The sequence below is a fragment of the Coenobita brevimanus genome, chromosome 11, assembly GCF_032717465.1.
Source record: "Coenobita brevimanus isolate Jiangsu-jjx chromosome 11, ASM3271746v2, whole genome shotgun sequence".
Taxonomy (NCBI): domain Eukaryota; kingdom Metazoa; phylum Arthropoda; class Malacostraca; order Decapoda; family Coenobitidae; genus Coenobita; species Coenobita brevimanus.
In genome coordinates, this window is record NC_136964.1 from 6,286,290 (window position 1) to 6,411,289 (window position 125,000).

The 125,000-nt window shown below is 42.7% G+C and overlaps 2 pseudogenes; one reads left to right on the forward strand and one right to left on the reverse strand.

Moving 5' to 3' along the window:
• Window positions 1-729: 729 nt before the first annotated feature.
• LOC145410793 (putative neural-cadherin 2) lies at window positions 730-93,693 on the reverse strand (annotated as a pseudogene).
• Window positions 37,872-39,050, forward strand: LOC145411362 (uncharacterized; annotated as a pseudogene).
• Window positions 93,694-125,000: the final 31,307 nt, after the last annotated feature.

Below are 125,000 nucleotides of genomic sequence, written 5' to 3' on the forward strand. Positions count from 1 at the left end.
ACACCTTCGCTTTACAAATGATTCAATAGCCGAGTTGGTTTCAGCCTTATTTGATTCATCCAGCTATGTCCAAATCGAATCAAATCTACTCTATCTTTGTTTTGTGCCCCTGACCTCTGACCTATTCTTAAAATCCTTGGCTGACCCTCAACCCTCACCTTCAAGTTTCGTTTAAACCAAGTTAAAACTGTTAGGACCGCCTTTCTCCAGTGACCTTTAATCTTGGCTTACAACCGTCAAAATCAAATCATCATCCACCTTATCTGTCATACCCTTATATTTAACATTGTTCAGATCGATCAAGATAAAGTTATACCCGTTCGCACACACACACACACACACACACACACACACACACACACACACACACACACACACACACACACCGCTCGCTGGTGCAGCAGTAACGCTTCCTCGCTTGCCAACTGGTGGACGGGAGTTCGTGCCTCGCTCAGGTTGGGTGAAAAAGTTTCACTGACGAAGTGGGTGGTTACTGTCCCCCTTGAGCAAGGGGACGGGTGTATGCGTGTGTGAAGGTCACAGCCTTGCCCATAGATCGGACTATGTGAGCTCTCAGTTTCCCTTCCGGGAGGATAAAAGCTGACATATCACTGGAATCATCAAGCATCCTGACTGACCAGGTGAAATTACACACACACACACACACACACACACACACACACACACACACACACACACACACACGCACAGACTGCAGGTGTATCAAGCTTATAGTCTTAGTTTGCTAAAGGAGTTAGATAATATAGCCTGGTCATTGATTTTGGTACTGGACTGACAAAGCGCAGAAGACCAGGAGTCAGCACTGGACCCATCTCCTTCGTACGCATAGGCTCTGAGGTCGTCCTTGGCTGGCAGCGGTTTGGGCCACGAAGCTCTGCCCTCGACCCCAGCCACATCAGGAGCCTCACTGTTGCCCTCCACCTCACTATCGTTTTTACTTGTCTGCATTTTTCCTGGGAGGCGAAAGATATTAAGCCTGCTGCATATGTTGTTGTTCTGAACAGAATTTTGTCTCTATGAAGAGACATATATCGAATGCTCCATACATTTTACATTTTAATATAAGGCTGGCCTGAGATGAATTCGTACGAGATGTGTACCTTGATACTGTCTGCTGGTGGTTGGAGAGAGTCTGAGTTGTTTGATCAGAGTGTAGTGGGGTTCATCTCCTTGTAGGATGGTGTTGCCCTCCTGGCCTGTCGCCTCTTGCGTCACCTTGTGGTCACCTCTCTGTCCCAACGTGAACCACTGGTGTCGGAGTTTCAATTGAAATAAATACGCCAGCAACCATCGGCAGGAGCACGGGCAAACAATGTAATGTATTACGTTGCCTGCTGCAGCAAAATAGAAATGTTACGCCATATTTCAAGATCATCATAGTTAGTAATACTTCCGTAAGGTAATTTCTATCATCATCATCCAGTCCTGTGGTGCTCCATGAGGAGCGTAGGGAGTTCGGGACCAGGGGCAGGCTGGTCCTGGCATTTAAGATGAGAGTGACCAGCCTCACTTACTTAATAAAACTGGTTCTAACATTAGTGAAACATACCAATGATAAGTATAGATAGTGTGACTGCGGCAATAACTAAAGCAACTGTGAGTGGGTGTGGTACGGTTGCAATGTGTGTACCACCGGACAGTGGTCCCCTGTGTGGGTGGGGCCGCACACACACTGGTAGCCGGGCTGCAGGTTGTGGTGACCCACCGTGCAGACACGGCTGCCACTGGCACTCGTCCACGTCACGGCAATCGTGGCCCGCCAACTGACGCCCAGGACCGCAGCTGCACCAGGGTCACGTCAACAATAGGTCATTTGTGTGGGAACATGAAGTGAAAACATATCGTATTATCTGATTTCATTTAGCAATAAAAGAAAAAAAATCTAGGACACATTTCTCTGTGGTGAAAAGCCAAGACTGCTTGTCAGACAGGGCCAGCTATATCAAGATACATAGCATGGTGCATAATGTTGAAGTGAACTTGTACAACACCTGCAGGTTGCAACGCCCCAGGTGGAGATGCATGTGAGAGGTGGGAAGGCAGGGTGGTGCTCTGCACAGGCGTCAGGGGCGGAGCAACCGGACTCCAGGCCCCACCTGCTGTCATTGGTGGTAGGGAGCAGCGGTACAGCGTGCCCACACACCCGCACGTCATCCACACACACTGATACATCTGCAAAAAGATCAAAGAAAAATGGAACATGCTTAAGAAATAAATATAGCCCTAGCACATAATTAATTTTTCTTAATAAGAATGGATGGCATTATTAATTCATGCAAACATGTTTCTAGAGCACGGAGAGAAAACACCAGTTATACACATTCTTAGGTTAAATTGTGAATCTCTATGAAACATACTGAAAAAACCATTGTTTATTGAACTTTATTGCACATCAGTAAAAAAATCAGTTATTATTGTCCTCAATGTCCAGTTCTTGTAATCTAACAGTTAACAGGTTGGTATTAACAGCTGTTTGCACTAATACATCCTGATGTTGCAAAAGTGAACTATTGTATTCTGGATATCGCCAAATTATTTTATTCAGAATAGAAGTTACCTCTTGCTCTAGAAGGGCTAAAAATCAAACATAACTAGCTGTTACGGCTTTGAATAAGAGAGAAGAAAGAGGAAGGTTATCCATGGAGGACAATGTTGAAAGCTGAACAGGTAAATTACAAAGGTCTGGAGTATCACTATTTTGAGTGTGAAACTGCATTGAGACGTCATGCATATTTGTGGCACTTATAATGTATTCTAATTCTGTGGTGTTTAATGCTGTTGTACCGACGTGGTTGGCAAATGAGCACTTGGATCTATTTTAACGAAAATACCTGCAAACAGTGCAGAAATGGTCGTTACACGCTTTGATTTATTTGACAACAAACATTCAAGCTAACAACACTTACTCTCATCCGGGTCATCCAATGGCTCAGCAAGATTCTGTCTCAAATATCCCGGGACCTCGCCACCCAGCATCACTGTGTCACTGTCGTCAAAAAGTGGAGGCACTGAAGGTAAGTGAACCAGTGTTCTTGTAGATCCTCTTCTGAGGCAGCCAGAGACACAAGGGACTCGTTGTGACGCAAACCATCGCCATCATCCACGGGCGATCACTAAGCTGTACCGGTGGTATTCAGCTGTCACCATGTGCCATTCTCCATCATCCAGTGGCTGGCTCTCCGCACAGGCAGAATTACCTGCCCATATCCTCCCAACACTCGAACACACGCTATATCCCTGCCTGTAGCTGAGGGGGACCATGGGGTGAACCTTGAACCTCTACAGTGCAAACAGTTCTGTAGCAACACTGTTACATTATGAACAACTTCATTGCAAATGCTGCATCTTTCTGACAAATTATTGCTCTTGTCAAAATGGAAAGAATGACTCACGTGCAGTAAGAAGACGGCATCCTGATGGCGGGTAAGCAAGCTAAGAAGAATGATACTGCTACTATCCCTGATCCTGAACCTCAGTTGTGCTGTCAGGATATGCGATCCAGGAGTTAAACTTGGGACCAGCCTGAAGTAAGATGTGCAGAGACGAGGGTAGCCGGGAGTGTGGATGTTGTGCATCCTGGCCCCGTCCACCCTGGGTCACACACACACTGTGGCTGATGGAGGCCGCCCGCGACTGGCCTCGATGCCCACAACCACCCTTGCACATCTCTTCCTGGGGCTGGCAACCACTTATGCCACCCTTGCTGTAGGCTGGTTCGCCCAGGTCCACAAGCTGCAAGAAAACTACGGAACAGTAAAGGCTGCTGTGTCTCAGAAAAAAAAACTTCAATACTCACACCTTTAATCTATAAATTCTTACCTGACCGTTGAGTGCGAAGGTGTGGAGATGCATCCAACCAGTGGTCGTGGTGTGGGAAAGCATATTTCCACCCATGGTCAGCAGAGCTCGGAGGATCAGGGCCAGGCCACCCACCTGCAGAGGCCAGGGTGTCCAGCAGCCTCAGGTCACGCCAAGACGTCCGTGCTGCACAGTGTGAATCATCCAGTGACGAGTTTTGAAGACCACGGCCACACAGGTCAACCACCACCGCCATGCCCTGTGAGCACGAACTGTACAATTAGGCTACTCTGTTACAACTCCAGGATAGTATTCTCTCTTGGTATTTCCTTCCATCAGATGATGAAACTGTACTTCTCGCTTCCTCTACAAACCGTAAAATTCTCTCACTCCTTCAGTACTAAATCTTTCGAATCCCTCACTTTCTGCTGCTGCTTTTTTTATTTAGGGCCTTAAAGTTAGTTCTTCTGTGCTCCATTCAAAATTCGATAATTGGTATTAAATGCTGGTACATAATTTATATTCATCAGTGATTCAATAACGGGACGCCTTCATATGGTGGCACAGAAATAATCAGGGCACAACTGCAAGCTATTTAATCAATCGGCCCCCAACTACTTCCCTATCCCCTGAAAGGACGATGATGGACTGAAGGAAAAGGGCAATTTACCGGCGCTGCATTCCATAGGATCTAACATTTCATATAAGCCATCACTATCACCACTACTACCAAAAACACCACCACTACTACTACTACTACTACTACTACTACTACTACTACTATGACCACTACTACTACTACTATTATTACTGTTGTCGATATTAAAAGAGCATAGCATTAGTTTGAGAAAATGATGAGTGAGAGCAGTGGAAAGTGGAACTGTTCAGAAATGCATGTGGGTGGCGTTGGTTGGATAGGATAAGGAACACAGAGAACCATGAAATATGTGGAGGAGAGGAAGTCTATCGATCGAAAAGTTTCTGTTTGGATGGCACAGTTATATATGCGAAAATTAATACAAACAGCGTGGTAAAATCATTATGTATGTGTCACTAAGCGTGGAGGCATAAGAGAGGGTTGGAAGATCGAAAAGATGACTGGGTGTGGTAAATGACTGGCAAACGCTGTATGGCATTTAAGGATGAAAAAGACCATTAACAAAGGACAGAAATGTACACAATTTACTAATTACAGGAGATGCATACGACAAGGATTTTGACTGATGGAATGGCTCTTTACCAACTGTGAAGCACACATAAAAATGTGGATAGTTTTTGCGTGTAGAATTGGAGCTGAGGATCTGGAAGGCCGGAATGATGAGTGAAAAGCTGTGTGGTCCGCCTCATCTAACACTGTACTGATAGTTCTCGTGATTTTATATGTTTCGTTTCGTTTTTAAAGGCTTCTCCAACATGCTTGGATGTGTCGGCCTTGGTCACCTGGACTATGGCGGCTCTCCACGCTGCACGATCCATTGCAGCCTCCCTGTCTCAGTCCCTTAACCCTTAAGGCAATCACACTTAATGACCCTGTCCCATGTCTTTCTCGGTCTGCACTCCCTCAGTAACCCAACCCCCAATATTAACACTTCTCACCTTCCTCACCCAATTATCATCCCCCATCCTCTCCACAGGCGTCCAAACCAGCCTCAATCTACCTCTCTCCTCATCACAACCACCAATACACTCCAGTCCTTCCATCCTACCTCTCAACTCTTCCATTGTAAACCCAGCCCCTTCCAGGCCCTTGGACGCAGGGACGCACTGCACATCCACCTAATCATTGGTCATTTCTGTACGTCTGAGCCAGCGAATGTCTTCCTCCTTCACTGCCCAGGTCTACACTGCCATACAGCATCACACTCCTAACACATGCTGCATACAAAGACCCCGCTTAGCTACGGTAGGGAGAGCCCTCTCAATGTCAGGAGAGGCAAGAGCTCCCTGAACTTCTTCCAAATCCACTCCTCACCCTAGCCACAGAGCTAGCTACTGGCTCCCAGCCCCACCTCCAGCACACAACATGTATCTCCCAAATAACAAAACTCTTTTTCCACACACTCCAAGATTCACCAGCAAGTTCAATCCTTTCACGTCTGACGATCTCCACCTGCTCACCTCGGCACGCCGTACACATAAAATCAGCATTATCTCGTAGTCCACCTCTGACACCACTACACATCTCTTATGCACCAATTTATCACACACACACCGCACAAGTGTGATGGAATTACTTCCCACGTCCTTGTGGCAAACTGCACATGGCCACTCTCCCTCGTCTTTGACCCAGTACCGCCACCAACCCTAGATATCATCACTTTTGTTTTATCTGCATTTACCCTTAAACCCTTTTGCCCCATACCATCTCTCCACTTCCTAAACCTTTCCTCCGCCTCCCTTTCATTCTCTGCAATTCAACACCAAATCATCAGCATACAACAACTCCCACGGGAGTCCGTTTCTCAAAGTCACGTGAAAGGGCTTCAAGTACCATATGCTAAACAACATGGGACTCAAGACCCTGACCCCTGATGCACACCAACATTCACGGAAAACTCATCATTCAAATCTCCATTCACTCTCACCTGGGTGTGAGCACCCACATACATGGCCATAACACACCCTAACCAGCCACTCCTCCAAGCCAAGCTTTCTCATTGCCCCACTTCACCACTCAACTAGGGACTCTGTCAAAGGCCTTTTCCAAATCAACAAAAACAAAATGAAGATCCCTTCTCCTACCAATATATTTTTCCTGAAGCTGTCGAACAATGAATATGGCATCAGTGGTCCCCCCTACCTGGCACCATAAACCCAAACTGCATCTCATCAATATTCACTCTTTCTCTAATCATACCTCCTAAAACTCTCTCCATTACCTTCATTATCTGATCTAAAAACTTTATACCTCTATAATTTCCTCTTTCCAGGTCATCACCCCTTCCCTTTAACACAACATTTACAATTTCTACTCTTCAGCCAATCATCTGGGACAACACACTCATAAACTAATCCTATTTATCAGGTCAGTGACTAAACTCACCCCCACATATCGCTCTGAGGCCTTTCCAACATTTCGGCAGTCAACCCTTAGAAACACTCTGCTGCCTTCCCCACCCTCATCCTGCCTATTGCCTCACTCATGCAGTAGCAGTATCAATCAAGGCCAAGGGCCAGACACTGGAATCTGCTGGCTCCAAACCCTTCCCTGTCCCAGTCAAACTCCTCATTCCAACAACCGGTTATAATGCTCTCCTCACATGCATCTTTAATATCCTCACTGTTCACCACTACCTCTTTCTTCATAATTCTTCACACACTGCTCACCTATGATATCCCCGATTATCCCTCTTCACCTGACCTGCCACCCTAAATATATTTTTCCTTTCCCCATGATTTAGGTTATCAAGTAATTGTCTCTGTGAAGCTCAGACTTTGCCCTGTATACCTCTCTCCTAGCTCTACGCTTGGCAGCCAAATATTCCTCTTTGCTACCACCCTTCTTCCATCTCCCCGGAAAAGCTCTTCTTTTCTCTCTTAATTGCAGCTTCTACACCCTCATCCCACCACCAAGTTACTTTATGTCTTGGTGGTCCTCTTGTCCAGCCGCATGTTACATCAGATCAACTCTCAAGAAATTGTTCTTGAGGGCTCTGTACTGTTCATTATAACGCCCCTCTGTCTACAGCTCCCTGTTCAGCCACCTACTCTCTCCTCTAACTCGGTATAGAAGGCATCTCTTACTACTTGGTTTTTCAGCTTCCATATTTTCCTCCTAGGTACATAAGTCCTCTTTTTCATCACTTGTTCTTTAAGCACAATATCACAAATCAATAGTTTGTGCTGCTGCACACTCCGCACTTCCTATAACTTTAACATCCCTCACTAACCTCCTATCGGCCCTCCTAACCAGAAAATAATCTATCTGACTGCTATTTCCCCCAGACTCATACGTAATTAACCTACTGTTTCTTTTCCTAAAATATGTGTTGCACACAATCATGTCCGTTGCCTCCCCAAACTCGAGTATCCTCTCCCCTTCTGCATTCCTTAGACCATATGCACATCCCCCATGCACTCCTTCATAACCTTGTGCTGCTTCACCTACCTGACCATTTAAGTCCCCTCCCAAAATCACTATCTCATCATCCCGTATACCACCCACTACATGTATTAAATCATCCAAAATCTATCTTTCTCTGATTCATCCAATCCTGCCTGTGGAGCATATGCCGATATAATCACAGCTATCTTTCTTCCCAACAGAATTTTCACTACCAATATCCTATTGCTTACTCTCAAAACATTCATAACATATTCCACCCATTTCTCCATAACCATCACACCAACACCTCCATATCCGTCTGTCCCCCCTGCCAAAACAACTTATAGCAACAGTCCTTCCCAACAATCTTTCTGGCTGATCCACCCTGTACCCTAGACTTCCTGCAAACACGCCACATCCACCCAACTCCTACTGATTGCCTCAACGACTTCCCCTGCTCTTCCCTCAAACTTCCCACATTCCATGAACCCACCCTCATCCCCATGGGTGATTTACTGTCCCTCAGGCTTGCTTTGAAACCTTTTTGTTTTGTCATCTTCAGTATTAATAAATGGGGACAGACACAGCACAGGTCCCACTCACTGCACAATCCCAGGTCCAGGCAATGGATCGCCCACCAGCTTACCAGTGGCTGTGGTAGTGACCTCAGGGCACCCTGCCAGGACAGCTGCAGGGACACCCTCCAGCGCGTCTTGGCACTGCAACTATCCCGCCATTATACACCCACTGATAGGGCAGCCTCCTGGGGCGCTACTCCCAGGTTCGGGCCCCTCTCTATTGGGCGGAAGCGGCAGCCTGGGAACCGCAGTGCCCTGTACCCTCTAGCACAGGCCCGAGCCCCATTTCGCCCTGGACCCCATGATCTATGCCGGCGGAACCCCCGCCACGCCTCCCCCCAGAAGTCCGCCACTAGGTAGCGGGGGCAAAGTTTTCTGGCCGCATGCCCTTGCTGGCGCCAACCCCTGTAACGTAGTGGGATACGTTGTGTGAAATGTAAAGTGCATGTGGTGTAGTGCATAGATAAGTAGAGGAAATGTTTGGGAGAGTATGCTGGTCTACTCTCCATGTTACTGTAACACTGAAAAGGTCAGCAAGGATGGTTAGCTAGTGAAACAGGAGCTCCAGCTCTCCCTATCACCAGCATTCCCATTCCCCTCGGGAGTACTACCCTGTTCGGCCCGTGCTACGGCCTCCTCCTGGTTCTCTTTCTTATTTCCGAAGCCCTAAGAACTCCATTTTTTTAGAGTAATACAGAAATGATCTCACTCTGCTATGTAACCAGGAAGTTGATTCAGTAGATTTTCAGTGGATATTGAAACGTTATGAATGTCACATCGCCTACATATAAAGGTCATTAAAAAATATCTAGAGCTCAAAATGCAGGATGGCCCCGCGTCCCAACACTGACCTTCACCCGCCACAACCTTTTATCAACTGCACCAAAATCGAATAACTTTTTCACATCGCCATACACATTGTATACCGAGTTTGATCTAGATCGGACCAAGCATGTAGAGGTGTATGGTATGTAGGAGGACAACTGGGCCTTGAAAGCAGGCTGTGAAGCCTATGCCCAGAGTCGGACACGTAAAAAAAAAAAAAAAAAAAAAAAAGCATCCATGATAATGGCATTTCTCGAACTTTGTTCTTGACCCCTGATCGTCAACCTTGACTGATCAGGATCAAAAGTGAACATCTTTCCAGATCCACACACACAACTTTGATCCAAATCGGATCATATTCATGAAACAGAATACATACATACAGTACATACATACATACACATAGCTTACATACATGAGACAGGCTCAATGACAGCACTTTTTGTATTCGGAGTCGCTAAAAATTTACATAAATTAAACAAAATGCCACTACTTTATTTCATGTAATAGTGCAACACGTTCTGAAGTCCTTTTCTGGTTGACACGAGCTACAAATGTAATAAATACGACACACACACACGCGTGCACGTGCACATCTTAGTTATTTTCAAGGAGGTTCTAGATTTCAATGAACTCTTTTCCAGATTTTTTCCATTAGTTTTGTCACGTGGTTCTGAAGATATATCACGGCACACAGACGAGAAAACAAATCCGTACCATTGCCTAAGAGCTTTGAAGGTACGAATAAACACGTACCAAAACAACACAGACTCCACACGTGTGTCGCACGGAATGTAGTATAGCATTAAAAATACAAATCAGTTTCAAAATGTCAGGGGAACTAGTGAATGAAAATAAAGATCTTTGTATTTTTAAAAGGCTATTACGATACTTTAACACACACACACACACACACACACACACACACACACACACACACACACACACACACACACACACACACACACACACACACACACACACACACACCTTTGCAATATTCTGGACCCTCGTGAGTGTGGGTAGCTGTGTGGAGAATTGACACACAAAAATTTATAAGAAGCTCTGAGAATAAGGACCCTGACTATATTGCATAAAATGACCATGTAAATGAAGTCGCTGAGATACGTTCCAGTAAGTATCGAGATTATGGTCACCACCAGATACAGCTTCCTACAAACATTAATTTTCTTCCTTCTAAATACGTTAGATATTTTTACATCGGCTCCCGTGAAGCAAGAGCGGGTGTTTTGTGTGTGTGTGTGTGTGTGTGTGTGTGTGTGTGTGTGTGTGTGTGTGTGTGTGTGTGTGTGTGTGTGTGTTAATCCGATTTTAATCAAACTACGTAGTCGGGTTGAGGGTATACCAAGGACTAAACACTCTTCTTTAAAACAAAAGATCAAAGGTCAAGGTCACAGAGTAAGGTCAACTTAAAATTTATGTAATAGAGGCCAAGCTTTGTGGAATGGTTGAGGATAAGACAAGAATAAAGGATTCCTGGGGTCACACTTACAAAGAAAGGTCAAAGATTAAGGTCGCAGGACATGAAGTACAAAAATAGTTTTCGTGGGAGGGCTAAGGATCTGACAGCAATGAGGCGATTCACTTTTGGCAACAATCAAAGGTCAAGGTCAGAGGGCAAGGTCAAAGACAGACCAGTATGTCTTTGTGTGAACAAAATAACAGAGTTCTGATATGATATGGAACAAATTTGGTGGATGGGTTAAGGGTCACCAAAGAGGCTGACACACTGGTTTTGAGAACAATAGACAAAGAGTCAGTGTCACATTGCAAGGTCAACGTATAATGTTCATCCGACTTACTGAACTTTGTGGGAGGGTTAAAGTTCAAATAAGACTGATGAGATTCAATTTTGCGACAAACAGTCAAACATCAAGATCACTGGGAAAGGTCAAAGGCCAAGGCCACTGGGCAAAGAAAATTCAGTTTTAATTTGATCTGAACCAAACTTGTTGAAAAGACTAAGGACTGGGCAAGAATGTAGTCATTCGACCGAGTTATCAGTTGAGGGCCAAGATCACAAGGCAATGTCAAATTTTCGGCCTATAGACCAGTTGGTGGGAAAAGATGTTGAACTCTTGGAATGCTTCTTGTTTTATTGTTGTGTATCGCGATTTGTTCGTCTTCGTCTTGTCATCCTACATATTTTTCCGTTTTTCCACTTGCATACATTTTCTCTCGTGTGCTGCAGTCACTGTCAATCATAAAACCCAGCTACCATTTATTAACTAGCCTAACCAAACTAGCCTGAAATAACCTAACCTGCCGGTTAGGTCTTCCCGTTAAACTGTGCTTACACCAGACGGGAATCGGAAAACACTTCCGTTAGAAAGCACGAGGGAGACCACATGGAAAAAGAAAGGCACTGGAAAATACCATGAAAGCAATAAAAGGCAATAGTTGTCGTGTATGGAAAACAGAAAAACACAAAGTAACCAGCAGGACAAAAGAAGTCACTTGAATGCTCTATAGTAGTGATTATAAATTCCATTGTTATTTACCTGTGTTGCTAATTTAAGGTACACTGTGACCTACCTGAGTGCTGAGCCTAATGTGTAGTGTGTGCCACTCGCAGTCACTGACCACAGTGGGAACTTCCAACACAACAGGCTTCGCTCCGCCTTCCACCATGACCTGTGGGCGGCCGCGCCTCAGCTGAAGGGCCAACATGGGCGTGGGTGGGTGATAGGATTGGCGTGGCAGGGGCGCCAGGGGCCCCGAGTAGAGCACCAGGGCGTGGGGGCGGCTGGTGAGGACACGGAGGGAGATGGTCAGGGGAAGGCAGGGTGGCAGTGGTCGCACCCAGGCCCAGTCCTTCCCAGAGAACGTGCGGCTCAGGATCTTGCACTGGGGCCCCCACGACCCACCTGGACACACACACCTGACAATCACATGTTTCTGTACATCGGGCATGCAAACCCTTACATACGTGCTACATAACAGGTACAACATATTACTATGCAACAGATTTGTTTCCCTTCTAGGAATCAAGTCATGAGTTTCTTAAGGGACAGTGCACATTGCATTTAACCATCTTCACTGCAACAGTGATATACGCTTAATTCTTACTACAGTTTGAAGCTTTTGTTACGTCTAGGGGAGAACTTCCGCAGCGAAGGGACCGGAAATAATGTTGACTAAACCTCTTTGCGACGTAACCGTTTGCAACGTTCTGTATTTCAATTTTTTCTTGCTTTTACCAGGTGATTTTATCGTATGGACACGGTAAAAATATTAATAGAAATAATTTATGTGTGATGGAGCAATATGTCCTTCGTCTAAGCTGTGCTGATGTAACTAATCTTGTCTACGATTCGTTTATTAATTCTTGTACTATGTGGTCATGCAAAATACGGCCTGCGTTTCATAAATGGCCTTGTTCGTCACTAGATCCACCAGTGATAAAAAGGCAGCCATTCACTGTCAGATATAAAAAATATTCATACACTGGCCTGGGCCGTCACTGAATGATAAAAAGAAAAAAAAAAAGCCATTTCCCTATCAGAGAAGCAAAATTATAAATACACCAGCCTCTGTGATCTGCATGACAGTCCAGAGACGATACAGGAAAGAAGAAAGTAAATGCATATTTCCACAGCAAGATGCTTCCCACGTATTAAGGGTATTTTTTGTTTTACCATAGAGTACAATCTTAATGTTTCGTTATGTTCTACCACGTGCAATTTCCATCGATATTGTCTTCTTTATTCCGAGTATATGCGACGATACACCAACGTTAAATTCAATCTGGCAACGCACTTTACATTTTATTCTTGCTTTCTAAAGAAGATAATATTTATCTAGATAAGACTTTTGAAACTAGAGAGGTTAAATATACCCATAATTAACCCCATCACTTTTTATTTTTATGTGAGGAAGAAGGAACAAAAGGTAACGAGCCCGCAAAACTCTTCCTTCCAAGAGAAAAACAAAATACAAGAGAGAGTCAAATTTAAGATCCATTCATTTCGAGATGCCTGGACACACTGCATTTGAAAGACTGGAGATCATAGGAAGCAGGAAATACAGACAAAGGGAGACGGTTCCAGAGTTGACCTGTTGCATAAATGAAGGATTGGGAGTAACGGTTAACTCTTGCATTAGAGAGTTGGACAGAAAAGGGGTGAGAGTTTGCTGCTAGATGGGTGTTATGCGCCCGTTGTAGAGGTGGAGGAATGCATGTAGATAGTTTAGAGGAATAGTAACCATTGAAGCAGCAATAGAAAAGAGATAAAGATGCAACAGTGTGGTGAAGAGACAGAGGTTGAAGGGAGTCAGTAAGAGGGGAGTTAATGAGATGAAAAGCCTTTGACTCCACCCTATTGAGAAGAGCTCATATGTGGGGAGCCTTCCCACACATGAGAGTTGTACTCCACACAGGGGGCGGATAAAACCCCTGAATAAAGTCAACAATTGTGCAGGGGTAAAGAAGGAATGGAGTCGGCTTAGCACACCCAATCTCTTGGAAGCAGATTGTACAAGAGATGTAATATGATCTTTCCAAGATAAGTCCCGAGTAAATGAAACCCCAAGCATGTTCAATGATGATGCAGGAATAAGCTGAATATTATTAAACATTAGTGGGTATACCTGTTGAATATTTTGTTGGGCTGATAGGTGTAAAAACTGAGCCTTTGGTCCATTAAAAACAACCAGAATATTTTTACCCCAGTCAGAGATACGAGCCAAGTCAGACATTAGGTGTGTTATAGCCTCATCCCTTATGTGCTGAAGTAACTGTTGAGATGGAGGTTGTGGGAATCAAATTGAAAGGTGAAGGGTGGAGTCATCAACGTATGAGTGGATAGGGTTAGATGTACAGCTTAGAAGGTCATTGATGAATAAAAGGAAGATAGTTGGTGATAGAACAGAGCCCTGAGGAACACCTCTGATGGCCATCTACAACAGCGGCTATAGAACGACCAGAAAGGAAGCTAGCGATGAAGGTACAGACAAAAGGATAGAAACCGTAAGAGGGCAGTTTGGAAATTAAAGATTTATGCTAGACTCGATCGAAAGACTTTGAGATGTCAAGTGCAATGGCAAAGCTTTCGCCAAAGTCCCGAAAGGAGGATGACCAGGAATCTGAAAGGTAGGTGAGAAGATCGCCTGTGGAGCATCCCAGACGGAACCCATACTGACGATCAGGAAGAAGGTTGTGATAGGAAAGATGCTTTAAAAAATTTTCTATTAAGAATAGACTCGAAAACTTTTGAGATACAGGATGTTAAAGCAATTGGACGATAGTTAGAGGGTTGGGAATGGTCACCCTTCTTTGGGACTGGCTGAATGAGAGCAAACTTCCAGCAAGAAGGAAAGGTACAAGTTGACAGACAGAGGCAAAAGAGTGCCTAGGCAGGGTGTAAGCACAGAAGCACAGTTCTTGAGAACAACAGGAGGGACTCCATCAGGCCCATATGCCTTATTAGTATTGAGGCCTGTGACAGCAGAAAATACACCAGCTGAAGCAATTTTAATGTCAGCCATGAAGAAGTCAGAGGGGGGAAGTGATGGAGGAACAGCACCGGAATCGTCTAAGGTGGAATTGGAGGAGAAAGTCTGTGCAAAGAGATCTGCTTTGTCAGTAGAAGAAATAGCTACAGAGCCATCAGGGTAGAAAAGAGGAGGGAAGGTTGATGAGGTAAAGTTGTTAGAAAGGTTTTTGGCAAGGTGCCAGATGGAGCGGGAAGAATTCGAGTTAGAGAGTTGAGAGCATTTTGTTTGGATGAAACTGATTTTAGCAGAGCAAAGAACAGACTTAGCACAACTGCGGGCAGAAACGTATAAAAGATGTAATTCAGGGGTGGGTTGGCTCCGGTACCTTTTATAGGCCCTCTCCTTGTTGTGGACAGCATTAGAACAAGCGTGATTAAACCAAGGCTTTCGTGCATAGTCAAAGGATATGAGAAAGGAATGTATGCTTCCATGCCCGAGAGAACAACCTACATAATGCGCAAAGCGCACCTGGATGGCTCCTGGCCATGGAAGCAATAATCATTCCAGGGAAAATCAAAGAAGTACTGCCTGAGGGCCTCCCAATCTGCAGCTCCAAAGTGCCACAGACGACGTTTCTCTGGAGGGTTCAGGCCATACCGGAGCGATAGGATAGGTTAAAGGTGATAGTGGTTGTGATCGGAGGAGCCCAACGGAGAGAAAAGATTAACAGTGCAAGCAGAAGGATTAGTTATAAGGAAGAGGTCAAGTATGTTGGAACTCTCCAATGCAGTCAGGGATACTGGTAGGGTTCTGTACAAGCTGCTCTAGGTCATTAAGGATAGGAAAGGTGTAGGCTTGTTCACCAGGTGGATCAGTGAAAGGAGAGGAAAGCCAAAGGTGGTGGTGAACATTGAAATCTCCTAGAATGGAGATTTCAGAGAAAGGAGAAATGGATAGAATGTGTTCCATTGTAGAAGTAAGATAGTCAAAGAATTTTTTATAGTTAGTAAAATTAAGAGATCAAGTAAGCAACACAGATATTTTCACTCAGAGAATGACAGGAAAGCCGAAGCCAGAGTGTAGAGAATTCAGAAGAATCGAGTTCAGGAACACGAAAGCAATATAAGTTGTTGCGTATATATACGCAACATGCACTTTTGGCTTTGAAATGAGTATAGAGAAAGCAGGAGGATACAGAGAAAAGTCTGCTGCCAGTTGCCTCAGACAGCTGAGTCTCAGTTAGCAAAAGAAGGTGAAGTTTAGAGAAGGAGAGGTGGTGCTCAACAGAGCAAAAGTTAGAGGAAAGGCCACGAATGTTGCAGAAATGAAGAAGAAGAGAGTCAGACAGTGGTTCCAGGCATCTTGAGTCGTCACCGGGAGACGGGCAGAAGGTTGGGGCATTTATGGTCCCCCCCCCCCCTGGGGACTCCGAGGCTACGTTATTCGGCGCCATTTTTCAAAATTTTGAAAAGGAAGTGTGGTGTGTACTGTGCATGTAGTTTGGTGTTGATAGAGAAACTTGTAATGGAGTGCATGCTGGCCTACTCTCTCTACTACAGACCTTTGGCAGGCTGCATGAAATTGTCTGTTCATGACTTGATAAAAGTAAAAGAGGCATCATTGTACTGAAGTGGTTAAACATATGAATCTCAACTATGTGTGACTCAGGAAATTCAACAAATGTCTGGATGTGGCCTGCCAATGAGCCAGTGCACTAAGTGGTCCTGACATCTGGTGGGAGTCTGTGAACTTCTCCCAGATGAAGCTGTTACGGGTGTGAGGGTTGCAGCTACCAATATTTGATGTTATTCTACCCAAAGCCAGCTAAAACTGAGTGTTGTTACATTGAACATCAGGGTTACACCAAAAAAACTAAGGGTTCTACAATATTCATGGCCTTAGAAAGAAGATAGGTTGGGAAAAAAAATAGCATTCAAGTGTACAGTATGTTCTACTCCTATCTATCAGGTGATTTCTAGGGGTGTATTAAAGAGGGTATACGTGGAAATATTGCCTTCATGCATGTATAGAGACGGTAAATAGTTCGAATAAGGGTAATAGGATTTCCGTTTCTTAAAAAACAATGATGAAAGATATGGATAAACTCGCCATGCGACATTTCCATTCGGTACTCTGCTCTGCCACACGTACGAATATAAAACAAACACGAGACTGGCGAGGTGCGTCGGTGATGGGATGACTTGGTTGAACTGAACTGTTTATTGTCATAAAGGTACACAGTGCTAATACAACAAAAGGTGGTGGGTCGTGCCACACACCTTCAGCCAATACAGTTAGTAATTGGACAATCGTGGGTGTGACCACCTATGTGTGTGTGTGTGTGTGTGTGTGTGTGTGTGTGTGTGTGTAGCCACATACTCTGTTAAAAAAAAAAAAAAAATTGGTTACACTCCATGTTATGAAATACGGAGGCATTGGTATGACGTATTACATATAGGAGTACAGGGTAGTACTAGAACAGTAAAGGAATACTGTGAAACAAATCAGTACCAACCGTGGCCGAAGGTGATGATATAGCATCGCCTTACAAGCAGGTCGGTGAGTGATGGCCACAACACCCTCCACCACCATCACATCTACACTCTCCCTACACTAAACTCTCTCTTCGTTTCAGATCTTCCCTTCCTTTTGTCGTGCTTATATTTATACTGTACATATTCTCCACTGATACACAGTAGAGTTTTGCTTACACTGGCTTGAAGCAGTACATTTTTTAGCAACTATGACTAGGAAACATAAGGCACACACACCCTGTAAGAATACACCTCTCTCCGTTTGAGATCATCACAACTGTTTAGTTGACTATACAGTCTATACATGACACTTTTTTTTTATTATTATTAGTATTTCTCCCTTACACTGCCTTGGAAGCGCAGTTGTTAGCGGCTATTGCTAGGTAGCGGAGTGCTTGTTGAATGTTCCTGGTCTGTGGAGGATAGAACAGAGGATAGCAAGAATGTAGTGCTTGTTAGTATTGTGGTCCATATTCCGGATATTCACAGAGAATTGGGAGTAACCGTTTTTAGTTGATTAACTATGTGATTTGTTCAATGTTGAGAGTTGTGGGTTTCTATACTTAGCATTTAGCGGTGTGACATTGACAATAAGAACAGTTAGCAAAATTACAAACTTTGTTTGCATCGTGGCTGATTGAAATCAAATTCAACTTTCACTGCAGACCAGCACCCATTCATGAAATAAGTGAAAGGATGCCAGGTTTCCATCAAACATGGACGCCAAACGTCGTAGGCTGTGGGACACGCCACGTAGAAGAGGTGGTGAGAGAGCAACAAGGAAAGCATGTCGTACATTGCTCCGGCAGCGAATTTTAAAACATGGCAAAATTTGTGCATGAAAGCATTTCCTCATATATTTACCATGTTATAGTCCTACACCAATTATATGGGATGTTTATTGAATAGTAAAGTGTATGCAGAAGTTGATTCCATGGAGATGATGGTTCCTGTTTAACGATTTTTTTTTCTTTTCTAATGCCACTTACACACCAATAGCATGATTGTCAAAGGCATTTGAAAAATTTTGTGATTTGAGGAAACTACATGAAAGTGCATAGAAAATTTTTTATCTTTGAAACCCGGAAAACGTTTTTCTGGGAGAAGTTCACAGACTCCCACCAGATGGCAGGACCACTCAGTGCTCTGGCCCATTATAATATTTGTTCACCCTGATTATGCTCTTCATTTTATTTTTCCTTTTTTTTTTTTTTTTTTAATTCTCGAGTATTGCCATAAATTTAACAGTTCACTTCGTGAGGCTCAGCAGTCCTCCCACGCACCACACACCAACACATATCACCACTTAAGTGTTAATGTCCACCGTCCATACTGAATCCGGGCTATCTCATTCAAAACTGGTGCTGTACACTATGTTATGCTTACGTACTGAAGCAGAGATGTGGTGATTCAACTGTTCGGCACTGTGATGAATGTATCTTAGCAACTTCATCAGCACATGCAGGAAGAGTGTACAAATTATGTGACAATTTCGCCTTTTGAAATTGACTCAATCTATAAACAAGGTAGCATAAATCAACAAATATCACAATATCAATCAGTTTGCCCAGTTACTATTGGGATGCAATCAATTTGTTTACCAGTACACAGAAATCATCGACTAGCTGTAACTCTAGTAAAGGGGCTTCTTACGCAAAGGCACATCGTCGTTCTAGCTGATTAATATGAAAAACAGTCTGCAAGACAACCTAAAATCACTATCAAGCTCAAACTTATCCTATTACTCGTCTGATTCTTTACTTGTAAGATTCAGATCTACCTGTCCCCGTGGATGCAGCGACCACCGTTGAGGCAGGGTGTGTTTGCGCAGGTGTGGTGGTGGCGGACTAAGCAGCTGTGGGCCCGGGTGAGGCGTGGAGTCACCAGGGCAGTGGAGTTAGTGTCCACCACCTGCACACACACACATACATATACACACATGCTTAACGACTGACAATACCTGTTCTAATATATACGTTCACGTCTAAAACACTTAGTTCATATAACTTTCATTATACAAATGTATCCCAGGCATTGATGAATGTTAAGCAAAAGAGTAAGATCAATAACAACGCAGAGAGAGAGAGAGAGAGAGATGTGAGCAGGGAGCAGGGCAGTGAAATGACGGGGGAGAGGGCGACATGGAGGCGATTTGTTTATGACCACCCCTTACGGGATTATGGCGTCTGGCAATAGATAGTTATATTGACTGAACAACGCAAAGAAAATAGTGCATAATTATTAAGATCTAACTGATAACACCAATGTATTCAAAAGTTCAACATGAATGAAAACTTTTACTGTACCTGGAGTGAGAGAGAGGTTGAGGCCCGAGAGGCAGCAGAGGAAGGGTCGAGAGGGCCTTCTGGGTGTCGTGGGTGCTGGTTGTCACTTGTGTCCACGGCTGTAGTTGTTTCCAGCACCACGGTCAGGTTGGTTGAGGCCTGCAGCTGTGGTAAATGCGATGTCATTATATTAATTGGATGCATCACGTCCCGCTGAAAGTAGGTGTGCTACACTCATCTCATTTTCGAGAAACATTGAAGAACCAGGCACGAATATAATTCATATCAAATAACTGTATGAAACACACACACACACACACACACACACACACACACACACACACACACACACACACACACACACACACACACAAAAGCTTATCTCAAATCTTTTATACAACTACGTAAATAAACATTCATACACGCACATAACTCTCAACTCCCAAACACACACACACACACACACACACACACACACCTGCTTGGCATGGAGCAACAAGAGGCCCTGTAACTTAATGGGGTCCATGTAACGAGCACTGGTTTCCCTGACGCAGAGCCACACGACCACTGCTGGTGCGGCGTCCTGGGAGTGATGGGCTGGCCGACCCTCCACACTGACGATCTCAACTACTTCTTCCACACCCGCCACCTGCTGCACCCCCTCCAGCACCCGGCTCAGCCCTCCTCCACCATGCTGAGAGTACACGAGAAGGCGGTTAAAGCCCTTGTTGTAAGCTGCACTGAGTCTTCGTGGCACTGCTTACTGAGAGATTTATTTTGCATATTACACCTTATAATCCTCCTCATTGCTACTGTATTTCCATTGGTTTTATATCGATACACTTTGCTACAGTAACATACATAAGGATATTGGGGGAACAATCTGTCGGGCTTCCCTGTATTAAAAACAAAAATATCGAGAATACGAGCAAATCGGTCACAATATGAAGTTACGATGCCTATAGTGCCAGTAAGAGTACGACTGTTAAAGTGTATCACCTGGGCAAGGCTCGTTATTCCCTGCATTACTGTGGTTTCCAACAGTACAGGTGACTTGGGATTAACTTCTATCGAACATATGATCCTCGTTCTCCAATACCGTATAATGTTTTGCTCTTCCTCAACCCTCCACCGTGATGACAGGACAAGAGAGAAGGCCTGGGGTTCATGCTTTGACTGTGAGATCCAGTATCCTCTTTACTGCATACGAGAAAAAGAGAACTGAGGATGAATGGCTATCGACGGTACATGATGACAGGACGAGAGAGAAGTCTTGGGGTTCATGCTTTGACTGTGAGATCCAGTACCCTCTTAACTACGTACGACAAAGAAGAAAATTGAGGAAGAATGGCTATCGACGGTACGAAGATAAGTAACGTTTTCAATATGGTCGTCTCTTGTTTTTCTTCTTCAGCCATCCTTCATCACGGGTTCATGCTGAGATCCACTACCCTCTTTACTACATACAAGAATGGAGAAAACTGAAGATGAATGGCTAAGGACGGTACGAAGATAATTAACGTCTTCAATGTGGTCGTCTCTTATTTTTCCAGCCATCCTTCATCATGTGACAACAGAAGAGAGTAAAAGGTTTAAGATCAATGCCTACCAACGTTAAATGAAGACTATACCTAACTCTCCAGATCGAAAAATATCCTGTCTATCTAACTACTGCCAGATCCCTTAATTCCTTTACGGGTGGCCACAAACAAATCGCCTCCTTGTCGCCCTAACCCCCGTCATTTCGCTGCCCCCCTAGCTCACCCCCTCTCCCACATACCTCTCCACTCCATCCCTCCATCTCATCCTCGGTCCCCCCCCCTTCCCTCAACCCCCGTCCACCTCACATACACTCTCCTCGTTAGTCTCTCGCTCTCCGTCCTCTCCACATGGCCAAACCATCTCAGTGTATTTCTCCTAAACGAAAGAAAATCGTGAGGACACAGCAGTAAAAACAATAATGACACTGAATCTCAAAGGGTTAAAGAAAAAAAAAATACTTAGGATAAAATCGTAGAGTGCCGAGTACAAACCAGCTTTTTTCTGTGTGTGTGTGTGTGTGTGTGTGTGTGTGTGTGTTTACACTATCTCTAGACGATTTTATTCAACTCAGGAGACAGACTTCGAACTGGCTGGTTTTTGGTACTTCCTTCACTAAGCGCTGTCTTTCCCTTGCTGGATAAAATTGGATGGAGGTGGCATGAATAATTAAAAATGCATCACCTTACGGAGGAGGTTTAAATCGTGGGTAACATCACTTGCTATCTGTAAAAGGAAAAGGATGAGGGGGGGAGGGAGACAGGAGGTGGGGGAGAGAAGGGTGAAGAAGAGGGAAGGGAGGGGAAGGAGAAAAAACAGAGGAAAAGGAGACGTAAGGGGGAGGGAAGGTGTGAAGGAGGGTGAATTAGGGGGAAGCTGGGAGAAGAAAAGAGAGAGGGGGAGGGACGGAGTGTGAAAGGGGGGGAAGGAGAGGGCAGGAACGGGGACGCGAGAGAAAGGACAAGGGGATGGGAGAGGAAAGGTGGGTGAAGGAGGTTGAAGGAAAAGGAATGAAAGGACGAAGGAAGGTAGGATGAAAAAGGAGGGAGTGGGGAGGGGCTGAGACAGAAGGGGAAGGAGGAGGGAAGGATGTACAGTACACACAGAGGAGAGAGGGAGCAGGGAGGGACGAGGAGAATATGAGGAGACAGAGAAGAAACAGACTATGTTAATACTACAACAAATCCCAAAGAGCTTTAAGGTAAGTCAAAATTATGAAAAGTAATAACATGATGCGCCTCAGTGGCCTGGTTGAAATGACAAAGATCTCGGGCGTCAAACCAGTTTGTGCTGATTTACTTCCGGATCGAATCGTAGAGACAGTCGAAGTTTTATATTGTTCGCCTACTTAACTACCGCCAGGGACATAGAGTGGTGTTCGACGGCCTGAATGATCTGGACTACAGTATACCAGCGTCAGATCCTCTGTAGGCATTATACAGGCATTAGTATATATCTCATAAACACAATGTACAGGATGTAGTGTCTGTTGGAGACGTACACGGTTTCTCACTACGAATGTCAGTTCACATAATGTATATCCACAACCTTGTTGTCCCAGATCATCAAGAATTCTTAACCATATGATGTATAGGCCCTCTCCCACTTCGGCGTAAATAGGCACTATGAAGCCACGATGAAAATCGTGGCTGAAGTCGGTGATGTGTCGACGATTCTGACCAAGAATCGTGGTGTCGGCGTAATACCTGCGACACCAGTACGACAAAACGCCGAAACCTCGGCAGAGTATACGATATAACTGGCGACTAGTAGCCGACATATCGCTGATATGTCGGCGTAATGCACAAGCATTATTCTAAATTCAAATTTTAACGGTTTTTTTAATGGCGACTCAATGGCGATAAAGGTACAACGGCGGCGTGCTGTGGACGATGTATCGTCGATGTGTCGGCGAATGCATCGCACACTCCTAGCAGACAAAACGCCGAGGCCATCGCAGGTGCCTCGCCGTCATCAGCGTATTTAAGGCGATTAATCGACGGTTCATCCGCGAAATATCGGCGATATATCACCGACATTCATAAGATGAAATATTACTGTCGCACAACCCGGTACATATCGTACGGTTTACGTAGGCTATGTCGTATTAACCTCACCGATGCATCGCCGATACATTGCCGACGCTTCGCCGTATGACCGTATGACATCTCAACGTTTTTTTTCACCGCCGATGCCTCGCCGATGTCGGCGATCATACGTGGTTTATACGCAGGGTAATCGCCGATGTCGCCGAGGCGTCGCCTTGTTGTTTACAACTAATCTGCGAAATTTTACAAAATCGTGGAGGGCCACGACGTTTTCATGCAGCATGAAAACGTCGTGGTCCCCCACGACAAATTTCCACCTCGTGCGACGTATCGGCGCCATGCCACGAATGGACAAGATTTTGATGACGAATACCCACGATTAGGGATTTTTGACACATCGTGACTTTATCTTCCACACTTTCGCCGAAGTGGGAGAGGGCCTTATCTCAAACTTCCTCGTAGTCCGGACGACCAAGAATTTCATGACGTATTCAAACACGTGGAGTAACCAGCCCTATGCGGTTAGTCACGTGAAAGGAAATCTGGCAGACACACACATCCTCTCCAAGCTGTATATGATGTCGGAGAGCTTCCCTTCAGATCAGAAGGGCTTGGAGAGTAGGCCAGATAACACGATGATCAGAGAAAGGGGAGAGAAGGGCTAGAGAGAAGGTCCGAACACTAGGGTCACTCTCCGCCACATTGTAACTCACTATTATAACTGTGTGCAATAAACTTCATGACACAAGAGTGCTGTAACGCACCTCGTTGACACTACGTCTAACTACTTTATTCTGGCTGAGCTAAGCTATCCATAATCGATTTCCCTATCTCCTTATAAGTACCTAAGACCACGCTATCGAGATTGGTGGCAAGCGGTAATACAGAACCAACTACGATAAACTACGCCACTCGAGACTGGTGGCGAGCGAGGTAAACGAACCAGTCAAACCATGCCTTAAGAGTTCATACAACTACGCTATCGAGACTCCCAGGCACACGACCAATCGGGGATCCCAAACGGATAATGAATACCGTACTAATTTTTTAACATTTTTCTTCATTATTATCATCATACAGACCTCCATTTAACCCTTGGGTGAGGTAAAAAAAAAAAAAAAAAAAAACATAATGAGACACTAAAGTCTGTCCAAGTGATGGGCCACACTGACAATCACCCACCATTCAAACTCCAGGAATCCTGGCTCCACCTGATGGGCACAAATTTATTCCACAAGTAACTTCACATTTATGCATCCGACAGTCAGTCCAACAAGTTTTCAGTAATTACAAATTAGTTTTACAACGGAGGGAGGAAGGACGGGGGAAGGAAGGGGGTAGTAAGGACATAAGAAATAATGTGGCTGGTGAGGAATAAGGAGTATGAAAGTTTGTTAACAAGAGGGATACTGAGATTGCCTTGGCGTTATAATGATAGTGAAAGACTGGATGAGATTGGGTGGTGGTGAAGGTGTACGTGAGTGAGTCTGAAGGATGTATAGGGGGTGGTGGACCAAAACGAAGGTGATGTGGTTAATGAATGTGTGAGAAAGTGAGGCATGGAAGCTGACAGGGCAAAGTACACTGACAGGAGATCGAATTTACTGGATGAAATAAGTAGTGAAAACCATACGACAAGAGCCTGGCATCTTACTATTAATCCGGTGATGGTAGGTGAGGTATGTTTATGTGTAGTATGAGAAGTACTTGAAAGTGTGGTAGGAAAAACTGGAGCAGGAGTAGCAGCAGGAAGAGGCGAGTTCTTAACGAAAGGAACATATCAGCAGTAATAATAGTGGTAGTAGTGGTAGTAGTAGTAGTAGTATAACAATACCTACTGCTACTACTAACTACTACTACTACTACTACTACGAATAATAATAATAATAATAATAATAATAATAATAAAAATGATGATGATAATAATAATAATAATAATAATAATAATAATAAAATAAAATAATAATAATAATAATAATAATAATAGTAATAACACGGATGAGAGAATGCTGGCAAGCTAATAACAGCTCAAAATTTGGGTAAATACTGTACCAACCCCCCCCCCCCCCCGAAAAAAAAAAAATGGAAACGTGACAGGAAAAAACATCATAGCAAAAATAAACCTCATGAAGCAGCACAGCACAGGTCAAGGGTTAGAAGCAGCTGCCAACCCTGCTTCACATGGCAAAAGGTGGCAGTTTCAGTATTGATAATTGCAACAAGCATCAGATATTGGGTGATATTCTCGTTCGTTTAGGCGCCTCCGTGTTACCTCTGCCTAAGCGACATATTTTACCATTTACACCTTTATATTCGAGTGTATGTTACAGATGCAAAGTATACTGATATTAGAAAGTATAGGTAATATATAAGAGAAGGTTAATGTGTAATATTTATAATAATAAAGGCGAGTGTTGGTATGTTTGTTACCTATAAACTCGGCTCCCTTAGGGTCTACCCTCATATATGATACTGTACATAATCTGAATCAGCATGATCCAGGGAGTGTTTTGGTACATAATTTATTAGGATTAATTGTATGTTGAAAAGTTACATTTGGTATATTAACCGAAGGCCCAATCAGCCCTCCGCAGGAGTTAGCCGAAAAAATCCGCCCGGAGGGGGAAATTTTTCGGCTAGTGCTAAATAAATTGCTTAGGCAAAGGAGATAATTATGAACGACTCCCATGCCAACGAAATGCTTACAACAGTCTTCTCAACACTGTCTGTGGCGCCGTCTTGGAGTCAAATCATACATAAAGCGACTGGCGAAAGGGAGTTATGGTGTGAATCTGGCAAGAGGAAGTGCATAACCTCACTGGGACGATGCTGCGGGGACTGTGCAATGCTCTCTCTATACAGCCAGCCCTGCTTCTCCCCTGAACGCATCATTTACGTATCAGTTAAGACATCAGAGGACGCGGGAAGGGTATGGCAGTGCTCAGGTGTTTTTAAGCAGGGGTAGCGGGCGTTCTCTGACATTACGAACTTGTACCCTATGGCGCTGCGTCACAGGGTCTCTGGGGGCTTAACACAAGAAGAACAGATAAAAAAGTGAGAAAAATATCAAGAAAAATCCAGCACATCGATCACGGGCAGTTCAGTTAATCGGTGTTCACATCAGGCAGGAGGAGTCCAATAGGATAAGCTACATGGGTAAAAGTAGAAGAGATAGGAATGAAAATAGTAGAAGTAGGGACAAGACGTAGGGGTAGTACTAGCAGTATGAGGAGCAGAAGTAGAGTGTGAGGAATATGAGTACCAGGCCTTATAAAAAAGAAATCCAGGAAAAGGAAGGGGGCAGTATGAGGAGGATAAATAACAAAATAAGTATGGGATAATGTACAGTATGAGGCGTAGTAATAGCAGTACAGGAAAAATACAGTCTGAGGAGGAGTAGTAATACGAAAGAGCACAGTATGAGAAGGTGTAGCAGCACCAATCAAAATAAATATCAGAGGTAAACAGGAAGTACAGACAACATGAAGGAGGTAAACAGGAAGTATAGACAACATGAGGAGGTAAACAAGCTCTAACACCTTTTCCCAAGCGATTTATTTTTCTTTTGCACCTTACTGTCCTACTCTGTTATACAAGTCCTTCAAACATTATTGTACTCTACATATATAACATACAAACTAGTTATATCCAAAAAATAAATCGCTAAGGAAGAGGTGCTAGGGAGCCTCCTTACCCGACGAGGATGTGGGCCTTTGAGAGGAGGCGGACGAAGAATAAGAGGAGTTCGAGCCATGAAATATCAGCAAAATCTGTCGCTAAAGAGGAAGTGGTTAAGTCCAGTAGAATATGATCTCTGCCCCCCTCACCTCGTCCCTTCTCCCACACGACCCCCACAGCTCCCTCTCTCTCCCTCTCGCCTTCTCTGTTTTGTCTCTCTTACTCCCATCCCTTCATGCCTCACGTGGGTATGACCTCCAGTAACAAGAGGATGCGGGCGGTGGTGATAATGACCTTCTTCAAGACACTGACGAAGGTGAAGGAGAGGGTGAGCCAGAGGGGGCCTTCTCTGTTTTGTCTCTTTCCTCCCTTACTCCCATCCCTTCATATGACCTCCAGTAACAAGAGGATGAGGGCTGTGACGATGATGACCTTCTTGAAGACACTGACGAAGGCGAAGGAGAGGGTGAGGCAGAGGGGGCGGGGATCTTAGCCAACCATCCTCTAGTACCCCTTCACATGCTCTTGAAAAAGGCAAAGCGGGTGAAGGAGAGTAAGACTATGGTGAGCACCGTCCACATCGCGTAGCACCACACCATGAACTACACAAGCGAGATCATGGTGAATTTTTTGGGGTGCTAAACACTAAAATGAAGTGACACGGGCTAATGAGGCCAAAATTTATGTTTCTCAATGACAAGGGTAGTTTTGGGGATGGTAAGTATAATGAAATAAGGACAGGAATGACGCCGGATTAAACAGAATACTTTAAGATACTTAAAAATTGCAGTGAGACATAAGAAGACCATAAGTGAGAAATCCACTGCAGGTTTTAGTAACATTTTCAACTTAACTGGATAAAGCTGAAGACAAGAAACAGAGAAGAGAGGTAATAAAAAAAAAAAAAAACAATCACTAAACCTAAGAACGTGGATCACAACTTCCTATACCATCCTTTATGCAGGTGGGTAAATTTCTGAGATATCAGTAAAATAATTAAGTACTGGGAAGGGAAGAGCTAGGAAGGCGTACATTGAAAACAGGAATACACACGTAGATTATATAAAAAAACAGGAACACGGCTAAAATGTGAAGTATGATTAGTAATGACAGAGTAGAAGTTGTAAGCGTACCAGTAGAAGAAGCGGAGGCATTAAAAGTAGAATGGTAGAAGAAGCAGTTACAGTAGAAGAGAATTAAGAGGAATAGTAGATGTAGTAACAGTAGCAGAAATAGCGAAGGAGTATGAGTAGCAGTAGCACTAGTAGAAGGTAGGCGTGAAAGTAGTAACAGTAGAAGTATATTGAGCGCATTATGAGGTGGGCGAAGTATAAAGAGCAGAACCAAATCAAAAATAAAATCAATGAAACAAACGTGGAACAGAAAACTCATCATCATCACATAATTCGGTGTTCTTTGTGAGACTGGCGGAAGAGTGGTGATGATAGGGGAGGTTAGAGCTTCACACTGACTGATAATCCTACCCCTCAAGGAAAAAAAAAAATTGTGCCTGATTAAACAAGGTCCATAATTATAATAGGCTTTTTATAGGTGACCAGCAGAAACTTCGTCTCATTTTTCTACCTGTCGCTCCTCGTTCACGGAAATCATGTAGTGGACGGCAAGAAAAATGTGTGTGTGTGTGTGTGTGTGTGTGTGTGTGTGTGTGTGTGTGAGAGAGAGAGAGAGAGAGAGAGAGAGAGAGAGAGAGAAATATCCAACAAGTGGAAGTGCTTAATCTCACTGCCAAGACACTGCAAAGGTGTATCGATAGCACTGTTCCTACACATTGTAGACGGAAAGCCCTTCATCGACAGGAAAAACACATCATACACTGCCAGAGTGGAGGTTACTATCTATGTTTCTGGACACGGGACAGAGAATGTTCTTTGACAAATGGATCAATACAATGGCACTAGATCACCACAGACTTTCTAGGGGCTGCACTCCAGAATGAACAATGCAAGAAAACAAAAAGAAAAAAGAACCCAACACACCAACCAAGAGCAGTTCCCTTCACTGGTGTTCACAGCTTCAGGTGGGATCAGTCAGGAGACACGAGATTCTACTCTAAAGAAGGTGAGTTATTTATGCTCGTGGGCCATAGTTTTTCTCACCCTCTACCCAGCCCCTGGTTGATGGAAAGCTGCAACCAGGACTTTACACTGAACGAAAATCTACCGTACAGTAATAAGGTTGTTGTTATTATTTGTTGTTGAACTTTGATTTATCAGGCCAAGCACACCCGTCGACCACAAGCAAACAACTGCTTCCATGGCGTCGTGGACTGGAAGAGGTATGAACTCTAATTTTCCTTTGTCAATTTTGCACTCATCCGCCTCAGAGGATCCAGATAATGAGCCCGTACGTATAACTGACTGTCCGTGGCGGAGGGTGTTAATGTCAACTAGCACGGATAACTTGAGGATGTAAGAATCAGGCTAAGGGAATAAAGATGCTAGGCTGTGTTTATGTATTTAGTTTTAAGTGAAATAAAGAGAAAGAATAAAAGAAACAGATATCCGAGCGACGCTGGGCTCGTGGAGGGCGACGTCATGGACAGACAGCTCTGAAGAGGGCGGATTGTAGGAACCAACATATAACACGAGGGAATAGCTATTGGGAGGAGGAAGAGGAGGAGGAGGAAAGTAGTAGTAGAAAAAGTGTAATTAGCAACAGCAACAATAGCAGCACAAAAAGGCGGGAACAGCATCAGCAGGAGGAGGAAGATGATATTATACAGATAAAAGCTTTCATCAAGAGTGGAAGTTGTACGAGTATATGCAGGAAGAGAAAGAGGAGAAAGGGGGAGTCCATTTTTTGCTGTGTGTACGACTGCCTTCCTCGCTATATGCTCCCTTATCGCCCCCTCCCTGCATACCTCTACTCCAGGCCCAGGAAATTCTGACACCTGAGCACTATAACTATCTCTCATACTTGCTCATCTCTGTTTTCTGTGTTCTGGATCCTGCCATCTTGTGTACTGCTGGTCAATAATACACTTACACTACTAGGATTTCCAACTAATGAACCAAGACTGCACCTGATTGTTTTCAATAAATTTATAAGATATATGTAGGTTTTAACGCTGTTCTATTCTTCTTCTTCTTCTTAATATTATTATTATTATTATTATTATTATTACTAATATTACTACTACTACTACTACTACTACTATATTATTATTGTTGTTGTTGCTATTATTATTTATTTTAAAGTATGCGTCACGTATATATGTCTTTTATTTGAAAACAAAACTATGTTGCATGTAAGCGACACTAATAAACATCGCGTGTAAATGCTTCCATATAATATAATTATATTCATCTACTCCAGCCTTGCCCTACCAACACATTTCAGCTAAATATTCAAAACATTAAGGCAATGTGATGCTATAGTGAGGGCAGCCAACATGCAGTGTCAGCGGTTATGACTGCGCTAACTACATGTGCTTAACTTACCACACACTGGAGCGCTTTGAAGGAGAATGTGTTAGGATGTTTTAATATGTGAAAATGTGTTGGGAAGTTCTAATATGCGAGTTAACTGCTGCTATGTGTAAGTGTTGGTTCTTGGTTAATATGAGAGGTGAATACCCGTTACAGTGAATCAGTTCTGGCTGATGTGACTGTTAAGTGTTACTATATATGTATGTTAAATTAATGAACTGTACGTGCCACTGTCGCTTCTCAGTGACCAATGTAAAGGGGGAACTACAGTAGTCCACCAGTCTAACCGGCTCGAGAATGAAACTACAGTATTTTTCTTTTCCATGCGCAAAATGGATACGCTAACCAATGAAAAACCGATAAAAAACTATAACAAGGGGAGGGGGCAGGTGGCTTAACTCCCTCTTCCCCCATCCCCCCCACCACAGTACGAGGGAGGGCCAGTGTGTATGGTATTTGGCTTTTTCATTTCGTTCATGCACCCCAAAAGAGATTTAAACAGAGCAAGACGCAATGGTGTTGGTAGAATTTGGGAACTAAACAGTGACTTCTACTTAAGTTAAACTGATCTGTTCCATGCCAAAGTGGAAAATACGTTTACGAAAATAAGGATGATGGTGATACAACTTTCTAGGAGTCTAATACGGTATATAAAATGCGACTATGATGCCATGCGCTGTATTCCTGGGAGTGACGAAGTGGAATTTCTTAACCCCCACTATACGAAGGTATTTTACAGATCAAACTTTATATATATATGGGCGCTTTTATTTAACTGAAAGTACCCTTTTATTCAGCTTAGAGCAGCGTGTACACACACCAAAAAAAAGTATCGTTACACCTACTGCACACTACAAACTGACACTACGAATGAAACGTTTGATAACTGCCTTCCTCCAACCCTACCGAGACAGCTGGATTGTACTTTTTTGGGTGTGTACACACACTCAAAAAAGTACCGTTACAGGGAGGTCCGATGAGTTTTGTACTGAACAATCCAGCTGTCTCGGTAGGGTTGGAGGAAGGCAGTTATCAAACGTTTCATTCGTGGTGTCAGTTTGTATCGTGCAGTAGGTGTAACCATACTTTTTTTGGTGTGTGTACATTATATAAGGCCCTCATTAATTCTTCAGTGCTTTGGAACTTTCAAATTATACTGGCCAGCAGTAAGATACGATGTTAGGGTTATCACAGTGAAGCAGATTTCGGGTCCCCTTGCAGCTTTGTCTTACTGTTCTGTTTGACACTGCACAACATAATATTATTATCTCCGACAAAGATAGTGTTTTCATCCCTGTTTGTTAGTTTGCCTGTTAGCAGGATTACTCAAAAACTAAAAGAAATTTGGAGTAAATTTGGTGGGTAGATAGCCATGTCCCAGGGAACAATCGATTAACTTTTGGGACCGATCCGGATCGTATTACAGATTCTGGATCCCGAAAACATTTTTTGTGAAACCCTAATCAGTGATGAGAAACCTAACCCATTATGAAGAGTGGTTTGGAAATTACGTTGCCCTTGTCGGAGAAATGTGCTCCACTGAGTGCCCCTTCTCATATTACTTTTCTTATTTCGACCTTCAAAATGACTTTTCGAGCCGCCAAACTAACTACGACGGGCAAGTAAACACCATAAGACGCGCACAAAAAACATCAAACGCCAAAACAACCACTACATTATAGGCAAGGGTTTTATTCGGTTTCAATCGTACTTTTACGGTACGGAGCCAGTTTGATTCGAACGGCCTTCTAGCCTGTTTATTCGGTGATTCATTCGCTTCATATGAGCTGCGACTACAAACAAGTACACGTATTTACGTAAGTAATGAACTCTGGGATATGTTAGCGCCTTTGATCGCATTTACTGTTTATTTAATTTAATGACGTCTTCCTGTTTTAGCAAGTTCACATTTTTTTCTTATTCACCAAATGGACCAGAGAGAATATGAGAGACAATACTGATTTTTGACTGAGTATGGTAGGCAGTAGCAAGAAAGTGAAGTGAGGCAACAAGCTTAGTAAATATCCACATAATCATCGCTCCTGGGCAGGACACATTCAGCCACAAGTTCTTGAGTCAAAGTTCAAGCTGAAACTCTCACACTTACAAATCCTATTACAAACTTGAGATTTTTTTTCTTCAACAGCTTCCAGCAACAACTGGGAATAAACTAGCTGGATTTGGCACCTGGTTTAACTTCCAGTCCAGAGAAACAAACTATATCAAGGCTAACCCCAATATGGGGGTTCCTTTAAGAGGATGTTTGGCGTCATTTTCATGTATGTATGTCAAGCTACTCAGCTCTAGGGCGTCCTTTTCAGTAGCTCTACATTCTTATCATGTGACGGTTTCATTACCTCCGCCAACGAAGTTAAAGGAGGTTATGTATTCAACCGTGTTTGTCTTTTGCTTGTTTGTCTGTCCATAAGATTTCAAAAAGTTATTGATGTATTTCATGGAAATTTTGTGGATATGTGGGTCATGTGCCCGGGAAGAGTTTACCAAACTTTGGTGACGATCTGAGTGCAAGTTCCGTTTCAGGACTTTTGTTTGCCTGCAAGATATCTAAAAAGAATTATGGATGAATTTTAGTGAAATACTGTGGGTCATGGACCAAGGAGGATGTTTATAAAATTTTTGTGGTGATCTGTTCTCCAGTATAGGCGTTGACGGAGGTATGCGCTCTCTGAGTGTGCTTAACTTGTTAAGACTTGAATAGACTTTTCGATCCGGAGGGGTTGGATATTATGTTAATAAGCCTCTTCGATACCGGAATAATTTCCGAAGTTGAATAGAATCACCTGGTAGAGCCAGAATAAACTAAAAATGACGTCACCCGGAAATGAGTGATAAGTGACACCACTCCGAATGCCAACAGTCTTACCCCCCGTCATGATTAAGTCAACTCCTGTATTCTCGTCTATCTTGCACCTGACAACTGTACTGTACTGGGGTAAGATCTAGGAGCTTGAGTGTGTTAATATTATCACCATTATTCCTCTCTAGGCCAGGACAACTCTAAGTATTCTATTCTGTCAGACACAAGACGAAGTTATTCAGCCATGATTCAGCGGGCATGATTTGAAGGCAGAAAGAAGGTATAAGGCAACGCGTAACAAAGCAGAGTATGACGTAAATAAGAGGATACTGATAAAAATACCTTAGAAATAAAGAAGTAAGGAAGAGGGTAATTGTGTTCGTTAAGAAAGACATATTAAAAGCAAAACATATTCAGTCAGGAAAAAATGAACCCTAACCCAACCCAACCTAACCCAACCTTACCTAATCACACCAAACCAAACCTAACCTAACCCAACCCAACCCAACCTAACCCAACCCAACCCAACCTAACCTAGCCTAACCCAACACAACCTAACCTAGCCTAACTTAACCCAACCTAACCTAACCTAACCTAACCCAACCCAACCTAACCTAACCTAACCCAACCCAACCTAACCTAATCACACCAAACCTAACCTAACCTAGCCTAAACTAAAACTAACCTAGCCAAATCTAACTCACCCTACCCTAACATTCTATCATAGCTAACAGTGACCCACACGAAGAAGAAAGGAATGGGGTTAAGTGAAAAAGAATGTAGTGTACTTACCCTGTCTCGCCAAACTTCCAAATCCGATTAAAAAAAAAAAAAAAAAAAAAAAAAGTCATGTACTGCAACGATTAAAGTTTGTCAATAATTCCTGCCGGCACTGTATGCGAATGAGGTGGAGAGGGGGGAGAGGGAGGGGGAGGCCGAGGATGAGATGGAGGGATGGGGAGGTATATGAGAGAGGAGGGTGCGAGCTGGGAGCAGGACAGTGAAGTGACATTGGACAGGGAGACATGGAGGCGATTTGTTTGTGGCCACCCCTTACGAGATTGAGGCTTATGGCAATAGATAGACAAACAGATAGATTGTTTACTGTTCTCCATATTTGTCATTCCACCTCGAACATCACAGAGTAGCCTTCCCTCTGATATTCTTCTGCTGTATGTTTCTGTGCTTTATAATGCTAGCTTGAAAATATATTTCATACACTCTCCATCGACAAAGCCAGAGGGAAGTGTCAGCTAACTTTTGATATTGACAGTACAGTGGTTAAGTATTACAATGGATTCTACAGTGAACATGTAATGATCATATACTTATGTACCGCCCCTAAAACTAATTTTCAAAAATGCAAAAGGGTGGCACTGCTCAGCTAGGGAGTAACATTTTATTTTCTAACGTGAACAAGACTACTGGTGGCAAAATTTCTCCTGTACTGCAACATCTGCAGAAGTGTATTGGTAATGGTGCTGAGTCCAACTTGGGTAGAAAGGGGTGGTGTTACCTGAGGGGTCCATCCCCGGGTGAGGGCCTCGGGTGTGGTGGGGGTGAGGGTGAGGGGGGCAGCGTGAGCCAGGGCGTCAGGAGGTAGCACCCGCACCACCACCGTCACGTTGGCACCCACGTCCTTTTGGCCCCACAGCTGATCACTCACCGCCAGACGCAGCTCGTACCTGCACGTACACAAAGTTGGCCTTACCGACAGCATACATCCATTAACAGCTACCCTGCACTGTATCACATATCAAGAACTTACCGGTGAGATGGTATGGCAGTTATATGGACTTTTCTTCATTACCTGCCTGGAATGTAGTACGGCACTCCATTCTGATATTTTTAGGGAGTTTAATCAGACAGCAGGAGCCTTAGCTAGTTTATGGGCTGAGTATCTAGAACAGTGTATGAGATATAAATCCAAGAACAGAAATTTACACTTATTTGTGCATCCTTCAAATGGTGGAATACAGACTGATGTCTTGCGTCTCATTAATGCTTTGTAAATGCTCTCGTTATAACTTTAACACAGGCAACTTATGTGCGTTTTATAACAGCTCTCACAGTTGAAACTAATAAACAATGAGTGTGAGAACTGACTCACCTTCCCTCCCTGACCTGGCTGGACGCCAGGAGGTCGCCAGTGTGGGTGTTGAGGGAGAAGAGCGGGTGTGGGGAGCCAACCCAGCTGAACGTTTTGTCGTTCAAGTCCCAGTCGTCTGGGTCCTCCACGAATACTCGTCCCAGCGGGGCTTCCATTGCACCACCCTGCCAAGAAAAATCAGACTTTGAACCCCATTATGAAGAACTGGGCAGCTACAAGAAGTGCAGAGTTATTGAAGCCGATAATGTAAGTACACAATAACATCAAACGATAAACCCTAACGTTTGAATTCAAAGTAAATGACAGTCTTTGGCTACATCACTTACTTTTCAAGGACCTTCTAGGAACGTCTGTCTACGGACTTACCATTTACTCTTGATCGTCTGCTGGGCAAATATACTTTGCTGGCAAATATTCAGACCCAGTCGATTCACTCTAAGGACATATACTGTTTCAAGCAAAAGCAACAACAAAAACAACACTTTAATTTTCATATTCATTTGTTCTCAACAGACACCCCTTTCTCATTCGTAGCTAGCCAGTTATGAGGGAGGATTATTTCTGGTTATCACTCTTCCCTCCGACTCGAAGTTCGGTCTTGCAATGGACCTCAAGAAGACTGTTGTAGATACGAATAACACATGGGAATGGAATATGAATAGTGTTGGAAAGAAAAAAATGTATGAAGATGGTACAGATGCATTATTATATCGGGGGAGGCGGTGGCTCAATCGGTAGAAAGGTGGCTTGCAGTCCTACCGAACCCAAGTTCAAATCCCCGCTGGGGCAGGGAACAGTTTAAGGATTTGAATTTCATGAAATAAGATTTTTACAGCGAGGTTGGATGGTGAGGAATTGGAAAATGTGAGTACGTTTAAGTACTTGGGTAGTGTGATGAGAAAGGATGGAGGTTTGGAGGGTGAAGTGCTTGAAAGGGTACAGCAGGGAAGAAAGGTTGCTGGTTCTTTGAAAGCAGTGATAAGAAACAGGGAAGTGAGCATGGAAGTGAAAAAGTTACTACATGACAGTATTGTGATACCAACTCTAACGTATGGAAGTGAAACTTGGACGTTGCTGGAAGGACACAAGTCAAGAGTGAGAGCAGTGGAATTGAGTTATTTAAAAGGAGCCTGTGGAGTCACATGGAGAGACAGGCTGACAAATGAGGATATAAAGGAGCATTGTGGTGTGGATGTGATAGGAAGCATTAGGAGGAATACACTGAGGTGGATTGGCCATGTGGAGAGGATGGAGGGTGAAAGACTGACGAAGAGAGTGTATGTGAGTGAGGTGCAGGGGGGAAGAGGGAGGGGGAGGCCGAGGATGAGATGGAGGGATGGGGTGGAGAGGTATATGAGAGAGGGGGGTGTGAGTTGGTAGCGGCGCAGTGAAATGGCGGGGGACAGGGCGACGTGGAGGCGATTTGTTTGTGGCCACCCCGAACGGGATTGAGGCGTCTGGCAATAGATAGATAGATAGAAGATTTTACTGATCTACCAGAAGACCCGCCAACATGTCGTAAAAATACTCCCGCTAATACCAATACACCAGTCCTGTATGAGACAGCCCTAGCATGTATTCAATATGGACGGTCCATGTTAGCGCCGAAGTGGTGACATGCAGAGAGGCGTATGGTATGTAGGAGGACTACTGGGCCTTGAGCGCAGGCTGTGAAGCCTTTGCCCAGAGTCAGACACACACACACACACACACACACACACACACACACACACACACACACACACACCAAGTGAGTGACAGTGGTGGCGAGTGGACGTGTTTACGCGACCTCCCGCCCCTGGTGTTACTTGGCGCTTCGTAGCAGCCTGGGTTCAGCCTGTTGACCCAGTCCCCTCCCCTGCACTTAAGGTTCATGACTGAGTTAAATGTGCAGTGGCAGAATGTGCGCTCTTCCAATCTACCGGTACCGACCCAGTGAACTTTACAAATTGAAGCGGGGATGCGGCTATCCACCAAGTTCAGTGATTCAGTGCTTGAAAGACCTGGAACTTTTTCGCAATCGTGGTGGACGAGGTGGTAGACGGATTGTGCGCACAGTGCCTGTGATTACGAGAGGAAAAAAGAAAACAAAAAATGTACTAAGACCTCGCAACCTTTGTGAAGTGCCACGTGTATGGTAAAACCTTCCTACCCTCCTCCTATCCAACGTAACCTCACTGACCAACAAGATGGAGGAAGTGATCGAAGCAGTGCGCACTACAGGCTGTGACTTGATGGTAATCACAGAGGCATGGCAAATTACCCCTGAAGTATGTAACATTCAAAACTTTGTGTTATTTCACCATCTCAGGGTTAATTGCAGGAGTGGAGGGGTAGCGTTGTTTTGTTATGCGACCTGAATCCTTCACACCTCAGTGTTGAGATTCCCGAGGGAGTTGAGGCTTTGTGGGTTAGGCTAAACCCCCGTCTCCACCCCCGTCACACTGCATCTGTCATCGTGTGTGTGGTGTATCACCCTCCACGCGCCCCCACCGCCCACCTCCTCACCAATCACATCATTGAGACTGCCGACGCCCTATGAGTGAGATTTCCTGCTCCAAAGCTGGTTGTATGTGGGGACTTCAATCGCCTGGACATCAGTGAAATTTTACACCAGCTAAATCTTACTCAGGTTGTGAATTTCCCCACCCATGAGCAAACAACCCTCAACCTTATCATCACTGATATGGCCCAGCAATACTCCCCTCCCCGACCTCTTCTCCCTCTTGGCCGGAGCACCCATATCACCATTCTGTAGACGCCGGCACCTAACACCTCCATGCCAAGGCAAAGGGTCACCCGATACCACCGCCCTCTGCCGGACTCTGCCATGAGGGGTGGATAATTTAACACCAGTGGAGGGAAGTTTTGGACGCTGAGGAAGTAGATACCAAGTGGAAGAACTACGCCACAACCACGACTGAAGGTTTTCACCACTTCTTCCCTGTCAAAGATTTCTCTGTGGACACATCAGATGCCCCATGGATGACAACACGCCTCAAGCAACTCATCAAACAACGCAACAGGACTTATTACACCGACTGCGTCCTGTTCAGGTCCCTGAGGAACAGGGTCATCAGGGAGATCAGGGCAGCCAAGTCATCCTACTACCCAAACAAACTACATTACCTCAAACAGCAAGACAGCAGTTAATGGTTCAGTAGAGTCAAAGCTCTTTGTGGCTTACAAAAGCAAACTTCTCTTCTTCCCTGTACCTCTGACTTATCACCTGACCTAGCAGCTCGAGAGATTAACACTCACTTTGCCTCTATCTGTCAGAGTCTGCCCCCTCTCGACCCTTCTCTCCTACCTTCCTACCTCCCTTCCCCCTCACCATCCCCCTCTGTCCAGGTGGCCAACGTAGCTACAAAATTGAAGAAACTGAGGCATAACAGATCTACTACACCTTCTGACCTGCCAATCAAAATTTACAAAGAATTTGCCCCAGAACTTGCTCTCCCACTGTCCTCCATAATTAATGCCTCATTATCTCAAAACTCCTGCCCCAGTGACTGGAAAATTTCCTACATAACACCCATCCCCAAAATCCATGGCCCACAGTCACTGAGTAACCTCAGACCAATTGCCATTACCCCTATCCCGAGCCTTATTTGCGAGGATTTTGTTTTCGACTTGGCATATGATAAAATTAAAAACTCAATAGATATACAACAATTTGGTAACATGAAGTCCTCCTCCACTACTCATTGCCTTGTCAGTTTTCTTGACTTCCTACTCAGCCACCTGGACAAACGCAACACCTCTCTGGCTGTCGCTTTTGTTGACTTTAGAAAGGCATTTGACCTTGTTGACCACACTGTTGTCATCAACAAAGCCATACGACTGGGACTCCTTCCACAGCTGACAGCGTGGCTGGCTGACTTTCTCACTGGGCGACAGCAGGCCGTCAGGTATCAGGGGTCGATCTCCTCCCTCCTCCCCCTGACCTATGGGGTTCCCCAGGGTACCAAGATGGGTCCACTGTGCTTCCTCATCCTCATCAACGATGCCCTCACAGACACCCCGCATCGGTGGAAGTATGTTGACGACAGTACCGTTGGCATTCCCATCAACACCAGGCAGCCGGACTACTCGCCACTCCAGTCCACCCTGGACAGACTCAAGAAGTGGACTGAGGAGAACAAAGTGACAATCAACCACACCAAGACCGTGGTGATGCACTTCTGTACCTCCTCACAGGCCGTGGCTCGTCCCCAGCTGTCAGTGGGCGCCCATCCCCTCCATTTGGTCCAGTCCACCAGGCTGCTCGGTGTAACAGTGGATGACCGTCTGAGCTGGAAGCAACACGTCATCAACATTGTGAGGACAGCCTCATATAAACTGTACATGCTGCATAGACTCAAGTCACTGGGAACGACAGCGAAGGAGCTAGGTGAAATTTATACCGCCTTCATACTCCCTACCCTCATGTACACCTCCCCAGCGTGGTCCTCCTCGCTCACCCTCACACAACAACAGCAGCTGGAGAGGACACAGAAGAGGGCGTGCAAGATCATCCTGGGCCTGCCTATGACGGCTACGACAACGCCCTGACTACCCTGAGTCTGCCAAGGCTTTCCAAGAGGCATCGGGAGGCACTGGGGAAGTTTGGGAGGGGGCTATTATGTCACCCTCGTCACCGACACTTCCTCCCACCTGACACTCCCCCACCACGCTGCGCTACAAGGCACATTAACAAGCTTGTGCCGATCAGAGCGCCGAGGACTGACCGGTACAAGAACAGCGCCATTCCATCCATCGTGCACATGATTAACTCAGTCTAGTCCAAGATTTAGCATAAACTATGTTAAGTGAACCCCATGAACATTGTCAGTGTATCACTGCTAACCCAATAAACCAATTATTATTATTATTATTATTATTATATATACTGTATACATATATATATATATATATATATATATATATATATATATATATATATATGAGTGCTTGTCCAGATACTTGGAGTTATTATATAGGAATACTTGTGCAGATACTTGAAGTGTTATATAGGAGTGTTTGTGGTGCAACATGAGGGGTGGACAAGTGACAGTATTGTAGATAAACCGGAGTAGAGACAGGCATTATAGGTGGTTCAAAGGAATATACTGAGATTACCACGACGAATCTAGTTGGTTTTTAAACTGAAGCGAAGTGTGAGGCCAGCTGGCTCACTCCGCCGGTACTTTGGTAAACACTCCAGTAAAAAAAAAAAAAAAATGGTAGAGACAAAAGGAGCATTGGAAAGGAGGGAAGACAGAGGAGGAGGAGGGAATGTGGAAGAAGAGGGAGTATGGAGAACTAGGGAATGGAAGGAACAAGAAGCTAATGAAAATGTTTGGCATAAAAATTTTCACCCCAACATAATATATACAACTAAATGGAGAAACTTTTGATGAAAGCATTGGTAAGTCACTGCCAGAACTGCCATGCGATGAAGACTGAGATTTATAGGAAAAAATGTTCATGAACAAGAACGCACACACACACACACACACACACACACACACACACACACACACACACACACACACACACACACACACACACACACACACACACAGTTCCCCATAAGATACACTAACACTGAGGATCAACTCACCATGGGCTTCCAGAGGTAAACTGTCTTGGTCCCAGGCTTCATGGGGTTGTCATTGACATCGTCGATGACGACGGTGACGATATGCGTGGCAGAGACACCACCAGCATCAGTTACCAGCACCGCCACCGGCAGTTGTGGAAATTCTTCACGATCCACTGGGGTCACCGTCCGCAACACCGCCCCGCCACGCCCGCTGTCCAGATCTGCCACAAACATGCAAGCACTCAAACACTACCGCCATCAGGTGGACAAAGGTGGGTGAGGTGCGCGAGAGGAGGGGAGGAACACGGGCGAGAAGAAACGTTAACTGGCCATGGCTAATCAAGCAACAACATGTGACCGTGTTGAGAGTGGCTGAAGACGCTCATTTGCGTCAGAATGTGACGTGATGCCATCCTGTGTAATACTTAATGTAAATCTTAACAAATCTCCGTCAGGACACGTCTCATTTTTTGCGCTAACTATTCAAGACACTTTAAATTTTTAACTCACAACCAACAGATCCATCCATGCGTAAGTAATTCCACCCTTTGTTCCCTGAAATTATATACAGGTAACAATCAGTAAAAGCAGAGATAAAAAATATATTATCCCTTTTCTAAGAAGCCAAGCACAATAGCCAATAGTAACGTAACAATAATGAACTGTTTCTGAATTTCGAAACTGTTAGTGGGAGCTAGAAGTAAAATGTGTGGTTATGATAGTTTTCAGTTTGTATTTTTTCATGGGAGAGCAATAACCATCTACTATAAAATTTAAACATTCTATTCCATGGCGATCTTGGTCTGAACTCACGACTTTGTGATCCCCATTTTACTGTTTTATAAGCGCCGAGGTGTCATGGTGGGTCGAAGTCTTGGGTCTAACACGCCAAAGCTCAAATCCAACAAGTGTGTGGAAATTTTCAGATGCGAGAACGTCTCTTGGAACCGCTGTGTCCGTCTGCCTCTCACTAACGATTTCCGGAAGCAAGGTGCCTAACTGCGTAGACTTTAGCGACTCTTGCAAAGCCACACCATTATCACACCACCCCACTATAAAATACACCATACCACCTTCACACACCACACCACACAATCAGCTTACCACACCACCACGCCAAGGGCATTACCTGAAGGGCTTGAACTTACTCGCCTTGTGCTTTAGTACTTTTTCTTCTGTCTAAACGCTGCTAAGGACACAGACTGGACTGCTACTGCCTAGCTTTGGGTCTTTCTACCCCCCCAAGCCCTCGGGGGTCCCCAGAAGAATAACAAAAGGCTGTCTCATGCGGCTTTTACCCTTAAATTTCTTACATTCGGTTTCTGGTCGGATGATGATGATGATGATGATGACTATGATGATGACTGATGACTCCTTTAAACACAGTAGGCAATAGTTTGATTATACAAATATATTATCGGTCTCCTAGGCTTAGAGAGAGAGAGAGAGAGAGAGAGAGAGAGAGAGAGAGAGAGAGAGAGAGATACAGTATATATATAGATAGATAGATAGATAGATAGATACAGATATATATATATATATATATATATATATATACATATATATATATATATATATATATATATATATATATATATAGATAGATAGATATATATAGATATATATATATATATATATATATAGATAGATATATATAGATATATATAGACACACATATATATATATATATATATATATATATATATATATATATATATATATATATATATATATTAGTGGTAGGTGGTGGCGACCATCATCCACTCACTTGATGTAGTGCTGCCTACTTCTTCCTTAGCCTTTATCATTCACTTTCTGTGCCTGCCCTCCTCTCTTCCTATTTCTCCCATCAATCCTGTCACTTCTTATTGTTTTTCTATCCTATACAGGTGGCTTTACATTGAGTGACAAGCCAAATGGTTTCCTGCAAGCCAAGGAACCATTTACAACGCTGGGTGGTAACCATATAACCAAACCATACGTGCTCCCAATGTGTCAACAAGGGGGTTGGTGGAGGGTTAGTGCCCCTCCCCGTAAAACAAATAACTCAAAGTCAAATGGCCACCCCTTACGGGATTATGGCGTCTGGCAATAGAGAAAAAGAGAGAGAGAGAGAGAGAGAGAGAGAGAGAGAGAGAGAGAGAGAGAGAGAGTGAAGAAACTTACGTGGGTCAAAATCGAGGGCCACATGATGGCAGACGTGCCGTGGGTTGGTTGGCGCTAAAGAGAGTGTGAATGGCGGGCCATGGCCCAGTGCCCACACGTCCTCGTCAGTGGCCGTGAGGACCCCCAGGCGGGTTGGGGCTGCGTCCTCGGTGACGTGGAAGAGGGTGGGTGGCAAGAGGTGGGGCGGGGTGTCGTTGACGTCGGTGAGGGTGATGGTGAGGGTGGCGGTGGCGGTGAGGGGTGGGTGGCCACGGTCCACACCCAGGATCCTGGCCACACCCACAGCGCCATCGGGGGCCTCGCGGTCCAGGGCACTGCGCAGGCTGACTCCACCTGTAGTGTCCACAGTGAAGGCGCCCCATCCACCCTCTACATGATACTCTACCTCCTGATGCCCGTCCTGCACGATAAAGGCAGCAGGAACTCTGTTACAGATATCAAGTAATGGAGCGTGACTGTGCCAAATACATACTTGTGTTATTTTCGGTAGCTGGAGGAATTAATTACACAAGTTACATAATAAACTGCCCCAAATTCTAGCTACAAGTTATGAAATATTTTGTTGCTTAATATTTAACAGGATAAGCATCTTTAACATATGCTCTGAAATCGCCATTGATGTTTGACTAAATCTGGCTCTGTTTCTCAGTATCCAATATATTTCATTCTTCCTTTGAGAGGGATGATCAAATTTGTAGCCTAATAACGTCTGATCGCTGTTGGTCGTGCGCTCTCTTCAATCAATCAGTTTCAATGACTACGTGCTGCTTCTGAAGGTTTCTTGTAATTAAGGTTCGCCACGGTACAATTTGTTTTTTACACTGAGTGGAAGCTAAACAACCAGCCAAAAAAATTCGGTTCCCAACACTTGCTGGAACAGTTGCAGAGGGGGGGGGGGGGGGAATCAGATGTGTAATAAGACTGGCAACAATGAGGGACTCAGCTTGGACTTTGTGTACTTGTGGTTGGGTTACCTGCCTAAGAGTAATGATTATCTGGCTAGTAACCAAGCCTGTAGCCACACTTCACTCTCATGGTAGTACCTTCCAGGGTCGATGGCAGCTGTATAAGACCCACCCATAACTCAATGGAAAAAGCACATAGCATGACGAACGGTAAGATATACGACAAGTTAACCGTTCCTTTTTCCATATGATTGAGTAGGTTATTTCGGGGTATGTCGGTACTAGCTCTCCTACTTTTGTGCTCTCACTTTACTTGCTTCTAAATCTTACCGTACCCCAACCTTGGATAGAAAAAAAAAAAATGTCAGGAGGAAGATGAAATGTGTTATCACAGTCAGTGCAGTTTACATTGTCTGGGTCCCGTGCGGGGAGGTTGGCCAGCATCGTGCCTGGAGCAGCATCCTCACTGATGGTGATGTGGACATTCCGGCGCTGGAACTGAGGCGGGTTGTCGTTGATGTCCCGCAGCCACACCACCACCCACGCCGAGTCCACGTGTCGGGCGTCCTCCCATCCGCCGCGACCCTGTGACAACGTTAATTCCTTCACTACCATGACATATTTTGCATCAAAATCAGTCCACCGCCAGACGATTTTATCCAACCTACCAAGGATCTCTGGCAGCGAAAGGGTTAATGAAAGCTATATCGAACCCCACGAATTGGAAAAATCTCTCAAAAGCTGAAATAAATCCTTTGAAGATAGCAGGAATAATATATGTATGACAATCTGTGGCTGTCAAAGCTAAGGGAGCTGCGGTGTATGTGGCAAAAACTCCCTCTACATAACCACAAAGCGTTACCCACAAGACAAGCTGCATTTGACACACAGACAAAGTAAATGTAGCTGCCGATCTGATTAATAGGCAAGCACTGTGATATTACTATTAATTATTACACTCTCATATGACAGTTTCTTCGAGCCTACAGGATCTTCGGGTGGAAAGCGATCATTAACAACACTTAATACCATAGAAATACCTTAATGACATCCTACTAAACATTTTTCCTGGTCAGTGGTATACTTACTTTTTATCTTTTCACTACAAGAAGCTCTTTAGATTCTTTATGAAACTCTTCCATGCAAGGCTGGGATTTATTTTGCTTCTACTGAGTGTATGAGCATAGCAGACAATTTTTACCCTTCACTACCAAAGGTTCTTCCCGAGTTGGATAAAAGCGTGCAATATAATCCATACAAAAATACAATGCACGTCATCATAATCAGGAGCTTAAGTGGTGATAGGTATGTTATTATGCCTGTCTGTCTGTCTGTCTAACCACTGAAACGCCGTCATCTAACTTGACAATTATGAAAGCTATGGGAAAGTTTATAAGGATGCAGTAATTATGTTGTAACGGAAGGTCCTGAAACAAGGGTGCATTCGTGTCTTCAATAAATCAAAGCGTACAGGGTGCTTGATACTGACCAAAATAAATGACTAACAGAACTTCTCACGAGGTCAACTCAACCATCCTGCATGAAATACTGAGAGTAGAGGAGGTACAGTATGTAGTGTACTCTAATGTCTTTCTTATGTACGTTACTTATTATCTGGCCAAGGTCCGTCACTTCATCTTGTAGTGCAGAGAAAGAGAGAAGACATGAGGAATAATATGAAGGTAATCTTCCATCAAAAGTTCACGCCAGAGAATAAAAATACCTCTCTTAGAACCAACCTTTATAGCAAACGATTATACTTTCCTTTGACGAGGGACCCCGATCAGTCTTTCTAGTTGTTAAGGTCATACCCTAAACAGATGACAGTCCTGGCAAACACTCACCCTGTCAGTGACCTGCACCATGAAGCGAAAGCCCCGGCGGTGAGCTTCGTCCTCGTAGTCCAGTGTTTGGCAGGCGTAGATGTGACCCACGGCTCCCACTGACCTCACGCCGAAGTGTTGCCAACCCCACCCACTGGCATGAACAACCTGAGACAAGTAGACGTGCGAAGTGCTGCAAGTGTCCGTAGCAAATGCTGGTCAGCTCTCTTCAAATAAATTATCAAATGAAAATACATTACATAGTTAATTTCAACCAGAATTAATCCCTTCAGTCGTGTGACATTCTAAAACCATTTCATTCGGCATAAGAGACTTTGTGAACTGGAGGAGCGATTTACAGCCTTCATTAACCACTTAATTAAGACAGATCATTTCTCAGCTGAATGAGAAGTTCTAGTTTTAGCTGAACGAGACTAAACTAGGACGTCACCACAATGAAGGGGTTACTAAAACTGACTAATGGATTAAAAAAAAAAAAAAAAGCACCCTGTAGTAGAAATAATTGGATGTGTCTGGGTCAAGGACGGAGATGCTGAGGATTGTGAAGTTATCAGGGGGACCATCACCCCACGTCTCGTCCACCTCCACCTCCCACAGCTTCTGCTCCAGCTGGGGTGCGTTGTCATTGACGTCAATCAGACGCACCACCACCACACCCGTCCCTGAGGCCGTAGAAGGGGGGGACTGTGTATTAAGAGACAATTGGTGAGAGAGGACTAGCAGCATAATAAATAATAACCTTTGCTTTTCAACTTTCCAATCTTAGAATGTGTCCGTACTTAATTACTACTGTATTAGAACGCAAAACATGGTCATCTGATATTTATTGTACGTGTTTTTGTACTGGCAAACATTTGCTAAATATCTTTAAGGGATCAGTGAATTCTGAACTATTACTGGGCGAAAATATGAGTGAACTTTTTCCTCACCCTGCAGACCGCCGCCATCCGTGGCCACCACCTGGATGTGGTACTGGGTCGTGGTTTCCCGGTCCAGACAGCAGACAGCCGTACGCACCAGGCCTGTCTCCGGGTGTATGGAGAAGATGGCCTCGCCTGTGCCTTCATGTACGGCGTTCTGCTCGATGCCGTAAGTAACTTTCGCGTTGGATCCTTCAGAGTCGTCATCTGCATCCCAGGCAGCCACCACGACCACCGACAGATCTGGGTGGGCAGTGGTAGATGCAATGGTAAGCAGCTAAATACAAGACCACAGGTTTCATTGCCTGTTTGCTACTTTTGACATATTTCTTCAGCTTAGGGAAGACTTTTCAAACAGGAGGTGTTAGACAAAAGCTAGTTTTTATCAACCATATCAGAACAAGTGATCTTCTCCATGCTGAAAGTAGCAGTAGGAATACAATACGAAAGTAAGTAATCTCAGTTGTTGCTTAACCCCAGTCTGCCTGGACGAGCAGACCCATAAACCGCAGGTAAGCTACTGTCCTTATGGGGTTGTCCTATTGGTTTCTTACACCGTTGATGCTGTCTGAGTCTTAATGTGGCATGTGCTGTACAGTGTGTGTGTGTGTGTGTGTGTGTGATTATTCTTAATGATGTCCTGATCTAAGCTCTGATAAGTGTACTCTATGGACGAATGTCAGGAGGGAAGGCTATTAATACAGTGTTCAGAGGTGCTGTATTGGCCTACTCGTGAAATGTGTAGATAGATGTTTCGTCATTGCTGTTGTTGAATTTCTGGAGATATGATGTTGCTGACGACGATCTGGTAATATTTGTATGGCGATTATTTTATGTGCTGTGAGACAATCGCGTGCCGACAGGGGTGATGATGATGATGATGATGATGATGATGATGATGATGATGATGATGATGATGATGATGATGATGACAAAAAACAACAGAGATGATGGAAGGAATTCAAACAACGAAAATCAAATGAGTATGCTTTAAGAAACGATGTACTACAGTGGAAGAAGGAAACTTATCACTTGAGCACGGCGGGGTAAAACTTTTGACGTCCTAGGTTATCCCCCGTAATACCCGATTCACAGGTGTCTCGCGGCCTCACCTGGCACGTCTTAGCGGGCGTCTGAGCTGTGTGGGAGCCCGGCCACCTGATGCTCAAGTGAACTGCAAACCATTTCAGTACGTCTTTTTTTTTTTTTTTTTCCTGTATACCAGTGTGATCCGAGAATTCTGTGTGTGTGTGTGTGTGTGTGTGTGTGTGTGTGTGTGTGTGTGTGTGTGTGTGTGTGTCTGTGTGTGTGTGTGTGTGTGTGTGTCTGTGTGTGTGTGTGAAGAATAACGCAGTGCTGTACATAACAAAATTCAAGTGTTTTATATTTCAAGCACAGGAAAGAAGCTTTAAGCACTCATGGTACAGCAGTAAACAAAATATACATAGACAGCATTTTAAATTGAAGAAAGTTTAATTATTCTCTTGTACGTATAAGAGAAGGGTACTTGTGTTATAAGAAAAAAAAAATGTGCAAGAAGACAGTTCGGAAAATTGTATGAGTATATTATTGTTATGCAGAGAAGGCCATGGAAAAAAATACGAGAAGGGTAATCAGGCAACTAAAAACCAAGGAGTAGCTGAAAGGTATGGGCAGAATACAAGGAAGGAGAGAGGACAGTACGCTTGTGTGGGTAGGAAGCTGACTAACACCTCTTCCTTACCGTTTTATTTCTGATTCTGCCCCGTTACTATATACACAACCTGTGTTTTAGCCATAAAATCTACGTCGACATTAAAGATATAAGAAGGAAAAAATAGGATGTTAATGGGCAGCCTGGAAAATAAATTGTTAAGGAAAAGGTGCTAGGGAGCTTCCTTACCCGACAAATACTGGTCTGGGAATACGTGAATTAAGAAAAACTGTGACGATAGGAAGAATGTTTGGGAACGTAAATGAACGGATTATGTTGAACGTAGTTACTATACTCTTTTTACTCTAACTTGACCTAAAATTGCCATCTCTCCGTCTTCAGAGCCGACATGTAACAACAGGTTAACGCTGGAGTATGATGCTAGTCACGAAGTAGTGCTATGGAAGAGGATGCACAGCTCTTGCACTGTCTTTTTCTGCCACAGATCCACGTGAAATAAGCTACAGAAGGGCGAAAATCTGGGCCAAGTTAAAGTAAAAAGAGTATAGTGAGGGAGGCAAATGGGATGAAGCAGAAAGAGCCGTGGACGAGAAAGGTAAACTGAACAACATAAAAATGAGAAAATAATTCGGATAAACTGAGGAAAAATGCTAAGAAAAGGAGTGTGTCAAGAGATTTGGAAATAGATCAATGTACATGAACAATTTGTGAGAAAAATTGAACCAGTTTCCTTTTACTGAACATGGGAACCTAGCTGGGAAAGATGTACAAAGTAGTGAAATGTATGTATGTAGAATGAAGAGGAATATATAAAGTGGAAAGAAGAGGAATATAGGAGTAGAATGAAGAGGAATATATATAAAGTAGAATGAAGAGGAATATAGGAGTAGAATGAAGAGGAATATATAAAATAGCATGAAGAGGAAAATATACAGTAGAATGAAGAGGAATATATACGTTGGATGAAGAGGAATACCTGAGTAGAATGAAGAGGAATATATATAAAGTAGAATGAAAGGAATATATAAAGTAGAATGAAGAGGAATATATAAAGTAGAATGAAGAGGAATATATAAAGTAGAATGAAGAGGAATATATAAAGTGGAATGAAGAGGAATATATAAAGTGGAATGAAGAGGAATATATAAAGTGGAATGAAGAGGAATATATAAAGTAGAATGAAGAGGAATATATAAAGTAGAATGAAGAGGAATATATAAAGTGGAATGAAGAGGAATATATAAAGTGGAATGAAGAGGTATATATAAAGTGGAATGAAGAGGTATATATAAAGTGGAATGAAGAGGAATATATAAAGTGGAATGAAGAAGAATATATAAGGGAAGAAAACAGAAGAATGCAAACACCTAGATGGGATACAGGGAGCAGAAGGAAATGTTGTTATGAAATACTGATGCCTGGGAATGTGAGCAAAGTGGTGTTAAACTTACTCTCGCTGGGTGGTGCAAATAATAATAATAATAATAATAATAATAATAATAATAATATAAATAAAAGGTATGTGGTGTTGGGAATGTTACAACAGAAGACGTAACAGATTTTGCGAAATGTTTCAAGAACGAGATGTCACAAAATGGTAATAGTCTAGTCCGGTTTTCAGGTATTTGGACAACTCCAGGCATTTTGGAGTCAAAGTTGGCAGATAAGCTTTTCTAGGGTGTTTTTTTTTTTTTTTTGTGCAGAATCCATTTTTGCTGTTTGCCAAGCTGCATCGCTCAAGCTGACACCGTCAGACGGGTAAATCCAAGATGGCCGCCTTAAACTCAAAAGCATCATTTTTACAAGTGGTACCTCGTCCGTATATCATTATGACGACCGTAAAACCTTATTAAAACCCACTATAAAGGCATTGTACGTTAATTATTTTATTGATATTACTTTTCTCTTAATTAAGTAATAAACATAAACATAAATCCAGGATGGCTGACAACACATTTATATTACAACAAGTTGCAGATTGCAAATTGATGAACAGGCATAGTGGCAGTGTGTTTTACACAGTGTCATTGTTGGGCTTCGACATTGCTACAATCGTCATCGGAAGTTCTACATTTGCATGCTGCTGTACAACGCAAGTGGGACTTTTTACATTTGCAACGTGCACTCATACATCGGTTGGCGCAGTTGCAGGTGATCAGTTCCACACATGAGTCTGGGACTGGGGGTAGGGACATCAGCGTTGGCACCAGTGATGCACCTTCCATCCTCCATCCCATCGTCTCTGGTTGAGGTAGTTCTGGATACTGTTCATTTGCCTGTCGCCACACAGCTGTTTGATAGTGAGCTCTTTGGATGTGAAACGAAAGGGCATCACCAGTTGGAGGAAGAGTCTCTGGAGCACTGGACTTCACGAACAGGATTTCACGAGCCTTGTTGACTGTTGTGACGTTGGGGACATTGTACAACTTACAGATGAATAATTCAGCGTTCTTCGCTGTAGTGTTATCGAGTTCACCTTGACCTAGACCTTCAAGAAGGCGAGAATGTTCTTGAAACACTTTCCAGCAAGTTTTCTTTCCATGCCTGAAGAGGTATGAAGTTGTGTCACTTCCAGTGATGGCGTGAAACGCTGTAATAGATTCCATCTTATCGTTATCAAAAGCAAGCCGTTCCACAATGGTGTGTATAGGAATATACTTCCTGTTTGCAGCTGTTCCTGCCTTCAACCAAACTTTGTCACTGGGCATTTTGTGGAAATGTGCAAGTAGTAATACCAGGACATCTGTGTCACGTGCAGTTATCACAATGCTAGAGGCTTGAATTTCTGTACAATGCCGAATCATTCTTGTATCTGCCTCTTCGTGCCGAGCTTTGAGTTTGTCTGTGTCCACTTCTGGATCCGATGATTCCACCTGTTCTTCATCGACGAATCCGCCAGATACCACAACAGTTTTGTTTGCTGAAACCTTCAGCATCAGTTGTTGTGAGAGGAAATTGGCCAAGTCTGCCTTGTTTTCAGGGTGTGCCATGAAAGTATCCCACTTTGCTGGGAGTGGAACATTCCTGCCTTCAATCAAACGTCGGATCGCCACTGATGCTTGACCACGTCGTGTCCTTGTTCCCTCTTTGATGGATTTCTCGTAGTATCTGTCAAACACTACATCAGTTCGTTTGAACAGTGTCCCACCTTGAAGAACAGCTCCAATGAACACGTCAGCTAGGTCTCCAGTTGTGGCTGCTTTGGGTGGTTTCCCAATGGAACAATCCATTGGTTGACCATCAATTATGAGTGTTGCTGTTTCCCCAAGGTCTGCAGCGCCTATGCTGGGGAGACATTGTATTCCTGAAGTGAGTACTTGAGCCAAGTCTGCTTTTGATCCAGATCGAAGTCTACCGTTTGTCTCAGCTAGAGCCTGGGGGACTGTTAAAAGTTCATGCATCATTACTTCTGACAGGTTTACACGTCGGCCACTTTCGTAGGCAGTGATCAGGCGCTGGATAATTAATTAATATATTTTATATTTGAAGCAATTCTTCAAAATATGCATTTTCTAGAAAAATGGCGGCCATCTTGGATTTTGTCCGCTAGGAGCAAAACAGCACGAGATACAGCTTGGCAAACAGCAAAAATGGATTCAGCACAAAAAAACACCCTAGGAAAGCCTATTTGACAACTATGACTCTAAAATGCCTGAGGATTTTTATATAGCCACATTTTCCAGATATTCCACTAGTCTATAATCTTAAAGTGGAACTGATATAATATGACGGAAAGAGTTCATTAAATTGCTTGTAGTAGTTATGGCCTGAGTTCATAAAAAAAAAAAAAAATCTAGGAGCCGTGTCGTCCGAGTGGAACAAAAGAATTATATTGGTCTTGTGTAAATGTAAACATGATGTAAATGTAAACACAGCAGGCACGTACTGTACAGACTTGTCGCGCGCGCGAGCACGCTCACACACACACACACACACACACACACACACACACACACACACACACACACACACACACACCCTGTACTCCACAGATGTAAGTGAAACAGAGAATTATGTAATTATTGCAAGCTTGTTGATCATGTGCAAGAATTAATAATAATACTAATAATGATAATAATAATAATAATAATAATAATAATAATAACGACGACGTGGACGACAACAGCGATGATTATGATATGACGATGATGACAGACTGGAATTTCAGATAAACTGCCCAAGCTACCATTCACCATCGACCACTTGGAGCTTCTCTGCTGTGTCTTCATGAAAACTGCTGAGGCCAGAGAGTCATGGCTCAGGTTGGTCCATTGCTTTACCTCAAACAAATAGAACATGTGCTGACGCTGGACTTGATAGGGGAATCTCAGGAACGGGAGTGAGAGCCTGGGCGAGAAAGGGGAACCCGAGGAAGAAAGAGGTTGGTGAAAATAAATTATGGGTGTGAGTGAGCAAGAACGCGAAGCGAAGAAAACGGGAAAACAGAAAACAGAGTGGGGGAGTACGGAGGGACGAAAGGGAATAAAGGAAACCCAATAAAAATAAAATAAGATGGATGGTAAGTTAGTGTTTAAAAAAATGATAAGAGAAAGAAAATATGGAAAAGAGGATAAATTGCAGACAGGAAGTGAGATGAAAGAAGCAAGAGAGAAAAGGAAGAAGTGTGATGAAACGGCGCTTGAAAATGTGAAAAGGTGAAAGCATGACAAAAAGTGGAGAGAGAGAGAGAGAGAGAGAGAGAGAGAGAGAGAGAGGAAATGTAAGATTGGGAATAAATCTGGAAAGACAGCAAGGAAAACGGAGAGAGAAAACGTGAGATAAGTGACAGAACAATGGACATGAAGAAGAGGATGGATGGTGATGACAAAGAGTAATGAAGAAAGAGGAAAAATGGCGAGAGATGGTGGAAGATTTAGGGGAAAATTTACAGGACAAGAAGGGATGGGAAGAGAGAGATAAGGACACAGGGAAGAAATATGGAGGGGGAAAATGAGAAACCACGGAAACAGAAAAATGTACTGCAGAGAAAGAGGGTAGGTAGAGATGGAAAAGAATCAGAAGAGAAGTAAAGAATTAAGACAAAAAACAGAGAGAGAAAGAGAAATGAGTAATTACAGAGGAAAAAATGGAGTGCGTGTGAGGGAAAATTAAGACTGAAAAGAATGAGAGGAGAAGATAGAAATGAAGATGAAGAGCGAAGGAGAGGCAATAAAGGTGAAGAGATGGTGATAAGCGATGATAAAGGAGACGGGACTGCAGAGGAAGTCAAGGATGAAAAGGAAGAAGAGGAAGACGAATGATAACGACGGAGGAGAGGGTGAGGAAGAAGAAACACAGACCTGGCAGAAAGGGGTTTGAAGAGAGAAGAAATGTTTGTATATAAGGTCGTGAAAACAGTTTTATTAATGAGTCTGAGGTTAAAATAAGGTCAGTGAGAGGGTTGGAAGGATAATATATATATTTTTTCAAATATATGGGATTTTAGGAAGTGCCAGCACCGAAAAACGTCTATCTATCTATCTACTGCCAGACGTCTTAATCCCGTATGGGGTGGCCACAAACTGTTTGCCTCCATGTCGCCTTTTCCCCAGCCATTTCACTGCCCTGCTTCCAGCTCACACCCCACTCTCAAATATACCTCTCCACCCCATCCCTCCAACTCATCCTCGGCCTCCCCCTATCTCTCCCCCCCCTCCACCTCACTCACATACACTCTCCTCGTCAGTCTCTCACTCTCCATCCTCCCCACGTGGCAAAACGTAAACGAAACAACAGGAACGAAAAATCGAAGGATAAAAATGTAAAATCACTCAGACAGGTGCATCACATACATAAAAATTGCAAGCAGTGGTAATTGCTGTCAAACCCACATCCCTCTTTAGATGAGACTGCTTACTGAGATGAACGGTGACCTTATTATATTCCTAGCCATCAATTAATAAAATCCTCTTCCCTGAATCACAAAATATACTTTAAATAATATACCGTCACAACATGGGTACACGAAGGATCCACTTGGTACAAAGAAGCGAAGGAGAAATACAAAATGATGAGGTGAAGAAATGTGAAATAGGTTTTCAAGAAAAAAAAAATGCAAGAGGAACAGAAAGGAAGGAAAACTGATGACAACTGAAAATGAAACCATGAACGGCATAAAATAAGAGAATAATCAAGGAGAAAGAGGGAAACGACACGAACAATACAGAGAGAATATCAAGAGAAAGCGACACGTGATGAGGGCAGCAGAGACACACCAAAGAGAAATGAGAAAGTAGTAAGGCTGAGATTTATCCTCTGTTGGCATCTTAATTCTATTCTATTCCAACTTACGCCAGACGATTTTATGCAGATAAGAGAGAGAGAGAGAGAGAGAGAGAGAGAGAGAATAAGAACATAAGAGAGACATAAGACACAGGAACCAGAGAGTGTTGAGAGAGGAAAGACTGACGTACGGTATACGGGAAATAACGAATAGTAACAAACACCAGCAAGCAGTAAAACAAAGACAAACGTAGAGAAAAACTATGGAATCAAGACCCGCAAAAAGGAATGTGATTAGAGATGCATTCAAAGGAAGTACAAAATATAAGCACATAATATATATATATATATATATATATATATATATATATATATATATATATATATATATATATATATATAAAACATAACTTATGATATGAGGGAAGGCACAGCAGAAATTAGGACAAAATCAATGCATTTCAAAAGGGAGAAGATAGAGGATGTATGGAAGAGATATTCAAAATAGGAGAAAAGAAACAAAGAAATAAAGCAAATTAAGATGAAAGGTATCATATAATTTGAAGAAATGCACACGAGCAATGATGAAATTTTAGTGATAAAGAAAGATACGAGATGCATGAAAGAGAGATGAAAGTTCACAAGCTCATTAGTTCAACAAACGCGCAGTTCTCATTGCGTATAAGCGGCAGTAAACATAATTCAGAATCAGAGAAAAATATGCTAAGTTATTTTGCCAACGTGTGGAGGGCTATTAACATTTAGTCCAACACCTGTTGGAGCTTCATTTATATTAATGCCAGGCCATTTTAGACGTGTCAGTAAATTTCAAAAATGAATATTTTCACTGGCTAGCAGAGATTTTTATAACAATGCTCCTTAGTATTGCGATTTATATCAAAGGATGTGTATTGGACGTACATGAAGCTACATGTGAAAAGTAGTGTCATGTGTGTATTTCATTAATTTTAAAAACTTTAATACAGTTAATTCAACCGAGTGATAGGTGCTCGACATATAACGAAGTATTACCAACAGATCTGATCATAGCATAACTAAGACATTTACTACAGACATCCCACACAACTCACCGATGGGTCCGTTCTCCTGCACCAGACCAAACATAGTTGTGCTGGGGAAGACGGGTGGGTTGTCGTTGACGTCCTTCACTCTGATGGTGACCTCCGTCTCTGCTACGTGTACCAGCGACCCACCGAGGCCATGCAGGCCCCGCCCCGCCCCAGCCAGACGTTCATCCTCGGGCTCGGTCGCGTTACCGCCACACATGTCACGCTGTTCATCCTCCGCCCACTCCCTAAAGTCCTTCACTCCCTTCCCATCCTGGTTCGCTGCCACCCACCTCATAAATTTCTTCGTTTTCTCCTCATCCTGGGCATCCTCCACCCACTCCCTGAAGCTCCTCTCTCCCTCCCCTGACCTCCTGCCCCTCCCGCCCCTCGGGTTAGACTCAGCTCCATACTCCAGCTGGGCTGCTTCTGTGTCCACACTTGCTATGGCCTGGCCATGGAGGACTCTATTTGGGCTCTTGCTTGTCAGCTTATTGTGCTGACGTTCACTTTCAGTATAAGTTTCATTTTTAGTTAATGACACGTGCTTCCTTTTAGTCCAGCCATATCTCTTCCTAATGCCATACACACCATTTGATTTCCTTCCACTGTTTGCACTGAACACAATCTCACGCACTGTTCTTCTCTGTCGTCCAGCATTATGGTTTATCGTGGTGGCGTTTGTGGCCTTGGCCTTGTTAGCCAGGTAGCGTTGCATGGCCTGGCGGCTCCACAGCGCCTGCCCGTCCCTCACTTGCACACGCACCTTCCACACCGCCTTACCTTGCGGCGGGTCACGATCCAGCGCCTGCAGGGAAAAGCATAACCTCGGATATTTTGTGACTCGTAAACTGAAAAAGGGCTAACGATGATATTAGTTTATTAATCTTGTCCTTAAACTGGGAAACAGATGGAAGGGCATCGAAGAGGATGAAGACAACGGAACTAAAGAAATGAGACAAATATTTCAAAATGTAAACAAATCAAAACATCCCTATTTCAATGTTCAAATTATTCAGAGTTGTAAGTGGTGGCTGCAACCGTCATCCACTCACCTGACGTAGTGCTGCCTACTTCTTCATTCACCTTTATCATCCGGTGTCTACCCTTCTCGTTTCCTACTTCTCTCTTTTCTTCCTATCACTTTTCATTACTCTTCGTTCCCCTTCAGGTGGCGCTACACTGATGACAAGTCTAATGGTTTCCTGGGTTATAGGAAACCATTTACAATGCTGGATGGTAATCATATAACCAGATCACAGATTAAAACGGAACCTACTATGGTGTCCCTCTTAACTGGGTGAAGGCGCAAATGCGGCATCCACCCAGGAACCAAACCTCCACACTATTCCTCGTGCCTGTTGCAGCAAGCCACTGTCCACGTTAGGGGCGGTTGCTTGCCTGTGGGTGATGGGTGTGCTCGGCTAGACTGGGGGTTGATCAACAAAAGCAACTTACCCTGAGCTGGATGAGTTCGCCTGTGAGTGAGTTGATGGTAAAGAATGCGTCGCCAGGGGCATACCCGTCCACACCGTCACCTCGCACCGTGTACAGCAGCCCGTGGTGGTCCATGAAGTCCCGGTCCTCCGCCACCACCTGAAGGCAGACAGGCGAGACACTACCTGTTAGATATTAATCACTAACGTCTTGTTACCTTAACTTGGTCCAGATTTTTGGCCTTTTGTATTTTATTGCACTTAGCTGAAAGGCAGAATACTGGCTGAAAGACAATACTATGGCTCTACCTTCTTTCCACAGCACTTTTTCGTAACTAGCGTTACATCTTGTACAAATCCCCTGCTACAATTTAGTATATATTCAAGATGGAGAGCTGGCAATTTTAGGCCCAGTTAGACTACGAGGGGTATGGTTACGTTTTTATAATTAGGACCGAATTTTCATTTTCCACTGCTGTCTCTTGTATTTTCTGGTAGATGCATATTTACTTGTGAGTATTCCTATCAGTAATGCTAACCATTTTGCTCATGTACTTCATTAGTATTTAAGGTGAGAATTTGCAACTTGTAAATAATTCATGTTAATTTTCACATGTAGTAGTGGTGTTAGGACTCCATATTATAATTACAATTCATAATAGATAGATAGATAAATAGATAGATAGACAGCTCCATGCAAGCCTGGGAAAGGGAAATGATCTTGCAAGTTAACTGAGGAAATGTTGACCATTACACAGGAAGTAGCAAAGTCAGGGGATGATGTAGGTAGTGTGTCAGCGAGATGGCAGGCAAACAAAGCCTAGTGACATACACACATACTCACACACAGGTTTGTGGAACACTCCAACCACAGTGTAACACACGTGACACGACCCCTGTTTCACCAGAATTTAGGAAGCAGAGCTCAGAAGGAGACAGGCCATAGAATCGGCAAGTAGTAGGAAGAAGGGCTTAGCGACATGGAAGAGAGGGAGAGAGAGAGAGAGAGCGAGACAGGGAAGTAGCTCGCGGGACTCTACTTATACTTCACTCGTGTGTGAGACTTTGTTAATATTTCCAAGACAAATAAAAATAGTCCCATACTATTCTTTACCTCTCCTGTCATTGGATGACAAAAGGGAACCAAGATTATCTACTTACAAAGCAACTCACGTATAACAACCACTCGTCCACATGTCTAATATATAAAAAACATCACCTCAAAGAAGTTACAAAGGTTATTGTGACATTTGGTAGCAGAGATATGGCGGCAGCGAACGTAAGAACCTCGTCTACGAATCAACAGTGAATTCCTACAAAATATCAAGATTGAAAAAAAAAAAAAAAAAACTCACAACCAACAACTCACAACCAGCTCCTTACAGTATTCTCCTCAACCAGCCCCCTCCGTCTCCCCGATCATCATGCTGATGTAGAGGTGAAGAGGTCACAGGACGCCTTGCAAGTAGTTTAACTAAATACTGATACAAACAATCTTGGAATTTCTACGACGAACCAACGATCTACAACCATCTACAATTAACTACAAGTAACAACTTATAATCTTCTACACGCACCTACAAGTAGCGGCAGTCTTCATCCCACAACGAGTAAATCACAAGAAAAAAGGACCGAGAATACATCAAGAAAGAAAAAACAAAACAAACAAACGAAGAGTGAGATACGACTCACAACTCACAACCACCAGACCTCACCCTCCTCTCTCTGCTACCTCCACCCAACCTCCACCGCTGACGCAGGAGTGAAGAGGTCAAGACGACGAAGCAAATACCAAGTCCATATTCACAACTCATCTTACTCATCTTCACTCAAGTTACTCATCGTTACTCATTTACTCACCACAGCTACCAGTGTGGGAAGTCGACGTCACCATACGTATCAACGTGTGTCTGACACCCCACAACACGTCAATCACCCCGTGAAGGACAACGCTATCACCACGTGCAACACCACTCACACCATTCCCACCACGGTAAAAAATTAGTGAGTTACATAGTTACTTCATTCATACGATACACAGTGATAGACAACACATTTTGCACAAACATATAAAACCTACTGTATAGTTACAACTTAAATACATATACCTACTTCAATTATCTTCATAGTTCAATCATTAAATACTTGCACCAACAATAAATATTCTACACTGTATATATTCATTCATTTATTATAGCATTTATTTACTACCAACGAGTGTTACCATTTATACCTACATAAAATACGTGTTTCATACATACAGCTATACATTATTACATCTACAAAGTAATAAAGAAAATATACCATCACAGTTACTCAGTGAGCGATTAAAAGAACTGTATTAAACATTTATTAATTAAAGCTACCTAGTGGAAACAGACAAATTAAGTTACAAGGAAAACCAGAAAAAATAAAAAATGGCCAACACAAATGACGTTAGCAAGAGTGAACATCTTCAACACAACCGTGAACACAATGATTTCCACACAGTGCTGACACATATATTGCCCACGATAGGTACAAGTGAAGAACAAGTCAGTGTATATAGTTAATACTGTATACAGTGTATATATATTTTTTATATAAAATAAAATATGGGACTATATAATATCATTTTAGTAATATCTGTGCAGTATAAACTAAACCTTAAAAAAGGATCCCAAGGGAATTAACCAGCAATTATGCAACCATGAACAACACAGAAAAAGCGTAGACAAACGAAGAAAAACAAACTATAGAAAATCAATACATACAAAGAAAAAAAAAAGAAAAAGAAAGAAAAAGAAACAGAGTAAGATCACATAACAAACAAATGAAAATAAGTGTGTTACTACAAATGTCAAAATACCACATAAACTACAAACAAAAAAACAAATTGTTGTCTCCACAAGCTAGTGGCATGGCACATCATATCATCGACCGCAACATGACCGGATTCAATGTCAGGACTGCAATTATTACAATTACTGTATGTAACTACAAACGACATGTAACAATTATGTAACGACAAACGATTGCATTATGTTACACTTGCTACAATTATGTAACTACAAACAATATGTAACAATTATGTAACAGTTGCATTAACAAGATGTAACTTTTATGTAACTTTAACTCCAATTATGTAACTACAAACAATATGTAACAATTATGTAACAGTTGCATTAACATGATGTAGCTTTTATGTAACTTTAACTACAATTATGTAACTACAAACAATATGTAACAATTATGTAACAGTTGCATTAACAAGATGTAAATTTTATGTAACTTTAACCACAATTATGTAACTACAAACAATATGTAACAATTATGTAACAGTTGCATTAACAAGATGTAACTTTTATGTAACTTAAACTACAATTATAAGGCCAACACAGTTATGTAACAGTTGCATTAACGAATTGTAACTACAATTATAAGGCCAACACAATTATGCATTACCACAATATTTTGTAACATTTCATAAAATGTTACAATTATGTATTACCACAATATTACTACAATATTATGTAAAGTCATACAATTATACCACAATTCTGTATTACCAGAATCATCTTACAAGTTAGGTGAAATATTAGACATTACTAAAGGGATAACTTAATATGTAATGTAATAACCTAGCAGTATTACCATTGCACAATTATATGCGTATGTCTGTTATACATACACATCTTACAAAATGTCATACAACAACCATTGAATTTATTCAGATATGTATACAACTTGTTTAAAATGTAATATTACTGGATCATTGCAATATACTATGAATATTATATGTATACAATATTATAATCAACATTATGTACTAATAGATTAGCATATGTCAATGATAATTGCTGTCGGAGGACCTCCTGCGGCATGGCCGAGCATATGTTAGGACTCCATATTATAATTACAATTCATAATAGATAGATAAATAGATAGATAGACAGCTCCATGCAAGCCTGGGAAAGGGAAATGATCTTGCAAGTTAACTGAGGAAATGTTGACCATTACACAGGAAGTAACAAAGTCAGGGGATGATGTAGGTAGTGTGTCAGCGAGATAGCAGGCGAACAAAGCCTAGTGACATACACACATACTCACACACAGGTTTGTGGAACACTCCAACCACAGTGTAACACACGTGACACGACCCCTGTTTCACCAGAATTTAGGAAGCAGAGCTCAGAAGGAGACAGGCCATAGAATCGGCAAGTAGTAGGAAGAAGGGCTTAGCAACATGGAAGAGAGAGAGAGAGAGAGAGCGAGACAGGGAGGTAGCTCGCGGGACTCTACTTATACTTCACTCGTGTGTGAGACTTTGTTAATATTTCCAAGACAAATAAAAATAGTCCCATACTATTCTTTACCTCTCCTGTCATTGGATGACAAAAGGGAACCAAGATTATATACTTACAAAGCAACTCACGTATAACAACTGCTCGTCCACAAGTCTAATGTATATATAACTAAACAACAAAACTTCTCTACAAGTTACTACAAAGTCTTTTATGGCAGTGGTATGGCACCTTTCTCTACTTACGTACGGAGGAATCTGACGCTGTAGAGCATTTCTTCCCAATTTTATTCCTCAAAACTTTTATCTAGTGTCAGAGGTCACACACAAGACACTATAGCACGCTCCATGGCAGCTTGTTTTTGTGTGGCTTTATCAGAATGGAAGTCGCTTTAAAAGGGGTCGCGAGCTTGTATTTCGTACACCGAATATAAATCTTCTGTTTTGATAAGATTTACCTCTATACACAGTCATTTTCTTATCCTCTGATTGACCTCAAAAATGCAAAGACTATCTATCTATCTATCTATTGCCAGACGCCTTAATCCCGTAATGGGTGGCCACAAACAAATAGCCTCCATGTCACCCTGTCCCCCGCCATTTCATCACCCTACTCCCAGCTCACACACCCCGCTCTCATATACCTCTCCACTCCATCCCTCCATCTCATCCTTGGCCTTCCCCCCCCTCTCCCCCTCCACCTCACTCACATACACTCTCCTCGTCAGTCACTCTCCACCCTCTCTACATGGCCAAACCACTTCAACCACTATATATTACAGTGCATAGATAGTCTCCGAATGGGACTTTGTGAGCTTATGCCCTGTGCCTTCAGACTTAGGGCTCCAAGAAACTTAAAAGCATACCCTGATTTATACTGTTGAATATATCGCATAGGGTAGCTCCTCGATTCCGATAAAAGCGAATTTCGGTCTATTGAAGTCCGTTATATCGAGGTTTTACTCTACTACCCAAAGCCCAAGCACAACATTCACACTACGCCTTCAAAACAGTTTACAGATCCACACTAAACCTCAGAAAGAAACCTACTCATTGCCTCCTACTGGATTCCAAAATATTCATGGCTTCACAGGGGATTCTCAGATATTCACGGCTTCACAGGGGATTCTCAGATATTCAAGGTTTTACAGGGGATTCTCAGATAGTTATTCATGGCTTCACAGGGGATTCTCAGATATTCATGGCTTCACAGGGGATTCTCAGATATTCACGGCTTCACACGGGATTTTCAGCTATATGGCTTCACAGGGTATTCTCAGATATTCACGGCTTCACAGGGGATTCTCAGATATTCACGGCTTCACGGGGGATTATAAGATATGGCTTCACAAGGGATTCTCAGATATTCACGGCTTCACAGGGGATTCTCAGATATTCATTGCTTCACAGGGGATTCTCAGATATTGCTTCACAGGGAATTCTCAGATATTCACGGCTTCACAGGGGATTCTCAGATATTCATTGCTTCACAGGGGATTCTCAGATATTCATGGCTTCACAGGGGATTCTCAGATATTCACGGCTTCACAGGGGATTCTCAGATATTCATGGCTTCACAGGGGATTCTCAGATATTCATGGATTCACAGGGGATTCTCAGATATTCACGGCTTCACAGGGGATTCTCAGATATTCATGGCTTCACAGGGGATTCTCAGATATTCATGGCTTCACAGGGGATTCTCAGATATTCATGGCTTCACAAGGGATCCTCAGATATTCATGGCTTCACAGGGGATTCTCAGATATTCATGTCTTCACAAGGGATCCTCAGATATTCATGGCTTCACAAGGGATTCTCAGATATTCATGTCTTCACAGGGGATTCTTAGATAAAGTTACTCATTGGTTCATACTGGAGCCTAAGAGGAAAGTATTCTCGACTTGCAGACACTGAAAAAATAGTGCAAACAAAAAATGATACTGAAGTTTGTACAAAAAAAAATATTGATACTGAAGTTAGGTGAAGAGTTACCTTGTCACGTAAATGAAAGGCCTCGCATAGGAAAGCCAGAGAGATGAAGGAGGCTCTTAACTCCACACGAGAAGCCTTTAGTAAAATTTAAAACATAGTGCAAAAAAAATATTGATACTGAAGTTAGGTGAAGAGTTACCTTGCCACGTAAACGAAAGGCCTCGCATAGGAAAGCCAGTGAGATGAAGAAGGCTCTTGACATCACACGAGAAGCCTTAGTGAAATTTTTAAAGAGTGCAAAGTGCCTGAGGTTGACGGAGGGTCATTCCTCTTACTAGTGGACTTGTATTCAGATTTTTTCCCCTCTTTCGGACACAGATCCTTTGAAGTGGGAGTCAAAGGTGCTGCAGGAACTTCCGGAACTGCTGTCAGATATGTTGACCACCCAAATATTTACCGTACTGAGGACTGCGTATATGATTTTTTTACTCGAACTTGGCCCAAAATTGCCATCTCTTCACCTTGAATACTGAGTTGTGGCAACAGATTAACATTAGACTACGGTGTTAATCACGAAGAGGTGCTATGAAAATGATGTAGTGCCTCAGTATTACCTTATTCTGGCACTGAGCTACCAGAAATAAGTTGCAAAAGGACGAAAACCTGAGCGAAGTTAAGGTAAACGGATTATAATAGGACGGGTAGAGGGGTGGAGGTGGGTTGGTTGAAAATTGTTGTACCCAAATGTGGAAATGCTTACTGAGGACGTGGAACAGTTTCGACCCGACTTCGACCCTCTTCTGGTATACCCGTAAATACAGACAGAACATTACCCGCGTATATAAAGCAGGGTGAGAAAAAGAGAGAGAGAGAGGGAGGGAAGGTGGGAGGAGTGTGGGATGACAAGGAGGGATGCAATGGGGTTAGGTATGAGGAAGGGTGGGAGAGGAGGTGAATGGATAGTTGCGAGTGGATTGCTTGTCAGTTCCAGGCTAAGTTAATGGAGAGTGAAAGTGTGGGTAGAAATGAAGAACGATGCTGGTAAAAGTGGATGGTGGGTAGTAAGAGATATGTATGCCGTGGACGAAGGGATATAAAGTATGTTATTACGGCGGATGGCTAGAGAAATAGAGTGGAGGAATTGGTTAAGGTTTAGGTCATAGCTGGAGTGGAAACTTACCCAGACTACAGAAAAAAAAAAAAAAAACAGTAGAGCTATGAATGCAGGAAATGTTGGGAGTGTAAATGGTAAGTGTAGTGATATTGGGGTGGTTACGTTATGATAAGTCGGGTTAGTGTGTGTGTGTGTGTGTGTGTGTGTGTGTGTGTGTGTGTGTGTGTGTGTGTGTGTGTGTATGAAAATCACTGAATATTCAAAACCAGAAGTTAACAGGCCTCCAGTCTCTATATATACAGAATACTGACATGGGGTACTGAGCAATGCACAGTTAAGGTGAAGGGTGTCTGTGTGGCTTGTGAGGGCTGCCAGCTGTAATGGCCACCGCACTGTGAAATCGTTTGGCTGCACAGTGGCACACTGTAGCAAAGGCTGGGAGGGAGATAGGTTAAAGGACTAGAGAATTTTTTTGAGAAATTTTTTAACACCTTCACTGCCATGAAATGTTTTTGTGGAAACTGACGAAAAATCCAAAGATTATTTTTTTTTACCTCCTATACGATGACAGCTTTTTCGATTTTTATTCTTGCTAACATTTCACGATTTTAATGAATTAAGGAGAGACTTCTGGTAATGAACAGGTTAATGAAGGCTATATCTACACCACAGGTAGAGGATAAACTATATCTATCTCACACAAAAAGGCTAAAAAAGTCTTCACTGCGACAACCTGATATATCTCACTCTTGCGTCTATTACGCTATCTTATTTATTACAGATTAGACGTCTTGTAGCGAAGAGGGTTGATGAAAACTATACCGGCCTTCTTTAGCTCGACATATCTCTATTAAGTAGAACAAAAAAGTCTGGTAGAACAGGAATAAGAGTAAAAACAAGTTAGCGTGAACTTGAAGTGCGTAGCTCCTATACGACCATTTTTACTATCTCTATTGCCACCATAAAATTTTGCTAATTCATGAAGGACCTCTAGCGGTGAAAAGGTCAATGAAGCTTATTTCTAACCTCTCAGGGGCCAAAATCCTCTCACATACTGAATCTGATCTAAATACAGCAGAGATAAGACGAACCGCAAGTCACGGGGTTCAAGGGCGTTAAAAAAGTCCCCACAAAATGCACTTCAAATACTAGAACTTCATATACAAAGCACGACACACACATTACCCTGCAATCATGAAGGACCCAGAGACAAAAATGCAGAATGAGAGTCGGCTGTGGTCGGTAAGAGTATTGGCGACAGTCAGGCATTCCAGCTGAGTCCTTAAACTGCTTTGATTTATGGGACCTTTTCTTTCCACTTTATTTCTGCAAGTCAGACGATTTCATTCAGCTTAGGACAAACCTCTGATCCTGAAGGGGTTACTGAAGTTCATATTTAGCCCACTGAATCCTAGGACGTATTTTCCATCTTTATTTCTAGTTATACATTTTTTTTTTCCAATTTAGGAACCACCTTTAACCACGAAGGGGTTAATGAAAGCTATATATAACGTCCCCTCTTCGAAATATCTCTCCAAAAGCCGAATAAAGACCCCACCTTACTTCGCGACCTACTATGGTCCTGACCCTCACCAAATTTCCTGATCTTAGTTTCCTCATAAATTTCCACAATTCTAGTCCCCTCACGACCTACCATGAGCTTGCTCCCTCGCTGCCTACGATAATACTGGGCTTCGCATGACACTACGGTTGTGGGTCCGGTCATTTCCCATGGTTGTGGATCTGGCCACCTACCATAGTCATGGGTCTGGTCACCTACCATGGTCGTGGGTCTGGTCACCTACCATGGTCGTGGGTCTGGTCACCTACCATGGTCGTCGGCCTGGTCACCCACCATAATAGTGGGTCTGGTCACCTACCACGACCGTGGGCCTGTCCAGCCATCATGGTCGTGGGGGTAGTCACCTACCGTGGCGATGGTGGTGGGCAGGTGGCGGTGGTCCTCCTCGACGACGGTGACCTCTGGCCGCGGGTGGAGGAAGTATGGCGGGTTGTCATTGACGTCGGCCACCCTCACCTGCACCAGAGTAGTGGCGCCGCCGCCCCCGCCCTCACCCCACACCACAAGCTCGTGCTGACACAGGGAAGCAAACACCACTGTTATACCTCATACCAATTAATCTGGCCAGGCATGTATGGCAACACTGTTCCGGCCGAGATTCTGATTGGCTGTAGGTGTTTGTTCGATTTCGTTGTTGCTAAAACTGATACTCTTTTTATTATCAGATGTGATACTGAGTTTGTCGACAATACAATCGTCAAAAGCAATAAGAAATCCGTTATATACTTATCAACAATGAAATTTTCGCAGGAAGATAGAGATATTGAGTCAACAAAGTATTATAACAGTCCAAGTCAAGGTCAGCATTCGAACAATTCCTTTAAATCTCCGACACTCCGTAATATAACAGAAAATTAAGGAAACTTGCTTAATCTAAGCGTTGGTATAACACACGTTTAAATTTCAAGATCAGTCCGCACCCTTAAATCGTGCCACAACTCTGAATAATTAAAAATTCTAATGGAAAGACGAGTTATGCGGGGAGGGAGGTTTGAAAAAATCGGGAAAAATCAAAGTAGGCTAAAGGAAAACTATTTCATTATATATCCTCTATTATCACCGTACGGACTGATCTTAAAATTTAAATGTGTGTTATACCAACGCTTAGATTAAGCAAGTTTCCTTAATTTTCTGTTATATTACAGAGTGTCAGAGATTTAAAGGAGTTGTTCGAATGCTGACCTTGACTTGGACTGTTATAATACTTTGTTGACTCAATATCTCTATCTTCCTACGAAAATTTCATTGTTGATAAGTATAAAGCGGATTTCTTAATTGCTTTTGACGATTGTACTGTCGACAAACTCGGTATCACATCTGATAATAAAAAGAGTATCAGTTTTAGCAACAACGAAATCGAACAAACACCTACAGCCAATCAGAATCTCGGCCGGAACAGTGTTGCCATACATGCCTGGCCAGATTAATTGGTATGAGTTTTTTTTTTTTTTTTTTATAGCATTTTCAGATTATTATTACTGCCACTTTCCGCTGTTCATTATTATTCATCCCTATTACCTTCACGGAGAGGGCTATGTTTTGGCTTCGGCTTGTTAGTGTCGCTATTTGTGTTCGGGTATTTCTCTGCCTCTTGCCAATATTGAGTAAAAACTGTTGGATGGAACCTCACTAAATTTATAATGAAGTCTGAGGGTCATCAGAGGAACAAGAAATTATTAGTTCATTTGTTTTGTGAAAAGGGTCAAGGTTATGAAAAGTGTGAAAAGGGGTTTATTGATGCTTTGTCGTAACAGTGAGCTTTCTGACTGCTCTTGTTACTATTTTTCATTTCTCACTGTGTTTAGTAATGGAACTCCTGCATTACCAATCACTTTCAAAGCATCAATCATTCCCATTATACTCGTAGTCATGTCTTTGCATTAGATTTCGTTACATTTCCTCAGTGACTTATTCTGCCTATCCCACCTTATATCACCTGTCACTGTATTTTAATTATACCTTTTCATTGCAGACGCAGGTTGCATCAGTAAACATACAAAAGAACTAGTTAGATGTGGTGAGCAAAATATATTACTGAATAAAAAGGTGTAAGGGAATTCCAATAGTAGTAGTAGTAATAGTAGTTATGGTGGTAGTGGTAGTAGTAGTAGTAGTAGTAGTTGCAACCTCCGACTCAGCTGAACGGCAGGCTGAAGTTACCCTCTCCTGCAGACCACTATCTTCCTGGGCAGAGGGGAGAGGGTGAAGGGAGGGAGATGATGGACGTTATATAACTAAACATCTTCATTGCTCAGTTATATCGGTGCAATATAGAGGGAGGGGGAGAGAAAGGGAGGGAGTTGATGGACGTTTGAATTACTGGGCATCTTCATCGCCCAGGTATATCGGTGCCATCACATGAAGGCGTCTCCCTCCAACACCAATCTCCGAAGCAGACCTGAAATGCTGTCCACCTTGACTGTGAACTCACCGATGTGTGTGTCTCGTGGTCTAGGGCTGCGGCCAGGGTGATGATGCCGGAGTGCTGGTCGATGGTGAAGAGGCCGTCCCTGTTGCCGCCGGTGATGCTGTACCGCACCTCAGCACCTGCCACGGTACAGGGAATGTATTATTGTACCATACCTGCTGCGACACAGATAATGAATATATTGTACCACACTTACAAGGACAATGAGAATGTGATATTGCACCACACCTACCACGGTATAGAGAACGTATTACTGCACCACACTTAACCCATTGGATCCCAGGGGTACTGGGCGAGGCATGGCGCTGGGTGGGTACTAAGCGTACCGCCCTACGCCTAGCGGCTCATAGTCGCGAAGCTCGTGGGTCCCTACCCGGGGGTTCCCTACTTTATAAAGACTTGAAAAATTCCAGTTCTGTCCAATATTCCGGACACCGGGCTCCAATGGGTTAACCACGGTAGAGAATGTATTATTGTACCACACTTTCCACGGTACAGAGAATGTATTACTGCACCACACCTACCACGGTACAGAGAATGTATTACTGCACCACACCTACCACGGTACAGAGAATGTATTACTGCACCACACTTAACCGCGGTAGAGAATATTATTGTACCACACCTACCACGGTACAGGGAATGTATTACTGCACCACACCTACCACGGTACAATGAGACAAAGGTTCACCTGCTATTTCTATTAAAAACTCAGTGTATGTCGTCGCTTTTCTCCCTAAATCACTAAATCAAAATCACATGTGGGCAGGGAAACATACCAAGCCTCTCTCAGACTGGAAATATAAATCAGCAGAGGAAAGTAAGAAGTATTAAGTGAAATATTAGGCAGACTTTTGCTCCCACTGTACGGTCAGCCCCAAAAGTGTCAGTTCCCTTACCACACGTATCATCCTGAAATATGGACGAAACATTGTGATATATGGCCTACCGTGTGATTCTTAGTGCAAATATTTTTCGTGGTCAAGGATGAGATGGCGTGGAGAGGTATATGAGAGAGGGGGGTGTGAGCTGGGAGCAGGGCAGTGAAATGGCGTTGGACAGGGCGACATGGAGGCGAATTCTTTGTAGCCACCCCTTACAGGATTAAGGCGTGTGGCAATAGACAGATAGATAGTATGTATAAGGACCACAAATTCCACAAAACGTCTCATATCGGATGGTATTATTTTTGAAGCACATGGTTGCTGGTTTCATTTGTGTCCACATAACTCGCTCGTTTCCACATTGATCGAACTTTTGTGGCTGACTGTACATAGATCTTTTCACTACATCAGTCCCACACCAGCACAAGGATTCTCTCTCTCTCTCTCTCTCTCTCTCTCTCTCTCTCTCTCTCTCTCTCTCTCTCTCTCTCTCTCTCTCTCTCATTTATCCACCACTACCTCTATCAATCCACCTCTATCAGTCTATTTATTCATCCACCCATCCATCCATCTCTATCTATCTATCCATATCTTCTATCTATTCATCACTCTCTCTCTCTCTCTCTCTCTCTCTCTCTCTCTCTCTCTCTCTCTCTCTCTATCTATCTATCTATCTATCTATCTATCTCACACTCTATTTCTCCACCACTATCTCTATCATCCCATCTCTATCTGTCTGTCTATCCATCCACCCATCCCATCCATCCATCTCTATCCATCTTTCCATCTCTTTTTCTATCTATTCCTCTCTCTCTCTCTCTCTCTCTCTCTCTCTCTCTACCACAACTGCTAAGATCCCTATTTTATGCCTCCTCAGCTCTAGGTCATTATCATTTTTTTTTCCAGCCACTAAACGATTAAAATGAACCTATGAAGACTATCTACTATGCTCATTTTTTTTTTTTTAATCAAGGAGAAGATGTACTTGACAGTTTTTTTTTTATGCGAGGAAGAAGGAACCGAAGGCCAGGAGCCCGCAAACAGCTGCTTCCAAGAAAAAAACAAAAACATTACAAAAGAGAGCCAAATTCAAGATTCGTTCATTTCGAGATGCCTGGACACACTGCGTTTGAAAGACTGGAGATCATAGGAAGCAGGAAATACAGACAAAGGGAGACAGTTCCAGAGTTTACCCGTTGCATAAATGAAGGACTGGGAGTAACGGTTAACTCATGCATTAAAGAGTTCGACTGAAATGGGATGAGAATTTGTTACTAAACGGGTGCTGAATGTAACGTTACTTTAAAATCTCTTTACTCATTAGCATTATTAATTGACAACATATATCTGAGGGGGAAATTTGGGTTAGTAAATGTTATTCGGACATGTTGCATTCAGCCAATCATCACCAACCTGTCAAATGCATCTTCGCCTCAGTAAAGAAAAACTGAGTATAGTAAACAGCTTTCCTATATAATGGCTATATGTAACCCCTGACAAATGAGGATGTGAAGGAGCGTTGTGGCGTGGATGTAGATGTGATAGGAAGCGTTAGGAGAAACACACTGAGATGGTTTGGCCATGTGGAGAGGATGGAGAGTGAAAGACTGACGAGGAGAGTGTAAGTGAGTGAGGTGGAGGGAGGGAGAGGGAGGAGGAGGCCAAGGATGAGATGGAGGGATGGAGGGGAGAGGTATATGAGAGAGAAGGGTGTGAACTGGAAGCAGGGAAGTGAAATGGAGGGGGACAGGACGACGTGGAGGCGAGTTGTTTGTGGCCACCCCTTACGGGATTAAGGAGTCTGGCAATAGATAGACAGATAGATAGTTTATAAGGTCTATTCTTAGGTATTTGAAATCATCTGGTTACAGCAAGAACAAATAGTACGTCATCGGACTGAAGGGATCAATACGAGTTCCCAATCCATGTAATTCGTACAAAGAATTATTGAGATTACTGTTTTTCATTATTGTACCTCAAGATGTAATTTTATGTACACAGTCGCTCTCTTGTATTACTTAAGCAGAGAGTGCACAGTTATTTTCAGAGAGTCATTTGTGAACGGAGGACGAGAGTTTCAGAGAGACACTTGTGAAACGAATGATGAGAGTTTCAGTGATGTGTGAAGAGGAAGATGAGAGTTTGAGTCATTTGTGAAACGGGAGATGAGAGCTGCAGAGAGTCGCTTGTGAAACGGAAGAGGTAAGTTTCATGGAGATATCTGTGAGACGGGAGATGAGAGTTTCAAAGTCACTTCTGAAACGGGAGTGGAAAGTTTGAGAGTCATTTGTGAAGCGGAAGGTGAGAGTTTCAGTCATTTGTGAAACAATATAAGAGTGAGAGTCATTTGTGAAACAGGAGACGAGAGTTTGAGTCACTTGTGAAACGGAAGATGGGAGTTTCAGAGTCATTTGTGAAAAGGAAGATGAGAGTTTTATAGAGTCACTTGTGAAACGGGAGATGAGAGTTTCAGGGAGACATTTCTGAGACGGCAGATAAGAGTTGCAGAGTCACTTGTGAAACAGAGGATGAAAGTTTCAGGGACACACCTGTGAAACGGGAGATGAGTTTCAGAGAGTCATTTGTGAAACGTGTTACGGAACAGAGAAAGATAATGTACACTTTAAGTGAGAATACTAAAAATCACTACTGTCCCGTAAAGTTCCAGGTTCAAAATAAAAGAGTTAGGTAAAATTACAAGTTAAAGTTTAATGCTCAAACTAACAACAAAACATTCAGGACTCATAAGGATAATGTAATGGCAAAAAACAGGTTAAATATATGGTTAACTGCAATAGCCTCTATTAACACGAAATTAGCAAGAGTAAATTTATCTAAGTCAGCCCTGATAAAATGAAAATACACTGGGTAATGCTCAGTTAATACAAGATAAATTATTACAGATACAAAATATTATTAATGATGATGGACATAAAGATCCCTACATGAATGACAAAAACTTCACTAGGCCCACAAATTAAACTTATGCTACACAGTACAAGAAAAAATGCAATAACAGTTATACTCAAATTACACAGCTGCTAGATGGTTGGAGACTTCCTGAGCACTCAATAATAACTGTACAGGGGAGGACAGAGATGTGAACAAAATGAGGAGTAGATCTAAGTGGCAATGATGCAGAGACTGAGCTCATTATATAGGGGCCGGCAGAGCTTGATACAACTTGTAAGAAGGACGCGCAAATGAAGCCATGGGGACAAAGAGTTGACAATCCCGCACTGAACAACAGAAAGGACGACTTACTCTACTATAACGGTAGAAGGGGGGGACTGAGGCAGAACACGCTCGTGATCAAACAGGCAGCACACTGTACGTTAGAATTACACAAAGGATGATGAAATCATAGGCTATGTAACACCTCCCCACAAAGAAAAAGAAATTTACAAAGGAAATTTCTTATTACTCTAAAACAATCTGTCTAAAGTCTAGATAAGCAATCTGCAATAACATTTTCTTTCCCCTTGACATGTTGTATGTCTAATGAATACTCCTGAAGAAGTAGACTCCACCTTGTCAATCTCTGATTTTTATCTTTAAACTTACTAAGGAATTTCAGTGGGTTATGATCGGTATAAATGACTATGGGATCAAAACCAGAACACAAATAAAATGAAAAATGCTGTAAATCCAAAATCAAGGCCAAAAGCTCTTTCTCAATAGTTGAGTAGTTCTTTTGAGGTGGAGTGAACTTCTTACTGTAATAAGATACAGGGTGTTCAATACCCTGATCATCCTCTTGCAGCAAAACAGCCCCAGCTCCTGTATCACTTGCATCAACAGCCATCTTAAAAGGCTTAGCAAAATTTGGAGTAGCGAGCACTGGCTGACTTAATAGGATAGCTTTAAGTTTGTTGAAAGAGGATTCACAGTTATCGGTCCAGACAAATTTAACTCCCTTTTTCAGTAGGTCTGTAAGTGGTGATACAAGAATTGAAAAGTTAAGAACAAATCTCCGGTAATAACCTACCATTCCCAAAAATCTTTGTAGCTCCTTCCTACTTTTAGGTCTGGGAAGATCACTTATAACCTGAACCTTAGCTCCTGGTGGTGCAACATGTCCATCACCAATTACGTACCCAAGGTACTGAACTTTAGCTTGACCAAACTCACACTTTGATAAATTAGCTACAAGATTAGCATGAACCAAACGCTCAAGAAATTTACTGACATGGCATAGGTGATCTTTCCAGTTGTCACTGAAGATTAATACATCATCAATATAAACAACACACCCTGCCAAACCCTCTGTTACAACATTCATGAACTTCTGCAATGTGGCTGGTGCATTCTTCATACCATATGGCAGTACGGAACATGCAAAAGTCTTTCCTAGTGTTACAAAACATGAGATCTCCCTAGCACGTTCAGTCATAGGTACTTGCCAGTATCCCTTTAACAAATCAAACTTACTTATGTACCTAGCCTTTCCGATCTTGTCTATGCAATCTTTCACGCGAGGGAGAGGGTAAGTGTCTGTTTTGGTGATCTGATTAACACATCTGTAGTCAATGCAAAGCCGCTGTGACCCACCTGGCTTAGGGACTAGAGTGACAGAACTCCACTCGCTCTGACAGGGTTCAATCATCTTGTGGTCCAACAGGTAGCCAAGCTCCTTCTGGATGAGAGGAACTTTCACTGGGTTCACACGGTAAGGAGGCAATTTAATTGGCTTTGCATCTCCAACATCGACATCATGCATCAACACAGTGGTTCTTCCTGGAGTGGCACGGAACACTTGCGGGTACTCCTGCAGTAATGCCGAAAACTCCTGCCTTTCCTTGGGAGGTAGATGAGAAAGCTTAGTCTGGAGATCATTCATGATATCAGGATTCTTCCCCAAACTATCACTCAGGCTCATACTGCATGGGAGAGCTTCACTTGCAGACTCGGGTGGAACAGCTACAGTGCACACTGGATTATTTTCGTCCCGCCTGTGATATAACTTTAGCATGTTGATGTGACATAGTTGCTTGCTCTTTCTACGATCTGGTGTGGCGATGACATAGTTGACATCACTGAGTTTCTTCTCCACAAAATAAGGACCACTAAACTTGGCTTGAAGAGGTTGCCCATGAACCGGTAGCAGAATCAAAACCTGATCTCCTGGCTGAAAGTGGCGTAACCTGGACTTCTTATCATACCAAGTCTTCATCTTCTCCTGAGCAGCTCCTAAATTCTCTCTCGCCAGCTGTAAAGCAGTGGACAGCCGTTCTTTGAACTTCATCACATACTCCAGCAGGTTGACGTCATCTTCCTCCGACAGCCAGCATTCCTTGAGTAGCTTAAGGGGTCCTCTTACTTCATGGCCAAACAGTAGTTCAAAAGGTGAGAAGCCCAGTGATTCATTTGGAGATTCTCTTGCAGCAAATACAACGAATGGAAGACCTTTATCCCAGTCTTTCTGATGTTCCAAACAGTATTTCTTGAGCATCGATTTGAGTGTTTGATGATATCTCTCCAACGCTCCTTGGGTCTGGGGATGGTAAGCTGAAGACGTGATCTGGGTGATGCCCAACTCTTTCAGAGACTGCTTGAAAACATTTGACATGAAATTACTTCCCCGGTCTGACTGTACCTCCTTGGGCAGACCAAACTTTGTGAAGAACCCCAGCATTTCCTTAACCACGTTCTTTGCTGAGATATTTCTAAGTGGAATGGCTTCAGGATAACGAGTAGCCATATCAATCAGGGTCAACACATAAGAAAATCCTGAAGAAGTCTTAGGAAGAGGGCCCACAATATCCACCAACACATGGGTGAAAGGCGCCTCAAAAGAAGGAATGGGAACTAGAGGTGCAACCTTTTCGGTCTGATTACACTTCCCCACAACTTGACAGGTGTGACAAGACTTACAATACCAGGAAACATCCCTGAAGATACCTGGCCAGTAGAAGTGTTTCAAAATGCGTGCCACAGTCTTCCTCACTCCAAGGTGTCCTGCCAAACTGGAATCATGAGCCACTCGAATGATATCCTGCCTACAAACACGAGGGATGACAACTTGATGTACAACCTCCCATTCACAGTCGGCTGATGCTGTTGGGGGTCTCCACTTCCTCATAAGTACTCCTGACTTTATATAATAACAAGTAGAAGCACCGGCTGACTCTTCCTCACTGCAAGCAGAGTTAGCTAGACCTTTCAACTCAGGGTCAGCAACCTGCAACTCAACCAACTCTTGACGAGACAAATTATCAACACTACGGGGTACTACCTCATCTGGTGAGTGGTCCAAATTAGCAAGAAAAGTGTCAGCTAGGATAACATCGTCATCATCATTATCCTCTAAATCACCAGTAACTTTAGACTTAGCCCTAGTGACAGCACATGCAGGGAACACATCAGGGACATCACAATCCTAGGACGCAGCCACTGGCTCACTAGACAACTGAGGAGCTGGACACACTTGACTTCCATCAATTTCATTTCCAAGTAAGAAAGTTACACCTGACATTGGGAGTGTCTCAACCAACCCAACCATAACGGAACCATTAACAAAACCAGACTCTAAATTCACTCTGCACAGAGGGACAGAGAAGTAATTATTCCCTACATCTTGTAAGATTAGTTTCATCAGAGGAATTAACATTAGAGCCTAGAACACTGGTCAGCATAAGGGATTGGCAAGCACCTGTATCACGATATATTTTAACTGATTTCCTGTCATTACTGTCCAGAGGACTGACAAAACCATCAGACAGGAAATTAGCACATGAACTCTTGAAAGTGTCACCCACGTTACTGCTCAAAAGAGGAGCTCCATCATGAGAATTTAAGTTACCCCTCAAAGCAGGTTCAGTTAACTCAGTTAAAACATTCTGGGAACTCTCAAGAGTGGACACTAGACCAATTGACTGAATATTTAAAGACTCCTTTTTGTTCACATCACGCTGTCTCCTGAAACATTTCTCCGTAGTATGACCAAGCTTACTACAATAAATACATTTACTTTTCTGAAATCTAGAGGTGAAGCTGGTATTTACTTCCTGGGAAACATCATCTCTATTCTCTTTCCTGTTACCTGTACTCTGAGTAGAGGCAACGTACTTACTCTCAGCTTTCCCTTTTTCTTTAGAATATCTCTTGTGAGTGAGAACATATTCATCAGCTAAAACTGCAGCATCAGACAAATTATCTATTCTTTTCTCATCAAGATATAGGCTTACATCTTTATTAACACACCTCTTGAAATCCTCCAGCAAAATCATCTGCTTAAATTTACCAAAATCAGAATCCACATTCTTAGAATTTAACCACTGCTCTAACAGATCTTTGATTTTTGCATACTCAACATGGGATTGCTGATCTTGCTTGTAAGTTGTCCTAAATTTTACTCTATAGGCTTCAGGAACAAGCTCATAGGCCTTAAGAATCAAGCTCTTAACTACATCATAATTATCACATTGATCCTGAGGCAAAGATGCATAAGTTACTTGAGCTTTACCGGTGAGAACAGTTTGAAGGAGTACTGGCCAATACTTTTTAGGCCAATTAAAACCTGTAGCTACCCTCTCAAACAACTGAAAATACTTTGTTAAATCAGATTCATTAAAAGAAGGGACAAGTTTAACATTTTTAGCCACATCAAAATCATCAGAGCAAGATGATCCAGTTCCACCTTGTTTCATGCGATACTCATGGTCTGCCTGAATCCTAGCAATTTCAACTTGTGCCTCAGCCTCCTTAACACGAGCCTGAAACTCAGCCTCCTTAGCATTTGCTTGAAATTCAGCCTCCTTAACATAAGCCTCCTTAGCCTGAGACTCAGCCTCCTTAGCACGTGCTTGAAATTCAGCTTCCTTCACACGAGCCTCCTGCAGGGCTAGCTGTAACTTAGCTAATTCAATCTGCGTTTGCTCATTTGGAGGAGTTACATTAAACAAGCTTTTATTAATCATGCCAACAATTTGATCTTTAGAATGATGAGAGTGAACTGCAATTCCCAATTGTTGAGCAACAAGCTTAAGTTCATTCTTTGTTCTGTTTTCTACATCACACACTGTTTGCACATTTGACAAAAAATCTTTGGCTTCATCAAGCGTAGTAATAGTAGACATCATGAATAAGTAACAGTTACAAAATATCAAGCAATATCCTTATGATAATATCCTGAATATCCTGATAAGAGGTCGCCAAATTTATGTTACGGAACAGAGAAAGATAATGTACACTTTAAGTGAGAATACTAAAAATCACTACTGTCCCGTAAAGTTCCAGGTTCAAAATAAAAGAGTTAGGTAAAATTACAAGTTAAAGTTTAATGCTCAAACTAACAACAAAACATTCAGGACTCATAAGGATAATGTAATGGCAAAAAACAGGTTAAATATATGGTTAACTGCAATAGCCTCTATTAACACGAAATTAGCAAGAGTAAATTTATCTAAGTCAGCCCTGATAAAACGAAAATACACTGGGTAATGCTCAGTTAATACAAGATAAATTATTACAGATACAAAATAATATTAATGATGATGGACATAAAGATCCCTACATGAATGACAAAAACTTCACTTGGCCCACAAACTAAACTTATGCTACACAGTACAAGAAAAAAATGCAATAACAGTTATACTCAAATTACACAGCTGCTAGATGGTTGGAGACTTCCTGAGCACTCAATAATAACTGTACAGGGGAGGATAGAGATGTGAACAAAATGAGGAGTAGATCTAAGTGGCAATGATGCAGAGACTGAGCTCATTATATAGGGGCCGGCAGAGCTTGATACAACTTGTAAGAAGGACGCGCATATGAAGCCATGGGGACAAAGAGTTGACAATCCCGCACTGAACAACAGAAAGGACGACTTACTCTACTATAACGGTAGAAGGGGGGGACTGAGGCAGAACACGCTCGTGATCAAACAGGCAGCACACTGTACGTTAGAATTACACAAAGGATGATGAAATCATAGGCTATGTAACAAACGGCAGATAAGAGTTTGAGAGTCACTTGTGAAAAGGAAGATAAAAGTTTCAGAGAGTCCATTGTGAAAGGGGAAATAAGAGTTTGAGAGTCATTTCTGAGGACGAAGATTTGTGAGACGAGAGATGAGAGTTTCAGAGAGTCATTTGTGAAACAGAAGACGAGAGTGAAGCATGTTTATCTGATCTCCCCAACAGCTTTTCTATGGCTGACTGTCAGAAATTTGGGGGTTTGCTGACACCTTCACGCTTTTACGATTTCTGTCTGTCTATCTATTGCCAGACGTCTTAATACCGTAAGGGGTGGCCACAGACAAATCGCCTCTATGTCGCCCTGTCTCCCGCCATTTCACTGCCCAGTTCACACACCCCTCTCTCATTATATCCTTGGCCTCCCCCTCCCTCTCCCGCCTCCACCTTATTCACATACACTCTCTTCGTCAGTCTCTCACTCACCATCCTCTCCACATGGCCAAACCACCTCAGTGTGTTTCTCCTAACGCTTCCGGTTTTACGATTTAACCTCTGTATTTTTTCTTAACTCAGCATCAACATCACATTAGTAGTAAAGGAATTCGAAGTCTCCCTTAAACTAAAGAAAACGGCCTAAGGGTGGACAGAATAAAAGGTACACAGAAGTCTGCCTCCCAGTTCTCAATTCCGTATATGTCCCATGCATGTCTGTCATCTTCCACTTTTTATATGGGTATGGGTAGTAATATTCACCTCTGACCCACTATACGAGAGAGAGAGAGAGAGAGAGAGAGAGAGAGAGAGAGAGAGCATAACACAAAAAGGCAGTCTGGAAGAAAAGATATGGGAGACAAGAGAAAAAAAAAATAATATAATAAAAATTAAAGTTAATAAATAAATAGAATAATGTGATGTAGAGGCCATGAACCTTTTCAATCAACATATTTTTTCATAGTTTAACTTTTTCTTTTATCATATCATTTAATTAATTTTAGGGGCGACTTTCTCTACCTGGAGGGGTCTACTTTTGCCTTCGTTATCTCCTTCACTGCTACAGATTATTCCGTGGTTGAATAAAATCGTCTGGAGGTATGCACTCTATGATTATCTACGTCATCGTGGTGAAGGTGTTAATCCGGAGAGGCGAAAAGGCAGTGCGTAAGCGGAGGAATGAAGGAAGAGAAAAAAATGAGAAAGAAAGAGAAAGAAGGAAAGAAAGGAAGGAAGGAAGAAAAAGAGAGAGAAATACATGAAGGAAGTAAGGAGTCAAGGAAGAAAAAAAGAGAAAGAAACAAAGTGACGAAAGGAAGAAAAAACGGAAGGAAGGAAGGAAGGAAGGAAGGAAGGAAAATGATGAGGAGAGGAGAGGAGATGTGAAGAGAGGAGAGCAGAGGAGAGAAGAGGAGAGGAGAGGAGAAGAAAGGAGAGGAGTGCAAAATATCTAACCAGTTCAGCTACCAGGTTAAGAAAAACTGCGTGCTGGAAACAAGAATAAATTGTCATCGTACTGCAGGACTTACCACCGCAGGCTCCTGTGACTCCCTCTCAGCTGAATAAAATCGTCTGGCGTCAGCAGGAACAAAATACTAGAGTTGTACCGTCCATGAGGGGGTCAGTGGGACTGGTAACAACATTCTCAGGCTTCTAGCACTCCCTCTCAGAGGAATAACATCGTCTGACTTTAGACTCTTAGAGCTGCCCCAACTATTAGAGGGTTAAACCGAAAAGGAGACAAACATGAGCAACTATGGAGGTGTGTAATGGAAGATGCACAGTCACTCAGGGAGAAAGAGGAGGAGAGGAGAACAAAGGAGCGAGCTTCAGGTAACGCGACACTTGGTGAGGAAGGAGGCCGCTGGCATAAATATTGGGAGGTGTGAGACTCTGTGGCTTTTGTGGAAGAAAAATGAGGGCGTGTGTGAAATATTGGCAAGCAAAGAGTGCCAACTTTTCGCCGCAAAAGAGAAATAGCCCAAAGCCAGAGTGATTTGCCTGGATCAGTGGAAATGTAGAGCCCAGTGAGAGACCCCACAAGAGATGGTTAGTGAACTGATATCTGTGCCTAAGCTGTGTTTTGTTTGTATACGGCTGTGAGCTGATGATATAGAAGAATTATACCCCATGCTTGTAGCCCTCTTAGTTATGGTACAGTCGCCAAACTTTCCACCTGGGCCGCCCAGCTGGGAGAGGTGGGTAACGGGTGCTGGCAACAGTGTATCTGTTTGTTCGTGTGTACTCATGCTCGACGAAAGTTCGGATCATCAACTCTCCTCGTCTGTAGTGAACCTCCGTCAGAGTCAGAGTTCATCCCATAGATGGCTGGGTACGGAATTGGGTGGGGAGAAAGATGTCTCAGGAGTAAGGCGGCTCTCCCATCGGCTCAGCCAGTTGCATGAAACTGGTCTCACAGAAAATTGTGTGCCACAGGTCGCGCTGACCAAGGCCAGATAAATATAACTATATTAATTTTACAAGGTAATATATATAATATTGTGATATAGATATATACTATTATATATAATGCAATAGTATATATTATACTATACTTATTTGGCCTTGATCCGTGCAACTTGTGGCACGCAACAATTCCATACCACCGGTTTCCTGCAACTGGTCGAGCCGGTGGGAGAGCTGCTTAAGAGGGAAGCCTGGCATAGTGAAGGCCAGGGCAGGAGTTACGTTATTCATGCCGCCAGTGATAATAATTGCCGAACTAGTTTCTGAGATCCGTTAGCATTCTACTAAATATTTGCATGCTTAACAATCCTTAACATTTTATTTTCTATGTTGTTTTTACATTGTCACCATAACATGTCGATGCACTATATAGTGGAATTGCTCCAAGTCTTTCTCTCTCTCTCACCCTCTCCTTATATCAGTAATTCCATTTCATAGGGTTATCAGTTAATATCATTATTACTATAGGTTGAAGAGGAATGCATTTACCTGACATCTACGTCCAGTTACAAGTAAGAATACCTGTCATATTTACATCATGAATGACACTGACCAATAAACATTAGGATGAAGTTTAGACACTGTTAACGGTTGCTTATTTCCTCGTTGGTAGTACTTCAGGTAAATATGTTTATGCGTTTTGTCGTGCACCACGAAGAGGTAGGAGGTTAAAATACTGTCACCTCAACAGGCAAAAGTTTATGCATACTGTTGTCGAATGTGGCTATAATATCAGCTATGATAATGACTTTCCGTATCATATTTCATATGACTATGGTCAATACAGCACACCTTTATAGTCCATTCATCTAACGAATGGCTGAATTACACATTACAAGGAAAATTGATTGTGAGCGGTGCCGCTTATGTGTGAGGTCACACATTTACACGCTTATCGATTATTCACTAAACATCATTATCTCACATTATAGCAAGATGAAGACACCACCTCTCCATAACAGTATGCAAAAGCTTCCAGTCATTTTAAGCACAGTTGCTATTGATTCATGAATTGTAGGGACATTTGTATCACCATTGCCTGTGATATTATTTATGTGATTGGTAAACGCAACATCACGAACATGAAATTATCATTACAGGCTGGAACACTGATTTTTTCTTTCTTTCTTTCTATTTTTTTTTTTTTTTTTTTTTTTTTATCCCACGAACCTAGGCACTTTAGCGCCCGTCACCGAGGCCCGGGGTGCGAGGATATGTGATGTTGGTTGCTGACCGGCTGCTACTAAGACCTAAGTTATAAGATAAGGGCTTGGTGTTTAACAGGAGAAACCCATTTCTTCTGACGGGGGTGGAACCACGTCACACGGATCGGCTGGCGGAAGCGTTAACTACCACTTCAGCCACAGTATTGTTTCATATAATTATTAAATATATATCAACTGTCAAAACAATTGCCGTGTTTGCATTGCAAGCACAGTGATCCACGTAATGATTAAGTGATGAGCCATGGGTTGATCATGTAATAATGAAAAAGAATACGTTTATAAATATGTAATATATGTAAAGATAGGGTCTTTTATATTATTTTACTTACTGTTTTATCCAATACGTTCAAGAAGTTCCTTTGAAATTCTATCGGATAAAAATTGTCAACTGAATACTGGGATGAACTCTGACTGAGGGTCACAAGGGAAGACGAGAGTTGATAATCCGAACTTTCGTCGAGCATGTACATCTCTCGCGGCTAGGTGGCCCAGGTGGAAAGTTTGGCGACTGTACATCAGTTTCGTATATGAAAGAGGGGGGTGTGAGCTGCAAGCAAGGCAGTGATGTGGTACTGGACAGGGCGACATGAAGGCGATTTGTTTGTGGCCACCCCTTACGGGACTGAGGCGTCTGGCAATAGGCAGATACACAGATTGTTTCGTTTTAGATGAATTGGGTCGAAGTTGGGCGGAACTGCTGTACATCCAAACAATTACACTGTTTATATTAAGCCACTGCTCTATGGTACATTTTTCATATAAGCCCAAGCTTCTGGCGACGGACAGAAATCTTAATAATAATGTTTTTGATACCTCCAGACGATTACGTTTTCAGATTAGGAGTAGCTGCTCGTCGTCTAAGATTATGAAAGATGGGCGAAATTTCTGCTTACAAATCCATTCGCAAGTTAGGTATAATACATCACGAACGCCCTCATTTCCTGACATTTAATTCAAAGGACTACCTAAGCTGCTGATTATAAGTAAACAGATACAAGAGACAAGGACAGTGAGACAGTTCTGACACCATTGTATTCATATATTTTCCTACAACCAGAGGGGAAGCCATATACAGTGTACATTTCTCTCACCGTGTCACTCACTCACTCTACCATTTTGAAGGGTCGGGTCCAGGTCCTATGGGGGCGATGCTGACAGGTGGGGAGTATACATGCATTCACTTTCATACATACATACATACACAAATACAAACTACAAGAGTACAAGTCAGATGTGTACCTTCGTTGCGCTAGAACAACCGTACACATAAAGCAGGACAAAACATTACATACATACATATATACTTACACTGACAAACAGAAATACGCAGCGGAAAAGTATTGCTCGCCCGTGTACCGACATCGCGCACGAAAAGCCATAAATATAACACATGGAAGCAGGAAAACACAATGGACAGTGAGATGTACTGGGACGACCTGTGAGCCAGAAGGGTGTCATCTAAGTGCTTCACCAGTAATCAGATATCTCATTCTATTTAGGGTACCGCAGAATATACGGCTTCATTTAGTTCCTCCGCTGGGAATCCCATTTGCCAAAACACTGGCTGGTGAGTGCAAGAGCAGTTACAGAACATTTTGCTTAACAGAGAGAGACTGAGTGAATAAAGGCGAAGTTCTTGGATCGTGGCAAAACTATAGTTAAAAGTTTATATGTAAATTAAAAACATGATCCAGACACAGAACTGACAAACGCAATTACGCTGGATGAAAGAAAAAATGGTCAATTGAAAATCCACACACACACATTTAAAATTCAGAGACGCAAGTCAGCAAGGATTAAACTTGAAATTCCTCTGTGTCTGTCATGGCGGACGTCAGACGAAGATGACTGAGCACTTAAATTTCAGATCAATGAATGAAACCTTCCCCTGCAGACTGTGCGACGGAAAAGGAAAGGCTGAAAAAAAGAAAAAACAGCATTTCCGAAGATATGAACGTCTCTCCATCTCAGCAACGGCAAATAAGAAGCACCAACAGACTGAGAAATATCTAGAATGGAGATCTTATTCTATGTGGCTTTAGAGATCCTTTAACACATCTTAATTGGTGATTTATTCTACGCGTTATACCCAGATATACTCTTGTCGGCCACTGACACAAACTATGCCGACATATTCAGCGTCATTTAATAGCATAAAAGACTGTGTTAAGTTACAGTGTGCAAAATTAGTCGCTGAGGAAGAGGTGTAATGTAGAAGACTCTTATGCAATCTACAACACGGCCTTAAATCCCAAATATGACTGATACCGTAGGCTAAGACGACGACGACGACTACTACCGCCATTACTAATACTATTACGGCTGCTACTACTTCTACTACTACTACTGGTACTACTGCTACTACTACTACTACTACTACTACCACCACCACCACCACCACCACCACCACCACCACCACTACTACTACTACTACTGCTACTAGTTAATAATACTGGCAGCCTCAATCTGTCGACGCAACTCTTGTCTTTATCATAATCCTACACTACACACACACACACACACACACACACACACACACACACACACACTGTAATCCAACACCTTACAGCTCTTCAGAGGTGAGCGTTGCTGCTAAGGCAATGCTTCTTCAGCGATCAGATCTACTCTGTTGCTGAGTGTAAAAGAAAAGATACATGACAGGCTATAAATTCTCAAAAACTGTGTTGTTGGCCAAGGGTATGGTTTTTCGGTGTTCGGATCCGTGAGTACTGTGTGTAAAAGATATATGGCAGGCTATAACTCTTTAAAAACAGTGCAGGTGCCCAAGGGAATGCTGTTTCAGAACGACACAAAGGCAACACAAGTTTATAGCATCTCTCAAACTGGAAAACTTTCGCGGTTCAGATATATCGTCAGAACCACCTCGATCATGGAGTTTCCTTACCACACCTCACTATATCCACACCACACATCACTATTAACACCACACCCTGTTATCATCCTCACCACACCTCACTATATCCACACCACACATCACTATTAACACCACACCCTGTTATCATCCTCACCACACCTCACTATATCCACACTACACATCACTATTAACACCACACCCTGTTATCATCCTCACCACACCTCACTATATCCACGCCACACATCACGATATCCACATCACACGTCACAGTATCCATACCACACGTCACAGTATCCGCACCACGTTACTATATCCACACCTCATATCAATACATCCATACCACACATTACACTATCCACACCACATATCACCATATCCACACCACACAACACTATATCGCCACTTATTGTATCCACATCACCTCACTGGATCCACATTATACTTTATCCACGCCACACATCACCCTTTCCACACCATGCATCACTGTAACCACACCACACAATACTAAATCCAAATCACACCTCACTATACCTACATATCTCTTCACTATATCCTTATCACTCAATTATCACACCACTCCTCACTGAATATTTACCACAGCTCACTCTATCCACCTCACACCTCACACTAACTAAACACCTCACTGTATACCTCACTGTATGTTCACCATTTTTCACTGTATCCTCAACATACCTCACTGTATCCTCACCATTTCTCACTATCCTCACCATACCTCACTGTAGCTACATCACACTTCACAATATCCACACCACATCTCACTAAATCCACACACATTCGTATACTGTATATGTCCTTAGTAGATCCACACCAGTACTCACGCCTCATTACTGTTCTCGCTCGCTTCGCTCCCTCCAACTCTATTAAAAAGGAAGTAGCAGTTTGGTAGTAGATTAAACCACAAGAACTTTATTACTTCGAGAAACTATTAAGGCCACACCACATTACGCATTTGAAAGCTTATGAAAAAGTAAAAGATGCTACGTAAGTAACTTTTCTTAAAATTAGTTATCGTGCTGCTGAAAAAGGCAAGAAATGTGAAACTGAGGAAATGAAATGACGGGGGACAGGGCGACATGAAGGCGATTTGTTTGTGGCCATCCCTTACAGGATTAAGTCGTCTGGCAATACTGATGGATAGACAGACAGAGAAAATGTATGTTATTACCAAAACCATCAAAGCTACTGTGCACCTACGTATACCGCTGGAAAACTTATGGAAAAGGTATTAGTTTACTGAAGTGCCATATCAAGCGCCCTCTCGACCGCTTGCACGGTTGTATGCGCGTGCACACACACACACACTCTCTCTCCCTCTCTCTCTCTCTCTCTCTCTCTCTCTCTCTCTCTCTCTCTCTCTCTCTCTCTCTCTCTCTCTCTCTCTCTCTCTCTCTCTCTCTCTCTCTCTCTCTCTCTCTCTCTCTCTCTCTCTCACACACACACACACACACACACACGAAGGAAAACTAAGTGTGCAAAACCCGTGCCCACCAACTTGTCTGCTGACTAAACATTTGACTCAGCCCTGTGGTGACTTTACCTTCACCAGATTACCCTCAACATCGATTTACCTCATTTAAGCCTCAACCCTTCCACCCACTATGGTTCAGCTCTGGCCAGAAATGTCTAAGTTGAATCCAGTTACTGAACTTTCATCTTTCTGAAATTACAACCTCTTTTTTTTCTTTCTTTCTTTTTTCACCTGATCCATTCCACAAAGTTTGGTCCGAACCGAAAAAAAAAAAAAATTTAAGCTAACCTTGCCACGTGACCTTGACCTTTAACTTCTTAGTTCACAAAACAACAGGTCAGGCTCTTGGGTGACCTATCTATCTATCTATCTATCTATTGCCAGACGCCTCAATCCCGTTTGGGGTGGCCACAAACAAATCGCCTCCAAGTCGCCCTGTCCCCCGCCATTTCACTGCCCTGCTCCCAACTCACCCCCCCCCCTCTCTCATATACCTCTCCACCCCATCCCTCCATCTCATCCTCGGTCTCCCCCTCCCTCTTCCACCCTCCACCTCTCTCACATACACTCTCTTCGTCAGTCTTTCACCCTCCATCCTCTCCACATGGCCAAACCACCTCAGTGTGTTCCTCACAACGCTTCCTATCACATGACCTGCTATGTATATATCATGTATGATCTAAATTATATCAAAACTGTTTTAATTGTTTTAATCCCATACAGACAAACCGACTGAGTTTTGGCCCTGCCCTGTGACCTTGCATCATCCTCAACATTTGCTCCAAGTTTGTTCTAAACTTGATAAACAGCGCTGAAGCTGATTTTGAAAGGTCAAACACTGACCTAGACCTGTGACCCTGACTTTGACTTGTTTTGTTAAAAATAATAGGTTTACTCGTTGGCTCTCCGATAATCCTTCCACCAAGTTTTGGTTAAAATCGAAAATAAACGAAGTTATTTAGTTAAAACACTCCCCCCACATACACACACAGAAAAAAACAAGACAAAAAAAGAGAACTGAACTGAGCACCAAGAATATGTTGTCACATTATTAAAAAAAAAAAAAAAATCCAGATCACCTTTGGAAATCTTATGGAAAAGTAATAGGTGTTACTTATGCGATTTTAACAGTCTTCACTTCTTTAGCAAAAAGAGTCAAAAGGCGCTAAACTGAAATTATCAACCCCTTCTCTCCGGCGACGTATCTTTTATTTTTACTTGCCATCACCAGTCGATTCTTTAAAACTCAAGTAAGGAATGATTTCTATCTATGAAGGGATCAAGGAAGGCTATATCTAATCCCTCTAATATGAAAAGTCTCTAAACCCGAATAATGTCGTTTGGAGAAAGCAAGACGAAGCTTAAAATATCCGTAGTCGGAGTGAATGGTAAGCTACACATCGCACAAGAACTAAAATAATGGCATTGGGAGCTTCCTGGCTCGATCAAGTTCCACACTTTCATATGTGGACGCCTTTTACTTCATATTATCCACAACATGTCTCACTGTATGCACACTACCCTTCATATATTGCTTTATATATACACGACACCTCGCTACATCCATCCAGTATCTCACTATATACACACCATACCTCGCTACATCCACACCATACCTTACTTCATCCTCACCACACTTACCATCTTACTATATACAATCCACACCTCGCTACATCCACACCATACCCCACTACATCCACACCATAGTTCACTACATCCACATCACACTCACTATATACACACACCTTGCAACATCTGCACTATAGCTCACTATCTTTACACCAGACTTTGCTGTATCAACACTACACCTCACTATATCTCCATTAAACCTCTCTTCAGGGCTGGAAGTGTGTAATTATACTGTAAATGCTTAACCACAGATATCCCCACTCTATCCATACCGTATCTCATCCAAGCCCAAGAGTTTCTAGCTGTAAATTGAGAGCGTCACCTACATCACAACATCTTCACTCTATCTACACCACACCTCAATCAGGTATGGGAGCACCTCACTATTGTTTATTCTGAACGCGTCACCACATATCACAATATCTTCATCCCGCACCTTGAAGCATCTCACTTTATCCTTAGTCAATGCGTCACCACACTTCACCATACCCCCACTCTATTCATACCATACTTCACCCAGGCCCAGGAGCATTTTACTATATGCTGAGTCTGGATACATCACCACATGTCACTATATCCTCACTATATCCACACCACACCACACCCAGGCTCAAGAAGCATTTCACTATATCCAGAGGGAGTCGCCACGTATCACTGGGCCTCACCATAAATCCTGCTACTGACCCCAACGCGAACTGAGTCTCATTCCGCTAAAAAATATCCACCATCACTCTGCCTCAAGTTTAGCACTGACGCGGGGTGGGACTGGGTAAAGAAGGATATGTGGGGTTTGGGTGAGGTGGGGTGGGGTGAGTCTGGATGAGGTTGGGTGGTGTGTGCTTGGGTGGGTTGCAGCGGGGTCAGCTTGAACGAGGTTAGATGGTGTGAGGTGGGATAGGGTGAGGCTGGATGGGGTTGGCTGGGGTCAGTCTATATGGGGTAAGGTGGGGTGTTGTGAGGCGGGGTGAAGCTGCACGAGGTAAGGAGAGGTGAGACTGGGTGGTGTGATACATAGTGAAGCTTGATGAGGCCTAACTGGGTGAGACTGGGCGGGTTGGGTTGAAGTGAGTCTTGTTGCGTTACTCGGGTTCCAGTGTAATATGTAACTGACAGAGACATCGCAGCACCACTGAAGCTCGCATTCATTACAGTGACCGCCAGATGCACTGCTTGATTGGCTGTGAAGTTGGTGGTCGGTATCTACTGGTGTTAGTCAAGATGATGATCAGAATGCCGAGACAAATAAATGACTTACTGCCACACGAGCTACTTTATACTTTACAGAAAGGTCAACGAGATGGCTAATTAAGTGCTACGGAACACCCCGCTAACACATGAATATTATAATGAACGAGGTGAAGCACTCGCACATCGGAACACCCGCGCCCACTAACTGGTCTATGGGCCGAAAATCTGACTTTGCCCTTGACCTTCGAGCCATTTTATCAAAACCTATTTATTTCTCTTTTGTCTGGTATTTTGTCGTCCCACTAACTTTGGCCACAATCAGATCAAAATGTCTTACTTGACCTGCTGTCTGGTGTCCTCGAACATTCACCTATTATTCTCAAAACAAAAACTCTTTCATCCATGGCCCACGCAGTCCTTCCTTCATCCATGTGTGATATTACGTAAAAGGATTGAACAATACCACGCCTTGTGACTTTGAACTTTGACGGATTCCACTCAAAATCGAATCCCCGTCGTCACAGCTTTGATCAAAATTCTGACCCCCCTCCCCCCGCAAAAAAGAAAAAAATAATCCTGAACCCCCCAAAAATAAAAATGGTTTAAATCGGGCCAGAGAGAATTAAATTGATTTTGCCAGGTGACTCTGATCTTCAGCATCTCCCTGAAACCTTGACATTCATTTCATTTAACACTAAAGTCTTTTATTCTCACCTTACTGTGAGCCCTACCATATAGATTGGTCTTAGATAATAACGTTTTATATGCATTTTGCCAAGTGATTTTTTAATATAAATTGTTCACACACACACACACACACACACACACACACACACACACATAGAGATAGAGAGAGAGAGAGAGAGAGAGAGAGAGAGAGACCAGCGTAATACACGACAAATGTAATAAATGGAAGTCACTGCAAATGAAGAATTAACGAGTTTTGTGTGGGTGGGAAAATACTTGAGAATGAATACAGAGCCAATTCAGCCCCTTATGTATCCCTTTCAGCCTGAGAAATTATATCTAGCGCTCGGGGAGTGAGTTTGGGGGAAGGCAGTCAAATGGTGGATGACAGAGGGACTTGGAGGTGTTTTGTCTGCGGCCACCCATTGCGGGCATAGGGCGTCGGACTGTAAATAGATAGATAAATAGATAGGTAGCTCGGTCTTACCATAAATGAACTCTTTATTGTAAGGACTCAGTCTATAAATTATCTGTTTGTGTGGATGGTGCAAAGGATAGATTTTTTTCCACCGCATAGGACAACAGTTACTCTTTCAGTACCACGACATCAGCTTCATTTTATTCTGGATACCATTAGAGGATTATATTTAGAATGACATTTTTCATAATCTATCTATCTATCTGTTGCCAGACGCCTTAATCCCTTATACGGGGTGGCCACAAACAAATCGCCTTCACGTAACCCTGTCCTCCCCCCCGCCATTTCACTGCCCTGCTCCCAATTCACACCCTCCTCCCTCATATACCTCTCCACTCCATCCCTCCATCTCATCCTTTGTCTTCCCCTCCCTCTCTCCCCCTCCACCTCACTCACATACACTCTCCTCGTCAGTCTCTCACTCTCCATCCTCTCCACATGGCCAAACCATAATCAAGAGGTTAAAAATCATCTCTAGTTACTCATCCACTACAAGTATATCTTAATTTACTCTATGCTGACTACCAATAGGCGACATTATGTAGTTTGAAAATTGTCTAAAGTAATGAACAGGTTAATACACTCAAAAGTAGAGTGCTGTCTGTATATTATCGATAGTTTACAACACTCGTCATAGTACAGGGAAATGCAGTGTAGTGAGAGGGGGCGAGTTAGTGTGTGTGAGTGAGTGGCTTGAGTGATGTGAGCTGATCTGGTCATTAGGTGTAGGCATGTGTGTTTATTCTGGAACTAATTACCCAGAGGTGTGTGTGTGTGTGTGTGTGTGTGTGTGTGTGTGTGTGTGTGTGTGTGTCAGCATTAACTAGTGTGGCTTGACAAAGTGATTCATGACCAGTGGAGAGATGAATGAGTATGAAGAGATGAATGAGAATGAAGAGATGAATAAGCATGAAGAAATTAATGAGTATGAATAGAATGAAAACGCTGAGTGGTACGCTACAATGGACGCAGTGTATGTAAAGGAGTATATATAAGGGGGCAATTGTGGAGGCAGGGATTATACTGACTGAAATGGAGAAGCCGTTTGTGTGACTGACCTCTGGAGTGTGTGGCAGAGACGGCGAGGACGGTGGAGGCGAGTTGTGAGTCTTCAGAGAGCACGGCGCAGTAGCGAGGCTTAGAGAACTCCACCAGAGGCCCGCCTGACTCAGACACCAGGCGCGTCGCTGAGGGAGGCAGACAGGCACGGGTTAGCAGGCACGCACGCAGGCACATGAAAGGCTGGGTGAGGGTGATGATAATGATGATGATGATGAGGAGGAGGAGGAGGAGAAGGAGGAGGACAAAAAGGAAAGAGAAATGGTGATATGAATTCCCCGATCAAATAACCCCGCTGGGTGACGGGAGAGTGCTACTTCTCCCAGGAGGGCAGCTACCCGGGCGGGGCGCTAACTGTCGACCCTTCAGTCTTGAGTCAGGCGGTCTACCATTGACCCACCCTAACCAATCTATATAAAGAGAGAGAGAGAGAGAGAGAGAGAGAGAGACCATTTTTGTTTCTTTACATAGAACAAAACTAAGATTGAGACACGTCATCGAATTTCAAAAATGGGAGGACACAGACGGGCAGACAAAACCGTATCACTTTCGCCGAGACCTCTGGACGGGTAAACACATTAAGGGGTTAGAGCCCACACCAATACCCGAACTTTATCCCTCGTTCCTCTGCCGAAGGATAAGAAAAGACTGATATTACGCTGGGGAACATCATTCTTTCCCTTGATGTAACTCCATTTTGTATCCTGATTTCATACATATTCTTACTTTTTTCCCCTCACGTCCAGGTTTTGTAATATAGATATTAGCTACGTTTCAAAAAATAGCATTTCACTATGAAGATTTTTTTAATGGAAAATTTTCGTCTCTCAAAACCTACACAATATGTGAAAAAAAAGAAAAAATGAGGTCAGCACCAAAATATATACTTCAAGAAATATAGCTTGATCTGAAAACACACACACACACACACACACATTATATATATATATATATATATATATATATATATATATATATATATATATATATATATATATATATATATATATATATATATATATATATATATATATATATAGACATATGGTGTATATAAAATATAAATTACATACGTAAAATATTTTCTATACATTATACATCCCTGATGTTTGATCTGAGAGTGTAGCCACTTTCTTCACTGATAACAGAGTTGTTTGAAGCTATGGGAATGCCACACAGGACACATTACTGATGACTGCTCATTCATTCTGCATAAAGCAGCTTGCAGGCAGTACTGCTGTATAGTGGAGCTTTTGTTGCTCACAATACCTGTGTTTGAGTCATTTGAAGATTTGGGTTGGTCTAAATATTACAGCACCTTTGCTTCGCTCTCACGGTGGCTACACCAAGTATCGAAGCATTTTCTGCCGCTGAGACAGCCGCACAGATAGAAAATATATGATGACAAACTGACCGTCTACACTGCATTTAATGCCAGGAAGTGAAAATGATAAAGTAGTTCCTTTAGCCGAGACGAATAATGTACTCATAACTCCTCTACATAATAATTTAAGACTTTCGAAGAATCTAATTTAATTAAAGCTCTCAAGCATGCTGGTTGAACGGTTAATTTTTTTAAAGCAAGAAAGAAGGAACCAAAGGCCAGAGGCCCGCAAACCGTTCATACCAAGAAAAAAACAAAAACAATACAAAAGAGAACCAAATTCAAGATCCGTTCATTTCGAGATGCCTGGACACACTGCGTTTGAAAGACTGGAGATCATAGGAAGTAGGAAATACAGAGAGAGGGAGACAGTTCCAGAGTTGACCTGTTGCATAAATGAAGGACTAGGAATAATGATTAACTCTTGCATTAGAAAGTTGGACAGACAAGGGATGAGAGTTTGTTGCTAGAAGGGTGCTGCGCGCCCGTCGTAGAGGTGGAGGGATGCAAGCAGACAGTTCAGAGGAGCAGCGACCATTGAAGTAGCGATAGAAAAGAGATAAAGATGCAACAGTGCGGCGAAGAGACAGAGGTTGAAGGGAGTCAGTAAGAGAAGGAGAGTTGATGAGACGAAAAGCCTTTGACTCCACTCAACACAGGGGCGAATAAAGCCCGTGTATAAAGTCAACAACTGTACAGGGGTAAAGAAGGTACGGAGTCGGCTTAGCACACCTAATCTCTTGGAAGCAGATTTTACAAGAGATGCAATATGATCTTTCCAAGGTAAGTCCCGAGTGAATGAAACCCTAAGCATGTTCAAAGATGATGCAGGGTTGAGCTGGATATTGTTAAACATTATCCCGAGCATCAGTTCCCACAGTACGCGTAAGAGACATGGTACTAAATGCTGGCACTTTTGTGAGGTTACACCCCTTACCTTTTCCAACACTCAGGTTTTAAAAGCAAAATAAAGAAAATAATGAAAAACAGAAGGCTTGGTTGGCATTTTGCGCATGCTTTAAAAATGGGAGAAATATTCTAGCTTCAGATTACACGCAGCTAGTTCAGACACTCACTGTCAGTTTTCATGATCCGGGATGTCGAAAGTAGGTGAAACTGCACTTTCTGAATTCTTGGCTAAAATGTTTTTTCTGATAGCCGAGGCAAATACAGTTGGGACCAACTTGAGCCCTTGCACCAAGATACTGCCGCTACGGTGCAACGATACCAAGTGCAAGGGGATGTCAGTGTGATGGCTGCCTATACTCGGTTCCACGGAGTCTGACGCACTGATTTTCCCAGCCGAGGACAAGTGGATCTGGTAACACTGCGCGACGTACTCGGGCGGTGATTGGTGGATTTCTGTTGTGTTTGAATGTGCTCCAAAGTGACTTTGTATTCCAACCAAGGCCCTCATTGATTTGTAAGATACCGGATTATACAGATACAAATTAAAGCAATAATATATTTAATAATAAATATGTGCCTTTCAAATTACTAGAGATAAACCTGAACGACAATTATAACAAAAAATAAGCAAAGTCGCGACTGAACGCATGCGGACAAGTCAGCGACTGTGGCGGGAATTCAGACGTTCATTGCGAGGTGGTCCCGAGGTCCTGTGAAGGCTTGAATGATTTTCCCACCACTACTACACAGTGTTACAGTCTACAGTCTTCACCATGCCCTTCATTACCTCATCTGCTAATATACAACTTTACCCTAGATATGCTTAGCTTAGCTTCGAATAATTATGATTTGTGTAAGCACACACACACACACACACACACACACACACACACACACACACACACACACACACACACACCTCACTGGGGCCAATACATGCTATTCTATTCTCAGCACATATAGTGTACATACACATTTTCATTACCTTCATAGGTAACAGTACAGTAGCTTTAAAAATCTGCATTTGTTTGTATTCATAGTCAGATTCAGTAGAATTATTTCTTACATGAATAAGTTTGGTGTTTGATTTTCCCAAACATTTTTTTGTCATAAGAGACAGACATACAGACGGACACCCTATCCCTGGTCACAGGGCATCCTCAAGCATGTATCTCTGCCCCCTCGACAAAGAGCCGGGAAAGTAATGGATTACATCATTATAGAATGAACCGAATTTTTGTTAATGGTGGAAGAAAGGAAAATATGATAAAAGCAAACTCCATGAGAAAATAATAGTTGAACTATGCTGCTATAATAAAACCGCGTGCAGTGTGAACGAAATCATAATCAAATGAATTTAAATCACTCGCTGACTGTTGTCCGCATGCGTTCAGTCGCGACTTTACTTACTTTTTGTTATCATTGTCGTTCAGGTTTATCTCTAGTAATTTGAAAGGCACATATTTATCATTAAATATATTATTGCTTTAATTTGTATCTGTATAATCCGGTATCTTACAAATCAATGAGGGCCTTGGTTGGAATACAAAGTCACTTTGGAGCACATTCAAACACAACAGAAATCCACCAATCACCGCCCGAGTACGTCGCGCAGTGTTACCAGATCCACTTGTCCTCGGCTGGGAAAATCAGTGCGTCAGACTCCGTGGAACCGAGTATAGTCCCGGAACATGAATCGCTCACACCAAAAATATGAAAACCAGCAAGGAATACTCTACATGAACCGAAATGAAACTGATAAAAATGTTATACAAATGCAGAGGATTAAACTTATATAGTACTTAATATTATGGTTGTCTATGTGCCGCAGGTTCCGTAAGTCAGTTGATACGAGTATATTATTCATGTAATTATTTAGTACTATTATTTTTTTTAGAAACCTGACGTCATAGAGAAAATGAATTTGCACTTTCTGAAAGTGAGTCCAAAACTCGTACAGAATGACACACTTTCGTAATAAATAAATATATAAATAAATAATGGAAAAAAATGCAACAATGAATTATCAAATAATAGGCTGTAATTCCCACTGTGGTGTGGATGTGGATGTGATAGGAAGACGTTTGGAGAAACACACTGAGGTGAAAGGAAGAGGCCAAGGATGAGATGGAGGGATGGAGTGGAGAGGTGTATGAGAGAAGGGGATGTGAGCTGGGAGCAGGGCAGTGAAATGGCGGGGGAGAGGGTGACATGGAGGCGATTTGTTTGTAGCCACCCCTTACGGGATTAAGGCGTCTGGGAATAGATAGATAGACAGAATTCTCACTGTTCTTTCCTCTGTGTATGATGCCTGAGAATATGCAGTGATATATGAACCCATTCAGCCGGACGACGTGATATCTCCTTTATTCTTCCTACTAATATCTTGTTTCACTCAGCTTTGGAAGAATTCCCAAGCACTGAAGGGATTGCTGAAGGCTTTATATAACCTATCCATTTGGAAAACTATGAGCTAAATAAAATAAAAAATAAGGAATATATGTAATCGGATTCAAGAAGGTCAATCAGGTGAATGCAAATGCTCTAAAGGTTCCAAATGCATCCTCTATAGATTCTGCAAAAAAATTGTATAAAAACTGCTGTATTGAGGAAAATAAGAGAAATACACAAAGTACAATCCATACACACTGACTTGCAGGTTTGTGTACAGTATGTCAGTGACCGCATGGCTCTGGCAAGAAGTAGCGGGTGTAAAAATAGAAAACTTTGGTGTGAAACTTTACAGATGGCCACAGAATTATGGCGAAAAGCACTTCCCAAACTTTAAATTGAATCACTGAACAACGGTGTAAAATAAATCCATGAGCTGTACCTGGACCAGAAGTTTAGAGGAATCACCAGCGGCGCTCTTCCACCAAGCCCTTCATTTGCCTCTCACAGCCTCATCATAATGCTAAGCGCTTCAAACTTCCTAATTTTGTAAGTCAGTAATGGCTCAACAATTAAAAAATGGAGGAGGCGGGAGAGGGGGGTCTCTTAATTAACATATTTACCACGATAAAATTTTCCTTCGTTCACGCAGAAGACGGGAAAAATAAGCCCATGGTTGGACCCTCTTGAAAGATGCTCAAATATTCTTTTCATCTACTAAAACACATTCACTGTACTTCCATTTCTTTTCCACTACCTCACAAATGGCTTCTGGTTTATATTTACACATCCTTCTGATAAGACGTTACTCGTAGCTGTGAAGGTGAGCGCTCGAAGCTCCCCCATGCACACAACGACACGCAAACACATTTTTCTACCCTATTCTTTCACTTCAGCTAAGGTACTAAGTCTCCAGTGTATGTTATTTCCACTTCACTGTGCTGGTATATTTCTGAAGCTTATTTTTTCTTGCTGCTGATGGTTTTACTCAGTTTAGGAAAGACCCCTGGCGGAGCAGTAGTTAACGAAGACTGTATATTCACCCCTCCAATTGAAAGGACGTTCTTAGTGTAAATAAAACAGCTTGGAAATAGCAATGAAAATTTTCTTACGTTAATTTAGGAAAGCCCCTTAACTTCTTCACTCTGATTACCGTATGTATTTTTGTTATTCTTTCCACAAACAGACGATTTTATTCAGCTACAGTGACTAGTGAGGCCAGACCTGTAGAAAATCTTTTTGAGACAGAAGGAAAGACTCAAGAGAAAGCGTCTTTGGACTGAAAAAGATAAAGTTAATAAAGGCTATCGCTTTCCAATCTCTCTCCTTAGGTGAAAGAAATGGCGTGGAATTTGCAAGATTGGGTTTCTCGGTTCTTACTCTAGCCAGGCCTAAAATTGCCCTCTCCCGTTGAATATTGAATTGTAATATGAGATTCATACTAAAATATCCTGCCTGTCACGAATAAGTGCCAGGAAAACAATGTGGAGCTGTAGCACGGTTTTCTGGCACCGAGTTACATGAAATAATCTGCAAGGGGACGAAAATAAGGGCCAAATGAGAATAAAAAAACGTTATAATATAGCTCCTGAAGGCCATCATTTCACCTTCCGCTTCAAAAACCCTATTCCAAGCTGCGAGAAATCACCTAAAAAAAAGAAATAGTTTAAAAAATGAATGAAATGTATGCCGCGCCCTTCTTTCCTCAACACAGAAAGCTAAATGAAGGGGTCTGGGAAAAGCAAGAAGGAAATATACGACAGTTCCAGGAGCGTTGTGGTGTGGATGTGGATGAGATAGGAAGCGTTAGGAGAAACACACTGAGGTGGTTTGGCCATGTGGAGAGGATGGAGAGTGAAAGACTGATGAATAGAGTGTATGTGAGTGAATTGGAGGGGGGAGACGGAGGGGGAGGCCAAGGATGAGATGAAGGGATGGAGTGGAGAGGTATATGAGAGAGGGGGATGTGAGCTGGGGGCAGGGCAGTGAAATGGCAGGGGACAGGACGACATGGAAGTGATTTGTTTGTGGCCACCCCTTACCGGATTAAGTCGTCAGGCAATAGATAGACAGACAGACAGATCCAGACACAGAGACCCCCACCAGCCCACGTCCGTAACTCCCGCCGTAAAGCAAGGAATCAAGCCATCAAAAAGCTGGGATGATCTGCCAGCGTCAAGCAAACTCTGGGCATTTTGCATTAATGGCGATTTGGTGCCAGAATTGCGATAGGCCGGGGTTTATGGCGCAGAGGAAGAGACGGCTGGGCGACAGATAGACAGTTTGATAGATGTATAGATAGACTGAGAAAGATAGACACAAACAGGCAAGTAGATAAATAAGTAGACACAGTTAGACAGATAGACCAGGAAATGAATGGACTGACGGAGGGACTCGTGGATAGATGGATAGGCATATAAACAGACAGACAGACAGACAGGTGCAAATTACACAACAATGGGTTGATGGAAAACAAATTAATTCTCTCACTCTCTCTCTCTCTCTCTCTCTCTCTCTCTCTCTCTTACACACACACACACACACACACACACACACACACACACACACAGCACATAATATCTCATCTTAGCTAAATCCAATGTGTCCAGGCATCTCGAAATGGAAAATCTTGAATAGGCTTTCCTTTTTCTTCAGTTTTACTTGGAAATGATAAGCTTTACAAGTTTTAACAGCTGGCTTTTTTTTCCTTTTAAAAAAATCATGGGTTGATTTGAAGATTATAGGAAAATTAACAAAAAGGGGAGAAAGAGAGAGAGAGAGAGAGAGAGAGAGAGAGAGTGAGAGAGAGAGACTGGGAGAGGGTGAGGAAGGGAGGGAAAGCGCTGAGAGGAAATGTAAAGTGAAAAATATGGGACATGAGAGAAGACAAGGTATATGAGAGAGAGAGGGGGGGGGGATCGAACAAGACGCGGTATATTCGTGTGTTAAGGTGGTGCGTGGAAGGTGTTAAGGCGCAAGGTGGGAGGCAGGGTCACCCTAAATTAGCCTACCTGTCACCTGCCTGCCTGCGTTACCGTCACCCTAGTCAGGAATGATGCACCCTAAGGTATCACAGCAACACCTCACACCTGTCCCCCCTACCTTCTCTGTCATACATAAGATCCACTCAGCTCACCTTTCCCTTCCAATATTTCTCCATCGCATCACAGGCAAGATTCCTATTTCTCTCTATAGTTCTTTCACCTTACCTTGGCCCAGATTTTCGTGCACTTGTACCATATTCCACGTAGCTCACTGGCTGAGAAATACAACGCTACGGGTGTATATCCTTTTCACATTACTTCTTCGTGACTAGCATCAAATTCTAGGGTTACTCTATTGCTAAAATTAAGCAATAAAGATGGGAAGATGGCAGTTTTAGTCCAGGTTAAAGTGAGATGAATACAGTTATTTATATGTTGAAGTTCAGGTGAGGTTGAATCAAAGGCTCCAGAGCACCTTTTCCTGGGATTATATTACCTTAACATTCTAGTGTGTTAATGAAAAAAAGTTTAAACAAGAAAATAGTTTGCATCAACAACAAACAATACGGAAGTGTAATTAGGTTAATAAAAAATAAATAAATAAAAAAATGAAACAAAAGTATTCGGGGGCTGAATGATAATCGCCTGCCAGAATATGTTGCTGGCTAAAGTACAAGCGACCTACAAACCAAAATTGAAGACAGTCCGCAAAACTCTACGGATTTCAGTCACCTCGTTTAACAAAAAGCCAAACCATATACTGTATACCGTGTGTGTGTGTGTGTGTGTGTGTGTGTGTGTGTGTGTACCTATCTATATATGGTGGTATTTGGTCGTCTTTGATCAAATCCTCACCAAAGTAATAACGTTTCTGCACATCCCCATAGTTGCCATTTCCTGAAGGTTTGGTGAAAATTCGTCCGCAATATTTCGATATATTTTGGAAACACACACACACACACACACACACACACACACACACACACACACACACACACACATCAAAAACTATATCTTTTCTTGCTAAAGGAAGGCGATAATAAATAAATAAAAGATGTTATGAAATCTCTAAAGGCAAACAGTATATGATCCCGTATCTGGCAATGTAATACCTGGCTCAGCGTCTCTGCGTCAGCATCCAATCACCCATCCCGGTACGCCATCCAAGAGTAATAATATGGTCTGTATATCTAACGTATCCGTTCAGACCGTGTACCCCCATTTTATGTTGCCATGATGTTTTTAATGTAATTAATTAATCAATCTTACTCCCAGCAAACCGTATTATTGAACTTAAAGGCTTTTTATGAACTGGTGAAAGTAGAGACAGCCTTAATAAAGTCCTCGAGTACTAGAGCTGGATAAATCGCTTGAACTAAATGGACTGGCTGTAGCAGGAATACAATGGAAATATTATCCATGGGCTGATGGAATTACCTCTGTCTAGCAACCTGATACCTCTTCTGAGTCACCGTCTTTTCGAAGTTATTCAGAGCTTCCGGTCACCCTTCTCTGCCAATTATTTCTCGTCGTGTGTGTGTGTGTGTGTGTGTGTGTGTGTGTGTGTGTGTGTGTGTGTGTGTGTGTGTTTACTTTTCTTACATCATTATCTCTTGTTTATTGTACCCATTTATTATAACGTAAAAAGTTGCCTTATTTATTTTGCCCATATATTTTAGCTTAATGGTCGCTTTGTTTATAGTGGTCATACAATTAACAAGTTTTCTTCTTTTATTTTAGTCTTTATTGTGGTTAACGAGTAGAGATTTTTTTTTGGATTCCCCTTCATTTTACATCTCGATTCGTCCTATTTTTATTTCTGTCCCTTTATTTCAGTTTACGAGCATTGCTATTTATTGTCCATTACGAGTAACCCTGTTTCTTCTATCTATCTATTGCCAGACGCCATAATCCAGTAAGGGGTGGCCATTTGGCTTTGAATTATTTGTTTTACGGGGAGGGGCACTGACCCTCCACCAACCCACTTGTTGACACGTAGGGAGCACGTAAGGTTTGGTTATATAGTTACCACCCAGCGTTGTAAATGGTTTCCTGGCTTACAGGAAACCGTTAGGCTTGTCACTCAATGTAAAGCCACGGCCCACCTGTATTGGAAGGAAAAGCAATAAGAAATGACAGGAAAGACAGGAGAAATAGGAAGAGAGGAGGGAAGGCACAGAAAAAGAATGAGAATCCAAGATAAGAAGATGGCAATTTTAGGCCAAGTTAGAGTAAATGGGGTATAGTGACATTCAACATTTTTCCCTTCTATATAATATGTCTCCCAAATTTGACTTACATCGTCTGGAGAAAGCAGGAATAAAGCTGAAAAAAGTATATTGAAAGATTTTGCTCACCACCACTCTCATTTGACCTACCGGGAACATCCAAAAAGGAAGTGCAAGATATGTTTGTCTGTCTGTATCTATCTGTCTGTCTATCTATCTATCTGTCTATTTATCTTTCAGCCTACATACATACCTATCAACCAATCAACCTCGCAATCAGTCTGTACTAGACTATATCTATCTGTGTCTGTCTGTGTCTCTGCCTCGTACCTGCATACCTACCTACCTACTTATCTGTCTATCTATATACCTGTCTATTTATCTATCAGTTCATGCATAAGTTCCTTCTGGGTAACAACAACAGTCAAAACACCTGGATGCTTCTCTATCCCAGCCCATCACCTTGAGCAGCGGTTCTCAAACTTTTTAGTGTGTGACTCTATTTGGAATATTTCGAGACTTAGCGACCTACAGGGTAGAGAGAAAGAGAGAGAGAGAGAGAGAGAGAGAGAGAGAGATGTACCCCCTCCACAATATGTCTACCCCGATGTATATATGTCCCCCCCAATGCATACATGCCCCCACTAAATTTGCTAGGTCAGCATGCTTTCCCACGCCTGAAGACGGCGTTATTGCATCAGTTGATAGCAGACAGCGGAGAAGGGCAGACTATTTTACTGTGAGCTTGTAATAAACTCCTTATCTAGCTGATTGGACACGGAGTTTCTATTACCAAAGTATTGCAAGTTACATTTGGTAGCAGCGGTGTTTCGAACCATCACATTCTGACCGCCTCCTTGGATTTTTAGTGATACAACAAGATACACGACGTCTCGCATCTGCCAGCCTCGCCCCTTCTCCGTGCCTCTAGTGGTGTCATACCTTGGCTGTGCTTTTCGAGTATACCATTTTTCTCACCAGTGCTCACCTCTCAAACAACCGCACCCATACGCCTTGTTCCTGACCGCATGTGTCGCCGTCGCCGACCTACGCACCTGTTGCACCTGTTCCCAGCACCTGTTCCGGACTCATCATAGCTCCTGCCCCCACGGTGCCACTTATCACTGTCTGCCCGCTGCCTGCCCACCACCATTCTCTGCATTTGCAGTTCACCAGCTCTACACCTGCCTTGCACCCGCATCTGCCCTCACCACCCACCACCGGCCTCCGCCGTCGCCCGCATCTGGTCTGCATTCCGGAGCCTCCTAAGACCGCCACTCCCTGCCGGTGATTCATCGCGGCGTCTCTTCTCCTCTCCGCCCAGCTGTCTCTACCCCGCCGCCCCGCCTCGCCTCGCCTCGCCCCGCCCCGCCCAGCCCAGCCCAGCCCAGCCCCGCCCCGCCCCGCCCCGCCCCAGCCCAGCTACGCCCAGCCACCCTGCACGTCATACATACAGAGAGAGAGAGAGAGAGAGAGAGAGGGAGTAACCGGTATATATCGTAGTTATTATGCATATGCTAATAGTGTAATAAGGATAATTACAATTTCAATTAAGTAAACAAAATACATGGAAAGCATTAGGCCTATTCTGTGGCCCTGCAACCAATCAAAATTCCTCTATCCACTCACATTCGGCTTGTGACCCACAGTTTGAGAATCATTGACCTAGAGACACCTTCATCAAGATCTAAACTACATCCAGACTATCTCCTACACCAGCACTTCACACCTTCAAAATCCAAACCAATCGCTGAAAAAAAAAGAATAATAATCTGTTCGTTCTCTCATATACACATGCACTAATCGAGGAATTTTCTGCATAAAAACGTTCACTCTTCGCGTACAAACAGACATTAAATAAAATACATTCTCAGGTACAAACACAGTCATTAAAATGCGTCTACTATTCATTTTAACACTGGGGGGAAAATAGAAAATGAATCTCATACTTACACCGATATAAATATTTATTAATCTAAACGTATACACAGGCTAAAGATACACTCAGATACATACATCCATATATAAAGCCTCTAACATCCATGTAAACGTACACACACACACACACACACACACACACACACACACACACACACACACACACACACACACACACACACTAAAAGAAAAATTCAGGTATACATTCACATAAAAAGCATTTACCATTCATAATTTCATACACGAAATAAAACAAGGAATAAATAAACTGATACATACCTTCATATAAAAGCATCTAATAATCACTTCAACGTACACACACACACACACACACACACACACACACACACACACAATGAAAAACATGGATTCCCAGGTACACACACGCAAAAGTTCACCCACGTACACATGAATAGATTTTCAGTTAGCACAATGATTGGCACACGCACAAAATACATACACCAATCAACCCCACCAAAATACTCACACACATTCTCAGCAGGTTAGGTGAACAGGACAGGAGGGGAAAAAAGGAATGGAAAAAGCTACAGCAAATCGAGGTAGAAGAGATAAATGAGTTTCGTGAGGCGAGTAGAATGGAGGTGTGTGTGTGTGTGTGTGTGTGTGTGTGTGTGTGTGTGTGTGTGTGTGTGTGGAGAGAAAGAGAGAGAGAGAGAGAGAGCAAAAATAGTAATAAATGTAAACAATAAACTAGAAGCAGCATGAGAGAGAGAAGAATGAAAACAAAAGGCTAAGGAAAGAAAATAACACATCACAAAACGAGACCGAAAAGAAAAAAAGGAGAGACGGAAAAGGCAAAACGTTACACAAAGAATAGAGAAATGAGCAGAAATAGAAATGAAGCTAATGAAGAGTATCATTACCATCACTGCTAGGGTAATGATAGAAAATAATGACGACGGCAGGGGATGAATCACACAAGCGGATAGGAGACAGACAATGAATGAAGTAAGTAATATGAGGAACAATACAGGAATGTAAAAATGCCCAGTGGTGAAGAATGTGACAAAAAAAATGAATAACAGGATGGAAAAGGAAGAGACGATGGAGGAATCATGTATGGAAATAAGGAAAGACACAGAGAGGAATACGAAAGAACAGAAAGATACAGAATAAAGTGATATAAAATGACTAAAAGTAAATAAAGAGGATCAAACCAGGGAGGAGTAATGTGTGGCAAGAAGGTGACAGAGAAACAGGAACATGGCAAAAGATAAGAAAAATGAGGTGAAAGGGGAAAAGGAGAACGGCGAGAGAGAGAAGGAGAGGAGATGTGATTCTGTGAGAGGATGGAAAGAAAATGTATAGTGGAAAGCACAGAGGATCACACACACACACACACACACACACACACACACACAGAGGGGGGAGGGAACAGTACGTGTTTGGTGAAAATGCTGAAGGAGAAATAGACTTGGAGCAAATGCTATATAGGACGGAAAGGCAAGAAAGCAAGGTATTTAGAAATGGGAATGCAGGAGAAACAAAAGTAAGACCAATGGGTAGGGGTGAAAACGATGAAGGGTAAACAGAGAAATTATCAGCGAGGGAAGTGAAGCGGAAGAACAGGCTACTTCGAAATTGAAAAAAAAAAAGAAAGAAAAGAAAAGAAAAGAAAATTGCAAGAGTGAACTAGATTGGGGGAGAATGGAAGGAGGAGAAGAGAGAGGGGCAGATATTTGAACACTGGGAGAAGAAAGACAGAAAAATAAAATACAGATACAATGCTCTGGTGAAAAGAGTTAAGGATACAGAAACAGGGGCAAAAAAGGCGAAGCGAAGTGGGAAAACTGGAGAAAAAGCACAGAAAGACAAAAATGTAGGAACAATGCGTGGGTGTAAAAGGTCAAGGAGAGAGAAAAAAAGAGACGCAGTAATGATCTGGCAGGTGTCCAGGTTTTGCCCCTCATCCCACACCACCGTCCAGATACTCCAGGTACTGACACTTGATACATGTTTACGGCGTCGCGAGGGCACACCTTATGACACCCGCCCTTTGTCTCCGTCCACCATGCTTGACACTACACCGCTCTCGCCCCCTGGGGAGAATGTGACAGGCTGATATTTCGCGTGAGAAGCTCTGCTGGTAGCGAGTCTGATGGGATGATTCCCTCTTATAGCTGGGAGCAGTCTAGTTTTTTGTTCAATTTAAAGCTACATAAATCTGTTCAGTTGAGCATCTGAGTCTGAGAATGTTATGAGGTGCAAGCAGTAAGATAAGTTTTAACTGATTGTACTTACTAAACCGTTTAGGTGTCTGTATATTCTTAGTATAACCGACCTGGCCACCCAAAGCTTATATCATACTAAAGGCTTATGGCAGGGAAGTAAGGCAGAGAGTAGAGGGCGATACTGACGAGTTTGTGTGAGAAGTACAGGGTGGGTTCACGAAGGGCAGACTATGTACCGCTCATTTATTTACACTAAGACCGCAGGTAGAAAATTTTAGGGAAATGGACAGGATATAGTTTTTACACTTATTACTGAGGATGTATGACAGCACATAGGCAGCCAGTATGAAAGATGAGTGAATACGGGAGTATGTGAAGGATAATATACTTTTCCCAAGCATGGACGTTGCCTGAATTACCTAAGTGTAGGTTAAACAACTTTTTTGCTATCCAACTCTGAACACAAGCTAGGAGGCCCATTTCCCAGGTCCTGTAGTTTATTTCTCTACACCAGCAAAGGGTTCCCAATACACCTCAGATGCTGCCAATTGGGTGTAAATACTAATCTCTCCCTCATCCGGTGACACTGATATAACTGGGCGGCGCCACTGACCGGTCATACAAACATCCCTCAACTCCCTTTCTGTCCCCAGAGAAGTTGATTGTGGACTGCAGGAAAAGTGGCAGCTGTAGCCTGCAGTTCACCGAGCTCACGTTTAGATAAGTTTGCGGCCACAACAACAATAATAACAAGGATACCACACTTAAAAATTATGTGACTGCATTAGCCCGTGTTATAACGACAATGAAGGAGTTTTACAAGAAAGCCATGATTTCATTTATTCACTGTAACAAATAAGAATTTGCCAGCATCTTCACAGTCTCCAACCCACAGTGCTCTCTCTCTCTCTCTCTCTCAACCATCAGTTCAGAAGATCCTTGAAATACCGTGAAATATACAGCAAGTGGAAGTACTGTGACACATAGAGATACAGGTTAAGGTGGCTGAGACATGTGAATGGAAAGTGAGAAAGTATGAGTGTGTGAGAGGTGGGTAGATGGAAGGAAAAAAAAAAGAAGGCGGAAAATAGGACGTAGGGGCAAAGTAAGATGCATATGTCGGATAATGGTATGTTGTTTGAGGAGGGGTCATTACTGAGTAGGGATAATTACTGCAGGTTAAAATGTCAGCACCTCACAGGAAAGGTGTGAGGTAATAACAGAAACATACATCACTCTACAGTTAGTCTACTAAAACTGCAAAACAATATCGACAGTGCCGATTTTGATACAGCTGTGCTCTGAGCAACTTAGTGCAACTGTGGATAATCACAGTCTGAAATCTTTCTTATCCAGATCACAGAATATATTTCCCGTGTGGTCTCAGAAATATGTCAGAAATGTCATCCCTTTGTGACCTCTTGTTTGGTGGCAGGACATGTGTCAGCAACTTAAATCAGCTTCCTCACACCTCTTCCAGTACTTTATGTTCAAGATTTGGCCGGGCGTTATGTTCCTAATTTATAAACAAGTTTTCTGTTAAAAGAAGGATTTCTAGCACAGAACAGCTCTCTTTGTACAACATAATCAAGATAAATTCAGTTATCTCAGTATCCCGATTTATATTGAAAAAGTATGACTGTCAGTTGCGAGCGACTTAACTGCACCGCTTCCCCTGCCAACCCACCTTCTACAAGTACCACCACAACTCCCCAGTTTCCCTTTCACCGCCTGCCACACGCCTCCCCAACCCCTCCAGCTGTCTACCACCTATCTTCATGGGCTCCCTGCCGCTACCTGCTACCAGCCTCCGCGGCCTCTTGCCCTCTCCAGCTGCAGTCTGTCGCACCCTTCCTCCTATTGTCAACAACTGCTCTGCCATGGCGCCGGCTACCGCCCGTGTTGCCCAACGTCCCCAGTGGCCGCTTACCACTCCCTCTTGCCGCCTGCCGCTCTTTGTCGGTAGGTCAGGCATGCCGATGCCAACTCAGTTTACAGACATTGGCCCAATTTTAAGAAAGGCTGGGCATCCAGGCATTCTGCATCTCCTACCGATGTCGCCACTTGCTATGAATATCGTCAGTTATCTGGGAAATTGGGAGCTTCCTGTGGATTACACAGACTCTCCTGGATTTCAAGACTTGGCAAGAGTTCGTAAAAATCCAGGGTTTCCGCAGCTGACTAGGAGGTTTTCACAGTTACTGGATATTTCATATTTAGTTTCCTTCAACCTGCTGAGTTCGACCCAAGACCTCAGCCAGGGATCAGAACAACACAAGCGGCAGTGCGGGTGTCTCCCCTCTCACAGCGCTTGGGGTACCGCGGGGGTGAGAGGAGGTTGCCCTGACCACCTCTGGCTGACTTGTAGCACTGTGGCCTATTCGCTTCAGTTAGGCTTAAAATTGCCAATTCACCTTCTCGAAAGCTGAACTGTAGCTCGAGATTAACACTAAAGCACGGTGTGTCACGAAAGCGTTATGAAGGGGACAAAAATATCACCCATATTAAGATGCAAGAACCATCAGAACTAAGGTCATCAGTCTTTTTTTTTTTTTCGATAAGGTCGTAATTTACCGGTTTTTCTCTCTGTGGGCAGCTTAACCTCTTCATATATTTAAATTTTTAGATGCCTGATAGTGCTGTGAGTTAAGATGCCTCAACCGGATGTATCCCATTAGGCCCCTGTCACACACAAAAGACTCAAGGGCCGACCGAGGCACGACTCAAGGTCATATCGCATTTTTTCGTCAATCGTCCCTTGATTTCCCGACAAAGCCCAGACTCTTTAGGGCGCTCGTGAACCGCTGGGACAACTCGTCGGGCCTCACGACTTCCCAAAAGTCGTGTCACAGTTGCGTCACAGTAGGGAGTGTCGTATATCGGTCGTGAAGCAGTCTTAACTCAATTGGATGTGTTGTGATAGGTTGCTGCGTGTCGTGATGCTGTTGCCAACAAAAAAAAACCTTATGACTGCATGTCCCTCATCAACTGACTAGACACAGAAGAGGTCCATGGTGATGTGCTGGGTGTCACTGGTGGTCTAGGTGTGATGCCCCGCCCCATGCTGGGTGTCACTGGTGGTCTAGGTGTGATGCCCCGCCCCACGCTGGGTGTCACTGGTGGTCTAGGTGTGATGCCCCGCCCCATGCTGGGTGTCATTGGTGGTCTAGGTGTGATGCCCCGCCCCACGCTGGGTGTCATTGGTGGTCTAGGTGGGATGCCCTGCCCCACGCTGGGTGTCGTTGGTGGTCTAGGTGTGATGCCCTGCCCCTCACTGGGTGTCATTGGTGGTCTAGGTGTGATGCCCCACCCCATGGGTCGGTCTTGGGGGACGTGGGGATGTTGTGATGGGGTCAGGGTGCATTCCCCAAACGTGTCATGCAGTCGTCTTGTGTTCGTGGGCGGTCGTGTCACGGTCGTGGCTCACAAAAATTCGTTAAATATCAAATTTGAAGACTCGTAGCTCCGTCGCCTCACGGTCGCCTCGTGATCTTGTCGCGTTCTTGAGGACGTTACAACCAGTCATGCAGCAGTCTTGACGCGGTCGTTAGGCAGTCATGAGCAGAGCAGATTCGAGGCCAGTCGGGAGGCGTGGGAGACAACTAGGACACGACCTTGAGTCTCGCCGTGGTCGGCCCTTGAGTCGCGTATGTGTGACGGACTTTAGGGTTTAAGTTCAAGGAGTGTTGGGGTTTATTGTCAACTCAAAACCATTCACGGTAGAGCGACTGATGACTAAAGTGTACGGAATTTACGGTCAGTACACGGGCCATGTGCCTTCAGGTCACCCTCTACTTTGCCGTAACAGAATAGTCTAGCTACGTGCCCCAACCCTCCTGAATGGGCAAGAACAGGTTGGATAATGCACGGAAAAATTACCTACAGTTTGCGGCCACCCTTTGCGGGATTAGGACGTCGGGCTATAGACAGATAGAGATAGTATGATATATAACACTCACGCTCCTCTATTTAGAATACAGATTACGTTTCCTGCCTGGATTTGCAAGATACTGGGTGGAAGTTACGAATGGCGGACTGAGTTGTGACAAACAGGGAGTGTCATCTGGTACACGAGGCTAACAGAGGTGACCTGAGCAGCACACTGACCCAAAGACGTAAGAGAAATGACTTACATGACGTCCCTTCCTTCAGTACCGTGCGTTCTACTACTGGTGCAAACTGGCGATTTGATTTTATTATTATTATTATTATTATTATTATTATTATTACTATCATCATCATCATCATTAGTAGAAGTAGTAGTAGTAGTATTTAATTATTACTATTTATTATTATCCATATTATTATTATTATTATTATTATTATTATTACTATAATTATTATTATTATTATTATTATTATTATTATTATTATTATTATTATCGTTGTCGTCGTCGTCATCATCGTCGTCGTCGTCTTCACCATCATCATCATCATCATCATCATCATCATTATTATTATTATTATTATTATTATTATTATCATTATTATTTGTATTTCCTTTCCTTCATTATTATTATTATTATTATTATTATTATTATTATCATTGTAGAGACTTTTTGTCACTTGAGGAGTCAGATAAAGCTTTTAGTCAACCCTTCCTTCTATACGTCTGTTCTAAGTTGAAGGAATATTATCAGGTATTAATAAGAATAAAATAAATGTCAGTCAATGGGTCAATTTTCCTTTCCTTACTACAATAACTTTTGTACCATTTTTTTTTTTTATGCATGAAAGAACCAAAAGCCAGACGATTTTACTCAGCTTCAGAGGGATTAGTAAAACCTGAGGGATTTACATATAGACCTGAATTCTTACTGGTGAAGGATGCTCCCTAACACCTACTCCTGAGCGATTCATTTTGCTTATTAGGAGTTACTGTCGTCTTTGTGTTGCTTAAGACATTCAAATATCGCCATACTACGCCTAGGTAATATCTGTCTAACTATTGCCAGACGTCTTAATCCCGTAAGGGGTGGCCACAAACAAATCGCCTCCATGTCGCCCTGTCCCCCGCCATTTCACTGCCCTGCCCCCAGCTCACACCCCACTCTCTCATATACCTCTCCACTCCATCCCTCCATCTCATCCTCGGCCTCCCCCTCCCTCTCCCCCTCCACGTCACTCACATACACTCTCCTCGTCAGTCTCTCACTCTCCATCCTCTCCACATGGCCTAGGTGATATACGAAAACATATCAACCATCCGGATCCAAAAATAAATCGCTGAAGAAGAGGTGAAACGGGACGAGAAAACGGGCCATAGCCTTCCTTACCCCAGCACTCCTTACACCTCTAATTAGTCTGCCAAGAGATAACAGTGCTCTTGATCTTACCTGTGAAAGTTTGACATTGGTTGATGATGATGATGGTGATTAACAGCTGATTGATTGATGATTGATGATTGATTTTAATACTGATGACTGACTGATGATTGACTCTGATGACTGATTGATGATGACTGATGATTGATGATGACTGATGATTGATGATGACTGATGATTGACTCTGATGACTGATTGATGATGACTGATGATTGATGATGACTGATGATTGATTCTGATGATTGATGACTGACTGATGATTGACTCTGATGACTGATTGATGATGACTGATGATTGATGATGACTGATGATTGATGATGATTGCTGATTGATTCTGATGACTGACTCTGATGACTGATTGATGATGACTGATGATTGATGATGATTGATGATTGATTCTGATGACTGACTCTGATGACTGATTGATGATGACTGATGATTGATGATGATTGCTGATTGATTCTGATGATTGACTCTGATGACTGATTGATGATGACTGATGATTGATGATGATTGCTGATTGATTCTGATGATTGATGACTGACTGATGATTGATTCTGATGATTAATGACTGACTGATGATTGATTCTGATGACTGATGACTGACTGATGATTGATTCTGATGATTGATGACTGACTGATGATTGATTCTGATGATTGATGACTGACTGATGATTGATTCTGATGATTGATGACTGACTGATGATTGATGACTGACTGATGATTGATGACTAACTGATGATTGATGATGACTGCTGATTGATTCTGATGATTGACTCTGATGACTGATTGATGATGACTGATGATTGATGATGACTGCTGATTGATTCTGATGATTGATGACTGACTGATGACTATTTCTGATGATTGATGACTGACTGATGACTATTTCTGATGATTGATGACTGACTGATGATTGATTCTGATGATTGATGACTGACTGATGATTAATGGCTGACTGATTGATGATGACTGATGATGATTAATGGCTGACTGATTGATGATGACTGATGATGATTAATGGCTGACTGATTGATGATGACTGCTGCTGCTGCTGCTGACTGAATGATGATGACTGATGATGATGATGATGGTGACGGTGATGAGGGTTGTTAGTGTGTGACTGATGATGGCTGATGACTGATAAATGACCGAAAATGATGATGATGATGATGATGATGATGAAGTGATGATGATGATGATAATGATGATGATGATGATGATGATGATGATGATGATGATAATGATAATAGTAATGTTGATGATGATGATGATGATGATGATGATGATGATGATGATTATGATGATGATTATGATGATGATGATGATGGTAGTTAGTATTAGACATAACTTGTTAATTACAGAAAAGCATGAAATTTTTAGCATACATTAAGAAATGTGACTACTAAGATAATGACTATCTATCTATCTATCTATTGCCAGACTCCACAATCCCGCAAGGGGTGGCCATTTGACTTTGAGTTATTTGTTTTACGGGGAGGGGCAATAACCCTCCAACAAGCCACTTGCTGACACGTAGGGAGCACGTATGGTTTGGTTATATGGTTACCACCCAGCGTTGTAAATGGTTTCTTGGCTTACAGGAAACCATTTGGCTTGTCACTCAATGCAAAGCCACCTGTAAAGGAAAGAAAAGCAATAAGATGTGACAGGAAAGATGGAAGAAATAGGAAGAGAAGAGGGCAGGCACAGAAAAAGAATGATAAAGGCTAAGGAAGAAGTAGGCAGCACTGCATCAAGTGAGTGGATGATGGTCGCCACCACCAACCACTAAGATAATGAAGACATTCAGAAAAACCAAAGTAACACACCATATTTCCTTCTACAGTATAGTGTTATCTTTCAACCCAGAAAATCAGACCAAGATTTGCTAGTCTCACTCTTTCTAGCCAAGGCAGTGGTTTTGTGGGCAACATATAATGAGTCAGAATGCACATGTTACACAGTAGGGGATGTGACAATAATTCTGCATTTCTTCTTCGACTTTACGCAGACACCCACAAGCAATGCACATGGGATTAACTTACTTTTACCCTACCCTGTCTTTTACGTCAGCCGCTGCTACTGATTGCTAATGTGGATGCCAACGTTAATAAATCCACTGGGGAGACTGGCGCGCTCAGGAAAGACCGCATGCTGGCCAAGTTCGAGCATCATCATCCAGAATATCGGATATTCAAACGCCCATATACTTAAAACTTAGATGATAAAGAGGAGAGCAAGTCCCTGGTATTTGACGGCCATTTTGGAGGCGTCTGTGAATACTGGATTGTATTAGCCTGCATCCTACATTACAGTGCATTGGGCAAAGGTATAGTGAGGCTGATGCGAGATTTCTTCCTCACTTGCCTCAGAAGTTTACGAATTACGGGCCTGCCTTCCCTTTCCCTATTCAATTTGTCGGCATGAGACTTTGACCTCTTCCAAGCACTAAGATTTTTCAGTCTGGAGGGGTTTCTCGAACTGGAACGGTCGGATATAACAATCATTCATCCCTTCACAACTTGGGTGCTCTCCTAAGAAAAATAATATACATCTAAGTTGGTAAAAATCGAATATAAAGCCCGTCAAACTAAATTCGTCTCTGCAGGATAAGTAACAGACATGAGGATAGTCTGCACTCACCGTTCAATATTACTCCTGGGAAAACATAACTAAAGCATGGAATTCATTAGTAATTTTATTTGTGAATCTAGGGTCCTATGAATGTCTGGGAAAACTCTGGTAGTCTGTTAATAATTTCCCTTACGCTTTCTATCCAAACCTGGCAACATCAGCGCACTTATCAAATTTAAAAGCACTTTGTCTGTATCCATTCAAGTCTTTATAACCTCGAAACAAACATCACTACCACCACCACCATCACCATCCTCCTCCTCCTTCTCCTCCTCCTCCTCCTCCTCATCATCATCATCATCATCATCATCATCATCATCATCATCATCATCATCATATTCTCCCACCAAAGAACAGAGTATGGTATGCAAAAGCAAGTAAAGAAAAAGATTACGAAAGTGTGGGGAAAGATTCAGTTTAGCCAAAATATTTCTAACTTTTTTTTTTTTTCACATTGTACTAAGAAACATTGGCTTTTCCACGCCCATCTCTCCCCTTTGCAGCGGCTGTCGAAACGTTTCATGACGCCTTAGCGAACGTTTGCGACAAGAGGACGTTGTGGAATAGAAAATTAACCACAAGGAACGAGCGGAGTTTGGCTGCATGCTTTTATGTGTGTTGGGGGAGGGGGTTTGTGTGTGTGTGTGTGTGTGTGTGTGTGTGTGTGTGTGTGTGTGTGTGTGTGTGTGTGTGTGTGTTTACTACAGTACTTTTCTACTTAACATTATACTTCTTCACTTTGGAGACGTCTTCCCTGGCCTAAGCGTAACCTTGAGAACTACAGATCGTACTTAATGGCTTCAGTAATCTTTATACTACTTGGAAAATGTCTTGAGTATGATCGTTTTGGGTTTGCAGGAGGAAAATAGAAAATGGAATTAAAATATATCTCTCCTACTCTCTGTCTCTCTCTCTCTCTCTCTCTCTCTCTCTCTCTCTCTCTCTCTCCTCATCCCTCTTACTCCATTCACTCTTCTTGTTCCTTTTCCTTTTTCTCTTACCTCTTTCCCAGTTCCTCAGCTTCCTTTCTCATAATAATAATTTCTTTTCCCCCATTATGCCCACTCCTCTCTTCTCTCATCTCCCAGCTTTCCACTTGCAATCATCTCTAACAAATCCTCTTCTTCTGTTTACTTCATCTCCATGTCTTCTTTTCCTGTTCATAATGTCCTCTCGTTTCCTCCTCCATGCCTCTTCCCTCTAACTATAACTACTATCCTTCCTCCTTCAAGCATCATCCCTTATTCTTCCCTTCCTTCTAGTGATTTCTCTTCTTTCCCTCCCTTCCTCCCTTACCTGTCTCCCCTTGTTTCACTTTATCCTCAAATCGGTATTCTTTTTTCCCTTCTAATTCCTCCTATGCGTCCTTCCTCTCCTCCATCTCACTCTTCCTCCTCCATCAACTCTTTGTTTCTCTTTCTTTCCTCCCCCCCTCCCCTCGTGCCTTTTTTTTTCTTTCCTCAGTGCCTTTTTCCTCTCTCTCATCCCATCCATCCTCTTCCCCGTCCCCCTTCCTCTCCTTTCCTCTCCACTTCCCTCCCTTTGGAAAAAAAATGGCCTCCCTCCCCTCCTCACTCTCTTTTTGCACTGCTTTCTTCTCGATCCACCTCTCCCTCTTGCCTCCCGCTCTTCCTTCTCCCGTTTCTCTTTAACTCTCCGTTTCCCCCTTTCTCTATGCTCCACACTCTCTTTTTTGCCGCACCACAAGGGGCGGCTAAATCCAGTGTGTGTCCCTAACTGTGTCACTCACTCACTGAATCTATCTTTCCGAAAAATAATATCTGGCAAGTTGCAAAAGCAGAAATTATCAATGTCACACTTTCACTCCCACTCATTTTGCAGCACCCACATAGGTCTAGACTTTGTGGAGGAAGTGCTGAGGAGGTGTGGTGGTATGTCTGGTGTGCGTCTGGTGTGCGTCTGGGATATCTGAGGTGCATAATTTAGTGTGTGCCTGTGGTGTGTTTGGATTGTGTTGCAAGAGTACTTCCAAAGACAAGGACACCTTTTGTGATATGTGTTAGTGGGGGATAGGTGCGGCTATCTCCAGTGTCCATTGTCTTGTTCCGTTTATTCTGTTCTCTCTCATCCTTCCCACTCCATTCGCTCTCTTTTTCTTTTCTCCCATCCTTCCTCCTTCATGTTTCTTTTCCTTCCCCCCTACTTCTCGCCTCTTCCTCCCTTCAACAAGATTCCCCTCCCTCTGTATCTTCTCCACATCCTTCCTCCTCTACCCACCTCTCCCTCTTCCCTCCCTTCCTTCCTCCTCCCTATTCCTTTCCTCTCCCCTCTTTCCTCCCCACTTCCCTCCCTCCAGTAAGGCATCCCCAGCTCCCCGCCCCATCCAGTGTTTTGTGAACGTCCAGCCGGGTTACTTCACCGATAATGCAGCGCCGCCACCTCACTAATCTCTTCTGCGTCTCGTTAAGGACTGTGGACTGGAAGGCGTTACCCTCCTTTAATGTCTTCATGTTTGGGGGCTGGATGTGTGGCTGGGACAGTTTGTGTGTGTGTGTGTGTGTGTGTGTGTGTGTGTGCTTCATGACCTTTGTGTACTCTATATTGTCTGTCTTACGCTAGAGCTGTTGTCATAAACAGATTCACTTCAGCATTTTACTATGGGCCTGTCTCTGTGTGTAACTGGGTGAACATATCTTAACCTATTCTAGCACCTCCTTCCCCTGTATCTGGGCTAGAGGCACTGTGATACAAGGACCCAGGAGTGCTTCAGAGATCTTGGCCAGACTTTCCGTTTCAGTGATTGTAAAAATGGACAGGAGCGAGAGAGTACGAGGAAAACTTTGATGCTTGTGCGCTGCAGTACCTCGCAAATCAGCGCTGCAAGTTTCCACTCTCCAACCCCGCCAGAACCTCTCCTCTTTCTGCCTTAAAGGAAGCGTCTGCCTTGCCTCTAAACCACAGTAGGAGAACTACAGAACGTCATGACTTCTCCCTTATAACTTCGCTGTATTCGTTTCAGATTCTACTTGTGTCACTCACCACCTTCAATAAAAGAGCACCTTCCTGAGCTTAACTTAGTCAGGTGGTGAAGGGAATGATACAGGAAAATCAACACTGCTATGAAGGGCCAGATGGAAGCTTATTTGACTATTTCATCCTGAGAGGTCGTCCTTTAAGCTGAATGAAACAGTTTGGAAAAAAAAAGTCCTCTTTCTCTCCTCTCATCCCCAGCCAAATCCCACAACGCAATTACGCCGGAGGTAAAAATTCGGCGGCAGACCTCCAACTCACTGCTTATATTTGCTCACTTCCATCATGCCGAATTTAATCTCTGCTTTATATCTTTTAACCTAACTTCCTTCTGTTTAATCTCTCTGCTTTGTATCGTTAACCCAGCTTCCTTCTCCTGCCTCTGGTTATCACTCAGCCTCTAAAGCGTTTATATATCTGAATTACAGATTTGCAAACATACCTTCAAACCACATAGGAAAAATTCTCTCTCACGTCTCTTTTGACCTCTCTGCTTTATGCCTTTCACCTACTTCCCTTCTGCAGTCTCTATTTCTCACTCAGCCTCTAAAGCGTTTATGTATCTGAATTATAGTTTTGCAGATTATACCTAGAACATTTGATGAAAAATTCTCACTCACGTCTCTTGCAACCTCTATGCTTTATGCCTTTATGCTACTTCTCTTCTCTTGTCTCTGCTTCTCACTCAGCCTCTAAAGCGTTTATATACCTGAATTATAGGTTTGCAGATATACCTCCAACATTGATGAAAAATTCTCACTCACGTCTTTCTCAACCTCTCTGCTTCATGCCTTTAACCTACTTCCCTCCCCAGCCCCATACACACACATCGCCCAAACGTTCTTACACCTGAGTTATTGTTTCTCAGACATACCTTTAAAGCACTGATGAAAAATTCTCACTCACGTCTCTCTCAACCTCTCTGCTTTATGCCTTTCACCCCGCCCCCGTCCCACGTCCCTATTGCTTACCCAGCCCCCAGATCGCTATTACACGTGAGTTATAATTTCAGAGGCACATCAGACTCATTAAGCTATGCCCCCTGCCGGCCGTGGAGGTGTTAGGTCTTTGTATACTCAGTGTGTGACGTAAATTACAGCACAATCTCTGGCCTGCTCGTAATTAGAAGGGAAGTTGATTACAGGCTAGTCACTCTGTTTTTGCGGCAATGTCTCTCGTGAAGAATGAGAGAGAGAGAGAGAGAGAGAGAGAGAGAACTAGCTTTCATTTCATCGGTGCAGTTCTAAGCGATGGAGTAATTAAATCAGCATGTCTAACATCTGCTTCCACTTTCCATGCATATTGTAGTGTGGGTCCCGAGAATCAATAGGATATTTAAGGATATTTAATATGGATTCTTACAAGACTCTTACACAACGAAATTATCACTATTTTTCTACACAAAATTTCTTCTAGTGAATGCCATCAAGTTTGGTCTGTCATATCAAAACTGTTCTGGTTATTTTCTTCACACACACACACACACACACACACACACACACACACACACACACACACACACACACACACACACACACACACACACACACTAACCTCCTCGCCCCTCGCCGCTTTTGACCACCTCTGTTCCCAGGCTTGTGCATGGTGTGAACGGTATTATTATTACTATTATTATTATTAGTATTAGTATTAGTATTAGAATTAGTATTTTCTCCATAATTAGGAATGTTTATGGGTACCACGATATTTGGTGAGGCATAAGAACTATTTTGTGCATCTGTTATTATACGAGATTCGTAATTTTAATGGTGTGTTTATACGCCTGTAGCAAAATAATCTTTCCATATGCAAATTAACACATTGTAGTTTTATAGCATTATGATTATTACGCCCGCGTTAACGAAGCGAGAGCTAGTTAATGCTATAATCGACGAGTGTTTCCCCTTCTGTCTGCCCCTGTGTCTATTAATGTATATATTTGTGTGATTATTTACAAATTAGAGTTTTTATCCGAGATTCGCCATACTTGATGAGGACAACAGGTCAAAGAGAGAGAGAGAGAGAGAGAGAGAGAGAGAGAGAGAATGCAATGTATTAATTTTCTCCCCGTCACGATTCCTCTGCTGGGAATTCTAAACTCGTATGCATCACGTTCCCCTTAAAAACAGCACACACAAAGGTAAATAATAATAATGATAATAATAATAATAATAATAATAATAATAATAATAATAATAATAATACTGTAATAACAACGCGGATTACAGAGCTCCACAAGAATATCAAAAACCAATTTAGATTTTGTTCTGCATCAGAGAGACTAGTTACATCATTTTAATCCCTGGCACTTTGACGTATCACCCACTTTTGACCTTTCTGTTGGTGAGAATGTTTATAAAATACTTATATTGTCAAAAATCTCATATCCTGAACAAATACTACATATTTTATGAATCAAATGAACTGGACACTAAATCATTTCATTTTACGTAGCCAATTATAGTTTATTTTTCCAGTCAACCTTATCATATACTTACAGTTTCTTTCCAGTCTTTTTTTTTTTTTACGTGTCCGACTCTGGGCATAACTCTACATACAAGAAATTGCAGATTATTTTCCTAGTCAACCAGAAATTACAGCTTATTTTCTCAGTCGAACAGAAATTACAGCTTATTTTCTCAGTCAAACAGAAATTACAGCTTATTTTCTCAGTCGAACAAAAATTACAGCTTATTTTCTCAGTCGAACAGAAATTACAGCTTATTTTCTCAGTCAAACAGAAATTACAGCTTATTTTCTCAGTCGAACAGAAATTACAGCTTATTTTCTCAGTCAAACAGAAATTACTGCTTATTCTCCCAATTAAACAGAAATTACAGCTTATTTTCTCAGTCGAAAAGAAATTACTGCTTATTTTCTCAAACAGAAATTGCAGCTTATTTTCTCAGTCAAACAGAAATTACAGCTTATTTTCTCAGTCAAACAGAAATTACAGCTTATTTTCTCAGCCAAACAGAAATTACAGCTTATTTTCTCAGCCAAACTCTATACATAAGGAATGACTTATGGACCAGTACGGTATATGAACTGACACAGGCGAGTATCATTAGCCTTTCACCTTGATTTTTTACCAACTGACTGATTACACTAAAAAGACCATGGCAGCGTAACATTCCACTTTTGCTATCTTCAAATCGATTTTATTCACCTTACGACAGTCTTTTGGAACTGGATGGAATAGATATAAGATTCATTAACTATATTCACTACAGAATGTCTCTCGTAAACTGGAAAGAAATGTCAGGGTATGATTCATTAACTATATTCACTAAAAACGTCTCCCCTAAGCTGTAAAGAAATGATAGGATAGATATAAGATTCATTAACTATATTCATTACAGAATGTCTCTCGTAAACTGGAAAGAAATGTCAGGATATGATTCATTAACCAGATTCACTACAATATGTCTATCCTCAGCTGGAAAGAAATGTCCTGTAGCGGCAAATGATGTGCTCGGGCCGATGAGATTGAAGTCGCAAGGAGGAAGGAAGTGAATTTTTAAGCAAGTGTGAAAACCACCTTAAGGATAAAACGTATCTGTTCTTTCTATTTCACTGCCATGCTGGAGAGAGACACCTTCACGTGGTGCCATCAGTATGAACAGGCGGTGGAGCTGCCTGGTTGCACAAGTGTCCTGCAATCCCCTCCTCATCCATCATCATCATCTTCGTTTACCGTCCTTCTCTTCCCAGTGCCGGGGTTGGACGTTATATGAGTCGTCTCCATTTCTGTCCTCCGCGTCTTCTTATATTTATATTTAAACGTCTCATGTCTTCCGTAACCACTTGCCTCATCCCCCGAAAGGAGGATAGTGGATTGTGAAAGAAGGTGTGGCCTGTAATCCAGCAAGATCACGTACAGTGAGCCTGGGATTGAGACTACAGTAATCTCGCTACTGAGTGTCATTGTCCCGCGGCATACAAAATAACCACATGTATTGGACGCAGGTATTCCATCAGATACCGACCATTAAGGACTAGCATATACACTCTACTCTACCCAAGACGATTTCCTTTAGCTGAGATTGGGTATGGGAACCTGAGAGTGTTAATTCTCGGACCATAAAGACTCAGGCCTTTGGTTCCTTCTTCCTTATGTAAAAAGATTAAAAAATAGATAAATAAATAAAAGTACTTGGAGCAATTCTAATATTCTACTCCACCTGTGCCTGACGATTTTATGCAGCTGATTCACTGGACCCTGAAGGTAATAATACTGTCTTTATTACTGCTCTCATGGTCGGGAAAACTCTAGGGCCCGTATTCTCATCGGTTGAGGAAGCTCCCTAACACTTTTTCCTAAGCGATTTATCATACATCACTGTCTTCTTCTGCTATGCAAATCATTCCAATACCACCACTCGTCATAAATACCTTACAAAAAGATATTAACCACCCATATCCAAAAAATAGATCGCTAAGGAAAAGGTGTTAGGGAGCTTCCTTAACGGACTAACGATTCTCATCTACTGAAAGCCAGACAACTTTATGCAGCTGCGAGTCACAGGAACACACTGAGGTGGATTGGCCATGTGGAGAGGATGGAGAGTGAGAGACTGACGAGAAGAGTGTATGTTAGTGAAGTGGAGGGGTAGAGAGGGAGGGGAAGGCCAAGGATGAGATGGAGGGATGGAGTGGAGAGGTATATGAGAGACGAGGGTGTGAATTGGGAGCAGGGCAGTGAAATGGCGGGGGACAGGGTGACGTGGAGGCGATTTGTCTGTGGCCACCCCGTATAAGGGATTAAGGCGTCTGGCAATAGATAGATAGATAGAGTCATAGGATCCTGAGAGTGAAGTGCTTGTCTATATTTTCCTCTTCCCAGTTTTGACACTACAGTCCAAAAGTCAGAGAGAAGAGAAATGTGTACCCAATGAACAAGATGGGAGATATACTCGTAAATCCGTAAATATAACTGCGAAAGGAGTAGGGTGGGTTATGGACTAAACAGGGTAGCAAAAATGAAGAACTGACAAGGGATGAGAGGGGATGATAAGCTGAGAAACTGAGGGAAGAATAAAACCATTGAGTGTGCACAGCTGGGATTATGGATCAGTAAGTGATAGGTCTGAGGGGACACAACTGTGTTTTGTGGGTTGATGATGATGATGATGATGATGATGACTTAGCCCCTTGTGGTGGTGGTGGTGAATATGACAGTCCTTGTTGCTGTGGTCGATGATGATGATAATGATGATGATGATTCAACTTTTCTGGTATTAAATGACGATTAAGTTTCTCCTGATCACAGCGAATCAACCTTTCGTGATGATAAAGGCGACAAAAAAGAAATCCAGTCTATCTAAGCTATTTCATAAACCGCAATCTGAAATAAAGGGTTCAATTTTGGAGGCCTGAGCGTGTAAATAATGTTAGCGTTATCATAAGGCCCCATCACCACGCTCGGGACCTGAAGGAGATAAGTGATAAGCACCATGAGGCGGCCCACACAATGCCATGGGATTTTTTTGTCACTGAATCCATTGCAGTTCTGCTCTGTTGCTTGCCTCACTCGTTCACCCCCCAGAGAGAAAGAGAGAGAGAGAGAGAGAGAGAGAGAGAGTGTGTGTGTGTGTGTGTGTGTGTGGGTCTCTCTCTCTCTCTCTCTCTCTCTCTCTCTCTTTCTCTCTCACCTGTGAAACAAGAAGGTGATGAGGTCCCTGTGTTATGCTATGTTCTGATGGCTTTGTCCTCGGTCTCGCCATTTGTCTCTCTCTGAAATCTAGGGCTAGTGGACCAGGAGGCTCAAGATATACTACTCTCTCTCTCTCTCTCTCTCTCTCTCTCTCTCTCTCTCTCTCTCTCTCTCTCTCTCTCTTCCCACAAGCTGTTCTCCAATGTCTTCCTCCACTTTCTCTCCTCTTCCCATGCCTATCTCTTCCATATTCTCTTCTACATTACTTCTCTCTATCTTCTTTCTGTTCCTCGGATGTCTTCCTCCATTTTCTTCCTTCTGTTTACCCTTTTTTTCCTCTCTTCCTCTATTCCCATCTAGTATTTCTTTATTATTTTTGTTTATCCAGATTTATTCTCTTTTTTCTCTTTATTCTTCACCCCGTCAGCCTTTACTTTCTTCCTCTCGTCTCCTTTCTCCATTCCTTACTTCCTCACTTCATTCCCATCTAGTTAGTTTTCAATGTTCGTTCTTTCCTGTTAAAATTCCCTTTTTATCTTTTCCTCTTCTTCCTTCTTCATCTTTTTCTCTCCTCGTGAGCTAAATTTTCTCCATACTTTCTCCTCCTTTCCTTTTCGCCTCGTCTCACTTCCGTCATTGTTCCTTCTCTCAGTTTCAACAGTTCCTCCAATCCTCTCCTCTCCTCACTTTTTCTTTTCCATTCTTTTCTTTCCGTTCTTCCTTCCCCTCCCTTCCTCTTCTCACTTCCTAGCCACACACTTCCTCTCCCATTCTCTTCTTTTATTACTCCACTTCCTTGCCTTCCTCTCTCCTTCCTTTTTTTCTGATGTTTCTCCTCTTCCGGCTTCCCCATCTTCTTCCCTACCTCTACTGCTTTCTCTTTTTCCTTTCTCTCTTCCTTTTTTCTCTATTTCACTTCTCTCCACGCCACTCTTCCTCCTCTCTCGTTCCATCTTCTCTCCTTCTTCCTTGTTATTCTTTCTCTTGCCTCTCTCCCTACATTTTTTCCTCTTCCTTCTATTTTTCTCACTCTAGTCTCTACCCCTTAAGAATCTCACCCCTTTCTCCCCCCTTTTCCCTTCCTATCTTGCTTCCTTCTCTCATCTGTTTTTTCTCGCATCTCTCCCTTCAGTTCTTTATCATTTCCCCTTCTCTCTTTACCCTCCTTTCCTACTTTTTTTCTCCCACTTTCCTCTCCGCTTCCCTTTCCTCCATTCTCATTCTCACTTCTCTCCCTCCCTCCATTCTCCTGTTTGGATTCGCAAGGGGAAGGACAGTGCACGTACTCTAGTCCAAATCAGGCTCCATATAATCATTTTCTTTGTGCCTGTCAATGATCTGTGTCCCGTTTTCGCTGCTTCCCTCATACTGAATGGTAGACTGAGATAATATTATTCATTTAAATTTCTTGTAACCAGCGACCTATTTTATTACCCAACTCCTACAACAGCTCAGCAATCGATATGGATTTTTCTTTTTTTTTTAAGGTGATATTTAACCAGCCACAGTACTTGCTCCTTACCAGGTTAAATCAGTATACGGTACACTCGATAGAAAACTCTTTACAAAGGTGGTCGATGGTTTAACATTGAGCGCTGTTCCTTCTACTCCTCTTAGGCGAATATTCCTGAATGAATTGTTTACTTTCTGTTGCAAAAAGTTCTCTCTTCATGTCGTACTGATAAAATTCCTAGCCATATATAACCATGAGTAGTTAGTGGAGAATATTTTAAATTTCATCCAGTGTTTCAAAATGTAAAGATATATATATATATATATATATATATATATATATATATATATATATACCTGGGCTGCTTCCCCCAAGGAAAGGGAGGTAGCCGAGACAGGACGACTCACTCTCCATTTACTCATCCATTCAAACACATTCATTCGCATCTTAACCCCAAAGGGGAGAACGGACAGATCCTCACTGCACCACACCGCACAAGGGTCAACTGCGCAATGGAATCAGTGACATCCGCAGCAGGGCCCGACAGCAGAACTGGTTTACCCCTGCCACATCATAATAGTCCCATCCCCTTACCCACACCTGACCTGACTAGCTGATCAGACCAAATGCGAGAGAATATCCCCTCAGGGCTGCGTCATCACTTATTCATTCACAATTTCTCTCCATTTATTTCTGTCACGCACAGCCACTCTTCCTTGCTCAACAGACATCCCTATCGCATCCAGCGCTCTCTTCACACTGTCCATCCATCCTATTCGTGGCCTTCCTCTCAGCCTTACACCTCTCACATCAGATCTAGTTATCTTTTTCACCAATCGCTCATTATCCATTCTCTCCATATGCCCAAACCATCGCAACACCCTCTGCTCAACTCTACCAGCCATCTCCCGAACAACTCCAGTTCTCCTTCGCACTTCATCATTTCGCACTCGATCCATACGTGTCACTCCACACATACTCCTCAGACATCTCATCTCCATTACATTCAAACTTTTCCTCTCTGCTACACCCATATTCCATGTTTCAGCCCCATATAATGCAGTCGGTACCACAACACCCTCATACAGCCTTCTCTTTACATCCATTCTAAGCGAACGACATTTAAACACTTTTTTTATTCCTCCCAGCACCTTTCCTACTTCATTTATTCTAAACTTCACTTCTGCATCTATCCTTCCATCCACAGCAACATGTGACCCTAGATATTTAAAACAATCTACCTCCTCAAGCAACTCACCATTCAAAACTATATTCATCCCCCTACCATCTATCAACCTCGTACACTTCATCACTTTACTCTTATTCTCATTTACTTTCAATTTCCTCTTTTCACACACCCTTCCAAACTCTTCTACCAACTGTCTCAATCTCTCCTCTGAATCAGACACCAGTGCAGTATCATCTGCAAACAGCAGCTGCTTCAGATTCCACTCTCCTCCATCAACATTTACCAGACTCAGACCACCTAAAACTCTTGCATTCACCTCCCTTACAACACCATCCATGTAAATATTAAACAACCAAGGCGACATCACACATCCCTGTCGCAGCCCCACTCTCACGGGAAACCAATCACTCACAGCATTTCCCACTCTTACACACGCTCTACTATTTACATAAAAACTTTTCACCCCTTTTAGTAACCTACCATCAAGTCCATACAATCTTAAAA